The 144179-nt window shown below is 38.2% G+C and overlaps 1 protein-coding gene across 1 annotated transcript; it reads right to left on the bottom strand.

Moving 5' to 3' along the window:
• Nucleotides 1-26043: 26043 nt before the first annotated feature.
• Nucleotides 26044-109223, bottom strand: LOC149218709 (small RNA-binding protein 11, chloroplastic-like). Its single transcript, XM_089382451.1, has 4 exons — nt 108976-109223; nt 26699-26767; nt 26463-26569; nt 26044-26378 (listed from the first exon to the last, which is right to left on the bottom strand). Exons 1-4 carry the CDS (start codon nt 109085-109087, stop codon nt 26244-26246), a joined length of 423 nt encoding a protein of 140 aa, XP_089238577.1. The 5' UTR covers nt 109088-109223; the 3' UTR covers nt 26044-26243.
• Between the last annotated feature and the right edge of the window lie 34956 nt (nt 109224-144179).

Raw genomic sequence — 144179 nt, 5'->3', positions numbered from 1 at the left:
AGCCACAAGGGCTATGATCAAGCGGATGGTCGTATATCTGGCAACAGATGCAAATATCATAGTCTATATCTCCCTTCTGCGATAAACCACGAGCAACAAAATGAACCTTATACTTTTCCATACTTCCATTTGTTGCATGCTTTATCTTGTAAAGCCATTTTGAAGTAACAATTATCTTGTCCAGGGTCTGGGAACTACTTCCCAGACATCATTCTCCATAATAGACTCATATTCTATGGCCATAGCATCCTTCCATAGTTAATGCTTGATGACATCTGAGAATAATGAAGGTTCATTTTGTATGATCGTGCTCATGATGGTTAGGTATCCCTGATACCTTTTAAGTTTCTTACATTGATGGAAGGTTCCTCAGGGTGCAGCGTGTCTTTCATCATCATCAAGTATCCCACTAAGCCATGAAGGCCTCTTCCTAGAAGAGGAAGGCTCATGTGGATGAGGATCAATCGGATCCATGGGTTCTTCTACATCAGGCATTGATTCATCATCCTTTTCTTTCAGTTCCCTGGTGTCGGCTTCTTGAGAGCTCCTCAAAATCAAAAGATTGATCACCTTGCTGAGAGCCATATCTTCATCAAAGGTGACATCATGACTAATTATGACTTCCCTTTGACCGGCTACATAGATTATATAGCCTTTAGTATTTTCACCATAGCCCACGAAAATTCCCTTCTTTCCAGATGCTCCCAATTTATTTCTTTTCTCTTTCGGCACATGAAAGTATACAGGGCTTCCAAAAATTTTAAAATGAGAAACATCAGGTTTCTTACCGGTGAATTTTTCTTCAGGAGTCTTGGAACCCAATGCTTGATGAGGGCATCGATTTTGTACATATACGGCAGTGTTTGCAGCTTCAGCCCATAGAAACTTAGGAAGACTTTGATCATGTAGCATGGCCCGGATAGCTTCCATAATTGTGTGGTTCTTCCTTTCTGCCACACCATTTTGTTCAGGAGTATATGGTGTAGTAGTCTCCCTCTTAATTCCAACCTCAGGTATGCCTGAGTGAACCAACTGTAATATATCGGAGGTCTTGCTTTGGCTTGAGGGGAATGGTCCCCTTTTGATCTTTCCTTCGGCACATCCCAGACACACCTTCTTTCTACTTGGAATTCGGGCATCCCTATTACCATCTGTCTTACATCGGGTAGAGCTTTGTAATGAAGGTGGGCAAACCTCTGATGCCAAAGTTCGGACTAAAGGGTCGTGTCACAAGACATGACACCTAGCGGACTTCCATCGACCTGATATAATGAATCAACACTAAACCCAAGAGTAAAGGCATCTTTAACATTATTTTTCCATATACATACCTTGCCATTGCTGAAGGTTACCTTGTAGCCTCTGTCTTCCATTGCCAAGATGGACACTAGGTTCCTTTTGAGGTCAGGTGCATTTAGGACATCCTGGACTTTCTAGCCTTCTTGAATGGTTTTCCTCTTCCTCGATCTCCAGCTCTCCTCTTACCTTTGCTATTGAATTTGTCATTCCTTTGATTTGCCATCAGAGGGATTTTGATCATCGTCCCGGTGTGAGTCCTTTCTATCTAGCATAGTGACCTACTTTATCGCAGATGTAACTTCATCCTTTTCTTCCACCCTTAGGTCCAACCTTTCCTTTTGATTTAGTCCCGGAATTATTTCCTTTCTTAGTATGAGAAGAAAAGGCAGCAGGAGGACCTTTAGGCATGGGCATTTCTTGCACTTCTTCCCTTGTTTCTTCTTGAATGCATCTAGCCATTAATTCCTCGAAACTAGGAATTACATTATTGTTCAGAAGAGTAGTCCTGAACACATACCATTCAGATGGTAATCCTTCGAGAGTTATGAGTGCCATTTCTCTGTCAGTAATGGTTTCCCCAATAGATAGGAGATCGTTCTTGATCTCGGTGATTCTTAAGAAGTATGCTTGCATACTCTCATCTTTACCCTTCTTGATATCCCTCAGCTTATTTCTAAGAAACAAAACTTGATTTGCATCATTAACTTTAAATAAACTCACCAGTCTATCGTAGATTTCCTTGGAGGTGTCCAGTTCAGAGATGTAGGCCACCAAGTGCTTGTCGGTAGAGTCCCAGATGATCTTCTTTGTTTTGACTTCTCCATTTTTCCATCTATTCCAGGCAGCAGCAGATGCATTTGATGAAGGCTCAACAATATTGCCTCTTACATGGTCCAGCACTCATTGATCTTCAAGTGTTAGATCGATAGACATCTTCCATCCGTGATAGTCAGTTTTCTCACGGAGCTTGTCTTCGGCAGGAAAGAGTGTTGAGGACTCCATAGTTCTTTTAGGATAGCCTTGCCAATCTTCTCTTCAATGATTGTTCTTGCTCTTGCTCGGGCTTTGTCTTCACCTCAGCTCTGATACCATGTTAAGTTATGGTATGTTCTATGCTTATAACAGTTTACTTCTTTTTCTTATTATATTCCACTGATTAGCAATCACATGTACATAAAGTAAAGTGCAGATAGAACATTAAATGATCGACAGAAAAACAAGCCAAGACAAGAGACACAAGATGTGGCGGCTAGCCAGGGACAAACCCCACAATGTGTGGGGAAACCCTTTGATAAAATTTTCTTTTATCCTCAATAATTCAGCAGAGAGAAATAGTACAATAAATCTGATTCATATCAGCAGTAGCAAACCCTAGATCAGTAGCATCAGCATTAGCGGCTTCATTATCAAACTAGGGAAGACCATATCTCACAAACCGACAGTCGGATTGACTTCATTCCACCACCAAAAGTTTCAGCTTCCAGAGGAGGTTTAGATGAACCTACAGCGCAGTTCAGATGAGGAGATCTTCTAGGCCACGCAAATCAATCTTTACTTCTGCAGTTGCAGCTTCAGTTTTAGCAATTTCCGGCTTCAAACTAGGGCAGTCGATATCTTGCAAACTGTTCGTCGGATTGACTTCATTCCACCACCAAAATTTGCGGCTTTCAAAGGAGGTTCAGATGAACCTACAGCGCAGTTCCAAAGAGGAGATCTTCTAGGCCACGCAAGTCAATCTTTACTTCTGCAGTTGCAGTTTCAAATTCAACAGCTTTCGGCTTCACATGTGTGAGAGAGAGAGACCCATTTCAGCGCAGTAGAGAAGAGACTCATATCTGCGCAGTAGAGAGAGAGATGTGATGAGATGAGTGAGTCCAAATGAGGAAAAGTCCTCTTATATTTATACACAACATTGGTGGGTGAATAGATGCGACTGTTGGGCTTCTGAGCCTACATGAGTTGTAGGTCGGCTTGATAATAATTCCATAATCAAAATAAATTCATATCTCCATGAATACTTATCGGAATTGGATGATATTTATATCAATCCTACACCTCTCGACGAGAGGAATCTAATAAAAATATTATTAGCCATGAATAAGATGACCCACATGAAGTTTTGTCCTGGTTTCCAATTTTAACATCAATGGTCGTTGGTTCGTTTGATGTTGCTTTGGTACGTTGCTCCTTTCTTGTATGTTGGAAGGCTTGACAGGATTGTCTATTCACGAAAGGTGCATGTCCGTCTGTTCATCTGTCTATGAGCACATCTTGCATGATCATTCGTTCACGAGCACATCTATTTGCATGCATTTTTCGTTTGTCCATTGGTGAACCCGTCCTTTTGCATGTGCTCCCTTCGTTCATCCCATTCGTCGTCGCGCCATGTTTGTTGGTGTACCTGTACCTGCAGTCACTCATGACGAAATGACATCAAATCCAAAAACCACCTAGTCTGCCATGAAACATAATCATTTCAGATGCAGGTGACTGGGAGAGGCAACAAGGTTACGAGGCAGGATGATGGCTCCGGGCACTGCTGATGAATATTGCGCAAGAGTCACTAGGTGATGAAGATGGGAAATTTGAGTCAACAGTGATTGTCCACAAGGTTTGGCTCGGATGGAAGGGAAAATTGCGCAAATTTTGGGAGGGATAGTTTGGGATGTGGGAAGGAAAGGCAGACAAAATATGTGCATTTCCGGAACGAGTGGGCAGCATGGGCCTGACAGCAAAATTTGCACAATTTCTTGGAGGAACAGGCCAAGTTGCAGGGAGGATTGGCAGAGAGGATTTTTGCAGTTTTTGGGAGGAACTCGCTGGGAGCTTGGCGGTCAAAACTATGCAATTCCTTGAGGGAACTGGCAGCTGGCTGTTGGGTCACTGGCAGCACAAACTGTGCAATTCCCAAGGGGAACGGGCAGTTAGCTGGAACTTGGCAGCAAAAACTACGCAATTCCTGGAGGGAACTGTCAGTCTGCAGTTGGGAGCTGCTGACGAGAGGAATTGTACTGATCATGGTAGGTCGGCCTGCTGACCATCTCTGCGCAATTTATAAGCTGAGCGGGCTGTTGGGCAATAAAGGGCCTTCTCATGAAAACTACGCAACTTTCTGGATGAGCAACCATTTGACTGTCGGGAGGACTGGCTGGAAAAATTGCGCAATTTTCAGAGGCAGACAGGGACGGGCACTGGATGTCTGTCTGGCCTATTTGCGCAATTTCTTCAGTCAGCAAAGCGGGCAAAGTTAGCAGCCTCTGCGCAATTTATTATGGGAGTCAGCCCTGGGGTGGCTGTCGGGTCCAACTCTCTGGGTGGACAGCATGAAGATTGATTGAATTGCTTACGAGCAATGCATCTTGAAATGACTTGCTTTGTTATGAATCTGACCCAGAATATAAAATAATACAAATAAACCCAAGAAATAATAAGATAGAAATGATTCACTTTATTGATCAAACCCTTAAGGTAGGGGAACACCATACATTCACTCCTTAAAGAATGAGAACACTCCACAAGCCATCTCTCTGTTCATATAATAATTCTTGACATCCCTCAATGGGGATCTCTAGCCTCTATATAGACCTCATACATACAATACCATGGGTCATTACCATGGTTCCCTCATACCATCTATCTAATACCATGGGCCCATTACATTATTACTAACTACTAATGGTCCCTTACATGATACGGGTTAACCACCTTATTTGTTACTATGACCCATCCCATTATTACATTATTCCATTCGGTACCTCCCTTTGTACCATATCTTATCCCCTTAGGTATACTACATTCCACCCCCCTTAACATGTTTCGTCCCCGAAACATGGGAAGAACACAAATAATAAGATCTACTCAAAAGAGTAGTCCACTGGTACCATGCACGTGCATCTAGCCATCCAAGAGAAAGGTAAACCCTCGATCTCGTTGGTGCTTCGCTCGCTTGAGATCAAAGTTGACCGTGGCAGCTCTTCTGTGTTGATGTGTAGTAGGTGGATCTTCGATCCTTTCTATCTATCATGCGGGGGTTGTTGTCCTTGTGGCTAATTCGTTGTCATATTGTTGGTTGTTTTCTTGCGGGGTGATGTGGGTGGCGATATGCTGAAGTGTTAACCGACGATGTATCTTTCTTTAATTCACCACCTAATGGAGCCTGATTTGATGTTTGTGTGTGGTTGTCGACCATCAATGGCTCATCATCTGATATGTCAGTCCCTGGAACATTTTATGCTTCAACCTTCATGGACTCTCCCTGTTTATTGATGGAAATATCCTGTAATGTAATTTTCTTCTTTTTATACCAAAGCTTCAGGGATTTCTTCTGCACATTAATATTGATAGTACCCACAGATTCCATCCAAGGATATCCCAAAACAACATCCATGTTATCCATATTTGAAGTATAAAAATCACCATGCAACACATACTTATCCAAAAAAAGCTTCAAATCCTTATAAACTTGAACATCCTCACCATCAACCTGTGTGTTTTCAATGTGTTTGCTGGAACTTGCAATTTTTTTTCCAAATTAACATTGATAAAATTATGCTTGCAACTAATATTTATAGACACAACATTCTTCTCCTTCTGAATCAATCCATGAACCTGCAATAAGGAGACACCAGTAAAAAATAACCCCTTACGTATCTCATTCTCCTTTTTTCTAGCATGAGACCATTTGTCTAAAAGGACTCTTTCAAATTGTGCATCTAAAAGTTTGGTCAACTGCTTGTTGTCAATTGAGAACCACCATTTGGCAGCCTCACTTTGAAACCATGCCACACTAAATCCTTCCAATACTTTGTCCATACTGACTTTTTTGTTTTATGTATTCTTCAATAGTAGAACCATTATCTTTTCTTGTAAGACATAGAACCGCCATGAAGAGGGTTTTGAAAAAAAATTCACTTACTTGGCGAAAATTTCAAATGGCCACAATTCCGTCAATATTGCTCAGAATCCCTATTATGACCTGTTTTCGGAAATGGAACAACCATTCTGCATCTTCTCATGTGGTAGAAATCCCAATCTAGGCAATGGAATTTCCTATTCGCGCTGCAATTGTCCTACTGTCACAAAAATTTGCTGAAAAAATAGTTGATTTTAAATCAGCGATATCTCCCTCATCCGGACTCCAATTCGACTGTTTTTTTTTTTTTTTAATTGGGTATTTTTTCACAAATAATCCAGATCTGCAATTAGATTCTGCAGATTTTGCACCAAAACGTACAGATCTGCGCCGCAAACTCACTGCCCCAAAAAATGTCTGCAACAACACTGATTTTTAAATCAGCGAGATCTCCTTCATCGAGACTCCGATTCGGCCGATTTTTTTTTTCAAACTGAGTATTTTTTCACCAACAACCCAGATCTGCAATTAGATTTTGCATATTTTTCCCCAAATCATACAGATCTGATCTGCAAATTCGCCGCCCCGAAAAATGTCTACAACACCACTGATTTTTAGATCAGCGATATCTCCTTCATCCGAACTCCAATTCGGCCGATTTTTTTTTAACTTGGATATTTTTCACAAAGAATCCAGATCTGCAATTAGATTTTGCAGATTTTGCCCCAAAACGTACATATTTGATCTGCAAACTCGTCGCCCCAGAAAGTTTCTGCAAAAAATAAAAAATAAAAATTCTCCACTTTTGCCCAAGAAAGTGCTCTGATACCACTCGTTATAAATTTAACCCAGAAATATATGATAATATAAATAAACCCAAGAAATAACAAGATCTGAATATATAGAAATGCTTCTTTATTGATATCAAAACCCTTAAGGTAGGGCAACACCATACATTCATTCCTTAAGGAATGAGAAAACTCCACAAGTCATATGTCTATCATACAATATTCCTTGACACCTCTCAATGGGGAGTCTTTAGCCTCTATATAGGTATCATACATACAATACCATGGGTCATTACCATGGTTCTCCCATACCATCTATCTAATACCATGGGCCCATTACATTATTACTAACTACTTGTGGTCCCTTACATGATACAGGTTAACCACCTTATTTATTACTATGGCCCATCCCATTATTACATTATTCTCTTGGGTACCTCCCTTTGTACCCCATCTTATCCCCTCTCACTTGTTATAGATCTAACCTTCAAATATATGAAATGATACCAATATACCTAATAACTCTAGATAACACCAGAAATAACAAGATTTGAATATAGATAAATGCTTCTTATTAATATCGAACCCTTAAGGTTTCTTAGTTTCCTTCTTTCCTGTACCAATAAAATCTTTGTTAGGTTATGTGCTTGTCCGTCTGAGCTTAGTAAGAGGTCCCAAAAAAATAGATTTAGGGTTAAAACGATCACAAATGGATTTTGCAAATATCTTCCAAGTAATTGTCCTTGGATAGCATTTAGAATGCCCCTGCCACCATTGCCATGTTTCTTGGTTGAAGTAAAGGTTTCCCAAACTTAGTTTAATTCCATCATCTACGATGCGCTCTAGAGAGAAATATTCTTTCATAAGTGCTACCCATATTTCTGGATCAGAGCCATCAAATTTGTATAAATTCTAATCTAGGCCCGCCATCACAAAAAAATGTGGCAAAATTTTGAAATTGTCACAATTTAGTCAATATTGCTCAGAATCTCTATTATGACCTGTTTTCGAAAATGGAACAACCATTTTGCATCTTCCAATGTGGTAGAAAACCCGATCTAGGCACTGGAATTTCATATCTGTGCTACAACTGTTCCTTGGTCACAAAAAAAATTCTGAAAAAAAAAAACGTTGATTTTAAATCAGCGATATCTCCCTCATCCGGACTCCGATTCCACTGATTTTTTTTTTTGAACTTAGGTATCTTTTCACAAACAATCCAGATCTACAATTAGATTCTACAGATTTTTCACTAGGACGTCCAGATCTGCACCGCAAACTCGTTGGCCCGAAAAAATGTCTACAACACCACTAATTTTTAGATCAGTGATATCTCCCTCATCCGGACTCCGATTCGGCCGATTTTTTTTTAAATCGGGTATCTTTTCACAAAGAATTCAGATCTGCAGTTAGATTTTGTATATTTTGCCCCAAATCATACAGATCTGATCTACAAACTCGCCTCCCCGAAAAATGTCTCCAACACCACTGATTTTTAGATCAGCGATATTTCTTTCATTCGGACTCTGATTTGGCCGATTTTTTTTTAACTTGAGTATTTTTCACAAAAAATCCAAATTTGCAATCAGATTTTGTAGATTTTGGCCCAAAACATATAGATCTGATCTGCAAACCTGCCACCCTAAAAAGTTCCTACAAAAAAAAAAAAAAATTATCCACTTTTGCCCAAGAAAGTGCTCTGGTACCACTTGTTATGAATCTGACCCATAAATATAAAATAATACAAATAAACCCGAGAAATAATAAGATAGAAATAGATAGAAATTCTTCACTTTATTGATCAAACCCTTAAGGTAGGGCAACACCATACATTCACTCCTTAAGGAAGGAGAACACTCCACAATCCATCTGTCTGTTCATACAATAATCCTTGACATCCCTCAATGGGGAGTCTTTAGCCTCTATATAGGCCTCATACATACAATATCATGGGTCATTACCATGGTTCACTCATACCATCTATCTAATACCATGGGCCCATTGCATTATTACTAACTACTTGTGGTCCCTTACATGATACAGATTAACCACCTTATTTATTACTATGGTCCATCCCATTATTACATTATTCCCTTGGGTACCTCCCTTTGTACCCCATCTTATCCCCCCTAGGTATACTACATGCTTATTCCTATTGCATTGCTCTGGGTGATAGTCTATCGAGTCGATGGCGGGGTGATGGTCTGACTGTCAGAGGGGAGTCTGTTGTCAGAACTTCAGCAAAATGACTAAGTGTGTGAACGAGTGAAAGATGCAAATGTGATCTAACAAACACACACTTACATGACTCGAGGATGAGACAACTCAAACCATCCAGACACACATGTTCAACATGACTGACTGACGTTGCAAGCGATAAGCGCGACACTTTTGATTGATCATTGATTGACCGTGACGAAGCTTGCGCGACAGTGAATGGGACTTCTGTGTGTGGGTGCGACAAATGTTTTCATAGCGAACATAACATGTACACACGAAGTGAAGACATTGAGAATGTCTAGAACATAGTCGCAAGCAAGACATTGACATCAACATGCAAAATCTTGGGTGGAATGAACAAGCAAGGTAGGTGCGAAGGCTCACACGATCTCACAGAGTGAACCCGAGTGTATGCAACCGTCAAGTGAAACTCTCAAGGGAAGGTGGTTTTAGCTGCTACAACAAGTCCTCATTTTGACCAAGTTGGACGTTAGATTTGTTGAAAGGATTGGATTCCTCATTTTGACCAAGTTAGTGTTTGGATTTGTTCGAGGTTGGAGCCTTGAAAAAGTCATATATTTTGTTATATAATTTGGAGCTTGATTTTTGTAAAAGAGGATTTGAGTCCCCACTATTTTCATCAATAAAATTATTTTTTGTTTCATTTCTTGTATTCTAGTTTTACTTGTGATAAAAATATTAATTATAATAATATAACAATTGAAATAAATATTGATTCACTCCCCTCTCAATATTTCCAATAGTGCGGCTATGGAAAATTTGTTGAACATTTAATTATTCTAATCATTTTAAATATGCAAAGTATGTCTAAGCTTAATCTGGTCATTCTAATTTAAATTTTCTCAATTATATGAGCTTGTTGAGATGATAGAGACTATTAATAAATTGAAATTATGATGAAAATTGATGGATGAAAAAAAAAATGCAAAGTGACAATGTAACAGTATTCAACAGAAAATGTGAATAATAAGAATGTATTTAATTACAAATAGTCTTCATTGTGATCAATATCAAACTATTTTCTTCTATTGTTCTTATTCTCACGCATGTTAGATTTCTCATCTTTTCATATGGATCATATGAAAAGGGCGGTTGAAATCATAGACCATTTAAATCTTTAATTTGAGTTATTGTCGTAAACATCATATCTTGTCTCTCTTTCTCTTATTACATGTCATTTTGTCACCATGACACTTGACCATTAAAATGGACCTCTCACCATCCATAAACATGTTCCATTACACTCCCTTAGAACTCAAACAATCAAAAACCCTTGAAGAAGATGTCAATTTTGTGTAAAATGGCTTTATGACTTGTTAAGTGTGACCTGCACACTTTTCCTAGTCAGTTTCTGCGCATTTTCAATTTCTATCCCTCAAAACTGTGTTGTCTCTCACTATAGACTGCACAGATAATTCAAAGTAAAAATAGAAAGCAAATTCCAAAAGCATTGTTGGTCGAATATATCCCAATTGGAAGCTTCTAGGTCATATCTATTCGACCCAGACCCCTTAGATCATAGAGCTAATTCCCTTTCATTAGGAAACCCTAATCCCCCAATTAGAGGATCTCATCCTTTTCTTTTGGATCTGAAACTTCTTCCTCTTGGCCTATAAATTGACTAGAGGATATAGGGATTAGGAGATTCAGAAAATAAACACTTATGTTGTTGGATTTAGATTGGAAGGCTTATCAGTTAAGGAGAGGTTTAGAGGCATTTGGGAGGAATCTCGTGACATCAAGGCAAAGGTTGTAAGGCTCTTCTTTATCCTCGAATTAACACAAATGAATCATTGTTTCCATTGTATTGTCTTATTGAAATAATGAATGATTTATGCTTCTTTTTTATATTCATTAAGATAATCTCAATTTCTAATCTCCTTGATTGTTAGATTAAACTTGGTTGAATTGTTATGATTGCATGTGGCCTTTATCTCTTTTATGTATGTGATTGCAAGACTTTTTTAGCACTGGGAAGCTTCATTGAGACAAAGCAAGGATCTTCATCAAGCATTTCGCAAATAGGTAAGAGGATTATTCTCCTACTCTTGTATTTACAATTCGAACAAAACAAGCTTAGGGAAAGAGTTATTCAATTGTCTATTTGTTTCTAATTTCCTTTAAGATCTAGGGAGATCGCTCTTGACAGCAAGAGAGATTTATTTGTTGTAACAGCTCTCCATAGTAACTTTCTCCAGAGTCAATCATTGTGACTTATGGAGTGTTAAACCCCAAATAAGTTTCAATGGTATTTTTTTCTATTGTCTCAATTGAATGCAAGGTGACTAACAATGTTGAATGATGGAAAATGAGAATAATAAGAATGTAGTCAATTACAAATAGTTTACAATTTCAAAAAGCAAACATTTCAAGTAAGTGAACATTTTATTTAAGATGAAAATTCAAGTATTTTATTTATGGTTGAATTATTGTAACATAGAAATTAATGCATGTCGTCAATAATTTTTTGTGCTTACACTAAAATCAATGCACACTATTAATCTAATTACTTTGAAATTAATGTACATTATATGTCTAGTTACATCAAATCATAAATCAGCATCTACACTAAAAGTAATGCATCTAGTGCAAGCATTTAAATAGAATTAGAAAACAATGTATACACTGAAATCAATGCATATAGTGCAACTAATCAAATAGGAGTAGAAATCAACATCTACACTAAAATCAATGTATCTGGTGCAAACAATCAAATTTGATTAGAAATCAACATCTACACTGAAATCAATGCATCCAATGCAAGAATATTAAAAATCAACTACACTGAAATCAATGCATCCAGTGCAATCAATCGAACAATATTAGGAATCAACATCTACATTGAAATCAATACAACTATTTTAGTAAATAAAATTATATTTGTACCTCCCTCTCCTTGATCTCTCTGTTATGAATATAATAGAATAATATAAAAATAATAATTAATCAAAACAATAATTAGTTAACAAAAGAGACATGTCTTAAAAGACATAATCATTTATGAAATGACCCCTGCCTAGGTATATAAGTGGGCCCTCATTTGTAACAATTTCATATATCATCTTGCTTGTATTCAAACATTCTTATATAAATATATTATTCGTCTTACGATGGACTTTCTTATAATCCAGATATTCTGAAACGAACTTTGTTCGTAACATTTGGTATCAGAGCTATTCGACCCTCTCGATGCTCAACCATTGCATAGAGCTAGTGTAATTCTGCCTTTGGCCATCAATTTTGTTGTCGTTACGATTGAGGCATTTTGTTACACAATTTTTCGATTTTCTCCATTCCGATGTTAAGCCTTTGGCCATTAAGAGAGAGAGTGAGAGAGAGAGAAAAAATATATTTAAAAAACACATATACATTATGAAGGGGAAAAAACCAAAACATTATATATATATATATATTAAAAAAAAAAATTAAAAACATTTTATATATATATATATATATATATATATATATATATATATATATTAAAAAAAGAGTTAATTAAGAAAAAGATTGGTTAGAAAAAAAATGATATATAAAAAATAAATTAATTAATTAAAAAAGAAACAAGAAAAACCAAAAAAAAGTGTGTCAGTGTCCTTATAGTTGCAGACAACCGTCATATACAGGTCTACACACCTCTGACGGCTCTCGAGTTCTCCTGTCGCCTCCGAAGTTATCCGCCAGCTAATCTACCATCATTCTCGAGCAACCGCACTTGTGCTCCACCCATAGCAGTTGTCGAACCTGCTTGACAACTTGTCATGTACAACTGCCATACATAACCACAACAGTGATACAATATCCGTTCTTGACACCATTGGCATACACCAAGTCATCGTTGTGAGCATTCGCCACCATTGCCACGTACCTGCTAGTGTGACACAATAGCATCCCCGGCAAACATTGTCACCAATCAATCTCGTTTGTCTTCATTGTCATCAATCAATCAATTTGGCTGCCGCTGCTACCATACAGTGTAACCAACATACTCTTATCCAAAAATTAGTTGTATATTTTTTTTAATAGCATGCACGTTCGTACATCAGGTTATCAAGGGTATTTTTTAGGTTTAAGGAACAAAAATATATGTATATAGAGATTAAAACAAATTATAATATAATTAAAAAAACTAAGGAAAAAACTAGGGAGATGGATAAAATGGTACTTTATAAGTATAGAAAACAATGGTTTAAGGTGTAAGTTAATTTAAAAATACATATTAAGCCATAAAAGTATATTTTAAAAGAGAAAAAAAAACACCACCAAGATACAAGAATATTAAAAAGATTAAAAGGGTTATCATTAAACTCTAAACTCAACTCAAAAAGAACAAAAAATGGAGACCAATAATGGAAGATTTCCTAAAACTTATAGTAAAAACGTTAGTACACTATTTGAAATCAAAGGATCACTTGCAAAAAAGGATATAATAATCTTTATTGATCTTACTCAATATCATAATTATGTTAGTACTGAATGTGCTAACCAATTAGTGATTCTTGAATCGAATATAATCAAGATAAATGGATTTGATGAATAAAAAACAATATGACATAAGCAATCTACAACTAAGTATTGGTGATTGTACTTTTGTCTCACAATTCACCATTAAACCTTATTTTGTGATGATAGTGATATAATTTTGGGTTCGCCCTCAATGGAATCACTAGGGTCCTTCATCTTAAATACTAAAAAGAATTTTTTGACATTTTCTTACAAAAAAAGGAAAGTGTTACAAGAAAAATAGTGTTATTGAAGCGAGATACAATAACACTACAAGATGTAAAAGATATATCAAAAGTAAACTAGAATTCAATGCAAAATATGCAAAGAGAAGTTGAAAATATTATCACAAGAAAAAACGAAGAAGTTACTTGCCTCAAGGACCACAACGAGAAGTCACTAGCGCAGATTAAGAAACTTAAAAATCATAAGAAATTGTTAGAAAACAAATTAAAATTTATCACAAAAGAAGTATCGAAGTATAAAGATGTAATTGTCCAAGTTGAAGAAAAGGGAACAAACATTGATCCAGACAATACCACAATTTAGAAAGATCCCAATCCAATTGAAGGAAAAACATATTGAGATGTTGCAGCTCAAATGACGGAGATTTCAAGTAGAGCTCTAGTGATTAACCAAGCTACTTTCATAACTAAAGTAAATCAGGTACTTCAAGTAAATCAAAAAATCGACACAAATAAGATAAAGGGAAATCAAATCACAGGAACTCCTTATCGACACCCAAATCATAAAAGCAGACATCTCAATCAGTCTACATATCCATATCACGCATACCAGAGACAAATGACTTATGTTCCAAAAAATGTTGATGTCACCACAATTCAATCTTGTGATAAAAAGTCATATTAGGTTTCCAATAACCGCAAGATTCCACATAAATTTGATTTAGAATAGTTATATTCCTTCTCAGTTCGACAATTTTATTTATCACTCAGAAGATCTTATCATCTTATATCATCAAGGATGACGACTTCAAGTTTTTGAAAGATGTGAATAGATCACTTGACAAAGAAACAAGATGACGCGTCTTATTAGCAATAAGCTTTGAGGACAAAGCTTTCTGAAGGGAAAGGCAATGTTATGAATATAATAGAATAATATAAAATAATAATTAGTTAACTGAAGACGCAAGTCTTAAATGACATAAATGTTCATGAAGGGGACACTACCTAGGTATATAAGCGGGTCCTCATTTGTAGCAATCTCATATCTCATCTCACCTATATTCAAACATTCGTATATAAATAGATTATTCGTCTTACGATGAACATTCTTATATTCCATATATTTTGAATATTCTTCCACGTATACGAACTTTGTTTGTAACACAGTGTCTCTCTCTCTCCACCTCTCCTTCCCTCTCTCTATCTCTTTCTTTTTCCCTCTCTCTCCCCCTGTCATCTATATCTATATATCCCTCCATCACTCCTTTGTCCCTCTATCTCACCCCCCAAACACACACGCTCTCTCTCCATATCTATCTATCTCTCCCTCCCTCTCTTTGTTTCTCTCTTCTTCCCTTTTCCCCCTCCATTTATATCTCTATCTCCCTTGTCTCTATATCTCAGCCCCCAAACATACACACTCTCTATATCTACCTCTCTCTCTCCCCCCCCCCACCTTTCTCTCTCTATGCCTTTCTTTTTGCCTCCCTTCCAACTCCCCCTCCCCCCATTCCATTCCAATTCCAACTCCATCTTTCTTTCCTCCCTCTCTCTTCCTTCCTCTCTCCCTCTCTTACACCTCCCTCCATCTCTCCCCACATTACCCTCTCTCTCTCTCTCTCTCCACCCTCCAACTTTGTCACTATCATCCATATCTCCCTCCCTCTCTCTCCCTCTCCCCCCACTCTCTCTCTCTCTCTAGCTATGTCATTGTCTCCCTTTCTCTCCTTTCTCTCCTTTCTCCCCTTTCCATCTCTATATTTCCCTCTCTCTCTCTTCCCCTTCTCTCCCTATCTCTCTTTGTCCTCTCCTATCTCTCTTCCCTCCTCTCCTCTATCACTCACTCTCTCTCCATTTCTCCCTTGTCACTCCCTCACTCTCCCCGTCCAAGTCCATCTCTCTCTCTCCCCTCCTCTCTCTCTTTGTGTCTCTTTTCCCTCTCTCTGCCCCTCCATTGATATGATCAAGAATTGTCACTGCGTAATCAATAATCTCTCTCTCTCCCTCCCCATATGATCAAGAAGTGTCATTGTGTAATCAATAATATATATAAGGTCTAATATAATAACAATAGAGATGATTATCCCCAAGGGATAACTCAATTGGGAGGTCATAGGGTCAAATCTCCTCAACGCCCTTGGGGTTAGGCCCGACCAGATAAGCCGACGGGTAGATCCCTTCGGGTAGATCTGCGCAGATTATTACGTGTGGATGTAGCAGCCACTCAATGACCGTGAACCATAGATGTATTAAAAAAACACCAGAGATTATTATTATTATAATATATTGGAATAATAATAATCAATATTATTGATTATAATACCAATAATAATATATAACAAAATACCTTGTTAAAAAAAACAATAGTATGTTAACTTTACATTATAGATGGACCAATTTACTCTAATCAAATTAGTTGTTTTGTGCCTTGCATTTTGCATTTTGCATTATGTTTTGCATTATATTTTACATTTATATATGTTTTAATTTGAAGATTTATTAAACATATCAAGCCAACATTTTTTTCCAACATTTAAAAAATGTTGACATACATACTTTCTTACATTACGCTTGCACATCTCCCCTACACTGAGCTATAGAGTGCCTCAGTGCAAAAACAATAACATTTGTTGGTGTCCTAAAAGGTATTAGAAACTCCTAGCTTTAGACTTGAAACGGCCTTAAAACAACACTGGTAAGATGAGAAGACTACACTACCTTTGAAACCATGTTGACAAGATAGAAAAATTGTGGATCCACAACAAACAATTTAGCAAACTGTATTTCATCATAAATTGGTATCTTGGTGAAGAGCATGGTTCAAAACAATAGCAATCTATTGATCTCACAATGTGCTAAAAAATCTCAATTTTAGACTTGAGATTGCCCTAAAACAACACCAAATAGAAAAGGAGAGATTGTGATACCTCTGAAACCATGTTGAGAGGATAAAGAGATTGTGGATCTATAACCGTAATTCAACATAAACTGGATGTTGGTGGAGATGATAAAAAAAACAATAGCAATCTATTGATGCCCCAAAATGTGGAAAATGCCACTTCCTGTTGTTGATGATGACAACTTGAACAAGTGTTTCTGCATAGGCTAGGTGTCAAGCATATAAATGTCCAAATATCTCGAAGTACTTACTCATATTAAGTAAGTGACTTTTATGATCTCATTCCTAAGTTTAACTTACGAAAAACACATTGATTAATTTATTAGTTAATGTTGCCTATTGTACTGAAGTTTTTTAATGAAAAATTAATTAATTCACTTTAGTGAGTTAAATCTAATCTCTAACGTTGATTTCAACTTAGGCTCAAGGTCTAATCATAGTGATTCATCCCTTAGGAGATCTAGGGCTAAAGCTCTAGCTCAAGCAAAAATTATAAAAGAAGCCCAATGGAGAGGTGGAAGACACATCGAGTTATTGGGAGAGCAATTTTTCTCAAGAGAATGAGAGAGTCAAGACTAAAGAGAGAAATTTCTGCAACAAAGAGATTCCAAGATGACAATTCTAAGGTGGCAAGTTCTTGGAGGAAGGAGGACAAGGTTTTTAGAAATGGTCAAGATTTGTAAGGAGGCCAAATTTTTTAGCTAAGTCTTGCATAGGGGTGAAGGGTGAATTTCGCTAGTGCGCAGCGGTGAAGGGCGGAATTCTCCAATGCATAAAGGGCCATACAAATCGAGGAAGAGGAGGTCGATTTTATAGATTGGAGCATCCAAATTTCGACGGGGAGAAAGTTTTTAGGAGGACGAAATTTCTGATGGGCAAAATATTATAGTTTCAAACTTATTGTATTTTCTATGTATTCTTTGAGGTTCATTTTCCTCATTAGTGGAGCCTTCATTTTCCTAAGCATTAGAAAAGTGAAGGAGAATTTGGAGGGTGAAATTTTTTGTGCTTAATGACTAATTTTTTATTTAAATTTAAACTCCAACTATTTAAATTAAACACCAAAAAACATTATCTAGAAACTTTCAAAAAAATAAGTCATTAGTGTTGGAAAATGTAAAGTGGTAGCTTGTAGTTATTATTTTCCTTAACCTTAATATTTGCTTGTGAACTTCATTAGTCTTCAATATGTTCTTTAGTTAGATATATTCATCAAACAAATATCAAGAATGAAATAGTAACAATATAGGACATAGAAATTAGGCTCTCAGCCAGTGCGAACCCCCTCCAAGCGGAAAACCCGGAAAAACTCATCTTCCTAGAATTTGCTTTAAATGAGATACAAAAACCTAACCCTAGACCAAGTCCTTCTCCAAGTACCAAGTCATCCCCTCCAACAAGTCCTTCCTCGAACCTGCACCAACCAGTTGCAACTTTGACCTGCTAGCCTCAACCCTGCAATTTGCACAACTACTTTGACCCTTTGGTTTATTCACTCAGTTTTGCACCTTTGGTCTGTTTTATACCTTCAACCTATTCTGCACCCAGTTTTGCCCCTGATTTTGTACCTTCGCCCTATTCCACACCCGATTCTATATCTTCAACCTGTTCCACACCCAGTTCTTTGCCTTCGACCTGTTTTGCACCAAGTTTTGTACCTTCAGCCTATTCTGCACCCGATTTTGTACCTTCAGCAGAAACTTCAAATGTGATGATTGAATTTTCTTAGTTGAATGAGGTCGAATTGCTCCTTTATATAGTCTTCGTAAGGGGTCAAATTCCCTCCTTTAGGCTGACTTGATGTTTCCAAGATCGACCTGTACTTTAGGAGACTCCACGACTTTCTAGACTCGAAAATAATTATTTTTATAAATACATTTTGACTCCTTTGGGTCATGATAACAAATCCTAAGACCTAACAAACCCTATAAGCATCAAGAACATGCTTCTACCTAGAAGATCATCAATAAAGAGCATGAAACCCATGCTTTAATAATAATAACCTTTTCCTTTTCTTTTCTTATATGTTACATAGGATACATATTGAAATGAGTACAACAACAATTAAGAAGACCGAAACTAGTTACATTTTCAACACTCCCTCTTAACTAGGGAGGTATTCATAATTGTACAACTAGTACAACATCATATCTCAAACTGAAGAGTTCTCACAAGAAAAGTTGGATCAATAAGCCATATTGTAAGCATCATCATCATGACAAGCATTGTCTCTGATCCCTAACTAGAGAAGCTCTTCTTTAATTAAGAGCATTATGCTAGGAGGATTTACGTGTGATATCGCACTACCTTTACAAGGCACATATCCCATCTGGATGTCCACAAGGTATGCCCTTTTAGGACTATTCTTATCTTGGATCTCCAATCCTGAGTCCTTAAAGAATATCAGTCTTCTTCGACTACTCTTCTCTTGGATTCCTGTCCCATCCTCAAAGAGTGTCAATACCTTTCCTTTCTTGGATGTTATATCCTCAAGGAAGCCACAAATGCTTATCCAATCCTCTGTCATTCTCTCTTCATGACCTTCACTTAGACTTACGGTTGTTAGTCAAGTGCATGACACATGAAGAAGAGAATGCCCATGTGATGGCTAACATCACTCCCTCTCAAACCGAGAGGACATCCCTATTCTCTCTTAATCTTGAGAATAGAACCTTTCTCCTTATTCAAGGAGACTCCTTTGCTCCCTCTCAAAACCAAAGGAGATTCCAAACTTCCTTTCTATTTGGGAAGTCAACACCACAAGCCTTACAACCCGTCTTCATGAGTACCAGCTACTCGATCTTCATAGCTACATGGCTCCCTCTTTCCTTTGCATCTCTTGCTTTCTTTTTGAGGTATCATGGAGCCATCTCCACTCTTCATTCTTGTGACAAGATTCAAATCATCTCTCTTGCTCATCACTTTCTTCTTCGATATGAAGGCATTGCATTGAGACTTCCTAAACTTCAAGCTTGATCATGACTTCCTTATGAAAGTGATCTTCTTTGACCTTCAGGTTATCTTCTCGCTCTGCTACCCTCAAGATGATCATATCTTGACTTCATAGTTGTCAGGTACCAGATATTGAGCTTCCCTCAATACTCTTTATCCATACAGTTGACCTTGTCTCAACTGTCATCATGTATTCCTACAACATTCTTCCAGGTAGCAAAAATAATATGTTAACCAGATAACCAACAATTAAAATCAAACGTACATCATCATGATGACCTTCTCGTACCATCAACATCTCATCGACCATTTACACTTGAAACCTCCTTCATGCATCAGAGTGTCCAAGGATCGAACTTGATTACCAAGTTACAACTTTTCATTCCGGAGATTATACTGGATGTTAATCATTATTTATATATTCTAGAGAAAGTCTTACTCTTTTATTTTCCTTGAATTAAGTCAAATCCTATTCTTTTTCATGCATCATATATCCATATACTTAGCATATTCTATGACAAACTTTATTTTCACAAGATTCTATACATATGAATCTTATCCAAAGTTTTCTTTAAACATGCATTCCTTATGCTTTCATCCAATCATCTAGCTTCATGCCCTAAAATGACCCTGCAACCATGCATCAGAGTGTCCAAGGATCGAACTTGATTACCAAGTTACAACTTTTCGTTCAAGATATTATATTGGATGTTAATCATTATTTATATATTCTAGAGAAAGTCTCAACTCTTTTATTCACCTTAAATTAAGTCAAATCCTATTCTTTTTCATGCATCATATATCCATATACTTGAGCATATTCTATGACCAACTTTATTTTCACAAGATTCTATACATACGAATCTTATCCAAAGTTTTCTTTCAACATGCATTCCTTATGCTTTCATCCAATCATCTAGCTTCATGCCCTAAAATGACCCTGCAACCTGACCCCATTGCATTCCTTCATCCCTTTACCAATATTGATTCCACATTACATGGAATGTATACTACCCTTGTCATGATGTCTTTCCCAAGGACCTTTCACAATGATGGTCCTCCCAAGATCATGATGATCCATTTAGACAATATGACAACTTTTAACATGATGTTAGATAATGCTTGGATGAACATTATGCAAAATGGTATTATCTATCTATTTAGATGATTTCTATAAAACAACTTAAATCATGTAAATTCCAAATATGATATTATCATGTGCTTTCTTCCTATGATGCTTATGCAAAACATGTTATCTTAAAAGAAAGATTAGTCTTCATAAAGAACCTGATAGTCAATGAACCTTCACTTCTCACTTCTTTGGCTTCTTCTCATGTTCTCCCACTGCTTCGGCTACATGAGCTTCACTCCTTTCTTTTCTCTTGTTGTTTTGTTGGTTTGGGAAATCCCTCTTAAAGTGTCCAAACTCATTGCACTTGAAGCATTGAACCTTGGACATGTCTTTCTTCTTGGACTTACCAAACTTTCCTTTCTTTTGCTTCTTAACTCGAGCTAGAAAGGCTTGAGATTGTTCATCTGATCCAATATCATCCTTGACCTTGATCCTTGATTCTTCCAATATGCATTGGGCCCACAACTCATCAAAGGGAGTTGAATCCTTCTTGGAGTAGATGCTTGTTGCAAAGCTACTCCATTCTAGTGGCAAAGCATTCAGTACACAAATAGTTACTTTTGAATCAGTGATTGGTTCTCCGAGTCCTTGCAAATGGTCTCTTATCTGACAGACTCTCATGAGAAAGGATGCCACATCCTAATCCTTTGATTTCTTCATTCCCTATAATTTATCCCACAAAGACATATTTTGTCATGGTGTACTTACAAAGTACAAATTCACTAACTTGTCATACATAACCTTGGAAGTCTTCAAGTTTGCAACAAATGGAACAAGAGAATCCTTAATTGGTTCAACTATGATCCTTTAAGCCTTTACTTCCGAGTTCTTGTACTTTTCTAGTTCTTGTGTCTTGTCTTTGCTTGGTTTAGTCATTTCACCAGTAACATACTCCATTACTTATTGTTTTGTGAGTATCAAGTCAATCATTTTCTTCCATGTTAGATAATTTGATGCTCCAACAAGCTTATTGTTCTCTTTGCAAAAAGAACCCATATGACCTGTAGATTCAAACATGATGTAATAATATGATACTTACTTGATAACCAAGATTCTTCTTGATGATGTCTCCAACCTTCTTGATGCCTTCAAGATCTTTGAAGAGACTTCCTTGAAAGATGTTCCCTAGGATTCTTCCATCAACAACTTCCAAGATTGATGCCTTCCAAATAAACTTCTTGCGAGATCAACACCCTTCTTGCGAGAATGATGTAGTCCTTGGTCTTCTTCAATGTAGAAACCCTAGATAAGTATATATACTACCAATGAGTCTTTAACTAGCTTCCTTCAAGAGACGCTCCTTGAGAATTTCTTTTTTCCTTCCCCTTGACAAGCAAATCGATTCTTCTTGATGATGTCTCCAACCTTCTTAATGCCTTCAAGATCTTTGAAGAGACTTCCTTCAAAGATGTTCCCTAGGATTCTTCCATCAACAATTTTCAAAGATTGATGCCTTCCAAATAAACTTCTTCTTGCGAGATCAACGCCCTTCTTACAAGAATGATGTAGTCCTTGGTCTTCTTCAATGTAGAAACCCTAGATTAGTGTATCTTCTACCAATGAGTCTTTAACTGGATTCCTTCGAGAGACACTCCTTGAGAGTTTCTTTTTTCCTTCCCCTTGACAAGCAAATCCTTCTAGTGTCCTTCCAGTTGCCTTTCTTATTCACCTTAGCTCTGATACCATGTTGGAAAATGTATAGTGGAAGCTTGTTCTTATTTTCCTTAACCTTAATATTTGCTTGTGAACTATATTAGACTTATTTATGTTCTTTAGTCTTCTTTTATGTTCTTCATCAAACAAATATCAAGAATGAAAAAGTAACAATAGAGGACACAGAAATTAGGCTCTCAACCAAGGCAAAACCCCTCCAAGTGGAAAACTCAGAAAAGCTCTTCTTAGAATCTGCTTTAAATGAGATACAAAGACCCAACACTAGATCAAGTCCTTCTCTAAGTACTAAGTCATCTCTTCTAGCAAGTCCTTCCTTGAACCTACACCAACCAACTACAACTTCAACCTGCCAACCTCAACCCTGCAATTTGCATAGTTACTTTAACACTTTCGTCTATTACTTCAGTTTTGCACCTTCAGCCCATTATGCACTGTTGGCTTGTTCTGCACCTAGTTTCGCACCCAATTCTACACTTTCAGCCTGTTCCGCACCCGATTCTATACCTTCAACCTGTTTTGCACCCTATTTTGTGCCTTCGGCCTGTTCCGCACCTAGTCATGTACGTTTGACCTATTTCCCACCTGGTTTTGTAACTTCGACAAAAAATTCAGATGTGTTGATTGAATTTTCCTAGTTGAATGAGGTTGAACTACTCCTTTATATAGCCTTCTCAAGGGGTCAAATTCCCTCCTTTAGGTTGACTTGTACTTCAGGAGATTCCAGAACTTTCTAGACTCGAAAATAATTCTTTTTATAAATACATTTTGCCTCAAAGGGTCTTATAAACATGATGTTGACTCATGACAATAAATCTTAAGACCTAACAAACTCTAGAAGCATGAAGAACATCTTTTTACCTAGAATACCATCAATAAAGAGCATGAAACCCATGCTTTAATAATATTATTTTTTTCTTTTTATTTCCTTATTTGTTACATAGGATACATATCAAAATGAGTACAACAATTATGAAGATCGAAGCTAATTACATTTTCAACAACTGGATAAATACATTTTTCAAGTTGAAAAATAAATTGCTACAAATACTAGATCAGATCTGGTATTGGAAAATTAACCATGGACTTGAGATGTGGCCCTAAGACAATAATGGGTGAAGGGACCGCACTCCATAAAACCATGTTGAGAGGAAAAAAAGATTGTGGGTCTACAGTGAACAACTTAATAAACCCTAATTCAACATAAACCTTGCACATGAAAATCACATGAAGATAAGAGAAATTGAATAAGAGAATAGATGATATGGTGACCTTTGGCAAAAGAATGAATAAATATGATCATACAAAGGACTCATAAATTGTGTATTTGTGGGTCTACAGTGAATAACTTAGCAAACCCTAAGTCAACATAAACCTTGCACATAAATATCACATAAAGAGAAGAAACCCCATGAATAGGAGAAGAAAAGATATGGTGCTCTTTGGCATACGAATGAATGAATATAATCATACAAGACTCATAAGTTGTGTATTTATACATAATTTACAAGGCGGGACACTTTCCCCGTAAGGGAATTATGGGCCCACAAAAATGCATAGAAATAGAATAACATTGACTAAGATTGTTATTAAACCATAATCCAGTAATAGAATAATGAGAGTACTTGGCCATAATGTCAAGTAACTAAACGAACATCATTTCAACAATTTCATTGGTTCAAAAATATATGAATTTGATTAGGAAGGTCAAATCCACACTTTTCAAAAGTTTGCTAGTCAGTGGGCACTCTTTCACCAACCAATTGAATTGACTTTATGAACAAATAGTGAGTCTTGTTGCAATTTTAGTAGATGTGAGTTTGACAAAGCAAGCAAACAGGAAACAAGTTTTGACTGATCATATCACTAGTTATGGTTGTGTAACACTTGGAAGACGAGGGATTCTCATACGGAATAGAATGAGTGATACAATGAGAACACTTGGGATATGAGAGATTCTTATATGGGATAGTGCAAGAATGATAGAAGGAGACGCATAACAAGCGCACTCTAGGAGTCCATGATATATATAATAGGAACAAAACATAAGATGAACTTCAGATAACTTACTGCTATAATCTAACTGAACTCTTGACACTAAAATTATAAGCAATAATTGCTCACTAACCACCAATGTTTGTACGGCCACATGAGTTCAATCTTGGTTCTAGTTGAGAAATGACATCACGAATTACTCAAAATGAGTTGACTAGGATAAGAATACACAAAGGCAATAAAATCTTATAGATCATGATTAATCAACTCGCATAAAGTCTGACAAATATAAACCAAGAGGATTTTCTGTTTGAGCAATGAACGCTTGCCCCACATGGTCCAACTTACATTTCTTTTTTTCAATGTTCCACCAAGACTCGAGACAGGGAGATGCACAAGGAAGACGTGTGGGAGTACCCTCAAATTTTAGGGAAATTTAAAGGGGACGAGGGGATAGGTATATAATTATTTTTCTTTTTTAATATATATATTTCAAATTCATATTCAATAATGAAAGAATAAATACAATGATAAATACATAATTGAATTAAATAATGAAATACATTGATCCATATTCATCATTCATTATTCACCATCCTAGAATCTACATTGATTTAAAAATTAAATTCATCATTCATCATTCTAGATTCTACATTGATTTAAAATTAAAATTCAACATTCATCATTCTAGAATCTAATTAGTACTAAGAAAAATAGACTATAATAAATACCGAAATCTGAAGGCTGGAATAGTAAATTGATATAACTAAAACTCAAAAACAGTGGAGTGATGAGTCTAAAACACACTCTAAAGTACACAGAGGGCTTGGTGCTCTTGATTAAATACTAATCCCATACCCTTGTACATGACAAAATGCAATGGAAATGTTGCAATCCATCGAACACTGAATCCCTGAAAAATTGTTAAGTCTGCTGGATTTTGAGTGAGATCTATAATTATACTTTCTTCATATGAAATCCAATGAGGTCGAAACCACTCTCAAACATCATCAGTAATTTCATGGTAATGTTAAAAATTTAAGTAAAATGATGAAAATGAAAGATAAATGAGAATGTCACTTTTACTTTAAAAATTTAACATTACCATGAATTGCATAGCATTAGTAGGTCAATATGGTCAAATACTAGGTTTCCCCTGTTATAAATCATTGTTTACAAGCAAATTTAAGAGGGGATGCATAGCCCATTTTGAGGGGGGGTGTCTAGGCATCCCCCTTTTTGGGAGTCGCATCCCCCACACCGGGGAAATGTCCCCCATGCGTCTCCCCAAATCTCCCCAAAAGGGGGACGTGGGGAAACGTTTCCCCAAACATCCCCCAGTCCCAGGTGCGTGGGGTGCGTGCACCCGTCCCTGGGGGATGCGTCCCCGTGGAACACTGCTTTTTTTTACTAGTGTCATTTGGCTTCTGCTTCAAAAGTCATTAGACCGCAAACACTCTTTTCTAGAATTATAGCATAAACGTTTCCCTTTTCCTGATGTCTTCTGAATGGTAAATGCAATGAAGATGTCGAGTGTACACTTTCATATATATATATATATATATATATTACTGTTTTCGTCCGGATTTTCTAATCGTATTTTAGATTTTTTTTTCTTTGACAACAAAGCAATACAATGAAGTTTCTAATGCTATTCTAGGCAATATGCCAATGATGACTCTTTCTTGGAAATGCAAACCAGAAATTCTAAAAGCATATAATCCGTAAATTAGAGCTTTTCAAAATCATCTCTTCCAATTGTTTTATTGCTTAAAACAGGAGAGACTGTGGAACTCGGAAGATCCCCACTAAGCTGAGATTTAGGTTTTACGTCATCCACAAATATTATTCTCCCACTCAGAACCTGAAAAGAAAAGAAATTGTTTCAGTATACAAAACAGTCAAAAACATCTATAGAGAAGTATGCCAGCAGATACAGGGCACACACCTTCCCATTCATTTCAGCTTTAGCCCTTTCGGCATCTGCTTCAGAAGCATATTGAACAAAGCCAAAGCCTTTTGACCTTTGAGAAACTCTATCCATAACTATTTTAACTGCAATGAACAAGATTTGCAAGAGAATGAAGTGGACATTTATAAGAGTTTTCTGCTGCATGTATATACATTAACACACATCCTCCCCCTCACATGGCCTCGTCATGGAAGTAAATAGCATGCACATACCTTCAACTACTTCACCAAAGCGTGAAAATGCTTCTGTCAAAGCCTTCTCTGTTGTATAAAAAGAAAGTCCTACAATCCACCACATTTGCTGTCAGAATCTAATTAGTTTTATTGCACGATCTAATCTTCAAATACATACAGTTTCCAAACATATTTGACTCAAAACAGGAGAGCTATAAAAGACTTGTTTCTTCATATTGTAAGTACTAAATTCTTTCATATGTTTATGTAATCGAGTGAGAAATAAATAAACAAGTGGTAAAGAATGTAACCTAATTTCTGTCTATTGTTTCATTGTCTTATGTTTATTTCTACTGCTCTTTTGATGTTTATCAGTTGATATTTTTTTGAGCAAAAATTTAATTCTAGCATGTGCCTTGGAAAATCTACATGGTATCAGGACTATGGAAGATTGAAGAGCAGTTAGAAGGCAAGCGAAGGTCTGGACAGGTCCTCGTTATCTCTGAGATTTAGGCTGAATTGCCTCTGCATAAAAAAATGAGGACCGTAGTCCTCAAATTGATACACTGGTGTTTGAGGTGGTAGGTTGAGTTAAGGCTGAAGTTTTCTTCAAAAATGGCGAAGGGTTTCAGGGAAAGTCAAGTCTGAATTCATCTCTGTATTGAAGCTACTGGATTTAAGGCATCCGAAATTTGTGAAATTTTTCTAGCCTGAGATTTTGTGCTCCCTCATCCCTTCGATTTGACACACCATTCTCTGCAGCATTTATACTTTGTTATGTGAGCATCCTTGTGGTATTTATACACTGATGCGAATATTTATACTATTTTGCTTAAACATGTCCAAATCCATCAGGTTGAATATTTGGATTCGACATTTCAAGTCAGCTAGTGTAGCTCATCATCAAGATAAAAGGATAAGAAATCCGATCAATACTCCCAATATAAATATGTTTATGTTATTTTGCTTAAACATTTCCGGATCCATCAGGTTGAATATTTGGATTCGACATTTTGAGTCGGCTAGTGTGGCTCATCATCAAGATAAAAAGATAAGAAATCCGATCAATACTCCCGATATAAATAGGAGAAAGACATATCGATAATAAGTCAAAGAAAAACGTTAAAATAATAATAATAATAATAATAATAAATAAATAAAAATTTCAATATAATATGTAATAATATAAAAAAATATAACATAATAAAAATAGGAAGTCCTAAATAGGAAAGGTAAAATTATTAGTGAAAGCAATGAAGATTATAAAAATGTGAGGAAAATAGAAATAAAAATTATTCATAAAGGTATAAAATAAATATTAATATTTAAGCAATGAAGATTATAAAAATGTGAGGAAAATAGAAATAAAATTATTCATAAAGGTATAAAATAAATATAAATAAATATTAATATTAATGTAGGTATTATTACAATGGTATTAATAATATTAGAATAAATAAAATAGAATATGTAGCCTCAAAGAAGTTCAAATTAAAGAAATAAGAATGAAAAAAAAATATAATATAAAAAGTAAAATTGAAAAAAAGGCTAACCAAATTAAAATAAATAACAAGTAATGAAATAAAGAAATAGAATGTAAGTATTAATAAAGATAAATATATGTATATATATGAATAATATAGGAGCAAAATATTATTAATATTGGTATAAATTGGTATAAATATTATTATTAATAATATGATGGTACTATGCTAAATCATATTAACCAAAATCTAATAAGTGCGTGTGTGTATATATATAAAAGGGATATGGAAAGAATATGTTTAATAATCTTATAAAATAAATATTAATAAAGTATACATAGACTCAAAAATATTGTAGTATAGGAAGGATATTATAGTATTTTTAAGTCTATGTATACTTTATTAATATTTATTCTATAGGATTATTAAACATATTATTAATATTCTTTCTAGATCCCTTATCAAATTAATGTTAAAATTTTAGTGTTGTGATGACTAGAATAGTTTTCCATAACTGATAACTACTTCTATTGAAGCCAATTTCTTCTTATTTATACTTTAGTCAATAAGTAGCTATACAAGAAAAAATCTTCAACCAGTAATTTCTTCAACAAGAGCAGTAAATAGAAAGCACGGTAGACAATGAGCAATAGATTTTGTCCTTCAACAGTAAATCAAATGTTCCAACGATATCAAGACAACCAGCAACAACATACTCAAGCAAAGTCTGCACAAAACTTGAGATAGATTACACTTATGTTCAACAAGATGATCTGATCAAGAGGTCGAAATCTAGGCCTGAGATCACGGTAATAGAGGGCCGAAGTTCCCTAAAATTTTGTCAACGAGTTGTGGAGAAAAGTATGCCCAAAAGCCCTTGGTCAACTTCAGAATTGTGTTAAAAAGGGAGCGAGTACCTCTGTTGTATTCGGCCTTCAAAATGAAACAAGATGTTAACCCAAACAATGAGTAATATATCGAAGGCAGAGTTTGCTTTAATCTTCAGACAAAGAGTAAGTCAACGCAGCTCTAGTAAACTCTCTTTCACCCTTCACACTTGAGGATATGCCTGTAATAAATGACTGAGATTGTTATTGATTGCAAACCAAATTCATTGCTGGCTCGATGGTCGAAATGAGGATCAACAAGCCTCAATTTATAGGTGTAGTGTGAGGCCTAATTAGCCCTTGTAGGCCGACATGATGTCTCCCTAGAAGCCAACTTGAAGGAGTGATATAGCCAACTTGTAGTTAATCAAAAAGTAATTTCTTCTCCATGCTTTGATTTCAACACTCCCTCTTAGCTAGGGAGGTAGTTTTTCATTCTCTCTCAAGATTCATCTTCCTGACCAATCCATAGGTTTCTCGGCACATAACCCAAGGAAAAGAATACAATCCAAGCTTCTCTCCCTTTCAAACTCAACATAAGGAAAGATACATAGCATCCATCTCAAAGCATTTCCCAGACAACAATGTCTCTCGGCACAGCCTACAGGAGGAATCATCAACACATCTCTCGAACAACAATGTCTCTCGACATACAACTTACAATAGGAATCATCAACACATCTCCCGGACAACAATGTCTCTCAGCACACAGCCTACAGGAGGAATCATCAACACATCTCCCGACAACAATGTCTCTCTGTACACAACCAACCTACAAGAAGAATCATCAACACATCTCCTAGACAACAATGTCTCTCAGCACATAGCCTACAAGAGGAATCATCAATACATCTCCCAGACAACAATGTCTCTCGGCACACAGCCTACGGAAGGAATCCATCTCTACATCTCCCCGACAACAACGTCTCTCGACACACAGCCCACAAGAGGAATCCATCTACTAGACCACAATGTCTCTCAGCACACGGCCTACAGGAGATGGTATATCCATGATGATATGTAATCAGTGCTTTCTCTCTCTCAGAGAGGGGTTCTTAACAACTCCAAGTTGTTCTCCACAATAGCCAAACTTCATCCAGGACAATGGCTTCGTCAATACATCAACAACCTACTCATCAGTAGGAACATATTTGAGCCTCACAGATCTTCTTTGGACGATATTTCGGATGTAGTGATACTTGATTTCAATGTGCTTTGATCTGTCATGGAACACTGGGTTCTCAGATAGCCTCACACAACTTTGATTATCACAATAGATAATAGTTGGCTCTAACATTTGATCAAACAAGTCAGAGAACAATTTTCGAAACCATATAACCTCGCAACAGGCAGCATTAGCAGCAATGTATTCAGCTTCGACTATACTCAATGCAATAGAGGTTTGTTTTCTACTAGACCATGAAACCATAAAGAAGCCCAAGCTAAAACAATATCTAGAGGTGCTCTTTTTATCAGTAGAGCTACCAGCCCAATCAGCATCAGTAAACCCATACAATTGCCATTCACCATTAGAAGCATACATCAGACCATACTCAATGGTACTTCACAAGTACCTTAATATGTAAGAAACCGGATTTGCTCCCCTAGCCCCACGTGTCCCAAATCTGACAAATCAGACATGATTCGGTGGGAAGTGTCCTCTAGATCGTGTCCGATCGTATCCCATCGGGAGACGATCGTGTCCGATCGTATCCCATCGGGAGACGATCGTGTCTCGATTCCATGACATGTGTCATGGATTTTTTCCCTCCACGCGGCTTTAAAAGTGCGATTTCGCCATTCTTTCTTCACCAAAGTCATTGTGGGTTTGTTGTGGGTGTGTGAGAGCTAAGAGCAAAGAGTGTGGGAGCATTTTGGAGGCGATTCAAGCAACAGGTAATTGCATTTTCTCTCTATTTTTTTTGCATTTTTATTACCCGAATTTGCATATGCATTTGTTTTACAAATTTGTGCATTTTTTCTTTACTTTTTACAACATTCATATCTCAATCAAGGGCAGCAAGGAAGGGGAAGAATGTCCCCATTGGAGATGCCCCTCCTCTTCCAATTTCATCAGGGTCTGCAAGTGTTCCCTCTATTGCAAGTGGGGCTGCAACAGCAGCTTCAAATGTTGAGGGAAGACAACAGCCTCAAGATAACAAATATCCCTTGTGGAAATATGTCACAAGAGAGCAAGGGCCAGGCAACAAGATGAAGGGAGGAGGCAATGTTGCTTAGAAATGCAACTATTGCAAAAATCATTTCATGAGCACATATTTCCATGTGAAATCTCATTTGTTGGCTTTACCAAGTTGTGAAATTACAGCATATACACAGGTGTCTTTAACTAAGAAGGAAATGGAAAAAGAGGCCAACCTTGGTATGGAAAAGCTGGTTGCAACATCTAAAAAAAACAAGAATGATGACCCCCTTCCATTCTTGAGGAAAAGCATAAACAAATTTCCATTTGAGAGTTCTGGTGGGGGGACAAGCAGCAAAAAAAAAGGCAATGGCACTTGGTCCAATGGACAAGATTTTTCAAAAAAGAGAACTCGGAAGATCTTGATCTCACCATTGCACTATTTTTCTATCAGAACTTCATATCCTTTAATGTTGCACACTCACCTTTATTTATTGAGATGTGTCGAGCTCTAACTCAAGGGGCTCCATCAGGGTATGTGCCTCCTGGGTCAAAGAAGCTTAGAACCACATTCGTTAACGAAGACAAAGAAAGAGGTGGACAAAATGCTTGAGCCTATTAAATCAACTGGCCAACATCTAGCGTTAGCATTGTTTTGATGGATAGACAGATCCAGCACGGCACCCACTCATCAACCTCATGGTGTCTTCCTTGAATGGTCCAGTTTTCTTGAAATCGGTGGATGCACTTGGACAATACAAGGATGCACAATATATGGGTAAGTTGTTTATTAAAGCTATTGAAGATGTAGGTGTTGATTCTTGTGTGCAAATCATTACAGATAATGCACCTGTTTGTAAGGTTGTTGGCATGATTGTGGAAGCTAAATATCCACAAGTACTTTGGACACCTTGCATTGTTCATTCTTTGAATTTAGCACTTGAATCTATTGCTTCCGATGTGCTTTAGATTGGAAGCATTATTGAGGATGCATGGCATATCTGCAACTTTGTACAAAATCATACAAATGTCCTCACTATCTACAAGGAGTACACCAATCTATCATTGTTGAAGATTGTGGATACACGGTTTGCCTCTTCATTCATCATGTTGAAGAGGTTGAGGGAGGTCAAGACCGCTCTTGGGGCCATGGTTATTTCAGAGTTTTGGTCATTTTGAAGAAAGGCAGATCAAGCAGCCTCAAAAAGAGTGAAGGACACAGTGTTAGATGATGCTTGGTGGGAGAGGGTAGATTTACTTATTCAAATCATGGACCTTATCATTCCTTTGCTTCGATTTGCAGATATAGACCAACCCATCCTAGGAGAGGTTTATGAGGGATGGGATTCCATGATTGAGTCTGTGAGGAGCATTATTTTATAAAGTGAGTGCCCTGAGTATGAGACATCATCAGAAGCCTTCTTCACCACCATACAGAATATTCTTGTTAGCATATGGGGCAATAATTGCACACCTTTACATTGTTTGGCTCACTCATTGAATCTAAAATACTACAACCATGAGTGGCTAAATGGTGGACCTTCCCACAGATTCCCTCCTCATATGGATGGGGAAATTTCACAGGGGAGGAAAGTTGCATTGAGGCGGATTTTTCAGGATAGAGCATCCCTTGATGAGGTGGAGGATGCCTTTGCAGAGTTTTCCACTGGCACTGGTCGATTTGTAGGATATGATGTGATTAGAGACAAGGGGGCTAATAAGCCCTATTCTTGGTGGGAAACTCATGGGGCAACAAGCCCTCCTCTACAACAATTAGCCATGAGGCTCCTTTCTTACATGACTTCATCCTCTTGTTGTGAGAGGAATTGGAGCACATATGGGAATTTGTATAGTGTCAAGAAGAGCAAGCTTGAGCAGTCCAGGGCAGAGACAATGGTGTATGTGCACACCAACCTTCGTCTTATTTACAAGAACAGGGATGAGTGGTTGAAGGGAAAGACAAAGATGTGGGATGTCTTTGCTGATGATATGGGTACGGACAGCAGTGTTGAGTTGGCATTGGCCAACGTGGATCTTAATGACCCAGTGTTAGAGCCTGTCACTTTTGATGATGGTGATACTGTAGAGGGATCATCCTCCACACCAGCAGATACAGAGGAGGAGGATGCAGCAGAGGAGAGCAGTGGTGACCATGATGATGAGTACAGTGATGCTGATTTTGATTATGAGGATTGATGACTCATGAGCTACCTATTGCCTTCAAGCTTGTAGTTGTTTTGTATTTGCTATTTCTATTTTCCATTGGCATTGCTACTACCTATGTAACATTGTACACATTTTGATTTTGATGACTTGATGAGAAAACTACAATATCTTGTCTTTCTCCTATTGGATCATTGATGAATATGTATTATGATTTATCATTTATGTCACAAATGTATTTGTATGCATAATGTTACTTTGTAAAACTTACATCTAGATGAGTCATGAAGATCTATGTTTGAATCAATGAATTTGTATCATGAATGAGAATTTGCGTAAGAAATATCTAATTTTTAATATATATATATATATATATATATAGATATAGATATAATGTGTCCTAATGTGTCCTATTTCAAGAGGGTCAACATGTCCATGTCTGACACTTGAAATCCTCGTGTCCTTCGTGTCCCATGTCAGGTGACTTAGCTTAATATGTGTTTTGTTGCTACAATACATTGTACACGACAAGGCTCCAGTAGGAATTGGCTCAATGTATTAACAACATAACAAATATTTGCCCTGGTGTTCACAAGATAGTTTAATGAGCCAATCAATCTGCAATACATAGTAGGATCAAACAACTCTGAGTCATTGTCCCGAATCTTCTTCAAGTTTGTTACCATAGGAGTGTCCATCGCCTTGCAATCCATCATGCCAAATCTCAGAAGAATCGAAACAATGTATTTTCCTTAGCCCACAAAGTTGAAAGATCCCCTCAGGTTTTTGCCAAATTTCCAATCCCAAATAGTAATGCATGAGGCCAAGGTATTTCATTTCAAATTCAGAAACTAGCTCCCTCTTGCACTGAACAATCAATACTTCGGAACCTTTTAAAAATAAATCGTCTACATATAATAATAATATCAGGGGTTCACCATCGACAACTTTGAAATATAGATTCAAATCAGCATCACTCTTCTTGAAGCCCAAACTCAACAAATATCCATCAATACGAGAGTACCATGCACGAAGGGCCTACTTCAAACCATATAAGGCCTTCTTTAATTTGCAAACACGTGTCTCTCTATTGTTGACCTCAAAACCTTGAGGTTTTTCAATATAAACCTCTTCTTCGATGACCACATTCAGAAAGGATGTTCTAACATCCATTTGATGCAACTTCCAACATGCAACAGATGCTAGAACAATAATAGATCTAATAGATGCATTCTTGGCAACAGGAGAAAATGTATCTTCATAATCCTTTCCCTCTTTCTAGGAGAATCCACAAGCCACGAATCTATCCTTGTATTTTTCAACACTTCCATCAGCGACATGTTTTATCTAGTAGATCCATTTTGAAGAGACAACGGATTTACCCTCAGGTCTTGGTACGATCTCTCAAACATCGTTTTTCAATATGGATTGATATGAAAACAACTTCGGAAGAAATCACATTGGTGTATTTAGGCCAACGCGTTTCGAACCAACCAGTGTGGTTCATCATCAGGACAAGATGAAAAATCAAATCTTAGCAGTAAGATAAATAAGGAGTCGGGACCTCCTAACAACTATGGGAAAAAAACGGCTAGAAAATGGATAATTTTGACTGGATGGGAAAAAGGGACGAAATACAGGTTTATATAATATTATTTATTAATTTAGCATTATTATTATTAATATTAGTATATATACTTATTTATTTATTTATTGTATTTTATTTTTATAACTGAATCAATAATAAATATAATATTATTATTATTATTATTAGTTAGTTAGATAGGTCTTAACTCCCTATTTATCTTACCGCTAAGATCTGATTTTTCATCTTGCCCTGATGATGAACCACACTGGTTGGTTCGAAACGCGTCGGCCTAAATATACCAATGTGATTTCTTCTGAAGTTGTTTTCAAATTAGAATATGGATCACAGAAGCTTGAATTTGATTATGGATTGATATTCTTTAGCCATTTCCTCTTTTCATACTTGCTCTTCAACAACTTACTTGTAGGAGGATGGCTCGAATTCAATTGTCTTGCACATCAAGGTTGTATAATCGAAGTACATTTTAGGCTTCTTGCTTTCCCTGAAAGTACGAGTAGCAGTGTGACCTTCAGCTTCCTTCAATGTTTTACCTAACCAGGCAGGTCTCTTTCTTGTCTCAGCAACAAGAGCTATTGTAGATTCCACAGGTTCATGATCAATGTCTTCTACATGAGGGTCTTCATCAATGGTCATAGGTTCTTTGGATCTTGACTCCACATTCTTTGGGGCTACTTGTACTTCATCATCAGAGTCCATGTGTGAACCCTTGGACTTCCAGAATGCAGCATCCTCATCAAAAATAACGTCCCTACAAATCTCAATATATTGTTGCCCTGGAATATAGACCCTAAAGACCTTTGAATTCTCACTGTATCCAACAAAGGTACCCTTCTTCCCAGATGGTTCCAACTTTGCCCTTTTCTCTTTGGGTACATGAACAAAAACTGGACAACCAAAAATTCTTAAATGTTCAACATTCGGTCTCTCACCTGTAAAGACTTCTTCGAGAGTCTTATAATCCAAGACTCGATGAGGGCATTTGTTTTTAACGTAGACAGCAGTCCTTGCAGCTTCACCCCAAAGAAACATCTTGATCATGGAACATAGCTTTGACAGCTTCCATTATAGTTCTATTCTTTCTTTCTGCAGTTCCATTTTGTTCGGAACTTCGAGGTAGTAAGGAACTATCAACTCCCTCTTAATTCCAGCATCCCTGCAAAATTCAATCAACTCATTTGATACATACTCCCCACCATTGTCAAACATTAGGGTCTTGATTCTTCTTCCCATAGCATTTTCAACGTGTGATTTGAATTCACGAAACTTTTCAAACACTTGATCCTTGGTCTTGAGAAGATAAATCCAAGTTTTGCGAGAGTAATCATCAATAAAAGATACATAATATAAACATCCACCCAAAGTTTTGTCAAGCATGGACCCACAGACATAAGAATGTATAAGACCCAATATTCCATTAGATCTACTACCATTGTTGGTGCATCACTTTTTAACATTTTTCCCAAGGGCACATCCTTTACATTCTCCATCATGATCAGTGTTAAGTTCAGGTACACCCTTAACAAAATCTTTCAATCTTCCCAAATCCTTGTAGTGCATATGAGTGTACCTTCTATGCCAAATCTCACTAAGTTTTGTAGTGTTATGGAAGAAAGCTTGGAATGAACAACCAAGGAGACGATATAATCCTCCAATTCGTACCCCAATAACTTTAGCAAATTAAAAAGATGATTTTTTTCTTCCATGCTAGGACTTGTCCATCAACAAAAGCAACTATATACCCTTTGTCTTCAAGAGAGGATATGGACAATAAATTCTTCTTTAAACTAGGAACATATAAAATATTGTTAATGGATAAATTACCTCTAGATACCAATTGAAAAGATGACGTACTCATGTCGTTGAATTCATATTTGCCATTGTCTCCAAGTTCGACCTTTTGAGAGAACTTCTTTTCAAGTAATTTAGATAGATAATCACAATTTCTAGTCATATGCCTAGAGGCACCACTGTCCACAAGCCAAATTTCATCATGATTTTCAATAGAACCTATAAGAGCACAAATAAATGAGAGTTCAGATTTAGAATGACTTCTTCTTTGCCTCCTTTTTGAAGATGGCTCATCTATATCAACAACAGATGCAGGATGTCTTCTACTTCTTTTATGATCATCATCCCTTTCATAGTCATCTCTTCAATTCCTTCGAGGATATTGAGTTTGATAATGACCATAAGCATGACAACAAAAGCATTGAATATTGGATAGATCCTTTTTATCTCTTCCATCTCTTCCATCTCTTCTATATCTTCTATCCGGAGCGGGAGGAGGAGCTCTTCTATGATAGGTAGAATCCTTTCTTGAAGCAGATTTACGACCTTGTCTTTTACCAGCACTACTTTGGAATCTGCCAAAATTTGGTTTTCTTCTTCTTATTGCCCTTAGCATGAGCTGCAAATGCTTCTATAGTTGGATCTTCAATGTCCCCTCTAGAACAGAGTCTTGACTCTTTTTGAGTGCATGTTTCCCATAACTTGTCAAAGGCTGGAGCATTTTCTCTTATGCTAAAACTTGATGCAAATGAGTCCCAAGATCTAGGAAGACCACCCAAAGCAACAGCTTCCAATTCCTTATCAGATACGTCATCATCAATGGCTTTGAGTTGGCCTCTAATTTGTGATATCTTGACAAAATATGATGCCACCGTGTCATTCTTTGTCAACTTGATGTTACGTAGTTGGCCTCTTAGATTGATAGATTGATTCAAATTATTGATGGTGTGCAATCCAATGATGGCATTGTACATTGCTTTAACAATCTTGTATTCAGCAATAAAGGGAATCAAATGATCCCTAACAGAATCTAATAGAATGCTTCATGCCAAAATATCATCTTCATGACACTTTTCCTTCCTTGCTTGATCAGATGGTTTAGTGACTTTACCTGTGACAATCCCTGAGACTTTGTTACTTTCAAGAATGATCTCAACTCTTGCTTCCATGCCCCGTAGTTAGTTGCTCCTTCAAGCTTGCTTTCAGTCTTCATGAATGAGGAATTCATGGTGAAAATATAAGACAGAACCCAAAAACTTTTCAAATGCTTTTCAAGATGTTCTTCAAGTGCTCTTCGAGATGATATCTTTGCTCTTTTCCTTCACCAAATCTCTGATACCATGTTAAAATTCTAGTGTTTTGATGACTAAAATAGTTTTTCAAAACTGATAACTACTTCTATTGATGCCAATTTCTTCTTCTTTATATTTTAGTCAATAAGTAGTTATACAAGAAAAAAACTTCAACCAGTAATTTCTTCAACAAGAGCAGTAAATAGAGAGCACAGTAGACAATGAGCAATAGACAATAAACAAGAGACAAAAGACACCAAGATTAGGCTCACAGCCAAGGCAAAACCCATGAGGGGAAAACCAAAAAATTCTTTCCTTATGAGAGAGAGAGAGAGATTTTGTCCTTCAACAGTACATCAAATGTTCCAACAATATCAAGATAACCAACAACAATATACTCAACCAAAGTCTGCACAAAACGAGAGAGATTCCACTTCTGTTCAACAAGATCTAATCAAGAGGGTCGAAATCTAGACCTGAGATCACTGTAATAGAGGGCCGAAGTTCCCTGAAATTTTGTCAACAACCTGTAGAGAAAAGTATGCCCAAAAGCCCTCGGTCAACTTCAGAATTGTGTCAAAAAGGAGAGTGAGTACCTTTGTTGTATTCGACCTTCAAAATGAGACAAGATGCTAGCCCAAACAATGAGTATTATATCCAAGACAGTGTTCACTTTAATCTTTAGACAAAGAGTAAGTCAACACAGCTGTAGTAGACTCTCTTTCACCCTTCGCACTTGAGGATATGCCTGTAATAGATGACCGAAATTGCTATTGATTGCAGACCAAATTCGTTGCTTGCTTGATGGTCGAAATGAGGATCAACGAGCCTCAATTTATAGGTGTAGTGTGAGGCCTAATTAGCCCTTGTAGGCCGACATGATGTCTCCCTAGAAGCCGACTTGAAGGAGTGATATAGTCGACTTGTAGTTGATCAAAAAATAATTTCTTCTCCATGCTTTGATGAAAAATGTCGACCATAGCTACCTTGAATTTCGAAAATTAATGTATATATATATATATATACACACACACACTTATTAGATTTTGGTTTATAGGAGTATTAAACATTTTATTAATATTCTTTCCAGATCCCTCATCAAATTATATATATATATATACACACACACACACACACTTATTAGATTTTGGTTAATATGATTTAGCATAATATTAGCATATTAATAACAATAATATTTATGACAATATTAATGATATTTTGCTCCTATATTATTCATATATACATATATTTATCTGTATTATGCTTACATTCCATTTCTTTATTTTATTGTTATTTATTTTAGGTCTTCCTTATAATTTGTTTAGCCCCTTTTCTTTTCTTTTTTTTCATTCTTATTCCTTTATTTTGAACCTCTTTGATTTATTCTAATGTTATTAATACAATTATAATAATATCTATATTAATATTAATATTTATTTTATACCTTCATGAATAACTTTTATCTCTATTTTCCTCACATTTTTATAATCTTCATTACTTTTACTAATAATTTTACCTTCGTTATTTAGGACTTCATATTTTTATTATGGTATATTTTTTATTAGTATTTATTTTTTATATTATTACATATTATCTTAAAAGAAATTATTTGAATTTATTATTAATTTTATTTTTTCTTTCCATTTTTCTTGGGTTTTCTTTACTTTTTAACATTCTTCTTTGACTTATTATCCATATGTCCCTCTCCTATTTATATCGTGAGTCTTGATCAGATTTCCCATCTTTCTATCCTGAAGATGAGCCACACTAGGTGGCTCGAAACGTCAATTCCAAATATTCAATGTGATGGATCCAAAAATGTTTAAGCAAAATGATTCACATCACAGAAGTCTTAACTCTGATTTATACTATTCTCTATGGCATTTATTGTGAGCTCTATATGTGCGAATCTTGTGGCTCCAAAGGCACCTATCTCCTATGAAAAAAAAAATTGTGAGCTCTGAGGCATAATTAATGCAAAGTCTATATCTGGACATAGGTGATGATTTTCTCATTGATCGGGTGCTCATGGAGAGATTGATCAAGAAATTTCCATCTGCTTCGATGGAAGAACTCTGACTCACAGGATTACGTTTGGACACTCATGTTACATGATCGCGTCTTGTAAGTTGAGTATACACCAGGTAATGGTTTGTTCATCGTTCTGGTTTGAAGTTTATCTGGTTATGTTTTGGTCACATTTGGCGACATTATTCCAAGTTAGATACCAGTATCAAGTCATTTGATTTATTGTTCTACGACGGGTTTGGTTATAATACTTAGAGCCGACACATCACAACACCAAATGGGAGCACAACCTTGGGTCCAAGCTATACTAATCCAATGTGATGCAGAATTCGGTATAATATTTGTTGCGTTGATTGGTCAATGTATTATGATTGACGTGGTGCAGATATCCAGAGTATTGCGGAGGTCCCCAAGCTTCACGTCTTCCAATTGGTTGTTAATCCACGTAACATAAGACATGGTTACATCATGAAGTGGGGCATCATTGGAGATTGACTGACTGGTTTGAGATTTCATATTACAGTTGGTGAAATTCGTTCTCAAATATGGATGAACTTATACAATTACACATGAACGGAGGTCTTCGCATAGATTTCAGGACTAACATTAAATTAAAATTTGAGTGTTGACGCGTTGGCAGAGACAGAGTTTATTTCTAAAGCTTATAATTGGGTTTAATGCATTGATTGTAGAAGGTTGTAGCTTATATTAGCTATGACTATAATTAAACAAAGAGTCTTGATTTATGAATATTGATGTTAGTGGTTGTGAAAAAGATTGGAGTTAAAATTACATTGTCGAAAGTCTCTATTATGGTTAGAGAATATAGAAAGAAGCCTCAGTCCAAGAAAAGTTGCATGGTTTGTCCTTGGCACTGCTTGAAGGTACAGAAAGACATTGGGGGAATGTTAACTATGTAACATAAGTGAAATGAAAATAGTTATCTTGTAGAATTGTGCTCCTTGACAAATGAGCTAGTTTGAACAAAGCCTATTCTAAGATCAAGGTTTGAGTTTGTTGTTGAAGTTGATTAACTTGGTTTAGTTTCAATTTATATCAGATCATTGGCCTATGTTGAAGGGTTTGATGTACATTTTGAGCATGCTTGATATGTTGCTGAGCACTGGTGCAAAGGAGAGATGTATTGTTGAGCTAGAGTGGGTTGTCGAGTTATTTTGTTGAACAAATTGGAGGATTGACATGGATACTGAGCTTTGTCCTATACATAAAAGAAGGACATCTTCACTTTGAATAATGCAGACCTAGAAGCCGACACTTATATGTCTCAAGGTCCAAGACCATTATAAATTTGTGAAAGCCATACTCCTCTATTATTGCAATGATTATTGAAGTTTTACTAATGATCTCCCTTTGAGTTTTGTCCAAGCTTTTGAGCAGTCAACAATGATGGGTGGCTCAATGTCTCAAGTTGCAAGTATGCATAATAGTGTCAGGACAACTGCTTTGAAATTTCCTGTACTATAAGCTTTGTTATAAATGTTACTTGTTTACTTTCTAAAGTTCTAGCATGAATATTTACAAAAGCAATGTGATCTAAAGCAACGTCTAGGCTCTGAAAGTCTAACCAATGTTTTGGGATTGCAAAACCCTTAATAAGGAGTTAAACAAGAATGACCTAGGGTTTATGGTCAAATCTCTCCTAGTGTTGATATTGAAATCAAAATTAATGAAGTTGGAGAAGAATGCAAGGACGAATGTTTCACATTTAGGGTTTGAAGTCAAAACCCTAGCTATTCAAATTGCAAACCATGGCCAAACAGTTGTTAACCCTATCTAGACAAAAAGGGTTGAGAAAGCCTAGGGTTTATGGATTGATCACTTTCGCTTATAAGAAAGCAGAAACCCCAACTCCTAGAAGATCTGACATCTTGATGATAAGGATGATTTGTAGGTTGGATAAAGATTAAGAGGGAGTTGTCATGATCTCAAAAAGATAAGTATCTTGTATTTCTCTTATTGTTTTAATCATTATTGACATTGAATTGTTTATGGTTTGTAAACCCTAGGTAGGGTTTGGAAAAGAAAATCTAAGGCTTATGGACCTAAATCCTAGAATTGATTATGTCCATTTGAAAGAAGAAACCCTAACTCCTTAATGATGTGGATGATGTGGACTCCTTGTTGATGATGTGGACAAGCAACTTCTTGATGATGATATGGACTCTTTGATGATGTGGACTCCTTGATGATATGGATTCCTTAATGATGTGGACTCCTTGATGATGATGTGGATGAGGTCAACTTCTTGATGATGATATGGACTCCTTGATGATATAGATTTCTTAATGATAATATGGACTCCTTGATGAAGTGGATTCCTTGATGATGTGGATGATGATGACGTGGATGAGATTAATTCCTTGATGAATTGAACGAGGTTGACTGGACCTAGGAAGACTATGATCAAGAGGGAGTTGACACGTTCTCAAGAGACAAGTACTTTCTTGATTGTTTCTATTATTGTTTCATTATGAGTCTCTTGTCCTTGTATGTCTTGCTTGGTTGTATTTGTTCTTCTGTGGCATCTTAGTGAGGATTGCAAGAACAAGATGAAGTATGACAAGACTATGCCAATCGTTGAAAAGATGGATGAACAAAGTGACAAGAAGACTAGTGATTGGATGGGCTTTGGACTCAAAGGGAGCAAACAAGATCAACCTGATTGAAGCATGTTTTGATCCATGATGTAAAGAAGTCAATCGAAAAGATGGCCTGAAGTCTTGAAGATTAATGCTAATCCAAATATGTTGAAGAAGAGCCCGTGACTTTTCCGCTATGTGTTGATGATGTGTTTCTGACAAGCACTGGGGTCCTCTTCGTCCAGTGTAAGAGGTAGCTAACTGAAGAATTGTAAGATTGAAAGTAAGGGATGAGCCTGGTGAAGTCACTACTGAGGTTGTCGTATAATGGACCATCAGTTCATGGTCGCTTGAGGAAAATTTGAAGAAGTCGCGAGACTCTGCTCTTGATTTGATGAATCCTTTTGATTGGCTCATTGAACCACTGATGAATGAAATTGCCAACTCTATGTATTCTGGAAGACATAGGTGGTCCTATTGCATATAGCATGACTGAAGCTGGAAATGTAGTTGATTTGTGACATTGGTTGCTAATCTATTTGATCTTCTACTGGATTTGACTATGGCACACTTTTTTGTTGATAAGCAAGTTGTTGATGTTTGCTTCTATGGGAAGCCACTTGTTGTCTGTTGGATTCGACTATGGCACACTTTTCTGTTGATAGGGAGGTTGTCGATGTTTGCATCTATGAGAAGCCACTTGTTGTTTGTTGGATTTTGTTGTGGCACACTTTTCTCCTGATAATCAGGTTGATGTTTGCTTCTATGAGAAGCCACTTGTTATCTGTTGGATTCGACTATGGAACACTTTTCTCCTAATAGGGAGGTTGTCGATGTTTGCATCTATGAGAAGCCACTTGTTGTTTGTTGGATTCTATTGTGGCACACTTTTTTGCTGATAATCAAGTTGATGTTTGCTTCTATGAGAAGCCACTTGTTGTCTACTAGATACGACCATGGTTGTTGATATGTGCTTCTATGAGGAGCCCCAGCTGAAGCTAAATAAATAGTTGGATGATGTTGTTTGTTGGGATGTTTGATAAAGTATTGAAATCCACCATGGCTAGTTTTATATTATTGAGTTGGTTGCTAATGTTTATGTGAGAAGTATGGAATGGCTGAGAATCCCTTTGGTGAGGGAGCATTGATTGATAACATCATGAATCGTCCTTAGGCTATGCGTCGGGAGACCTATGGATTGGTCAGGAAGATTGACACACCTTTAGGTTGTGGTTCGGGAGACCAGTGACTCTAGTCAGAGAGCTTGGTTTTAAGGCACTGAGTTTGTGATCTCTCCTTAGATTATGTGCCGAGAGACCTATGGATTGGTCCGGGAGATTGATCTCGAGTTCTCTCCCTTACGCTGTGAGCCATGAGAGCTTGTTTGTGGTCGGGGATTGAGATAGGGAGTTCTCCCTTAGGCTGTGGGCCGAGAGACCTTGTTTGTGGTCGGGGAGATGTACCATGTGCATATGATCTCTCCCTTAGGTTGTGGGTCAAGAGACCTTATTTGTGGTCAGGGATTAAGATAGGGATTCCTCCCTTGGTTGTGGGTCGTGAGACCTTGTTTCTGGCCAAGGAGATATACCCTGTGTATAGGATTGGTTTGGCCTCACTGGATGTTATGTATATTTCCTTATGATGAGATTAAATATCTCTCCCTTCGGTTGTGGTTGTGAGACCTATGGATTGATCGAGGAGATTGATCTTGATAGAGAGAGAGAGACTTGTACATGTGATCTCTCCCTTAGGTTGTGGCTGTGAGACCTATGGTTTGGTCTGGAGATTGATCTTAAGAGAGAGAATGAAAAGTATCTCCCTAGCTAAGAGGGAGTGTCAGAAATATGGTAGCCATGGTCGGTATTTTCATCATGTGAAATTGGAAAATTCAATTTATATTTTCCCTCCTAAAATTTACCTCAAGTCGGCCTCCTTTTTGATAAGTCGGTTAGGCCCCTAAGAGGCACCCATTCAACCCCCTTTAATCACTATAAAAAGGAGACCACCTCTCCTCATTTTGACACATTGATCTATCTCAATAGACACTTTGTTCCAACAAAGAAAGGAAGCAAGGAAGGGGGTGAGAATCTCAGGAGACTTGGAAAATTGTAGATACTCTTGTTTATGGTCAGCTATTATGGTTTTGGTTTTTCTAGATGTATTGATGAATTGAACTCTCTCTCTTAAGGAAAGACTTTTTTGGGTTTTCCCCTTGTGGGTTTTGTCGTGGCCGCAGTCCTAATTTTTGTGTCTCTTGTCTCTTGTCTCTTGTCTCATTGTCTCATGTTTATTTCTACTGCTATTTAACGTTTATTGGTTGATATTTTTCTTTTGTATCTGCTTAATGATGTTGATTGAATGCAATGTGGAACTAATGTTAACTGATCATTGGAAGTATATATTTGTCGAAGAAAAATTTAATTCTAGCATGTGCCCTAGAAAATCAACAAAAGTGGGGTCGCATATCACGTTGCTCTAACCTATTCAACCAAGAAAATGGTTACGCCCCGTGCTCCACTTTATGGAATGGGGTTTTGTTGATGTTTGTAGCTCGTGCAAGTACTTTTACACAGGCCAAAGTGTCTAGGCGTGCAAAAGTCACCCATAATCTCCTTAGAACACTTGCTCACGTGTGAGCAAGTTGCTATTGTACCTCGGCTTAAGTCTAACTTAGGAAAAGCACATAGTTATTATGTTGGCTTATAGATCTAAAATAAACTTACAAAAAGTAAATTATTTACTTTAGTTATTATGTTTTAATCTCAACCCTTGATCTCAAGTGAGGCGAGATCTAATCTTGGCCGTCAATCACTTTGTAGATTAAGGTTAGGGATTTAGCTCAATGTGAAGTTATAAAAGAAACGCTAAGGAGAAGGAGAAGACACACCATACAACAGCACAAGATTGAGAGAGGAATCTCAATGATTGTGTTGGGTCCGAGGAAGGGGGCACCAAGGAGATCCAGAGCAGCCAAGAAGGGTTTGATCAGCTAGATCAGATCCAACTATTGCATGTATTTCCTTAGTTGGGTCATTTTCCCAAGAAGGGAGCCCAAGTACTAAAAATTAATGAAGAACTGTGATTGGGTAGAATCTGTTGTCATCTATTTTGTGATTGAGATTGGTATATTTTGCTTTCGGTGAATTTATAGTGTTAAGAACCTAGTTGTGCAATTACTCAGTAGATCTATAATCTACTAGGAATTAGGTGTCAAGTTCTAGTTTTGCAAGAAAACTAGCAAGGCTCACATATTTGGATGGTCTAACCAATTCAACCAACAAGTCAGTGACAACCTGCCCTTGCTTCCCTCCCACTCCTAGATCAAGATTATACATATAATTCTAAAATGTTTCCTTGATGAAGACCTCTATGAGGTAAGGAGAAAACAATAATAGAGTGTAAGAGTATAAATATTTAAGGAAATTTAACTTCCATTATCTTCTAGTAGATGCTAGAAATAATACCAAATTACTACTAATCAAGCTAAGGTATGAAGACCTCTATGAGGTAAGGAGAAAACAATAACAGAGTGTAAGAGTATAAATATTTAAGGAAATTTAACTTCCATTATCTTCTAGTAGCTGCTAGAAATAATACCAAATTACTACTAATCAAGCTAAGGTATGAACCTAACCAAAATACTTGCTAAGGTTTTGCGAGCTAAGTGGGCTTGATTGTGGGGAAAACTCCATAGTTAAGCGTACTTCAGCCAGAGGAGTCTTGGGGTGGATGACCTCTTTGAAAATCCTAGTTACCAGGTGCAAGCCCTAGAGGTGATGATTAATGCTATGCAATTATTTTGCTAGTATCAATCCCACTTCTTCACCCCTTTGAGCATCACCCAATGCAATGAGTGCTATGTGGACTATTCAAAATCATGAGAAATTTGGTTAGTTGAGACTAATACTGATGGATATGATCATAGTTTAATGACTTACTGTACACAATTCACCCTGAAAATGATATCTAATTTGTTGCACTATGAAAGCCCCTCAATCAAATGAAAAGAGTGAAGGGAGTTCTAACTAAATAGTTTATATGGCATAATACTTGCTAACGTTTTGCAAATGGGGTAGCAAGCTAAGCGGGTTTGATTGTGAGGAAAACTCCACAATTAAATGCGTTTGAGCCAGAGGAGTCTTGGGATGGGTGACCTCTTGAGAAGTCTTAGTTATTAGGTGCAAGCCCTAGAGGTGATGATTAACGCTATGTGATTTATTTTGCTAGTATAGATCCCACATCTTCACTCATGTGAACATCATCTGACGCAATGAGTGCTATGTGGACTATTCAAAATCACAAGAAATTTGGTCTAATGAGACTAGTACTCATGGATCTATTCATAGCTTAATGACTTACTCTATGTAGTTAATCCCAAAAATGATATCTAATATGTTGCACTACGAAAGTCCCCTCAATTAAATGAAAAGAGTGAAGGGAGTTCTAACTGAATAGTTCATATCACATAATACTTGCAGGTTTGCAAATGGGGTAGCAAGCTAAGTGGGCTTGATTGTGGGGAAAACTCCACAGTCAAGCATGCTTGAGCCTGAGGAGTCTGATGGGTGACCTCTCGAGAAGTTCTAGTTATAGGATGCAAGCCCTAGAGGTGACGATCTATGTTGTTTGATTTATTTTGCTAGCATCAATCCCACTTCTTCACCCCTATGAGCATCATTGGATGCAATGAGTGTTATGTGGACTATTCAAAATCATGAGAAATTTGATCAATTGGGAATAATACTCATGGGTGTGGTCATAGTTTAATGACTTACTCTATGCAGTTAATCCCAAAAATAATATCTAATACAAATTATGTCATAACTGAATAAGAAATATCCAAAAAGGATAAAATAATGTTAGAATATAAGGCTTACGTCTGTAATAAAGTCAAATTAATAACTCTAGGATTTTCTGGTTATTATTTGCTTTTAGGTTTTGGATAAATATCACCTCTAGAACTCTATATAAGAGAGTTGAATTTCATCATAATTGGGTGAAGTATTTTCTTAATATAACACACTGTTATTTTGTGTATCTTCGTCTCAAGCCTATCTAAGGTTTTGACATTTAGTGATCTAACTTGCTCAAGTATTTTCGTAATATGGTAACAAAGCAAGTTTGCTATCAACCTAGCTAGAGAATGAGTTGTGAGAGGCAAACAGTCAATTCAATGGAAGAGAAGCATGTGTTATGATTGGAAGCCACCATTTTCATCTCAATCATCATTTCCATGCAAGAAGCTACCATACCTATACACTAAATTGCTACCAGAAGCACTGAGTCAACATTGATAAGAGAACATTGAAAGAGAAAACAAGTTGAGTTAAATCGCTAATACAAGAGTCATCGGTTTATAGCAGACACCACTTCCTGCATTCTGATGTCAAGGGAATTGTAAATTAAAAGCATTTTTTACATAAGGTATAACTGCCACGATCCCTTGAGCTATTTCCACTAGGAATAGAAGCCATACAACCATTGTACATCCACCATATGATTGCCACCAACCTATGGTACAAATCACCACGCATCAATTTCTATTTGTTTGCAAAAGTGTTTACACAGAATTTCTAGAATGAAAACTCCTCTACAAAATTCAATGGCCAAAATTTTTATACCTTGAGAAGTGAACCTAGATGCATTTAATGAACAAAAACTTGTGGGGAACAATAAAAGGGACTAAGCAATTACCTACAGGTCTAAATAAATTATTGGAATGGCCAAATAAAGATGATAAAACCAAAGCTATTAATGGCCTTTCTCTCTTAAACTACGAGTTGCATCACATAGATCTTGAAAAATCATCCAATGAAAACTAGGTTAATATAAATAAACTATTTGGAGCAAAAGCAGTTAATACAAATTTTCTTTGGAACTACAATAATTCGAAGTCACTATGTCTAGCCACGTAATCAAATTTGAGATTTGTCATAAGACAACTAGTTGAAGTCAGAGTTAAACACTCACAAAAACTAATAGACCAATTTCAATAAATGTGAGATTACATATTACTTACAAGATGTACATATTAATACAATTCATTGACCCTTGGTTTTCATTTCCCAAGAGGTCTCTTGGACTTCTATGACGATTGGCCTTCACTTGAGGCTTTTCACCTTCCATTCAAGTGAATGAGCCAAGTTTGCATGACCCAAGAGGATTATGCTTCAAACATTCCCCACCTTAATTCCAAGGGGTGTAATATGAGTCCCAGAAGAGAGTTAAAATATAAATATGTTAACAGCCAATGGCTGGATGTGCTCTCTAAAATGTGGTTTAAGGAAGTCCCCAAACTAAATGAGGTAGCAGAACTCAAAGTCTTCCACTGGCGGTGGTTTAAGGTTGACCAACAACTCTGGAACTAGGCTCAAAGCAGTTCCTAGAACACTTTTGAATCTCACTAGAAGCTGAAATCTTCTGCAAAGTGGAAGTGCTCCCTGATGATGGGTAGTAGAAGCCAAAGTCTGATGATAGGTAGTAGAAGCCAAAGTCATCTACAAGTGGTGGTTTAAGGCAAACCACCAACCAAATCATGCTCATGGAGCATGAATCTGTCTCTGGCTACAACTTTGAATCTGCCACTAGCTAACTCTAGCTCTAGGCTCTAGCACATGGCTCTAGTTCAGAGGGTGGCTCAAGCTAGCTTGATATATCTCTAAAGCTAGTAGTTGACCATCAATCCCCCCCCCTTGTCAGAGACAAGTTGAGAAGATGAAGATATCTCTACTACAATGTGTGTCAATACTCGACACTGAACTCAGAGGTATGACCGATATATCTTCTTGGCTATTGAAGGCCATTGCCAAGAAGCGATCCATATCCAAGGTGAATCTTTGCTCTTATAGGAGTCTTGTGTCTGGAACGTCTCTCTGCATGATGAGTATGTTTTCCACAACGCTCACAAGGGTTCACATGACCAACCTGATCACATTGTTGGCATCTGACAATCTGAAGTGGTTGTGGAAAGGGAGCAGGATTTGGACCAGGTGAAGATGAATTGTCTCGAAGGAACCTAGCACTCTGAAAATGGATTGGTTTGGAATAGTTTGGATTGGTTTGGAATAGTCTAGAATGTGAAAGGACACATCCTTTCATATCCAAGACCGAAATTGTTCTTGTTGTTGATAAATTCCTCCCAAGGTCTAATGATGGGCTTGTGAAGTGCAAGTTGAACCTTTCCACCTTCATGTAAACCTGCTCTTGAATGGCCTCATTGATCTAATCAAGTGTTGGTTGTTGATGAGAGTCTTTCTCTAACTCAAAAAGAGAATTGTTTTGAACAAGAACCATTTCAGAATGACGACTCTTTTGTTGTAGTTCATCCTGTTGGAGCTAAGATTGAAGCTCAAGAAACTCAATTTTCTCATGTGCATCTTGTAAACAATCTGGAATATCAGTGAGAATGGCTTTGTTGATTTTGACTGCATCATGAACATTAGATATCAATGTATTCAGTAACTCTAATACCTTATTAATTTTGGCCATTTTCTCAAAGCATAGAAAACACTTGCAATCAACTTTGAATGTGTCAACTTCAACCAAAAATGCACCCATAGACATACAAAACACAGAAGCAGTTCAAGTAAATGTACAAAATGATTATTTGCAAGTGTACAATGCACCTATGTCTCCTATTACTCTAAGAACAATAGCTTGTTGAGGTTTCAAATGTAATCCCTCGGTTATGAAATTTGATCCTCCTACTACTTGGAAAGATAAATTAATTCACGCCTAAGGCCTTATCAAGGGATCAGCATATATAAGTGAAAATAATACATAAGAGCACCAACTTCCAACTAATAATTGGAATAAACAACAACTTATCTCGCCAATTGTAGCAATAGGATTTGTTGTGGCTTTTATAGTGTCTGCAAATGCATCTTTCTTCTTGGTAAGATTGGCATTTACTATGTTTTGTCTGGATCTTCTTCTCGTTATCTATGAAACCCAAATTATCATTATGTACCAGATAACAATATTATGTTTGAATCACGATTTTCTATCACAGGTATATAAGGAAGATGTTACAGCCCAGATTATCATATTGAGAATGATTGTAGCATTTGCAGCATATATTCATGTAAAAGAACCGGCTGCAAGAGCTTGCTCAAATGAGCTATTTTAATCTTCCTTTATATTTTTGCATATGGGGGGGAGGGGCGCCCAATCATGCCCTTCGTTTCAAGGCAGTGGTCACATTCAATGGTGAAACTTTGGAAAGTCGTAAATTTTACACCACTTTGCGCCAAAGTTCCAAACCAAGCATGCAGCTGTAGTTTTGACATTCTCTACCAGGATGTCTCAGATTCTATTGGACGTCTCGCTGTCAATGGATATTCCTGCATAAGGTGTTGAGCCGATTATCCTCCAGAAAATTATGTTGGAGCTCAGACGGTCGAAAGCTACTCCATAGTCATTTCAAATAGCGAAAATGTTTTATCTCCTTTGCTAGGTGTCTTTACAGCAACCATAGCTATAATACTTACAATTGTTGCCAACGCCCCTCCATGCAATGTATCATATCCATTCGTGATAGAAGGCAACTTAAATTCTCTTTCGATTCCTTTTGCCATTGTTCACTAAAACATTGTCCTCCACGCGTATTTTACTATTCTCTTTACATAAGTGTGGCATATTCAGCAACAGTTGTAAAGCTTCGTCGTCTTCTTTGGTATTCCAGAGTATTCTTACACTTTCACGTGGCCCTGCACTCAACCCACTCATCTAGTCCTTTTCTTCGTCGTGTGCAAGATAAATCGAAGAACAACAAGCGGAATTTGCAGCAGCACAAATTATGATATGTTGTCCTTAGATCAGATTAGCAATTTGGATGTTTGATTTGCTTTCTAGGGAAGCTATAGATACATACATTCATCGGCAGTTGCTCGTTGTCCAATGTAGAGAGTACCATACTAGGGTAAATTAATCAAACAAGTGAAAACGACTACAATTATCTGGCAACCCAAGGAATAAGGGTTGAATATGGTGCCGGGCAGCAAGGAAATGGGTATGAAGGATCATACAAATAAGCAAATGGATTTGCAATGCAACTTTACACGGATTGTGCCAGAGAGGGACCAAACAAATTGTGTCAGAGACAAGTCTGGCATTAAGAGTCACTTACAGGGCCTAACATACTTACAGAAAACAGGCTTCGGCAGGGTGGGCAGGCGCTAAAGTTTCAGAACAAAATAGAGATGGGATTTCATATTAGCGTGAGAGAATCAAGCTAACGTATATCCACAAATAGCATCGAACAAAGAAACTGACGTGAACCCGACAAAGGGAAATGGAAAATCTTAGAGAGATAATGGGCCTTTGCTCTTACAGATACTCAGAAAGGCACAATATCGATAAGGAGGAGCGCCTAGGTATACAAAGGCCACAAAACCGTGGTTGGGGAAGGCCACACACTGTGGCTCAAACTTAAGCAGGGCAAGAATACACTTGCTCTAATACCATGTTAAACACACACAAAAATAATGGATCAATTTGGATAACTCATGTGATGCATATTATCAGCAGAATATACGTATTAATACAATTCATTGACCCTCAGTTTTCATCTCCCAAGAGGTCTCTTGGACTTCTATGACGGTTGGCCTTCACTTGAGGCTTTCCCCCTTCCATTCAAGTGAATAAGTTAATCTACCTTCCCACTGCAACGTCATTTTTACTCTCAGTCAAATGTTTTCACACACTTAGAAGACGTGATTTCAACTCTTTTAGTAGAAGAAAAGATAGCAACCACAAGAGATTTTGAAGGAGATTTTCAACCAAAGACAACACTATACTCAAAGAAAAGGATGGGAAAGAGAATGAAAAGTAAGAGTGGGACTGGGTGTTTACTATTGTGGAAAAACATGTCATACAACAATCAATTGCAAAATTTGTGTCAAGGACCTTCTAAAGGGAAAGCTTAAAGATTCAGTGAATGTAGCCATTACTTAAGAATCTAAGATCAACAAGATACTAAAAATGGTGATGATATTGTTGAAGGGCTAGCATTGTTCGTATTCTAAGAGGCCCACACTTTGAAAATGGGGAGAGATCTAGTGGAGTGATAATTGTTCAAAGTTCAAGAAGCTTGTGGAGTCGAGAAACTATATCTCATTGGGGTTATCAGACATGCTTGTGGGGGTGATAGTTATTCTATAGTTCAAAGGAGATCTAAGATTTGGAAATTCATCATCATACCTTTACAACAATTATAAGGCATTTCATGTGCAAATGGTGTCCACTAATGCTAGGAACTTGGATTACAGCTAGAAGACTATACCTCTCAAAGAATTATGGAGAAACTTGAAGGAGTCTTACTGAATGTGTTTGTAGTAAGAGTGTGTTTTCTTTTAGTAAATTTTGTTTTTTATATTGTAAGCCTTAAGAGAAGGTGTTAGAATGTAAGGCCTACATGCCTAATAAAGTCACCTTAGTGACTTTAAGGCTTTCTAGTCATCATTAGCGTTTAGGGTTCTGCACAAATATCACCTCACAAACCCTATATAAGAGAGATGAATCTCACTGTAATAGGGTGAAGTATTTTCTTAATATGATATTGTGTTATGTGTATCTCCATCTCAACCCTATCTAGGGTTTCGACATTTAGTTATTAAACTCACTCAACTATTTTCATAATAAATAAATCATTATGTAACAATGTGAGATGTGAGAATTATGTGTGCGTGTGTTCAATATTTCTTTGGGAAGATAAACTTCACTAGAAGGGCCATACTAAACTTTGAAGTGATCACCAAACCCATTTCAAATTTGTTGAAGAAAGATTCAGAAGTAGAATTACGAAAGTAGGGAGTGGAGGCATTCAAGAGAATCAAGGTAGCTATTAGTTCAACCACAATTTTAATGATCCCAAACAATAACTGATATTTTTAGATATTTTTATTTGCAATCGATAACATTATTGCAAGAGTGTCGCTCCAAAAGCATAGGAAGAATATAAAACAACCAATAACATTCATGAGAAAGGCACTCACAGATTCAAAACTATAGTACTCTATCATGGAAAAACAAGCTTATGCTTTAGCCCAATCTCTGAAACATTTCAAGAACTATGTGGGATATTCTAAGATTATAGCTTATGTTCCACATTCAACAATAAAAGAAATATTGATGCAACATAATTGTTTGGGCATCAGAGGTAAATGGGTATCTAAGATTCAAGAACATGACATGGAGATTAGGCCAACCAAAGTAATGAGTGCCAAGAGTTTGCAAAGATGCTCATTGAAGAAAACAAGAGGATTTGGGTGTGGAAGGAGAAGATAGTGAAGTTGTGTGTACAATTTTTGGGTGAGTTGCAACATCATCACTGGTATTCAAACATTGTTTATTATTTGAAAAACTTTACATGCTTAAATGGTTTAGTGGATTGCATGACTAGGGGAGGATTGTGTTGAGAAATCTAGGGCATTCAAAGTTACCAATTCCTTTGCCTGATAATTGCTTGTGATCCACTTTTACTTCTTCATCTTATAGTCTTTTCTTCGTTAGCTTATTAAGGTGTTCTTGTATCAAGACAATTACCAATATATATAAAAGATAAGTGACACAGTATGTATGCTTCTCCAGTCAAGACCAAAACCTCTCACCTCTTGAGAGGAAAACCCGATCAAAATTCTTCTTCTAGATCTTCAATTGATAAGTACCAAGACCATGACACAAACCCTTAACTCTAGTGTCCTCCCAAGAACCTTGTCACTAACTTTGATGCTCTGCCATTTCATTTCCTCGCCTTTCTTCTTGACCTTGAACTTCTTCACCCTTGCTCCTTCTAGAGAAACTCGGTCTCTATCTTTTCTATTGCACCTTCTCAACTTCCCTAGAGAATCTCGGTCTCTAGGTCTTTTATAAATGAACTCGGTCTATACTTCGATCACCCAGAAGATACCTTCCTTCGCTATCTCAGAAGAAACTCCCACTTCGCAAGTCCCAGAAGAATCCTTCTTCCTATGCCCAAAAGAATCCTATCTACTGCCTCTTTTGCTGATCCAGAAGATCCTTCTTCACTGCCCCAAAAGAGTGACTTTCGTAACCCTAGAGGAAACCCTTTCATTGCATTTAATTCACACTTTCTTCTGTACCCTTCTTCACACTTCTCTTAGACCGAAATCAAATCGAATTGCTTGTCTTGAATGGAGGTCGAGTTCTCCTATATATACACCTCCTCACTGGGCCTTTAGGCCGACTTGAAGAGGTTAGGTGACAAGTTCTTGGAGGACACTTCACATAGATAATATTGACCTTTTACAAAGTGTAACATGACTTCATTTACATGAACATTTTATGACTAGATGATAAATAAATCCTAAATACTCAATGGGAGTCTTGACTCAAAAACAAAATCCCTTGCTCATGAAACCCATGAAGCAAGTCAATATATAATTTTATTTTTCTTATTTGCATCTCATTACATAATTACATGTCATTATGAAGACCGACCTAGTTACACTTTTCAACACTCCCTCTTAACTAGGGAGGTATTCATAATGGTACTTGGACTTTCTCAATCTGAAAAATCTCTCATAAGAAGAATTCGGATTTGTAACTCACTTGTATAGCATCATATCAACCAACATTGTTATATAGCAAGGCCTTGACTAACAACTCTATCTCTCCACAAGATTAGAGCACAATGTTGGCAAGACCAATGATTTCTAGACATACTCATCATTGTCTCTCTAGGAACATACCTCACCCGGGTTCACTCAGGATATGCTCCATAGGTACTATTCTTTTCATGGACTCCCCAGTGCCACAAAGAATATCGGCCATCCACAACTACTCTTACTATTGGATGCCTTATCTCATCCTCAAAAAGCATCGGATGCCAAATGATTACACAATCCTCCATTTTGTCTTCCCATGTGAAGAACAGAGCGACATGTCTATCTCTCCTTTTCAAACTAGGAGGACATATTCCATTAAAGGAATGTACTCATTCCTACCACAAAGGAATGTACCTAAGCTCCCTACTTAGGTATTTTCCAAATTTCTTCCAAGTAAGAAACTTCTTTCCAAGCTTCCTCTTTACCGGGGACCTATCGCAGCTCCTCATGTGGAGATCCTAAAACAACCAGCTAATTGAAGAGCTCCTTCCTTCGATGTCATGAATTTATTTTTCGTCAAGGAGCCTCTTCATCTTTGGGAACTTCTACATAGGGCACAGATCACCCATCGCTCTTGACCATGAGTTAGTCATGTCCTCAACTCATCAGAAAGTGATCCATCAGATTTTCCATCTGGCTTTGCTTTATGTCATTCTGCTTTCATGCCATATTTTCGAAAGGACATTACATCTTTCTATATGGTCTGTTTGGAAGTCATTCACAGATCTTCCCTTCAACAGTTCTATATAAGCCCAACTAGATGTTAGTTCAAAAATAATCAATCACTTCAAATCAGAATTAGCTTTGTGATGATCTTTCACCGTGACATTTTCCTGTAAGTATCAGCATCCTGCATGCAGATTGACACATCTCCCACTGATATCTGTTGTCAAGGGTCTCTATCTTTTTCTAACTTCCATTAGAGTCTCCATATCTTTCCGGGAGATATTCTAGTCAAATTTTCTTGGACTACAGATGTTGAATGCCTTCTTCCTTCGTTGCATATTATCCCGATCTCTTCCTTTCTTTTATCACACATTTCATTCCCAGGAACTTCCAATCAGAGTTCCTTGATTGTAGTCAGCTTCCTCATGATTCATATGAGAATATATTATGTTGATTTCATCTAGTGTGACTTATGCTTTTGTTACAATCTTTCGGAGGAGGAGATCCTTTCTTTTCTTGATCATATTTCCCAGGATGGAAATAGTGATCCATATTATCTACAACCATATGACATGACTTTCATAATAATCTATGCAAGCATACATACCTCATCTTTCTTTCGGTCATCCAAACTTCCTGTAGCAGCTTCATTCGAAAGGACTTTATCCTTCAGACCTGCTTTCTTGTTATGTCATCATACCATCATTTCCTTGAATCCCACGAGTTGGAATTCCTGATGAAAACCTTGCTTTTCTTTCTAAATTGGTGAATCCTTTGATAAGAATTTCATCAGAGAAACTTGAGGATGTTTCATATCCTCACCTGGCAGATGTTTTCTTTATTGACTATGATGGTCCCAGTTGATGATGACTTCTGCTTCCTTTTATAAGTATCAATGAGGTTTACTAAGAGCTTCTTATTCTTTGTAATCAGTAGGATTTGTACCAAACATACTTTCTGCTTCCCATGTCATGAGCTCTTACTTCTAATGCTTCTATCATGCTATTTTCTAATCTGATGCATCCTATCTTATTTAAACTGCACCCTATCTATAATTTACAAGTGGAAAGTACCTTCTAGAGAAGAAGATCATCTCAGTCATAGTAGAGATCTTTTACTTCTTCATTCTTAGGCTTCTTTGACTCAGGTTCTTTCACTTCTTCAGTAATGTGTGCTTCTTCCCTATTCCTCTTGTCCTTACTACAATTAGGACAATCTCTTCTATAGTGCCCAAGTTCATGACACCCATAGCATCTTATCTTATCCATGTTCTTCCTTTTCTTTGGAGGACCAAACTTTCCAAATTTTCCCTTTCTTCTTGTCATTGCAACATATGCTTGATTCTGCTCACTTGGTCTGACATCAATCTTTGCCTTCAGTCTGGTTTCTTCGATCTTACAGAGTGACCATAGATCTTGAAATGGAGTAGTCTCTTTCTTCCCATATAGACTTGAAGTGAAGTTACCCCACTCTTTCGGTAGTGCATTTAGTACCACTGTGGTCATCTCTCTATCAGACATAACTTCTCCTAGTTCTTGTAGTTGATCTCGAATTTATGATATCCTCATGAAGTATGAGGCTATTCCATCTTCCTTGGATATCTTCAGTTTGTAGAGTTATTGCCTTAAGGAGATTACTTCTCCTGCGGTACTTACGGAAAACAACTCTACCAGTTTGTCATATATAGCTTTTGCAGTCTCCAATTTTGATACATATGGGATTAGAGAGTCTTTTATAGATTCTATAAGAATCCTTTGGGCTCTCACTTCTCCCTTCATGTATCTAGCATGAGCTTGAGTATCTTCTTTTGGAGGCTGGGTTAATGATCCCTTAATGTGATCCATGACCTCATTCTCAATAAGATTTAGGTCAATCCTTTTCTTCCATGCAAGGAAATTTACAGCCCCAACCAATTTATTGCTTTCCTTGCAAAAAGACATTTTGATATTATCAGATATAGTCATAGACTTACTTGTAAGATTGTTGCTTGCTTCCTCCTTAATCTCGATGTTGATAGAGGGCCTTCTTCTTGAGTGATTGATGAGAGAGAGCTTGATTCATGATCCTTCTTGAGTTGAAGAGCTTTCACTCCTTTGATGATGTGATGATATCTGAAGTGCTTCTAGGGTTTCGGTCTTTCTTCCTGCCTTCTTTGATCTAGGGTTTCTTTGATGTAGATCTTGATCTCGTTGATAGCCTTTGACTTGCTTTGATGCTTTCTTTGAAGATCGATTCTTGTGTGTCAACTTGCTTTGACTACCCCTTCTTGTCTTCAGCACCTAAGCTCTGATACCATGTTGAGAAATCTAGGGCATTCAAAGTTAACAATTTCTCTACTTGATAATTGCTTGTGATCCACTTTTACTTCTTAATCTTATAGTCTTTTCTTCGTTAGCTTATTAATATGTTATTTCATCAAGACAATCACCAATATATATAAAAGACAAGTGACACAATATGTAGGATTCTCTAGCAGGGCCAAAACCTCTCACCTTTTGAGATGAAAACCCGATCAAAATTATTTTTCTAGATCTTCGATTGATAAGTACTAAGACCGTGACACAGACCCTTGACTCTAGTGTCCTCCCAAGAACCTTGTCACTAACCTTGATGCTATGCCTCTTCCTTTTCTCGCCTTTCTTCTTGACCTTGAACTACTTCACCCCTACTCCTTCTAGAGAAACTCGGTCTCTATATTTTCTACTGCACCTTCACAACTTCCCTAGAGAATCTCAGTCTCTAGGTCTTCTATAGATGAACTCAGTCTCTACTTCGATCACCCAGAAGATACCTTCCTTCGCTATCCCAGAAGAAACTCCACTTCGCAGGTCCCAGAAGAATCCTTCTTTGTATGCCCAAAAGAATCCTATCTACTGCCTCCTTCGCTGATCCAGAAGATCCTTCTTCGCTGCCCCAGAAGAGTGACTTTCATAACCCTAGAGGAAACCCTTTCACTGCCTTTACTTCGCACTTTCTTCTGCACCCTTCTTCGCACTTCTCTTAGACCGAAATCAGATTGAATTGCTTGCCTTGAATGGAGGCCGAGTTCTCCTATATATACACCTCCTCACTGGGTCTTTAGGCCGACTTGACAGCTGGAGTTTAGGCCGACTTGTTCTAGCAGTTTCTCCATCGTTTGTAGGCCAACTTGAAGAGGTTAGGTGACAAGTTCTTGGAGGACACTTCACATAAATAATATTGATCTTTAACAAAGTGTAACATGACTTCATTTAGATGATAATGACTCTTACATTTTATGACTAGATGATAAATAAATCCTAAAGACTCTCAATGGGAGTCTTGACTCGAAAACAAAATCCCTTGCTCATGAAACCCATGAAGCAAGTCAATATAATAATTTTATTTTTCTTATTTATATCTCATTACATAATTATATGTCATTATGAAGACCGAACCTAGCTACACTTTTCAACAAAGTAGGTTGGACGGAACCAAATGAATTGGTCATGAGGTGTGTAGATGATGTTTAGGACCAAAGATTGATGAAAAAGATGCATGTTGGTTTTTGTGGGGGACATTATTTAGCTAGGATTACAACGTGCAATATTTTGAAGGTTGGTTATTATTGGCCTATTGTGTTCTGATAGGTGCATAAGTTTGTTGGGGCATGTCAACCTCATCATTTTTTTTGGGAAAGCAATGTTTGGCTTCCTTATCTTTTCAGCTTGTGGTGCTGGAGGGACCATTTCAACAGTGGAGCCTTGATTTTATTGGTGAGTTTAAGGAAGATTCTAGTAATGATTTTAGATGGATTCTTGCTGCCATAGATTATTTTGCATAATGGATGGAGGCCATCCCCACAAAAAGCACCATGATAGAGTAGTTATGGACTGTCTTGAGGAGAATATTATCGCTAAGTTCAATGTGCCTATAAATTACCACTGACAATGCCAAAACCTTCATTTTTGCATAGTTGTCAAACTTTTGTTTCCAATATGGCATTGTCTTATCCCATGCTTCCAATACTACCCACAAGGTAGTGATTTGGTGGAATCAAGTAATAAAAAAAAATTACAATGATCATTAAGAAGATCATGCGAGAAAACAAACAAAGTTGGGGTAGCAAGTTGAAGTATGCATTATAAGCTAATAAGATTAGACGTAAACAAGCTAAAAGAAAGTGCCCATTTCAACTGGTATATGGGACAGAGATCACATTGATCATTCATTTCAAGATCTTGAAATATCAATTGTTGCAACATTTCACTTCAAATGAGGAGGCAGTATAGGAAAAAGTGAACTAGTTTATAGAGCTTGATGAAAGAGTATGGCTTTTGATCAACTTGTACAGAACTACAAGAGAATAAAGGGAACAATTAATAGGAAGAATTGTCAATGGGAGCCGAAGAAAGGAGATTTGGTTCTCATGTGGAGCAAGAGAGGTTAACAACTAAGAAAACATGGGAAGTTTAATAGTGTATGCTTGGGGCCTTGCAAGATTGAGAATGTTGTTGGTTTAAATTGCTTCTACCTAAGTCACCTTCATAGAAATAAGATGTCATTACTCGTAAATGGGCAAGTTCTCAAATTGTACTTTTTCAAATGCTTAGTGTCATATAAGTAGAGTACAAGATGAATAAGCTCTAGAGAGAAACTAGAGTAGGACTACAGCTGCATTTCATGCTAGATTGATTTTTGCTGATATTTGGTTCCCAAATTCCATTTGAGCCTTGCATTTCATGAGATTTTGGCTCTCATCTTGATTTAGAGCCTTACATTTCATATAGGTTAAGATGGTTCATTCATTACTTCATGTAGAATACAATTTAAAAAAGAAAAAATAGTTATTGCATTTAGGGTTGTCATGGATATTGCATTAGCATCTTATGGTGTCAAGGTGAGATTCTCACCTTTCACTGGATCTTATCACTCTCATGTTGAGTTTCATCAAGTACCATGTATTTCTGAAATTCTCATGTACTTCCAAGAAGAGTACATGTCCCCATGTTGTGTTGAAGAATGTAACTAGTGTCAGTCTTCATAATTGTATTTACGTCATGATGTAATACATTTGTAAAAAGAAAGAAAAAGAAATTTTATTGTTAAGGAAATTGACACATTAAAGCATGGGTTTCATGCTTGGGTCAATTGTTTATAGGTCAAAGCCTCCATTGTAGGCTTCTAGGGTTTATGTCAAGTGTCCTTGTCCATGTCATAATGTAAAGTACCCTTCTTGGGATTTATTTGTCAAGAAAGAAAAATATTTTAATGTAAAATAAGTCATTTAGGCCTCCTCCACCAAGTTGGCCTCAACAAGGGAATTTGACCTCACCAACTCACTATATATTGGAGCAACTCGACTCATTTGGAAGCACATCTCTCACAAGTTCGAATTGTAGTAGCTGGAAGCAGTAAAAGTGTGAAATTCAAGAAGGAAGAAGGAAAGGGCTAGCAAAGGAGAAGGAGGTCGTTATTTTGCTAAGGAAGTCGAAATTCTCTATCTTGTCTCACACGTGTGAAGAAACTAAAGTTGTTGAAGGGCCGAAATTGTAGTCTCAAGATGGACCGAAATTATGATGCAGTAGGGTCAAAAATATGTCCTTGATGCAGTATCGATGTAGTATTGAAGCAGGGTTGATGCAGTATCGTTGCAGTTGATATTTGAAGGTTATTAGAACGTGTTGAGGGTTGACTTGGTGGAGGAGAAGGTTTGTTGGTCTAGGGTCCTAGTCTATCTCATTTGAATTACTGAAGGAAGAGTTCTTGACTAGGTTTTCCCCTATATAGGGGTTTTAGCCCTGGCTGAGTGCCTACATCTGGTATCCTTGACATTTGTGTTTTGGTTTTGGTAATTGCTTGATGAATTAAGATAAAAGAAGAACACAAGAAACATAATAAGAACTCAAAGGAGTCAGAAGTAATTATCAACAAGAGAAAATATTTCCGCCTTTCCAATTTTCTAACATGGTATCAGAGCTAAGGTGAAGAAGGAAGAAAAAGGTAGCCTGAAGATCTATTGAAGAAAAGGAGATCAAAGGAAGGTCGTTAAAGGGGATCATATAAAGGGATAAGCCTACTATCTACAAGAACTATGTCTAACTCAATGAAGGGAGAAAACAAACTAGAAGGAGACTCCAACTACAGGGGATGGAAAAAGAGGATAGATTTCATCCTCGAGAAGAATAAAGTTTTGGATCTAGTTTGAGGAAAGTCAAGAACCCTACAAATGAAGCAAGGAAACTGAAATTGTGGCCATGAACTTAATGGTGGATAGAGTAAAGGACAACCTCATCCAATACATATCCAGCATAGATGTCGGTCAAGAAATGTACGAGGCTCTCTCCAAACTATTCACCATCAAGAACATTGATCAAATCACAAGCCTCAAGAATGAATTAAGAACTATTAAGATGCCAAAAGACGATATTGGGCATCCTACTTTATAAGGATATCTAGAATCAAAGATGAACTCCATGTTGAGAAAAAGAGGGCATCGATATTAGGTGATTTCTCTATTAATGATAACTACTTGTGAGTGTTTTTTACTTCAATAGATTAAGATCTTCTTTTAGTTAGATTATTATAGTGTTCTTCTTCATCAAACAGCGACCAAAGTATGAACAATAAATAGACAAGAGACACACAATATAGGCTATCAGCCAAGGCCAAAACCTCTCCCACTTGAGAGGAAAACCTGAACAAATTCTTCTTCTTATAGAGACTCCAACTGATGAATACCAAGACCAAGACCAAGACCCTTGACCTATATGCCACTCCAAGACCAAGATACCAAACTTCCTTGATGAGATCCTTAGTCAACTAAAGTCAACCTTTTGCGCCTTCCTCCTCCTCCGCTTCTCTTCAACTTCAACTTTCTTTTGCTTCAGACCTACAACTTTCTCGACCTCCTTGGAAACCCTAGTTGCAACACATAAGAGAGATATATGGTGAATTAACCCCTCAATCTTCTTTGCTTGGACTGAATGACCTTCTCCTCCAACTCGGCTAGATGAATTGACTTATATCCTTCTTGAATCGACTTTTATTACAGCAAAACAAACTTAGGCCTTTTCTGCAGCAATAACAATCCTCTCCTTCGCACGTGTGAGTGGAGATCAACCCTAAAACAGTCCCAAAACACTCCCAAAGACTTCGCTCTTCTTCCTTCTCTCTTCGTTGATGATTAGGCTTCTTCCAAGTGACCTTCGCACCTCTTATTTCAGACTTGACCTTGACCGAAATTCTACCTCTGAAATGAGGCCAAGCTACCCTATTTATATTTGTTGGAGCCTCCATAATAAGTCGACTTGAGAGAGGATGTGCCGACATGTCTATTTGAGAGATATTATTATTCTTCTTGAAGCCGACTTGAAGGAGGTGTCTTTCCTTGGTCTTGGAGGGCCTTCTAATATATTAAATGACTCATACAAAAATGTAACATGCCAAGAATGGTCCTTCATAAATGACATTGACTCAATTTGACTTTTATGACTAGATGACAAAACCTAAAGGTTCACAATGGGAACCTTAACTAAAATAAAATTCCTTGATCATGAAACCCATGATTCAAATACTACAAAAATAATTTTATTTTCTTCTTTTCATCAATTACATAAAATCACAATTTACATATGTCATTATGAAGACCGAACCTAGTTACACTTTTCAACACTCCAAACAATAGATGAAATTGTCCCAGAAAAAGAGCTCATAATTATTGCTCTTCTATGACTACCAAAATCTTGGAGTGCCTTTGCATCAGGGATTAACAGTTGGAAGGATACTCCAACATTCGAACAAATGTGGAATGCATGCAGTCAAGAAGAAGCTAGAGTATTGTTAGTAAACAACAAGAAGGAAGATGAAGAAGAAATCATCTCTAATGCCTATTCTACTCATCAAAAAAAGAATAGAACCTTCAAGAAGTTCAAAACACCAAAAAAGAAAGTTGACCTATCCAAGATCGAATGTTACAATTGTCACAAGATGGGTCACTACAAAAATCATTGTCCAGAGAGTCCAAGGAATACGAAGAGAAAAGGAGAATATGTGAATGTTGTTGATGAAGGTCCACCAAAGAAGAACAAGACTAAAGAATCCGAGATCAAAGATCTATTTGGCAAGGACTCTTAGGGAATACTATCCCTCACATATCCTTCTATTTTAATGTTTTTAATTGTTTTTCTTTAGACTTTGAATTTGTAGGTCTAGCATGCCTTGTTAGAACATTTTTGAATTGTTTTAATGAAGTTGTAGGTATCCCTCAAGATTGGATTAAGAGGGAGCCCTCACCATTTTATCAAAAACAAGTATCTTACTCCTTGTCTTATCTTTTATGTTTGGTTTCCCTCTCTTATCAATATATGTTTATATTATATGCTAATAACCTTTCTCTTTATATTTTCCTTGTTTAGGAAAGCTTGTTGAATGTTCAAAGGTTATGGAGGAGACTTCAAAGGATAAGAATTGAAGCATAAAAGAAAATATGTTGCACAGGAAGCCTTTCAAGCATTGATGTCCCGCAAGGTTTGTTAAGAAGCGACTCAAGGTACGTCTTAGACTATAAGCTTTGTTATAAAGTTATCTTCATATAAAAGGTACAAACATTCTTCACTTATACTTGCTTTACATTACTGATATCGTTATGTATAGGGTTTTGAATCACAAAAATTCTTATTGGGGTTATTAATCATTAGATTGAATCTTCCCTCATTATATTATTATTCTTGCGGAAACCTTAAAAGGTTCACTGTAAAACCCTAACCTAAGGGTATGTCAACATTAATTATGAAACCCTAGTCTACTTAGGGATTGTTGATGAAGTCTAGAAATCTTATTCTTTTGATGTTTAGGGTTTTGGTATTGTTAGGATGGAAACCCTAGTCCTTGAGGGTTTGTTGTTAATGTCTATGTTATGTATTGAAACCCTAGATCTTTAGGGTTTGGTAAATAAGGGTTTATAAGCAAGACCTTTGTATTAGCTAAAAATGAGGTCCTAGGATCGAAACCCTAGGTGTATATTTGTATGTATGACCAAAACCTTAGTCTGAATGAAATTGTTGTATATCTAACTTTGATGTGTTGATGTTTGTGTCCTGGATTTACCTAGTACGTCTGAATATGAGATGCTAGTGCATGAAGTGTTAGATATGTATATGTGAGTATGTTAACCTAATTGTTGTTTTTAAGGTTGTAAAACCCTAGTAGAGATTGATATTCTAGGATATAATGATATTGTTTTCCGACATGATTTACTTTTGATAAAATCTAGGGTTTGCAACAAACCCTAGTACAATCTAACATGTAAATTTTGAAAATTGTTGAAACCTTAGATGCATGGTAGAATGGTTGTTTGATTGAATTGCTAATATCTAAGGCTTTGTGTCTCAAAGATGGGGTTTGCAGTAAATCATAGAAGAGTTTGTCATATATCTCTGAAAGTAATATTGAGGCCCTAAATAGAATGAGATTGATTTCTTGATTGAGATACTTTGAGTCTTGATGATGTAGACTAGGGTTTGTGACAAAACTCTAGCAAGAAGTTGATCTGCAAACTTCTAATAAAGTTTGCAGATCACAACCATTCCAGGGGCAACTTCAACAACAACAATGGGTCAGTGTGAGAAATGTTGGAAATTGCCATAGTGTTGTGTTTCTTAATTTGGTTCTGCAGGGTTTTGTCCATTCGTGTATCTCAATGCACTTAAGCATAATATCAAATATGAAACATCAACTATGAATAGCTTAGCTTGGTTAGTTAGTGCACAATTACTGCTCCTTTACACATTTTGCCTTGTTGTTTAGGCCTGTATCTTGTCGACTTTGAATGAACCCACTCAAATTAACATTTGATGATGGGATGTGAACTGATGTAGCTTCTGCAATTACTGCCTGACAGACATCAAATTCCTGGAGTACTAAACCAACATTATGTTGGTTCCATTGGAATAAAAATGTGACTACCAATGGTACACTTTGGGAGCTATTTATTTTCTTATAGTTCGTAATAAACACAGTCTAAGGATGTATACTAATTTTGTGTTCACCGAAAGAGCAGTCTGGAGAGGATTCGAGGAAAAGGGGCATGGTAAAGTAGGTTTCAATGGGCTAACATGAATCCATTTTATTCTTAAAATTTTTGTAATTGTTTTCTGAGTTGTTATAATTTGATCCATTTTGTTTATAACTTTATTACACTTGATCTTCTTGTTTTTTGCTTTATGTTTTTGGGGTTTCTTATGGCATCCCTACATATTTCACATCATTTGACATTGGTTGTACCTTTTAGTTCCAGTGTCATATATTTTGGTCATTCACTGGACATTCATAAAATTTTCCAATCTAATTTTAAATTTTTATCTTACTGCCCAAGTAAATAGAATTTTTGCAAGCTCTATCTACGAAATTCAGGGATTGTTAACTACTACAGAAATGCGGGTGTAGACTAAAAAAGTTGAAAGCAGGATCACCACATTGACTGTACATCTTAAGTACCATATGAACACTCACTGATGGAGCCCAAGCATATTTAACATGGAACTCCCTTTGCATGAATGATGAAATATGTTATCTTTCATTTTGAAGAGGCATTCTCAATGTACAACAATACAGTCAATACTTCTTCCTAGCATACTTTGATTTCTTATGTAAATGTTGGACTCACTGCTTTGGCATTAGACATCTTACAATGTTACATGTAAATTCTTGTTTTATGTTTGAAATAAGTAGCATAAACATTCATGCATGTCGTATCCTAGTATGTATCCTCAGTTTTAGTAGTAGCCTTGAGCTCTCTCACATAGCTGTCATGGTTACACAGAAAAGAATGTTATGCTGTCATAAAATATAGCTTAGTCTCTCATTAATAATTATTATTAACATCTATTAACATAACTTTTACTTTGAATTTTGTTAAACAGATTCAAATTGTCTTCCAAAATTTGCAAAATAAAAAATGTCTTCATCAAATCCACAATATCCACTTTGGAAATATGTGGATAGGCAAAAACCTCCAAAGGGTGTTGGGGGAACAACAACAATAAAATGCACTTTATGTCAGCTTGAATGGAAAGGGAGCTATACCAGAGTTAAAGCTCATTTTATGCAGATACCAAGGAAGGGTGTTAATACTTACACTGGAGACCCAAATGATCCCACTAGACTCCCTAGTGCACAAAGAGAGCAACAAAAGGCTAATGGTAAGGCAAGCAAAGAAATCTCTAGGCCATGTCACAATGTGGATGAAAATGATGATTCAAATGAAGAAGAATTACCATCTGATGATGAAGTTCAAGTTGGTGATGAGCATGTGTCAGTGTCATCTAGAGCATCAAAAAGCACTACCAATCAAACACGCAAGAAGCCTAAACTTGGTGGCCTTTATGACATGTTTGATGTGAAAGGTAGGGAGGGTGTTGATCTTGCAATAGCAAGAATTTTTCTTGCATGTGGCATTCCCTTCAATGCAGCTCGTTCCCCCTATTTTGAGCAAATGGTTCGTGCTATTAATAATGGACCTCAAGGGTATAAATCTCCTGGTTATTAGAAGCTCTGAACTATATTGGTGGACAAGGAGAGAGCTCGTCTTGAGAAGGCAATGGCACCCTTGAAGGCATCTTGGAGTGTAGATGGATGCTCAATTATCATGGATGGATGGACTGATTGTAGGAATCGTCCATTAATAAGCATCATTGTCTCTTCCATGTCTGGCTCTTATTTTCTCAGGGCCATTCATTGTTCTGGTCAAGTAAAGAACACTATGTTCTTAAAAGACCAATTATGTGATGCCATTGCAGAGGTGGGGCCATCCAATGTTGTTCAAGTTATTACTGATGCAGCTCCAGTGTGCAAAGCAGTAGGGGCAATGGTTCAGAAGGAATACAAGTGATCTGGAATTTATCCAGAACAAAGAATTAAAGGTATTACAGACTCATGTGCATGGATGTGGCCTACGTTACTTTATGCAACGGATCGATAAGATCGTGAAATACATAAACATTGAAGCAATTAGAGAAAACACAACAGGGAAACATGTAATACAACAAGTTTAATAAGGAGTTCACCCAATGCTCCTGGGCTACGTCTCCTAGTCCAGCCTTCAGTGGTGGCCTCTCTATTATGTTTTCAAAGCAGAGTTTTTACAACAGTGAGCTCAATTTGAGTCTCACTCAACAGATATGAATCAGTAGGACTGGAGTACACAGACTCTCCTTACTGAAACTTGACCTCTACTAGTCACAGTAGTATGAACCCAATCTGAGACTCATACATGATAGGCCTATGCCAAGGAGTTCGCTTGAACCTCTCAAGCCTTCTCTGGAGTACACAGACTCTCTGACTCTCTCTGGCTCTGTCTCGATGCTACCTTTTCTCTGTAGGTCAGCTCAATTTACTTTCTCTGTTCTCTGTTCTCTGCTCTTAGCTTTCGACTCGCTTTTCTTACTGTCGTACTAGCTGCTTGCTTTGTCTCGATCAGTTTGTGGCTTTACGGCCAATCTTCTTTCTGACTGCTCGTTTCTGCTTCCCGACGTTCTGGTTCTTCTAACTCTGTCCGTTTGAATTCCCCTGTTCTGCGTCATCATCACTATGTAATGCCTCACAGGGAGGTGGCCACCTGTTTCATAACGAACTGAGTGTCAGTTCTCTTGGAAATGTTTGAACGGTCGTTATTTTCGTTTAACTCCCAGATTGCTCGCGAACATGATTCCCCTGCCAACTCATCGTTCATGGCGGACTTCAAACTTTATATAACTCGGCCGGTTTGCCCCATTGAATCTGGTCATCTGTCTGATCGCATGTCCGCCGTCGATCTGGAGCTTCCAGCTCCTACGGTCTCCATCCATATTAGGCAGGTCAGTTGCATAACGTTTACCCATCCGATGTGAGCGGTTCTCTCTCTTCCGCCGGACGCGTGGCACCCAGTGTGTGGCATCAGGCGGGACTCGGTTGAAACCGCTTACCGCTCGAAGCCCTTCCGATATCCTGTCGGTTTTCGTGTGGGACCCGCCTCTGACGGAATCAGCGAATTTCGTATGGTTATTAACTTTTCCATACCAGTCGCATGGGGCTTTTCCTTCACTGAGGGGTTTGCCCAGCGATCAGAAACCTCCCCCGTTTCTCCAAAAGACCTTCCATTTTGTTGTTTCGTGGCAGCGCGCATTACCATGGGCCAACGGTCTGCGCGCTTGACCGAGGGTCCTCGTTGCTCCACACTGCTCACAAATTACAATTGTTCCGAGGGTATTCCTGATAAGCTCGACCTTTGTAAGTCTTTGAAACTTTGGCATGAATTTTACAGAGTTATGAAAACTTAGAGAGTGTTTTAGGATCCAATTCGGATCACGGCCTTCCCACTGAAAAAGCTTTTGGACCACCAAAAGTTGGTTTTTAAGCATCAATCAAGGGTATAAATTCCTCGCTTGCCCAATTTCTATCCATTTTTCACTGCTTGGTTTTGAACCTTTGAGTCCAATCCTGAGGTACTCAACATCCCCTCTGCGCATAGTTCTCACCTTCCGGTCCAGAACTGTATCTTCCTGCAATTCATTAAGATATTCAGGCAACAGATCATCAATAGAAGGCAATTGACTCTGCTCTTCGGGATCTTCAATTAATGAAGGTTCAAATAGTCTCAAGCTGTTTGCATTAACAACTGAGTAGATGTGCATGTAAGTTGGTAAATCAAGGCGAAAAGCATTCTCACCAATTTTCTCAAGTATCTTGAAAGGTCCATACCTTATTGGCTTCAGCTTCTTACCTTCACCTTGCATTCTGTCTTTGCTAATATACAGCTAGACTTGATCACCAACTTGGAAACTATGCTCCATCCGATGCTTATCATGCCTTGCCTTGTACTTGGCTTGGCTCTTTTCCAACTGTTCATGTACTGCCTAGTGAATCTCTTGGATTTGTTCAATGAACTTGGTTGCCTTGTCCACATCACTGTGTCCATCAACTGCTATGCCTTTACCAAAGACAAAATCCAAGGGAGACCTTGGTGTGAAACCAAAACAGGTCTCAAAAGGAAATCTCTGTGTAGAAGAATGTTTAGCTCGGTTGTAAGCATGCTGCACATAACATAAGTGTTCATCCCAAAGCTTGGGATGCTTGCTGCAATAGCCTCTGAGCAACTGGATCATTGTCATGTTGACCACTTCTGTTTGGCCATCTGTTTGCGAATGAAAAGCTGTGCTCTTTTTCAGTCTAGTGTCCATCAGCTCCCACAAACTTGACCAAAATTTCCCAACAAATCGGGTATCTCGATCAGATATAATGGAAGTGGGTAATCCAAAATGAACCCATACATGCTGAAAGAACAACTTTGCAGTTTTTTCAGCTGTAATCTGTTTGTTACAAGGTATTAAAATACACATTTTGTTGAACCTGTCCACAACAACATATAAATAGTCATGACCTTTCCTAGATTTAGGCAGTCCCCCAACGAAGTCCATGGAAACACTTTCCCAAGGATGAGAAGGCACTGGTAGTGGAGTGTACAAGCCTAGTTTTCTATTGCTGGACTTGCTTTTAGCACACATGGTACACCCTCTTACATATCTAGAAACTGTCTCATTCATTTTTGGCCAATAACAAAATCTTCGCAGTTGTGCAACTGTTTTACTTACACCAAAGCGACCTGATATTAAAGAAGTGTGTGCTTCTCGAATTATCTTTACTCTTTTAGTTTGTGGAATGCATAACTTTCCAAAATGATACAAGAGTTGGTCCTTAACATGATAATCCAATTCTTCTACTTGTTTGCCATGACTTAAAGTTGCATACACATCTTTAAAATCTATATCTTGAGCATACTGTTCAATGTAGCTTTCAAGCAATACTGAATTATGCTTATGTATAGTAGATGCATTGATGATTGGTCTGGACAACATATCTGCAACTTTATTATGTATGCCCTTTTTATATCTGATGACTAGATGAAACTGTTGTAGAAAACCCATCCATCTATAGTGTCTTGATTGCTGCAACTTAGTTTGGGAGTGTAAATATTGAAGTGGTTGATAATCAGTATGTATAACTGTTTCTTTGCCCATTAAATAATGTTTCCACTTATTCACACTCTGTACTAATGCATACAATTCTTTATCATATGTGGGATAGTTAACTATTGCAGAATTAAATGTCTCAGAATGATAACATATGGGTTTATTGTGCTGCATCAACACTACTCCCATGGCATAGTCACTGGCATCTGTTTCAATCTCAAATTCGGGCAGTGCTAGTACTGGTGTTGTACTAATTTTTTATTTTAAGGTGTCTAAGGCTTTCTGCTGTTTGCCTCCCCACTGAAACACCTTGATCAATCCTGTTAAAGCATGTAAGGGAGCTGCGATTAAGGAAAAGTTAGCAATAAACTTTCTCCAATATTTTGTTTCTCCTAAGAAGCTTCTGACTTCCGTAGCAGTTTTGGGTTTGGGCCAATTTACAATGACTACAACCTTAGAGGGATCTATCTTCAGTTCATCACTCCCTACAATATGACCCAAATAATTCAAAGATGTTTTGCCAAATTCACATTTTGAAAGCTTAACATAAAGATTTTCTCTTTTCAAAACATCTAGAGTCTGCTTGACATGTTTTAAATGTTCTTCCCATGTTTTACTGAATATAAAAATGTCATCCAAATATACAATGACAAAATCATCAAGAAAGGGTCTGAGTACATCATTCATTACTCTCATGAAAGTAGCAGGAGCATTAGTTAGGCCAAAAGGCATAACCAACCACTCATACAATCCCTGCTTTGTTTTGAAAGCAATCTTCCATGCATCTTGCTCTGCAACTCTGACCTGATGATAGCCACTATGCAAGTCCAACTTGGAAAAATAAACTTCTTCTAATTGATCCAACAGATCATTTATGCGAGGAAGGGGGTAACGATTTTTTATCGTTATCTTATTCAGTGCTCGGTAATCAATGCACATTTTCCATGAGCCATCTTTTTTTCTCACTAAGACAATTGGAGACCCACATGGTGATGTGCTAGGTTTTATGAACCCTTTCTCGAGCAGCGCCTGTACCTACTTCTTGATTTCTGCATTCTCTAAAACGGACAACCTGTACATTTTGATGTTAGGCAATGGAGCATCTTGCTGCAAATTAATATCATGTACTATTTCCTTTTGGGGTGGCAGACTTTTAGGTTCTTGAAATAGTATATCATATTTTGAAACAACTTTTTCTAAATCAGCTTGCTGTTTAGCATCACAGCTCTCAAATACATTGGTTTTATCAAGTTCCTTTTCCTTTACAACCATCAGTAAAAATTGTTTGCATGAATTTACAATTCTTTTCATCTGCCCTGAGTTTATGAAAGTATAATTATTCTTGAGTTTATGAGCTCTTACAATATATTCGATTCCATCTTTAACGAGTTGATACTTGTTCTCAGCTCTATAGAAAATAGCTTTCCTATCATACAAGTAAGGACTTCCTAAAACAATTCCACATATATCCAAAGGAACTATATCTAACTCAACCTCATCTGCAAATGCTGACCCAAAAGAAAACTTAAGTTTACATTGTCTAGTCACTTGTAGCTTTGCTTTATCACATAACCAACCTAATGGATATGGTTTCTTGTGAGGTGTGGTTAGTATTCCCAACTTCTTTACAATTGCTTCAAAAAATAAATTTACTTGTGAGCCACTATCAAACATAGTATCAATCTTTTGATGCTTGGAAATAACTCGAATATGAAAAAACTCATGTCTTTTCCTCTCATTTTCTTCATTATCAGTAGATTGTGCAGAATTACTAATAGATGCTTCAGAATTTTTACCTTTTATACCTGTGGCTGCGATTGTTGTTTCATCTCCTGAGTCTGACCCCAAATCTTTTTGAATAGCTGCAGCAGTCTTCTTCTTTTTTCCCTCGAACTTCTTGGGTCTCAGCTCCAGATGCAGGATCCAGCAGTGTTCATCATCATGCCCATCCTTCTTACAGTGAGTGCATGAAGATTTGGTCTTTTGTACAGTATTTGTCTTCCTCTCTTTCCATTTCTGTTTTCTCTTTTCCTTGCTTTTGCTTGCAATGGGTTTTGAAGATCCCCCAACTTTTGGGTTCACATTCTTGCCTCTAGCCTCTAGATGTGTGGCCTGAATAGATACCTCATCTATGCTAGTGGGATTACATATGAGAATAGTGTGCCTTAAGTAGCTGTGTAGACCACCTATATACTTCAGCAGAGTTTCAGGTGAGTCTAAATAAATTACTAGAATCAAAGCTCTTTTCTTAAATTCTTGAGTGTAGCCTTGTACACTTTGCCCTTTTAATTGGCGAAGAGTTTGCCAGCGCATCATGGCTTGCTACATATAGGCTAGTGGATAGAATTTCTTTTTAATTGCAGAAACAAATTCACTCCAGACAAAAAGGATTTTACCATGCTTCTTCATGTCAGCTTGTGTCCTGCCTTCCCACCATACCAAAGCAGTGCCTCCAAGGCGTAGGCTGGCCAGCTGAATCTTACTCTTATCTGAATCGATGCTCTGCACTCTACAATAAACATCAATCTGTCTGATCCAATTATCCAGCTTCTCTGCATTCAACTCTCCATCATATATCGGCAAATCAAATTTAACATCTAATTTAATCAAAGATGTTTTCTTTTTATTTTCAGGGCTACTAGGAGGTGTGGGAAGTTTCTCTTCTTTCCCTTTGCCTTTAGAGTGGTCATGGAGGAAAAATTATTCTGCTCCTTTATCTCGTTTGGAGTTTGATGGATCTTCTTCTCTACCTTTCTTAAATTCTCTATACATTTCCTCTACCATGACTTTCATAGTCATGAAACTATCCATGGACTGGGAGTTTGATTCCAAGGGAATTTCTTCTGACATTTTCCTCTTAGGATAGACTCTTCCAATTTCAGGGTCAGCTTCAACCAATTCTTCTTCTCCTAATTTAAGCTTTGATCTAGTTAGCATTCAACAACCAAATCCAGCACAAGCTTGTCTAACCTTAGTAACCTAGATGCTCTCATACCACTTGATCTGGAATTTATCCAGGACAAAGAATTAAAGGTATTACAGACTCATGTGCATGGATGTGCCTATGTTACTTTATGCAATGGATCGATAAGATTGTGAAATACATAGACATTGAAGCAGTTAGAGAAAACACAACAGGAAAACATGTAATACAACAAGTTTAATAAGGAGTTCACCCAATGCTCCTGGGCTACGTCTCCTAGTCCAGCCTTCAATGGTGGCCTCTCTATTATGTTTTCAAAGCAGAGTTTTTACAACAGTGAGCTCAATTTGAGTCTCACTCAACAGATATGAATCAATAGGACTGGATTACACAGACTATCCTTACTGAAACTTGACCTCTACTAGTCACAGTGGTATGAACCCAATCTGAAACTCATACATGATAGGCCTATGCCAAGGAGTTCGCTTGAACCTCTCAAGCCTTCTCTGGAATACACAGACTCTCTGACTCTCTCTAGCTCTGTCTCGATGTTGCCTTTTCTCTGTAGGTCAGCTCGACTTACTTTCTCTGTTCTCTGCTCTTAGCTTTCAACTCGCTTTTCTTACTGCCTTACTAGCTGCTTGCTTTGTCTCGGTCAATTTGTGGCTTTAAGGCCAATCTGCTTTCTAACTGCTCGTTTCTGCTTCCTGGCATTCTGGTTCTTCTGCCTCTGCCCGTTTGAATTCTGTTGTTCTGCATCATCATCACTATGTAACGCCTCACAGGGAGGTGGCCACCTGTTTCATAACAAATTGAGTGTCACTTCTCTTGGAAATGTTTGAACGGTCGTTATTTCCATTTAACTCCCAAATTGCCTGCGAACATAATTCCCCTGCCAACTCATCGTTCATGCCGGACTTCAAACTTTATATAACTCGACCTGTTTACCCCGTTGAATCCAGTCATCCATCGGATCGCATGTCCGCCATCGATCTGGAGCCTCCAGATCCTACGGTCTCCGTCCATATCGGGCGGGTAAGTTGCATGACGTTTACCCGTCCGATGTGAGCGGTTTTCTCTCTCTTCCGTCAGACGCATGGCACCCAGTGTGTGGCATCAGGCGGGACTCGATTGAAACCGCTTACCGCTCGAAGCCCTTCCAATATCCTGCCAGTTTTCGTGTGGGACCCGCCTTTGACGGAATCGGCGAATTTCGTACGGTTATTGACTTTTCAGTTCCAGTCACTTGGGGCTTTTCCTTCACTAAGGGGTTTGCCCAGCAATATGTGATTAGCGACTTGTTGCTAATTGCATATCAAAAACCTCCCCCGTTTCTCCAAAAGACCTCCCGTTTTGTTGTTTCGTGGTAGCACGCGTTACCATGGGCCAACAGCCTACGCGCTTGACCGAAGGTCGTCGTTGCTCTGCGTTGCTCACAAATTACAACTGTTCCGAGGGTATTCCTAATAAACTCGACCTTTGTAAGTCTTTGAAACTTTGGCATGAATTTTACAGAGTTATGAAAACTTAGAGAGTGTTTTAGGATCCAATTCGGATCAACAAGTGACAAGTTTCAACTTTCAAGTTTGATTTATCTTCTATTTAAATTACATGAATTACATTTTTAATTTCGAGTACAAGTTTGATTTGTATTTAGTCCTTGATTACATTTTGATTTATTAATATTTTAATTTTGTCCTTGATGTATCAAGCATATTTTTTGGACACCATGTGCAATGCATTCTTTGAATAATGCATTGAAGGACATTGGAAAAATTGAATGGATTCAAGCATTAAATGAAAATGGCCGCAAAATTCAAATGTTTATATGCAACCATTATTAGTCACAAGCCATTTACCAGAAGCATGCAAAAGTGGAGCTTCTTAAACCAGCAGATACCAAATTTGCAACTTACTACATTTTACTTAGGCTGCTTGTGGAGATGAAGGAGGCTTTATCTGCCACAGTGGTCAATGACATGTGGGAACAGTAGAGGTTATCTAACTCAGATGTAGCTTTGGAGGAGAAGAGGTTGATTTTGAATGATATTTTTTTGGTTGATGCCAAATTTGTTGTGGAAATTATAGAACCAATTTGTGATATGATCCACTATGCAGACACAAATGGTCCATGTTTAGGTGAGATTTATGAGAACATGGACTCCATGTGTGAGAGGATCCAAACCATCACAGATAGGAAGGATTCTACTTTATGGCCACAACTGAAAGAGTTTAACCATGGGCGTTGGAATAAACTGAACACCCCTTTTCCTATGGCAGCTTATGCAGTTAATCCAAAATGGTATGATCTGACAACAGGAAGGAGGCCTCCATCCCAAGATAGAGAGGTGTTCAAAGGATTCTTGAATGTTGTCAAGAAAATTTATGGTAGTACAGAAGAAGCCTCTGCGTCGACATACGATCTCAGTTTGCCCAATTTTCACGTGGCTGAGGTGTCTTTGGTTCACATGCATCTTTGGCAAACAGACGCAAGAAGAAGGATCCAATTGATTAGTGGTGGCTTCATGGCGTTGATGCTCCTGAGTTGCAGCAATTTGCCATATGGTTACTTGGACATATAGCTAGTTTGGAATTCCTCATCTTATTCCAAATTTGAAAAATTCTCAATTAAATATAGGAAATTAATTTTAAATTTTAAATTTTCATTCAGTTTTAGTGTTTATTTTTAAATTTTTAATTAATTTAATGGGCTTCCCCTAATATTTCAGGTAGCTAGCTCTTCATCTTGTGAGAGGAATTAGAGTACTTATGCCTTTATTCATTCTGTAAAGAGAAACAGGTTGGGCTCAAAGAAGGCAGAGAACTTAGTGTACATTCATAGCATACTTCATCTCATATCTCGAAAAGACCCTGGGTACAAGGAAGGTCCTTTCAAAAGATGGGACCAACACACAAATGATGCTATGTGTGTGGACGAGGAGATACAACCAGATGGCCTTATTGAGCTACCTCCAATTGTTATAGATGAGCAAGAGCAACAAGATGAGAGTGATTCCTACCTGGAGAGCATGCTAGCTGAAGATCTAAGGGATGTTGGTGACATGGATGTTGATGACATGGTATGAGGAAGCCATTGTTCATTAGGCTTAAGCTATTTTTATTTTAGTATTTTAAAATTTCCTAGTTCATGTTTGGAGATGCCTTAAGGCAAATTTTGAATGTAGTATGACAATGGACATGTATCATGATTCATGATTCTTATTAATATGTAAACACTAAACAGTTTTTTGGTGATAAATTTTGAAATTTCAATGTGAATGTTGAATGTTCAATGATGTGCATATTTAAATGATTGAAGTTTTCTTGTTTAAAGTTGAAAAATATACAAATTCAAATTTCATATATATTATTAATTATAATTTATAAAATCTAATATTATTATATTACCCGATGAACCCATGCACCCTGTTTCAAAAAATGTCGTCCCCGTCCCCATCCTCGTCCCCATCCCCGAACCCACGTTTCCTGGCAACATAGTCGAAAACCAATCCGAGAAGAAAATCAAGATATTGAGGACTGATAATGGGACTAAGTACGAATCCAATGAATTCCAAGAGTATTGCAGAGAAGTTGGCATTAAGCGGGAGACTACAACGTCGTACACTTCTGAGCAAAATGGTGTGGTTGAAAGGAAGAATCGCTCTATTGTAGAAGCAGTTCGTGCCATGCTTCATGATCAAGGCCTTTCGAAGTTCCTATGGGCTGAAGCTGCAAATACCGCCGCGTATGTTCAAAACCGATGCCCTCATCAAGCACTGGACTCCAACACTCCCGAAGAAATGTTCATTGGTAAGAAACCCGATGTCTCTCATTTTAGAATTTTTGGAAGTCTCGTATATTTTCATGTGCCGAAAGAGAAAAGAAGCAAATTGTGTGCATCTAGGAAGAAAAGGAATCTTTGTGGGCTATAGTGAAAATTCTAAGGGATATAGAATTTATGTGGTTGGTCAAAAGGAAGTTGAGATAAGTCATGATGTCACCTTCGATAAAGATATGGCCCTCGGGAAGATCAACAACCTTCTTATCCTAAGGAAGGACAAAGAAGTTGACACCGAAAATGAGGGTGCAAAAGAAGACGAAATGATGCCTGATGTTGATGAACCTATGGATCCTCCTGATCCTCCTCCTCATGAGCCCTCCCCCTCCAAAAGGAGACCCTCATGGCTTAGGGAGACTCTCAAAGATGCCAAGAGACACATTGCACCAAAGGGGGACTTACCGTGAAAGCGAGAAGCCGAACAGGTATCAAGGATATTTGACCGCCGTGAGCACTATCATTCAAAATGAGCCTTCATCATTCGAAGAAGTCATGAAGCATAAAGTATGGAAGGATGCTATGAATGAAGAATACAAATCAATTATGAAGAATGATGTCTGGGATGTCGTCCCTAAACCCCAGGACAAATCAGTTGTCACCTCTAAGTGGCTCTACAAAATCAAGCATGGAGCTGATGGAAGTGCAGACCCTCTCATTCACAAATGTAAGAGGGAGTTGGCTTCTGAATTTGAGATGGACCTACGACCGATGCAGTATTTCCTAGGGTTGGAGGTCTAGCAAAAGTCAGGGGAAATTTTCCTCTCTCAAGGAAAATATGTTGTGAAGTTATTGGAAAGCTTTGGGATGGTGGACTGCAAGCATGTGACTACTCCGATGGAACTTAAGTTTAAGAAGTTATGTGGTATTGCTGCTGGACCTAAATTGGGAAATGCTTCTGAGTATCGTCAACTCATAGGAGCACTGATGTTCTTGGTGAACTCCCATCTAGACATATGTTTTGCAGTTAACACATTGAACCAATATATGGTTGAGCCTCATCATATACATTGGATTGGTGCCAAGAATCTTCTGAGATATCTTCGGGGCACAATCACTCATGGACTGAGATACACTGTTGAAGATGTGAGGCTGCATGGTTATTTTGATGTTGATTGGGCTGGCAGTGTGGTGGATCGCAAGAGCACTTCTAGATGTTTTTCTTTGGGTTCTGCTTCGATATCCTCGATGAGCAAGACGCAGAAATTGGTTGCCTTGAGCATCACCGAGGCCGAATACATCGCTGCTAGTATGGCCTCCTGTGAAGTTGTCTAGTTGAGGAAGCTCTTCAGTGAGCTGTTTGGACATGTGTTGGATACCACCGTGATCCTCTGCAACAACTAGAGTGGGATTTGATTATCAGAGAATCCCATTTTTCATGATTGCTCCAAGCATATAAATATCAGGTACCACCTTATCCAGGATATGGTACAACGAGGAGCAATAAGGCTCCATAACATTGGGACTAATGAGCAGGTTGTCGATATTCTACAAAGCCCCTAGGGAAGGTTAAGTTCTTGGCCTTCCGAGAACGACTTGGAGTCGTGGAGAGACCCTCTTATGAAGGTCCTGTATGAGATGGACATTGAGCTCTGGTAGCTCAGAGGGGCTTGGGGTTCTTCTTGGAGCGATGAGCAACCATAGGGTGAGTGGTTCAACCTTCCCCTAGTGGTTTGTTGTGTACAGGGTGAGTAGTTCAGCCTTCCCCTGCGATACCCCTTGGATGAGGGTTCATCCGTCTCCTGCCGAGACATCCTACCCATGCAGTCTGGGACTCATGGGAAGTACCTCTCATCTGGCCAATGAGTAGCGAAATCAAGATAGGGACCATAGTACTACCAATGGATGCATCATGTATGTCAGGCCAGGAGGTAACTCCTCAAATGAGAATTTGTTTATTCATTTGGGTTGTTCATAGTTATATACATGAGGGAGTGACTCTTGAGTTTCATCTCCTGATGACTCTTCATTTTCCCTTATTTATTATTTACATTATTTACAATTGTTCGCCCAATCCCTATGATTAGGTGTCAACATTCCCCCCCTTAATCTGAAGAGATGTTGGTGAGTCCAAGCATCGTTCTAAAGATTTCAAGCTTTTCTCTTCCAAGCGCTTTGGTGAAGATGTCTGCAATCTGCTCATTAGTGGAACAATGGCGAAGATGGATTGTTTTGGCCTCAACATGATGTCGAATTAGATGATATTTTGTATTGATGTGCTTCGTTCTTTCATAGAACTTTGGGTTCTTGGCCACATTTATTGCATAAGTGTTGTCAATCATGAGTGGAGTCAAATGTATTTGTTTTACCTGCAAATATTCCAGAATTCCTGAGCCACACAATTTCTTTTGTTGCCTCAGTTGCTGCCACATATTCTGCCTCTGTTGTGGAATCTGTTGGAACTGATTGTTTGCGTGATCTCTAGAAGACAGCTCCTGATCCAAGACTCATAGCATAACCAGAAGTAGATACCCCAGTGTCTTTGTCTCCATCGAAGTCTGAATTAGAGTATCCAATCAAGCTGAAGTCGCCCACCTGTGTATACTTGAGTCCAAAGCCTTGAGTTCCCTTCAAGTACTTTAGAACTCTTTTTGCAGCAGACCAATGTCCCTCACAAGGCTTTTGCATAAACCTGGAGAGGATTCCAACAACAAACGAAATGTTTGGTCTGATAGTAGTTAGGTAGTTTAGACTTCCTACAATTCGTCTATACTTTGTTGCATCCTCAAATTCTTTTCCTTCAATGGATGTGAGCTTTAAGTTTTGTTCCATTGGAGTAGTTAGAAGATTGCATTCATTCATGCCAAACCTGTTCAACAGATCTCCAATGTACTTCTTTTGAGAAAGGAATATAGACTTCGGACGTTGAGTTACTTCAATACCAAGGTAGTAATGAACATAGCCCAAATCAGTGGTTTGAAAAACTTTCCTCAATTCCTTCTTTATGGATGCAATGTAGCTCTCAATGTTCCTTGTCATGAAAATATCATCTACATATACCACAAGATATACAACTGTTTTGCCGACTTTCTTGACAAACAAAGTTGCATCATCAAGATCATAATGTTTGCAATTGAGTTTCAGAAGATTCTCAATTAATTTTTCATACCAGGCTTGTGGCGCTTGCTTGAGGCCATACAAGGATTTCACAAGTTTGCATACTTTATGTTCATGTCATTTCATAGCAAATCCTTTAGGTTGGGACAAAAAAACATTCTCTTTTAGATTTCCATTCAAGAAAGCAGTTTTTACATCCATTTGATGGAAGTTCCAACCGTTTTGAGCTGCTAGGGTAAAGAGTGTCCTGATGGTAGCCCATTTTGTTATGGGGGCAAAAGTCTCCTCATAATCAACCCCTTCCTTCTGTGCAAAACCTTTTGCCACAACCCTGGCTTTGTGCTTGTCAAGTGAGTCATCAGCGTTATACTTGTTCTTGTAGACCCACTTGCAGCCAATTGGTTTGGTTCCCAATGCAGGATCAACCAGCGTCCAAGTGTCATTCTTTATCAAGACATCATATTCCTTTTGCATGAAAAGCAGCTTTTTGAAAGAAGTTGGTTCAAAATATGTAGACAAATTCAATTCACAATCATAAAAAACATCCATATCAATAGGTGAACGAGAGCCATCTACATCACCTCCATTTTTTTGGGTTGAATTTCTTGTTCTTGTTTTTCCAACCTCATCAGGATGAACACTTCCAAGTGTCTTTGTCAGCCACTTTGGGGGACCTTTCTGAGATGGTCTAAATTGTCCAGTTGATTGAGTTGGGACTGAATCAAGATTGAGTCTCCCAATTTTGTCAATCACATCACTCAAAGTATCATCAGTGGTTGGAGTTTCACGCGGGGGAGAGAATGCTTCAAGGAAGATTCCACAAGTTGATCCAATATAAGAATCCCCCCTTCAAGATGTGGAATCCGATTATCAAATTCTTGAAATGATTTTGCATTTGCAAATCTATCCAAGCGATCAAGTTGTCGCTCAACAACATCGTTAGCTTTGAAAGACTCAAGAGAGATTACATCTCTAGATACAACAAACTTTTTATTAACTTCATCATAGAGACGGTATGCTTTGGAGGTGTTTGAACACCCCAAGAAGATACACTTACGACTCCTTGCACCAAGTTTGTTTCTATGTACCTCTGGTATCAAGGCATAACGGTGGAACCAAAGACCCTGAGATGCTTTACCAAAGGAATGTGCCCATACCACATTTCATGAGGAGTCTTGTTTCTAATAGCATTAGATGGACATATATTCTTTACATATACAGCACATAGAACTACATCAACCCAAAACATCAATTTGACATTCTTGAAAAACATCATGGGCCGCACCATATTTAAGATTGTCATATTCATTCTTTCAGCTACTATGTTCTGTTGGTGATTATAAGGCACAGTTGTTTGATGTTTGATCCCATATTGGCAAAGATAGTTTTCAAATTCATTTGAAGTGTATTCTTTTCCATTATTAGTGCGAATAGAGTCAATATGAGATTGTGCATCATTTTCAATCCATGTATGAAAGTTCTTGAATGTTTGAAAAGCATCAGATTTGTTCTTCAATAAATAAACCCAACACATTCTGGTGTAGTCATCAATAAATGTCATCATATATTTATTTCCATTTGCAGAAGGAACAGGCATTGGACCACATAAATCTGAATGAATGAGTTCAAGTTTTCTATGTGCTCTGGAATGTGAATCATGAAAAGACTGTTTGCTATGCTTTCCTAGAATGCAAGCATCACATTGCTTAATTTTCCTAGGAATTGTAGGCAAACCAGTAACACCATTTTTCTTCAACAAGCGGAGGTTGTCATAGTTCAAGTGTCCAAATCTAGCATGCCATAATAAACTTGATGGAAATGTACCTTCATCATAATGAGAATTGTATGAGAAATTTTGTGCACGAGCAGAGGTACCTTGCAGCTTGAGAAGCCTTTCTTCTTCTATCCCCGTCATGACAAGTGAGTGATCTAATGCTTTTTTCACCTCAACCTTGCCATCAAACATATGAATGGAGTGTCCTTGCTGGCAGATGTGGACCAAGGACAATAAGTTTCTCCTCTACTATGGGAGATATAAAACATCATGCAGAAGAAAGTCTGGAAGACTAGGCAATTTAAGTCTAATTGTGCCAAGCCCTGATGGCTTGAGTTTTGATTTGTCTGCAAAGTATACTGCCCCATCATCAACATTGTCAGTAAATTCTTCATAAAAATCTCTTCGAAAGGTCATGTGGCAAGTTGCTCTTAAATCAAGCAACCAATCATTTTTCCAAGAAGCAAGTGAAGTATTAAATAAGTCTTCATTTACACCAATATTACAATGTGCCACAACATAGTGAGCGGATTCAGGTGCTTTACCTTTCTCTTTGTCATTAGTTTTGCCTTTGGGTTGGTTTCTTTCCTGCTCAATTATGTCCCAAGGCAACTTGCATGTGGATGCATCATGTGATCCATCTCTATTGCAACGTATGCAATGCAAATCTGACTTTTCTCCTTGAGAGTGTCTGCCCCCCCTGCCTTTGAAAATTCTTCTTCCTCTTCCTCTTTGACCGCCTCTTCCTCTAGAAGAATCTTGAGCAAGATTCTTCTCTCTATGTGCAAGACACACAGCCTCTTCGGAAGACTGAAGAGTTGTCTTCTTCCCAAAAGCTTTCTCTCTCTCTAGCAAATTTATTCACAAGGGAATCAAAGGTAATTTCTTTGAGGTTTCCATTTGCTTGCAATGACTCAAGATAATTTGAGTAAGTGGGATAAAGAGCCTTGACAAAAGCTATCAGAGGAATGTCCAATTCAACATTAGTGACTTTGATATCATGCATAATAGATTTTACTTCTGATGCAAGAGCAAGAGGATCATCATTTTGTAATTTAAGGTTGAACAATTTAATCATGAGTTGAACAGCTTCAAGTGCAGAGTGTGAGTCAAATAGTTCCTTCAGTTTTGTAAGGCTTCGAAAGCATTTGAAAATGGCGAAATATGGCGACTCACCTCTTCATTTACTGATGATGCAATCAAGGCATAAGCCTTCTTGTTCTTATTTTCCCAAATGGCGAATTCCTTGTCTGAGGTAGGTTGTTGTGGTTCTTTATCTCCTTCTCCAACACACACTCCTTTCCACAGCTCATTAAAAATGAGAGTGTGTTTGATTTTCCGCGACCATTCTGGATAGTTCTCCTTCCCGTTGAGAACCACTCCCACAATAGATATCAATGAATGCATTTTAAAATCTATGTACTGTAAAAAATTGCACTTCTAGTAGCAGACTTTGTTTAACTTGGGAAAAAATAATGAGGAATGTATGGGGAAGGGGTTATGTAGGGGAGGTATTAATTGGACAGTCCGATGGAAAAAGGGCCAACTGTGGACCAATGGTATTGGAGGTCGACTGTCTGGCAGTTAACTCCCTTTCATAACTGTGTAATGCCACAAGGAGAAGTGGCAACAAAACTGTGCATGTACAAAAAACTGGCTAGCGTAAATATATGTTGGACAAAGTATGTTATTGTTCACAGCATTATTCGAGCAGCGTTAAAAGTGTATTATGAACCAGTTTCCACAGTAATATATCTAAAACACAGTATTAAAAAGGCGGTGGGAGCGAGTATGGAATAAACTCGAGTATGGGAGGTGTTGAACAACGGGGGAGCGACGGTGTGGGAGAGGCACACAAGTTATGGGAGGAGATCGGTATGGCGTTGCAAGGAGGTCAATATCAAAGCTTATTATAAATAGAGCGTATTATAACAGCAGCGTATTATGACACCAAACGCAGTGGGGAGAGTGGTACAACGCAGAGCCACAGAGGATGGTGCAACGGGGAGCCACGGATTCACATATGCCAAGGGCCGAGTGGGAGCAATGTATATTAAATGCATATATTAAACAGACATCTCACATGTATTAAACACAAAAACAAGAAACAAACATCTCGCTATATGGCAACGTTCGAAATCGGGAAGGGAGGAGGCGGTGGGAGAAAACTTGTATTGACCGAGCAGTGGTATGCAAATTATGAACCAGGATTTCATTGTTGGAGGAGTGGCTGTCGCATAATATGGGAAATCGCACCATGAGCCAACCGTATGGCCATGAACTGGGAGTTGGTTGGTGATGTGGGATCACAGTCGAGGGACCAAACTGTGCATTTGCTACGCAGTGGGGAGTCGAAAGACAGCGCCTCCCGCTTCAATGCACCAGCATTCAATCCTTCACAACTTTCACACAGAGATTTGGTACACAGGGGTTATGGATGGCAGGAAATGTAGGACACATTTATGGGAAAAAAATGGCAGAAGGGAGTTACAAGGACAGACTGGAATGCCAAAAATGGAGCTAGCTCTGATACCATGTCAGGCCAGGAGGTAACTCCTCAAATGAGAATCTGTTTATTCATTTGGGCTATTCATAGTTATATACATGAGGGAGTGACTCTTGAATTTCATCTCTCGATGACTCTTCATTTTCCCTTATTTATTATTTACACTATTTACAATTGTTCACCCAATCCCTATGACTAGGTGTCAATAGTGTACTACCATACTCCCTATGCTAGGATGACCGATATTAATCTGGGATCAATTGGAACTAACTTCGGGTCAGTAAGAGTGGTATGAGACACTCTCTTTTGATTAGAACTGACTTCGGGTCAGTAAGAGTGGTATGACACACCCTCCTTTGATTGGGACTAACTTCGGGTCAGTAGAAAATGGTATGATACATTCTTGATCACTTCTTCTTCTTCATCGTTTAGCAGTGCATTGATGGCAAAGATAATACAGATTAGCAGATGGAGTTCTCCCTAATTGAGAGGGAGTGTTAAAATTGGGAACTAGGGCCAAACTCCACATGGGTCATCTTATTTATGACAACTGATATTTTTCTTGGATTCCTCTCTCTCAAAGGTGTAGGATTGATCTAAATATCATTCGATTCTAACATGTACAAATGAAGTTATGAATTTATTTTGATTATGGTCAAATTTTCAAGGTCGATCAGTGATCTTCTGTAGGCTCAGAAGCCCAACAGTCACATCTATTCATCCTCAACGTTGCATATAAATAGAGGTGACTTAGCCTCATTGGACACACTCATCTTCACACTTCTCTCTCTTTCATTGATTGGGTACTGATTTCTGGGCCTCTCTCTCTCCACACGTCCGAAATTTCAGGAGAGCGAAATTTCAAGAGGCCGAAATTTCATGAGAGCGAAATTTCAGGAGGCCGAAATTTCAAGGGACTGAATTTTTGGACAGTTTAACCAAGTGTTGACCCAACATGCGTTGACCTCCTTTGACTATGTTTTTGTGAGGGCTATCTCTGTTTGGATAGGCCGCATTTCTGGGCACAGAAATCGAGGCTAAATGTTCACTATTGACCAGCGTTGACTACAGCTAGGGCTGACCGCAGGTGGATTGTTTGACCAAATTTTGACTGGGTTGTTTTTGGGTTGTTTTGAGGGCTAATTCATCTTGTTGTTTGGAGGCCGAACTTGACTAAAGTTGACCAATTTGTTGAGGGTCAAATCTACCTTATTGACCAGCATAGACTTTTCTGGTTAAGGCTCTTTTGCTGCTATTATAAATTATCAAATTTGTAAATTGTACTATCTCCCTCTACTGAACTATTGAAGACTAAAAGAAGAATTGATCAAGGGTTTCCCCACATTTGGGTTTGTCCCTGGCTGGTGCCACATCTTGTGTCCTCTTGTCTTGGCTTGTCTTCTACTGTTTATGTTTATGTTCTATCTGCATTTTACTATCATGTTGATGTGATTGCTAATTTGAATATTGATATTGGGCTAATAAAGAAATTGAAGTAAAATTGCTCTAAAGCATAGAACATACCATTGTTGCCTAAAATTAACAATATTGCACAGGAGAGAAATAAACACACAAAAATACCCCGTTATTTTTCAAAAAATGTCCCCGAAAAAACCCAATGTGGGAAAACCAATGCAGCAATTGAAGGTTTTACTATTATGCAGTAGTTTCCGAGTACAAATTTCTAAATGCCCAAACTAGCAATCTGATACAGAGAATAAACTAGCAAAGAGGTACTGAGAAAAATCTCACACTGTCACTGGCGATTCGAATCTGATCCAGGCTCTGGATGGCTAGCCCCACGCAACCTCTGCGTCAGCCTACACAGAGCTGCGTCACCTCCTCCTCTGATCTTATGCTGACTAGAACTTCGACCCTCTGGCCCTCCGGTCTCACACCCCGGCTCCTGACTCTAGATCTCGATTTGTCTCCCAGCAAAATTTTGGACTCCCTGTGAAGCTTTGCGCTGCCTCTCTGAACTTCTTTGTGCCTTCTCTGCCTTACACTCTCTGAATCTAGAAAACTCTCCTCCGATCTACTATCCATGCCCCTCACTGCAAGAAGATCACTCGATCTCTCTCTAGCAACTCAACACTGCTACTCTTGAGAAATTCGATCTTTTGATCTCACTATCTCGGTGTTTCTAGTGTATTCTCCAAGTTCCCATCAAGCTCCTTCTTATAATCTCTCTTTGGAGCACCAATGGCCAAGATTAAAACATAATCAAAGGCTGAGATTAACTTGGAGTTGATCTTCGTCTTCTTCTAGAATATTCGTACCAGATTTAATTAATCACATTTCCTAAGTTTAGACTTAGGAATACATTAAAAATGATTAATTGTTTTAATTAAACCATCTCTAGGTGGCATTTTCTCAAACGATTTCTGGGTATTGGAGAATGCATGTGTCTTAGCCTCTCTGCAAAATCTCGAAGCTAGAGCACATCCGATGCTACAGAAATCAACAGAGCACATGAGCATCATCATGGCTACAATTATTGATAAGTGTGATGAAAATGATGTTATTTTCCAGCCCATCATATCTTTATTATTGGTTGTCCATAAACAAAAGCAAGTCACTTCTGCAGTTGTTTATAACTTGGTAGTAGGTACAGTGATCCGGATTTAAACAGGAACGCAACAAATTACAGAGATAACCATATACACAAAGATGCAGCGGAAATAATACTTCATTTCATTAATGGAAAATACTGAAATATGGTTACAACCAGAAATGGAAATAAACCAGCTAGGGTGATGGTAGCTTATCTCTGAGAAGAGATGTGGTGGCTACATGCCTCTGAATTGTGTTACAATGAGGCTCGAAGGCCTATTTATTGTTGAGAAACAATGGAAAACCCTTCACATCCCGAAACCTAACCCTAGAAGATGAAACGCCAAATTGTGGGCCCCGTTTGGGTAAATTGGTACATCAATTTCCTGAGGTCGTAACTTTGGCATATGATCTCCGTTTTATGCGTACAATAGCTCGTTAGAAAGATCTATTCGAGCACTACCACTTTGGGGAGGCAACATGGGTCCATGGACCCATGTTGCCCCAGATTTCCCAAAAAACATCGTTTAGGGCCTCAAAACAGCTCCGAAAGTTTAGGACCCGAAAAACTGCTAAAAATAGTAAACTGTGCTACAATTTAGGAAACTGAAAAGATTGAAAGAGACAGTTGTGGGGGTCCAAATGGGATAGGTGGGTGGCCACCATCATCCACCTGGATCATTCCTCCCCCCTTAGGAAGCAATGGTCCCCATTGCGTTGAGTTCCTCCATCTGCTGAACTTGTCCTGCAATCTCTGATGTGTCCAGTAATGGTGGGAAGCATGGTCGACAATCGTCCATATTGAACACTTGGTGCAGGCAAAGGAATGGAGGAATGATGTGCTCCAAAGCATTGTTCCCCACAGCCTTGGTACTGCTGTAAGGACCATGTCGGAGTGGTCTGAGCTTCTGATGGTTTCTCGTAAGGCGTTCTCTCTGCATATGCAACCAGACTTTGTTGCCCACTTGAAACTTGTGTGGTATCTCTGTGGGTGAGGAGAAGTTGTTCCTGTGTTCTGTCATGACCGTATTCCTTTGCTGCTGCTGCTGCGTGGACGAACCCTTTGCGGGGGTCATGGATGTAGCAACAATCTTCCCCTTACTTTGGGAGTGAACCAAACAGATGAATTTCCTGGTCTGGGAGATGAGCTTGTTGCCTTTCTTAGCAGTGATCAAAGATGTGGCAGTAGGTGGGGCTACCTCCCGTATCTTGTATAATGAATTATTTAAAGAAATAATGACAGCACGAGGCCTGGACTCATACACAGCATGTCGCCTCCACAAGTATGGCTGACCTAATAATACATCACAAACATCCAGAGGTGTAACATCACACAATACCTCGTCTGTGAAGGGTTTGATGCTGTAGGGAAGGCGGCATTGCTGGCGAACTTTCAGGTCTCGTCCTTCGTGAAGCCACCCGATACTGTACGGCTGTGGGTGTGGTGTAGTTGGTAGGCCCAACCGCTTCACGACCTCTGCTGAAACGAGGTTCTTTTGGCTGCCACTGTCGACAATGAATTGTAGCGGTGAACCCTTCACCCACATTTGTGAGTGGAAAAGACGCTCCCCTTCCTCTGGATTTTCGGGCTCATCTTTCTGGATCTTGGCGGTGGCAACAGTGGCACTGGGATCCGCATCAATGATCTGCTTCCCTTTTTTATTCCCCTTATCGGGTTCTGGCTCAGGGTCGGAACATGCATCTGATTCAGAAGCCTTCAACTCAGCCACCAGCGACTGTTTGGTCCGACACTCACTTGTGTTATGAGTGGGACTCTTGTGGAACTCACACCACTTCCCTGTGTCCTTCTTCGGCTTCATGGTGTTGTTCTTTTCTTGCGGCTTCGACGGGTTGTCTTGGGTCACCCCGCCTTGGCTTTGTCCTTTGGGCTTCGGATTTGCAGATCCAAAGTCTCACTTCTTCTGTTTGAACTTTTGCTCGATTTTGACAGCGTATCGACATGCTGTGCCGAGTGAGGAGATGTTCAAGAACCCCATCTCTTCCTGGATGTATCTATGTAGGCAGCCGCGGTATTTGAGTACCAGATGCAGCTCAAAATCTTTGATACCCAATTGTGTGCGAAGGGTATGAAAAATGTTTGTGAACTCCGGCACATCTTGGTCTCGTCCCTGCCGCAGTGCGGTCCATTTGATGTATTTGTCCTCATAGCTTCTGATAGGGTAGTACTGCTCCTTGATGGCATCCCGAAAGTCATTCCAAGTGGGTGCGACTGAAAATAGTGAGCCTGTACTTTCATCCTTCTGCTCGCAGTAGGTTTCCCACCAGTCCTTGACGTGGGGGGCTGCTTTGAGAAGAGCGAAAACAATCTTTTCCCGATTTGAAAATTCATGAACAGAAAAATACCCATCTAGCATATTTAACCATTTATCTACAGCATCTGCGTCTATTTGACCCTCGAAGATGGGGATTTCAAAATTAACTTGTACCTTAAACAGTGTGGCGTTTCCAGAGTCGTTGTTGGAAGCCGATGCGTCGCCTCTGGGTAGCCGCTGAAGAATCTGCACAAAGCTATCCATCATCGCATTCCTTTGCCGCTCGAGCGCTTCTTCGAGCAAGATTTTGATAGGATATCCTGCCCCCTCGTCTTTCTTCTCATCCGCCATGGGAGGCCGTCGGGATTTGCGAGGCTGGTCTTGCAAAGGTTCGACCAGTTCAAGCCCTAACTCCTTATATCCCGACCTCGTTGGGGACATGCAAAGAAAAACAGAGAAAAAGCAGACTGCTCTGACACCACTGATCCGGATTTAAACCGGAACGCAACAAATTACAGAGATAACCATATACACAAAGATGCAGCGGAAATAATACTTCATTTCATTAATGGAAAATACTGAAATATGCTTACAACCAGAAATGGAAATAAACCAGCTAGGGCGATGGTAGCTTATCTCTGAGAAGAGATGTGGTGGCTACATTCCTCTGAACTGTGTTACAATGAGGCTCGAAGGCCTATTTATTGTTGAGAAACAATGGAAAACCCTTCACATCCCGAAACCTAACCCTAGAAGATGAAACGCCAAATTGTGGGCCCCGTTTGGGTAAATTGGTACATCAATTTCCCGAGGTCGTAACTTTGGCATACGATCTCCGTTTTATGCATACAATAGCTCGTTAGAAAGATCTATCCGAGCACTACCACTTTGGGGCCTCAAAATGGCTCCGAAAGTTTAGGACCCAAAAAACTGCTAAAAATAGTAAACTGTGCTACAATTTAGGAAACTGAAAAGACTGAAAGAGACAATTGTGGGGGTCCAAATGGGATAGGTGGGTGGCCACCATCATCCACCTGGATCATACATGATGTTGTCAAACAATGTGAGGGGAAGCTAAACCCTTGCTTCATGAGAAGTTAGTAGGGTTCAAACCAGAGGAAATGGATGAGCCTTGTGTAGAAATTCAACCTCATGTGGTAGCCACAACCCATGAGGAGGACAGTTGTATCACTTTACCAATATATTCTACAAAACTTTCCACTGACAGTCACTAAGAACATACTCAAGAAGAGTAAACATCTTAAAGAAGGCCTTCTAGAAATGAAGGAGAGAACCAAGATGCTCAAGGATACTATATTACAGCAGGACAATGAGCTTATGTTCCTTAGAATTAGGTGTGCTAGGACAACTACCAATATTACCCGTGCTGGGAAACAATTCGAATTTCTAATAAGGGAGCCCAAAAAGCCTACTCTGGAGCTACACAGCAGCCCTCTTCATGAGTATATAGACAAGGCTTGCAATACCATGAAACCACATTTGCATAGTGGGGAGGTGAGTTGGTATGAGGAAGGAGCCAACTCTTTCTTATTGCTTTTATAGGTTGACCGGGATTATGAGATAGAGCTTCAATATATGGGCATTCTAGTTGAAATCAGAATGGCAACATTAGCAAGGTGGGAATATTTCTTGTGTTGGCATTTATACATTAGGTCTTTTTCAGAGGCTGCTGATAACTAAAAATGATGGAAGACACATTCCGTAGGAGGTTATGGACTCTAAAAAAATATCATTCTTGTTGATACTTCCTATTTCAAAAGTCCATTTTAGTTGGAATGGAGAGAAATTATGAGTTAGTATCCCACTGAGTTAGTGATGTTTGGAAAGATACTTCTAGCTAGAGGTATAGCGCAACAAAAACCCTTGGATATTTGGGATGACAGAATCTCAAATGGGCAATGTGATCTAGGCCTTGACAGGATGTCTAAAATTCATTTGATGGGGCAATGATTTCTCAGAGCTAGTTGGGGTGAGACATCACAAGCAACAGGATTAGATAGATCTTTTGGCAGAGTGGTGGAGCACATTATCGGGTTTATGGAGAGCAAGGATGACAATGTTACAAGTATTTTATCCAAGAGACCAACAACATGTAGATATTGGGTATTCCACTTGGGGATAGAGGATTCAGAGAACAGGTTTGCATCTGAGTTGAGGAATGGACACCTACCAGATCATGGGTATACAATAGAGGACGACATCATTTGCTTAGTCCCTGAGTCCACACTCAAGGTTAAGACTGTGAGAGTGGTCCATGCTTCACTACTGGCAGTGCATCCTGAGGATGGCCACATTTAAGGTCAGCTCAAATAAACGTTCTATGGGGAGAGCCTCAAGGGTGTTATTCCATGTTATGAGATGTAGTGTGTGGCTCGTTAGCAGGACAAGTCGAAGCATGATTGTTCGACAAGATTATTGCAAGACTTGCCTACTCAAGATCCGAAATTTGATAGTGTATCTATGGACCTTATAATAGGTCTACCAAAGGTGCAGGCCTATGATTACATTAATAGAGTAATTGACTAGGTAACTGAATTAGTGCGTCCTTTCACGTTTCCATTAGAGTACAAGTCAGCCTAGTGGGCAAGTTTGTTTGGCAAGGAAGTGTGCAGACAGCATGAGATGTCTAGGTATACTCTCAACAACCAGGATGGCAGGATCTCTAATGTGCATTGGCAAGATCTTTTCATGGGTGATGGCATTGGTATGACCCTGTTGAACATGGTACAGTAAGGATGCTCTTTATTTGGTGGATTGGGATCTAGGGGAGCAAAGGACTAGCGCAACAATGACACTGATCCGGATTTAAACAGGAACGCAACAAACAAAGATAACCATAAACACAGAGATGCAGCGGAAATAATACTTCATTTCATTAATGTAAAATACTGAAATATGATTACAAACAGAAATGGAAATAAACCAACTAGGGCGATGGTAGCTTATCCCTAAGAACAGATGTGGCGGCTACATGCCTCTGAACTCCGTTACAATGAGGCTCGAAGGCCTATTTATTATTGCGAAACAATGGAAAACCCTTAACATCCCAAAACCTAACCCTAGAAGATGAAACACCAAATTGTAGGCCCCGTTTTGGGTAAGTTGGTACATCAACTTCCCAGGGTCATAACTTTGGCACCCGATCTTCGTTTGACGCGTACAATAGCTCATTAGAAAGATCTATCTGAGCACTACAACTTTGGGAAGACCAACATCGATCCATGGACCCATGTTGCTCCCAGATTTCCCAAAAAACGTCGTTTAGGGCCTCAAAACAACTCCGGAAGTTCAGGACCCGAAAAACTGTTAAAATAGTAAATTGTGCTACAATAACGGAAACTGAAAAACTAAAAGAGACAATTGTGGGGGTCCAAGTGGTATAGGTGGGTGGCCACCAACATCCACCTGGATCATTCCTCCCCCCTTAGGAAGCAATGGTCCCCATTGTGTTGAGTTCCTCCATCTGCTGAACTTGGTCCCTAGTGAGTTGTTCTGCATTCTCTGATGTGTCCAACAATGGTGGGAAGCATGGTGGAGGGTGGTACACATTGAACACTTGGTGCAGGCGAAGGAATGGAGGAATGATGTGCTCCAAAGCATTGTTTCCCATAGCCTTGGTAATGCTGTAAGGACCATGTCGGAGTGGTCTGAGCTTCTGATGGGCTCTTGTAAGGCGTTCTTTCTACATATGTAACCAAACTTTGTCGCCCACCTGAAACTTGTGTGGTGGCCCTATGGGTGAGGAGAAGTTGTTCCTGTGTTCTTTCATGACCATATCCTTCTGTTGCTGTTGCGGCTGTGTGGAGGAACCCTTCGCGGAGGTCATGGATGTGAATATGATCTTCCCCTTACTTTGGGAGCAAACCAGACAGAAAATGAATTTCCTAGTCTGGGAGATGAGCTTGCTACCTTTCTTGGCAGTGATCAAAGAGGTGGTCGTAGGTGGGGCTACCTCCGGTATCCTGTATAATGAATTACACAAAGAAATAATGATAGCACGAGGCCTTTGACTCATACACAGCATGCCGCCTCCACATGTATGGTTGGCCTAATAATACACCACAAACATCCAGAGGTATAACATCACACAATACCTCGTCTGTGAAGGGTTTGATACTGTAAGGAAGGCGGCACTGTTGGCGAACTCGAAGATCTCATTCTTGGTGAAGCCACTCGATACTATATGGCTGCAGGCGTGGTGCAGTCAGTAGGCCCAACCGCTTCACGACTTCTGTTGAAATGAGGTTCTTTTGGCTCCCACTGTCAACAATGAATTGCAGCGGTGACCCCTTCACCCACATCTGTGAGTGGAAAAAACGCTCCCCCTCCTCTGGATCTTCAGGCGCATTTCTGGATCTTGGCAGTGGCAACAGTGGCACTGGGCTCCGCGTCAATGATCTGCTTCCCTTTGGTATTCCCCTTGTCGGGTTCTGATTCAGGGTCGGAACATGCCTCTGTTTCGGAAGCCTTCAACTCAGCCACCAACGACTGCTTGGTCCGACACTCACTTGTGCTATGAGTGGGGCTCTTATGGAACTCACACCACTTTCCTGTGTCCTTCTTCGACTTCATGGTGTTGTTCTTTTCTTGCGGCTTCGACGGGTTGTCTTGGGTCACCCCGCCTTGGCTTTGTCCTTTGGTCTTCGGATTCACAGATCCAAAGTCTCGCTTCTTTTGTTTAAACTTCTGCTCGATCTTGACAGCATATCGGTACGCTGTGCTGAGTGAGGAGATGTCCAGGAACTCCATCTCTTCCTGGATGTATCTGTGTAGGCAACCGCAGTATTTGAGTACCAAATGTAGCTCAAAATCCTTGATACCCAACTGTGTGCGAAGGGTATGAAAAATGTTTGTGAACTCTGGCACATCTTGGTCCCTTCCCTGCCGCAGCATGGTCCATTTTATGTATTTGTCCTCATAGATCTTGACAGGGTAATATGGCTCCTTAATGGCATCCCAGAATGAATTCCAAGTGGGTGCAGCTGAAAATAGTGCACCCGTGTTATCATCCTTCTGCTCGCAGTAAGTTTCCCACCAATCCTTGACATGGGGGGCTGCTTTGAGAAGTGCGAAAGTGATCTTTTGCTGGATGGAAAAGTCATGAATAGAAAAATACCCATCTAGCAGATTTAACCATTTATCTACGGCATCTGCGTCTATTTGACTGTTGAAGATGGGGATTTCAAAATTAACTTGTACCTTAAAGGGTGTGGCGTTTCCAGAGTAGCTGTTGGAAACCGATGCATTGCCTCTGGGTAGCCGCTGAAAAATCTGGGCAAAGTTGTCCATCATCGCATTCCTTTGCCACTCGAGGTCTTCTTCGAGCAAGATTTTGATAGGATCTCCTACCCCCTCGTCTTTCTTTTCATCCGCCATGGGAGGCCGTCGGGATTTGCGAGGCTGGTCTTGCAAAGGTTCGACCAGTTCAATACCCCTAACTCCTTATATCCCGACCTCGTTGGAGACATGCAAAGAAAAACAAAGAAAAAAGGCAGACCGCTCTGATACCACTGATCCGGATTTAAACATGAATGCAACAAATTACAGAGATAACCATAAACACAAAGATGCAACGGAAATAATACTTCATTTCATTAATGTAAAATACTGAAATATGCTTACAAACATAAATGGAAATAAACCAGCTAGAGCGATGGTAGCTTATCCCTGAGAAGAGATGTGGCGGCTACATGCCTCTGAACTCCGTTACAATGAGGCTCGAAGGCCCATTTATTGTTGAGAAACAATGGAAAACCCTTAACATCCCAAAACCTAACCCTAGAAGATGAAACGCCAAATTGTGGGCCCCGTTTTGGGTAAGTTGGTACATCAACTTCCCGGGGTCGTAACTTTGGCACCCGATCTTCGTTTGACGCGTACAATAGCTCGTTAGAAAGATCTATTCGAGCACTACAACTTTGGGAAAATGGACGGATGTTGCTCCCAAATTTCCCAAAAAACGTCGTTTAGGGCCTCAAAACGGCTCCGGAAGTTCAGGACCTGAAAATTTGCTAAAAATAGTAAATTGTGCTACAATTACGGAAACTAAAACACTGAAAGAGACAGTTATGGGGGTCCAAGTGGAATAGGTGGGTGGCTACCAACATCCACCTGGATCAGACACCCCCACTAGCACATGAGAAGATACGCCCGTCAAATTTACTAGGGATGGTTCACTATACAGTGGATCCATTTGTGGTCGGATGATACAGTGGTATATTTGGGACCGTACCTATCAAGGGATTTATTGATGGTTAGATAGTACAATGGTATGCGGTGACACACTGGTACATATGGGACTTGGGTATTGATATGTACGTTATGGCATTGCTTGAGGACAATGGAATCTCGAAGAGAGAGGACTGTCACGTCCCTCCCTTGAGTGAACATTATAGGGGTAGTGATTGATTTAATTAGATTTATATGTGGCTATGAGAACAAGGTTAACTTTATAAAGTCACATTATTATGTAATTGCTTGCCCATGGAATTGGTACCCATGGTATTGGCACCCATGGAATACTTACCCATGGTATCGGTATCCATGGAATACTTGCCCATGGTATTGGGATGGCCAAAGATTATAAAAGGGAGCTCAAGCTCATTCTTTAGGTAGGTTGATGGATGATTTCTCCCATTTGATTTGATCCCTTGTGGCTATGGAAGTGGTAAAACCATATCCCTAAGGAAAATTGGGTTCGATGTTGAAATTATACACCCTAACCAATCTAAGGAAAAATTACTACGGATTTCTCATTGAAGCATATTGATTTTCAAGATAGGTTTGCCAGATATTTAGAGTTTAATTTTGTTTTGCAGGGGTAAATTATTGAAGAGCAGCAAAAATGGCTTCCAAGGAACCACAATTAATTTAGCAGGGCTGAGAGAATTAGAAAGAGAAACCATATTTTTATTGAGGCTGAATTCATTTGAGGGAGGCTGATAATTTGTGAAGTTAATTTTTGCAGGAAGTTATCACCATTACTTTTGGAAGCTGAGTTGTGTTACTACAAGGTTCATAAAAGTACAAGAGACCAACCTTGAATTAAAAAGGGGTCGAGCTTGTTTGTTTGGCACTATGGGTCAAATTCTCTAGAGAAGTAGTGCTTTATTTTGGAGGCTATTAGCATACTAGCCAGTAGGCCGAATTACAATTTGTTTAGAGGAGGATTTACATTCCTATCCTGGGCCATGGGCATTTGAGAGGAGAAAATCGCCAAATTCACCTTAATTATAGCAGGCAGAGACCTTTTTCTTATGGCAATCAGGTTCATTGATAACCTGTGTGGCAATTTGGTGGCCATTTAGAGGCCAAGCGTGAACTAGGAGAAGCAGGATATAAAATTTAAATTAAGACCACAGCCTGTGGAGGTCATGATTTCCAGTGGCAAAAGCAGCATATATATTGATGCAAAGTCCCATTTATTGTCATGTCGAGGATTCCCTGATAAAGAAGGCTGAGGACACAGTAGTTTTGACCATTGGTAAAGGACTAGGTACTAATTCAGTGTAGTTGGGGTTGATCGCATTGCACCACCAACATAAATTTTGGTCACCTACAGCTTAATTCCAGATGTACCAACGTTGTCTCCAGATGTGGAAGCAAACTCTGAGGCAGCAAGCATTAATACCAGCAGCGATTCTCTTCCTCTTTGGCAATCCAAGGATATATATTACATCGGCATTCTACAGTGTAATCATCATCACTTGCTACAGTCAGAGTGCTAAATTTGGGTACCAGAGGACAAGTGGTTCCCTAAGGCTTTGATCTTTGGCCTAGGGAAAAGTGTCCAAATTTATTTGTATTTTTCTCTTAAAGTGACTTTATAAGTGGTAAAGCCAATTTAATTTAAAAGTGACTTTATAAATGGTAAAGTTACATTCTAATTTAAAAGTGACTTTATAAGTGGTAAAGTTACATTCTAATTTAAAGGTGACTTTATTAAAGTCAATGAAGAATTATAAAGTGAAAAAGTGACTATGGAAATAAAAGGCTAAGTGGGTCTTTATTTAAGTGGGTGCGTTACAAAATAGAAAGTGAGAATTAAATGCACATTTATTCTCATCCCTAGATCTAAATGAATCTCAACCATTAGATCTTAAGGTAACACAAAAGGTTATTTAGATAGTAAAAGGAGAAGAGAAGAAAAAAAGATCAATTCATTCTTTCATGAGCATTTGAGAGAAAGAGAAGAGAGAGCAAGGAGAAAATTTATGCATAGTGAGGAAGTGAAGGAGACCAGCAAGAAGATATTTCAGTAAATCTGGACAGTAGCATTTATTGGCATGCATCCCAAGGTAAAACCGTACAACAAGAGAAAGGCATAGAAATTGAAGAAGAGGGACAGCAACAAGCGCATGAATTTCGAGGTAGGTTTGGGCACGAATTTCAAGCTAGGTTTGGGCATGCTTTTCGAGGCAATTGTACTGCTGAAATCTGTATGGTATGTACATTCCGTACAACAAGTTTTGGGCATGTTTTTCGATGCAGTTCGTACAGCATTTAATGTTGTTTTATTGCTGGAAAAAAAATCTGTTTTGATTGTTCGCTGATTGGCACGATTTTTGAAGCAGAGTTCAAGCATAGAAATCAAAATAAGTGTAAAAATTTCTATTTTCCCACCCCGGTTTTCGGTTTCACCTTATTTTTCCCATGTAGTTAAATGCCCATTCCCATAACCATACATTTAACAGACTAAAAAAAATAAATATGGCTGAAAACACAAATTCTGGAAATTTTTCAGAATGCTGGAAATTGCAGAAATAAAAATCAGCAATTAAAAACAGCCATTAAAACACATTAAAACACTGATATTTTTGGTCAACTTGACCCTGGAAAAACCCCCTACAACTCTTGGGGAAAACCAGTTTGAGAGCTCTTCTTTATTTCTGAAAATTGTCTTTTTTACAGTGAGAATTATTCAGCAAAAAATCAGCAAGCAAATTTACAACTTATCTCCTTTCCCGTGCCTCACAGCAATCTGGAAATTACAGCAAACAGGACAGCAATAAATGATGTACGACCTCCGTTTTGTGTGCAGAAAAATCAGCAAACTGCTCCTCGATTTTTGTGCAAAAATCTGCCTTTCACTATGTGCTGAATCAGTTGTACAAATCTGCTCAACTGCTGCCTTGGAATGTGTGCCAAGCTGCTGTCTCCTTCTCCTCCCTGCTCAGAAATCTCTCTTGCTCTCTTGCTCTCCTTCTCCCAATCTGCTCATGAAAGAATGAATGACCTTTTCCTCCTTTTCCTCCTTTAATATAACTCCAAGTGACTTTTGGGTGATCCAAGTGACTTTTGGGTGATCTCTAAATCCAATGGCTGAAAAAGATTTAGATCAATGGTTGAGATTAAATGCTCATTTAAATCTCACTTTCTATTTTTTAATTCACCCCACTTTAATAAAGACCCACTTAGTCATTTATTTCCAAAGTCACTTTTCTTTTCTAATTTTTCATTGACTTTATAAAAGTCACTTTAAAATTAGACTTAATAACTTTATCACTTAAAGTCACTTTTAAATTAGATTTAACTTTATAAAATTATAAAGTCACTTTAGGAGAAAAATTAAATTCTTTTGGACACTTTTCCCTAGGCCAAAGATCAAAGCCTAAGGGAACCACCTGTCCTCCGGTACCAAATTTCAACAATAAGTTGTAATTTGTGGTTGCTGGAATTTTTACTGTGTATTTCAGTTTCTCTATAAAAGCATTTTCAGAAATAAAGAAGAGCTCTCAAACAGGTTTTCCCCAAGAGTTGTAGGGGGTTTTTCCAAGTTCACATTGACCAAAAATGACTGTGTTATTTTCTCTGCATGACTATCATAATTTTGTTGTGTTTTATTTTTGCAATTTCAACAGTTTTGAAATCTCTGAATTTGTGTTTTCAGAAAATATTGTCATTTCCAGATTTTAGAATTTTTATCATGCTTGGATTTCAAACTAAATGCACGGAGTGATAAGGAAAACTGATAACCGAAGTGGGGGTTGATATTTCTTCATGGTATCGGAGCTTGGTTAGCTGAAAAGTGCAGTTTGGGACAGCGAAGTGAAAATCACAGCAAGCTAGTTTTTACACAGAAAACAAAAACCTTTACCACAAATTTGAAAATTTCAGTTTGGTAGGATAGTGAAACATGTCTTTAGGTTTGAGAGTGGAAGACAGGTTGGATGCGCAGAACAACAACAGTGCATAGAAGAAGAGAATCCAGAGCATCTTTAAGGACGCAGAAGTCTGGGGCATTATGGTAAATACCACACAGAACCCAATAGCAGTACTTGATAACCCTGTACAATTGGCAGAGTTTAACAAAAAAAATGCTAAGGCAAAAAAATTGATTCTGGAAGGAATCAAAGATCATGTCATTCCTCATGTGAGAGGAAAGACTTATGCACATGAGATGTGGCCAGCCTTAACCAGTCTTTACCAAAGCTCAAATGAAAACAGAAAAATGGTCCTAAAGGAGAAATTGAAGGCCATTAAAATGGCTAAGACTGACAGTGTTACAACATACCTCACAAAGATCACTTCAGTGAGAGATGAGTTGGCAGTCGTGGGTGAGATCATTGCACCCGCTGAGTTGGTGAGAATTGCTTTGAATGGTCTTCTCAAGACATGGGAGAATTTTGTAGATGGCATTGTTGCACGGGAAAACCTTCCCTATTGGGAGAGGTTGTCGAATGATTGCATTCAGAATGAGACCAGAAAGAACCATCTTGGGGCAGCCAAACAAGTGGAGGAGGATGACAATGTGGCATTGTTAGCAACAAGCAAGAAGGGCGAAACAAAGAAGCAAGCTTCCAACAGTGGCGGCAAAGGCAAAGGCAAAGGCAAGCAGCAGAACAAGGAGAAGGACTATTCCAAAGTCAAATGTTGGAATTGTCAAAAGTTGGGACACTATGTTGTTGTGTGTCCGAAGAAGAAGAACAAGAAAGGGAAAGACAAACCCATGGCAGCTTCTATAGAGATAGAGAGCTTCTCAGAGAGCTTTGATCATGGGTTTGGGTTCATGGCTTGTGAGGCCACCAGTGCAAGATCACCTGCCATACAGGTTCAAAGGGAGTGTGCACTCCCCGCTACTAGCAGAGCATCCACATGACAAGAGTCAGAGAGTACTTCTAAGAGCTTTCAGAGGATGATACTGAAATGGAGGTAGTACTTGGTGATGACAGCATTGTTAGAGCAGTCGGTGTGGGGACATTGACATTTGATAAGGGACCCAAACCTCCCTTGAAAGTGTCAGATGTTCTATATGTGCTTGGAATGAAGAAGAACCTGATATGGAATGAAGAAGAGCCTGATATCCGTCTCAACACTTGAGGACAGAGGGTATGATGTGTTGTTCGGGAGAGGGCAGGTGCTTATATATCCTAGGGGAACTCCAGCTTCTTCAACTAGAGTGATTGGTGTGCACCATGCCAAGGTGTACAAGTTCTCATTCCAACCCCTGATGGCATTGAGTAGCAACACCTGAGACAGGACCAACAGCAGATCTAGCAATTCAGATTTGTGTAAGATTTGGCACCGCAGGATGGGGCACATGTATCATGGGGCCTTGAGTACATTGCAGGAGATCACCACTGGTGTGTCAGATTTCAGTTCTGATCACCTTGATGTATGCAGAGGATGTGTTATGGGGAAGCTTGCTAGATTCCCTTTTCCCAGCAGTGACAACAGAGCGACCAGGATCCTTGACTTGATTCATACCAATGTGAGTGCTCGGATGTCTCATGTATCCTTGAGTGGCTATGAGTACTATGTTTTATTCATTGATGACCACTCCAGGAAGCCCTGGATTTATTTCTTGAAGACCAAGAGTGAGGTCTTCAAGCGGTTTCAAGAGTTCAAAGCTCTTGTGGAAACCCAGACAGGTAGGAAGATCAAGGTCCTTAGGTCGGACAATGGAGGGGAGTGTACCCTTAATGAGTTTGTTGATTTTTGTGCTGAGGCAGGCATTAAGAGGGAGTTCACAGTTCCTTACAACCCCCAGCAGAATGGGGTTGCGAAGAGGAAGAACAAATCCATTGTAGGGGCTGCCAAAGCCATGCTTCATGATCAGGGATTACCTTTATTTTTGTGGGCATAGGCCTGCAACACTGCTATGTACTTGCAGAATAGGAGTCCACATCGTGCCTTGGGAATGTGACTCCGGAGGAGGTTTTTTTGGGAAGAAGCCTGATGTTGGGCACTTTCGTATCTTTGGGTGCCTTACATATTCCTATGTCCCCAAGGAGAACAGGACCAAGCTAGAGCCCACTGCAGACAAGGGCATCTTTGTGGGTTATAGCGAGACCTCGAAAGCTTATCGGATTTATATTCCTGCACAGAGGAAAGTGGTTGTCAAGCGGGATGTGAAGTTCGAGGAGGAGAGAGCTTTCAGCAAGTCACGGGAGTTAGAGTATCCAGAGTCACCAAACCCTCAAGAGCAGCGGAGTCAGTCACAGGGATCCAGTGGTTAGGGACCAGGAGGTACATCGATTATAGTGTCAAGTCCATCAGTGAGCAATGGCTCTTCAGAGTCAGGTGGGTGGTTCTTCGGGCAGTATGCAGGGCAGTCCGCAGAGCAGTTCACAGGGTAGTCCACTAATGGACAGTTTGCACGGTACTTCAGCATCTATAGGCATAGATTCAGGCATGAGGTCAGTTGGCAGGCCTTCAGGAGTTCAGGCCTCTGATGATGATGAGGATTCTTTCACTCCAGTGGGAGAAGTATACTCCGGGAAGAGGAAGCCCAAGTGGCTTCAAGACACCTTGCGTGAGGCCACATCAGTTGTTGGGCCAAAAAGACAGGTTAGAGAGAGTAAACCACCTGAGCGGTTTTGTAGTTACATGGCATTAGTAACAAGCATTGTTGCCTCTGAGCCTTCTAGTTATGAGGAGGCAGCCAGCCAACACGTCTAGAGAGAGGCGATGATAGAGGAGTATTCTTCTATTATGAAGAACAATGTTTGGGAGGTAGTGTCGAGGCCTGAAGGTAAATCAATTTTTACTTCCAAATGGCTTTACAAGATAAAGCATGTTGCAGATGGCAGCATCGAGAAGTTCAAGGCTCGATTTGTGGCGAAAGGGTTCTCACAGGTAGAGGGAGTTGACTATGAGGAGACCTTCGCTCCCATAGCTCGATATACATCTATTCGCTCCATTATATCGATTGCAGCAAAGATGGGTTGGAAGATACACCAGATGAATGTGAAGACTGCATTTCTCAATGGCTTCATTTAGGAGGAGGTTTATATTGAGCATCCGCAGGGCTTTAAGGTTCATGGGAAGGAGTCCCATGTATGCAAATTGAAAAAGGCACCTTATGGCCTGAAGTAAGCTCCTAGAGCTTGGTACTCAAGGATTGATACATACTTGCAGCAGTTGGGTTTCACAAAGAGTGAGGCTGAACTGAATCTATACTTCATTGTGGTGGGTGAGGAGCCTCTCATTCTGGTGTTGTATGTTGATGACTTGATCATCACTGGTGCAAAGAGATTCATTGAGGGTTGCAAGAGAGATCTTGCTTCAAAGTTTGAGATGAAGGATATCAACTTGATGCATTATTTTCTAGGATTGGAGGTGTGGCAGGAGGAGGGGCATTTCTTCCTGGGACAAGGGAAGTACATTATGGATATTCTTAGCAGATTTCACATGGAGGACTGCAAACCCATGTCTACATCTATGATCACTTACTGGAAGAAGCTTCACACTTCTGATTCTGAGTTGGTGGATCCTACTCTATACAGACAACTGATTTGTGAATTGATGCATTTGGTCAACACTCGACCAGATATATGTTTTGCAATTAACACAGTGAGTCAGTGCATGTGTGAGCCCAGGAGAGTGCACTGGGTGGGTGCAAAACACATTCTTCGTTACTTGCAAGGCACTGTGGATTTTGGTTTGGATTATAGATAGGGTGATGGAGTGAGATTGGTAGGGTACACGGATTCAGATTGGGCAGGTTGTGCTTCAGATAGGAAGAGTACTTCCGGGTGTTGTTTTGGGTTGGGTTCGACAGTTGTGTCATGGATCAACCGGAAACAACAGTCAGTTGCATTGAGCTCAGCTGAGGCAGAGTATATGGTTGCTAGTTTGGCTAGTTGTGAGGCCATATGGCTTCGCAAGATGTTGTTTGGTCTATTTGGTCAAGCATTGAGACCTTCAATAATTTACTGTGATAATCAGAGTTGCATAAAACTCACGGAGAATCCAATTTTTCATGACAGGTCAAAGCATATTGAGATCAAGTATCACTTCATTAGACTATGTCCAAAAGGGAGCTGTCAAGCTCGAGTACATTTCCACAAATGAGCAGGTAGCGAACATTTTCACCAAAGCCTTACCACGGGGCAAGCATGTCTACTTCAGAGACAAGATGGGAGTGGTGAGGAACACTTTCCTCGGTAAGAGGGAGTGTTAAAATTTGGGTACCAGAGGACAAGTGGTTCCCTAAGGCTTTGATATTTGGCCTAGGGAAAAGTATCCAAATTTATGTGTACTTTCCCCTAAAGTGACTTTATAAGTGGTAAAGTCAATTTAATTTAAAAGTGACTTTATAAGTGGTAAAGTTACATTCTAATTTAAAAGTGACTTTATAAGTGGTAAAGTTACATTCTAATTTAAAGGTGACTTTCTTAAAGTGAGTGAAGAATTAGAAAATGAAAAAGTGAGTATGGAAATAAAAGGCTAAGTGGGCTTTATTTAAATGGGTGAGTTAAAAAAATAGAAAGTGAGAATTAAATGCACATTTATTCTCATCCCTAGATCTAAATGAATCTCAGCTATTAAATCTTAGGGTAGCCCAAAAGGTCATTTAGAGAGTAAAAGGAGAAGAGAAGAGAAAAAGATCAATTCATTTTTTCATGAGCATTTGAGAGAAAGAGAAGAGAGAGCAAGGAGAAAATCTCTGAGCAATGAGGAAGTGAAGGAGAGCAATAAGAAGATATTTCAGCAAATATGGGCAGTAACATTTATTGGCACGCATCCCAAGGCAAAATCGTATAACAGGAGAAAGGAACGAAAATCGAGGAATAGAGATAGCATCAAGGGCACAAATTTCGAGGCAAGCTTGGGCACGATTTTCGAGGCAGACATACTATTGAAATCAGTATGATCTGTACAGTTTATATAGCAAGTTTTGAGCATGTTTTTCAAGGCAAACCATATAGCATTTAATGTTGTTTTATTGCTGGAAAAAATTTTATTTTGGTTGTTCGCTGATTGGCACGATTTTCGAGGCGGAGTTCAAGCGCGGAAATCAAGATAAGTTGTAATTTGTGTGATCCAAGTGGATATTGGTGGCCACCCGCCAATTCCACTTGGACCCCCACGATTGTTTCTTTTAGTTTTTCAGTTTCCTTAGTTGTAGCACAGTTTACTATTTTTAGCAGTTTTTCAAGTCCTAAACTTCCGGAGCCGTTTTGAGACCCTAAACGACGTTTTTTTGGCAATTTACCACCAGCGGTTTTTATTTAAAATCATTTTTTTCGTCGTAGTCCTCGGGAAGATCTTTCCAACGGGTTATCATGCGCGTCAAACAGAGATAATATGACCAATCACGACCTCGGAAAATTGGTTGTCCAACTCACCCCAACGAGACCCATAAACTCTTGGTGTTACATCTCCTCGGGTTAGGGTTTTGGTTGTTTAGGGTTTGCTATTATTGTTCAATAATAAAAAGGCCCTTGAGCCTCATTGTAACGCAGTTTAGAAGCATGTAGCCGCCACATCTCTTTTCAGAGATAAGCTACCATCGCTCGAGCTAATCTTATTTCCATTCTATTTGTAAGCATATTTCAGTGTTTGATATTAATGAAATGAAGTGTTCTTTCTACTGCATCTCTGTATTTATGGTTATATCTATAATTTGTTGCGTTCTTGTTTAAATCTGGATCATTGTGGTTGCTGGAAATTTTACTATGTATTTCAGTTTCTCTGTAAAAGCATTTTTAGAAATAAAGAAGAACTCTCAAACTGGTTTTCCCCAAGAGTTGTAGGGGGTTTTTCCAGGGTCACATTGACCAAAAATCACTGTGTTATTTTCTGTGTGTGGCTGTCATAATTTTGCTGTGTTTTATTTCTGCAATTTCAACGGTTGTGAAATCTCTAAATTTGTATTTTCAGAAAATATTGTCATTTCCAGATTTTAGAATTTTTATCATGCTTGAATTTAAAACTAAATGCATGGAGTGATAAGGAAAACTGATAACTAGAGTGGGGGTTGAAATTTCTTCACATAGTAGCCTCGCACGGGCCGAGTGCACAATTCTTTAGGTAGATGGCAAGCTAATACCCATGGTAGGACGAATTGTTAAGAAAGGTGCACTTTATTTATTGCCAAACAGATTTTCTTGGACAGCAATTTCTCTTTGCGCAGTATCCATTTTTGAACAACCATACTTCAGCCATCAGGGTGCCATCTTACCAGGTTCCAAAAATTAATCATTGCTCGTAAAATTTTAGACATCCATTTAATAATATTACTGTCTTGATTTCTGTTCATGGTTGATTACTGTCTTGATTTCTGTTCATGGTTGATTACTGTCTTGATTTCTGTTCATGGTTGAAAACTAATTTGTGAGGATTCTATCACATTATTTATTTGGTATGCATATAATGTGATTGATTATAAATTGTTAGATAAATTGTGTCAATGAGATTAAGGGGCAGTATTGAGGATGTCTGGCATATTTTGGAATTTGCTCTTGGCTGCATGCATGCTAAGTGTTTGACATAATGCCTTAATGAGCAGTTTGGTTATTTGAAGGGTAAATTGGTTTAATCTGGAAAACTTTATTGGTCAATAGGGTGAAGTTAAAGAGGCTTTTTAGCATATGTGGGAATTGCTTATTAGCTGATTGGTATAATCCTAGTAAAACACATTACAGAGGCTAGCTGATGCCATCTCTGAGATCTACCTGACAAACTCCCAAATTTGAAAATTAGTTCTTGAGAGCTTTTAACTAATGCTGCTTCTTCCCTGCAATTGATTTACTGCTGCAAATCCCTGAGAATTTCAGTCAAAGAAATAGCTCTAATACCATGTAAATTTTCTAAGCCTAGATGACTAATGTCCCTGTGATCTCAATTAAACAAGTGAATTTTTGAATTTAATAAATGCAGAAATTAAATTCAAACATAGCTCCACTCACAATAGCTGGAAATTAAATAGCAATAGCATAGAAACAGTTTCACACATACACGGGTAATGTCTCCTTCAAATTCAACTTTTCATTCCTTTGAAAAATTTACAAGGAAACCTCCACAGTTTGCTACAACCAAGCAGCTGCATGGTGAACAAAAATCACCCTGAACTAAGCAGTATGGCCTGCCTCTATCCGTAAGACAGCACTCCATGTCTGTACCACTGTACAAACTTCCATACAACTATACAATATATTTCTACAACTGTACAAACTTCCATACAGGTGTGCGAAACTGTTCCGTACAGCTGTACAAAACTATGCAAATTTGTACAATTGTACGAAATTGTGCAGACGTACTCTGTACAGCCTCTGCTTGCTGCCAAGATTCGCCTCTTTCCTGAATCCCTACTCTCCCTCTCTCTCTCTCACACACAACCTCCTAAACTGTTCAACTGTGTGTGTAAACCCTCTATCTTGACCTGTCTTTATACTTTTAGCTGAAACCAAAACCCTAATCTATTTTTGGAATTACTCCTAGTCTAAGTCATGTAAGAAACACACTTTTTAAGACTTGGCAACTAAATATAAGACTTTTCACTTTTTTACTAGAGTGAATTACAAAATAGAATTATTTTATGAAATATCTCGAACTACTTCTCGTTCAGACTAAACTTGTGAAGAAGTTGCTCTTTGAGCTATAATTCTCAACAAAACCACCAATACACATAGCATACTAACGTATCAGGTATAAAGCATTCATCAAAGTTTCTATGAAAGATCTAAACACCACCAAGTTGAACACATTCAGCCACCAGAATGACTATTAAAGAACAGATCTCTGCTTCATTTCGTATCATACACCCAAGAAGCCTTTATAAAGGAGTTGAACAATCGAATCAACGTGGAAGCCCTCATTTGTATGGTGAAAGAAAAACTGGCAAGAGCGGCAAAGAGATTCAGACTCAAAACCTATGCTGTTGCATAGGCTAAGTTTCTACTGGATGAAAATTAGTTAGACCCTACTATTCCCGGTCCAGGCACTATCCCTATAGATGCTTGGCATGGCACTCTGACCGGAGTCACGGACAGTTGGCCTAATGATTGCGGTTTTGATCTCTAGTGATTTAGCTTGTGCTTCCTTTATGAAGAACAATTACTTTTTGGTCCTGTGTGGTGTACATTTTGAGCTGCTTATAGGACTGGTAGGTATTGGCATTGTTCTTATGGCGACTGTCCTTACGGCCCTTTTTAACAAATTAAATGTAACTTTTATTGTAAATTGTAGAATGAGAAGAATTCTACTCAAAAATAAATAAATGAGACCCTACTAAGGATATGTTCATCAGTCTCTGTCTTACTACTGCAATGACCCAGGTTCGAATCCTGATGGATGCCCAATAAAGGGCCATGTTAAAACACAAAACGGATAGCGTTTATGCAGTTGTTGTACCCGTTGTACATAATACAAAGTTTCATAGTCCCTCCGTCTAAACAAGGGGCGTTTCACTGGCGCCCAGGGAAAAAAAAAATTACGAAGGAAATTCCCTACCAGATATTTCCAAACGTCAGAAAGACCGACCCTTCTCTCGCTCCCTCGAGATCTCTGTTTTTCATATTCAGGAGCTTGAAGTAGCCCAGATATGTGTTTGAACTCTGGAAGTATTTTCAGTTAATGGATCTCCTTGAGCTAAAACCATCCTAAACAACTTGTCCTTAAGCAGTTTATTCAACCAAATACATAAAGACATATCATACCCATTTTAATCAATATTGCTTGAAACAATTCGCTTGGAGAAGAAACAGTTAAACTTAACAGAAAATCCCCTGAACAAAGTTGGCACTAAAGAAAAAACAAAGCTCAATGTGAATTGTAACGGGCTATTGGATATCGATAAACTTCATCTGCTATTCTGTGCATGGGTCTACAGCCTTCCAATTTTGTTTGAAGCTCGATATCATGAGGGGAACTGATGGTGGGGTATTCATAAAGCATACATACCTCCAACAAAAAGTTTGGTGGTGACTCCCCTCGAGAAGAAGGCTGTAAAGCGTGGAAATGGAGAAGAGAGGTGAGTCCCCAGGAAACGCCTGAACCCTGGAACCATGGACATCTTCCTCAAATGCCTTCTCAAATGTGTTAAACCCTACTGCACCATATATTCATACCATCGAGGCTTCTATTTCAAACATACCAGGTGGTGGCAATCACATTTATATACCATTTATAACCAAGTAGAGCCGATATGCTTGATGTCATCTCACCAAAGTATTCCAAGTTTAAGGTTGTTGAAGGTCTTTCATAGTCAATGGTTTCAAAATAGTTTATTTTTGTTTAAGGTCTTTCATGGTCCATGGTTTCAAAAACAGTTTATTTTTGTTTAAGGTCTTGTCTTTCATAGTCAATGGTTTCAAAACAGTTTATTTTTGTTTAAGGTCTTTGATAGTCAATGGTTTCAAAATAGTTTTTTTTTTTTAAGTAGTGTGAACCAAGTTTATATAGGGTATGTATTGTTAGGTTGCTATAAAATATTGGTCAGGTTAGTCTTTTTATTTTATTAGAGGTGAATTTGTAAATAGTAGTTAGGGTGATTTTACTATTATGGTTTAAAGAGTTCTAGGTTTGGTTTAATTGTCATGTAAAATTTGTCTAATTTGTAAAGGTTCAAATGTTTAAAGTCATGAGGCTTTATTATTAAAGGAGTAATTATAGGGAGTCAATAGGTCACCATTGAAGAGTAGTGAGGGGTCATGTCATCAAACTTTGGTTATCATAAGTTAGTCATCTAAATATGGAGATCGAGTCTACATCAAAATAATCATGACAAAGGATTGGGCACAGATTTGGAGGTTCTGTCAAGTCAGTCTAGATGTCATTTCAAGAGTGGTTATGACCTCAGTAGGAGTACAACAATCATAAGGACAGTTAGTTCCTTTCCTCAAGCAATGTGTTTTCTAGGAGATGTTGCACATTCATCATTTCCACTTTCAAATCGTAATCATCGCTATCATTTCCACTCTAGGTCGTTTTGGAAGGTTATTTGAACTTTTGTCTTCATTCAACATCGCTCAGTTCTTCTTCATTTCCATCAAAAGTTGTGGTGTGCTCGTGTTGGTTTGTTGCGCAAAGGAGGCAAGGGTGTTGTGTTTCCACACAGCGCTGCATTACTCACAAACTAGTGGTCAATTCTCCTTCACATGTGCAAATCCAAGCTTATCCTTATTCCTTAATCTTGGATGAATCTCCAAATTGCATGTATGAGCTAGCAAAAGTCATATAAAGCCTGCAAGTTAGATAATTTTATCTTCGCTGCATTTTTTAAATCATTGCGCTTCTACTTATTTTATTGCTCTTTCTCCTTGTTGCATTTCCACACAATGTTATTTTTCTTCTCAATCCGAAGTCCAAACTCTTTTTACAAGTGCAAAATTGAATCACTCTTTGTTCCTTGACTGTGAAAAAAAAAAATTGCATGCATGAGCCACTAAAGTTGTTCAAAACCAGCAAAGAGAGCAAATTCATAATCGTTGCATTTTTCGTAATTCGTTGTGTTTTCTCCTAATTGTTGTGATACCACACAGTCTTCATCTTTTGCATTTCTTCGTTGCCAAGAGCGCATTCTTCTTCGCAAAGCTTCCATGTGTAGATTGTCCTATGTGTTGAAATTGCATTAAAGCCCCTCACCCAATTGGTGTGCTTGTTTCAAACCCATGCCTTGAATGTAGCGTTTTTCACAAAGTGTTGCGACTGTCCCTTACAATTCACTGTTAGTTGTTGAAAATTTGCAAGTCTTTAGGGTTTTTTTGAGAAAGTCTGCATTGATTAATCTTTTGTGTAAAGCTTGTTGTTTCTTAGTCATCATCAGAGGTTTAAACTATCATCACTCCTCCATTATTGCACAAAACAAGTTGCTTTAAAACCCTAGACTATTCACTGCTACAAAAACAAAAACATGTCAACTCTAGAGGAAAAGAAGCACAAGGGAGGTGCTATTGTTCGGTTTGAGCCACAAGATATCACAGTTATTAATGCAGACCCAGCCATCAGAGTGGCTTTTGAGCAGGTGGGGTGTTTAAGGTTTTGTGAAAATATTCAGGGGTACAATCTACAGGTGACTAAGGAGTTTGCCAAGGGTTTTGATGGATTGCAGGCAAAGGTTGGAGCACTTACTTTTCCAGTCACAACCCAATCAATAGTTGATGCCACTGAGATCCCTTTACATGGTGAGGAATGGTTTAAGGGTATGGAGTTAGATTTGGTTCATTTCAAAGACTTTCTGAAACCACAATACCAGGAGGGGTATGGGTTTGTTGTTCCAAGGAGCTATCTATAGGACCACCATAGTAAATTATTGGAGGTGATTCAAAGGTATTTCACATGTGAAGGGAGGTTCAGTAAAGTTTATCAGTATCATATAAGACTCCTAATGCATTTTACAAGCAAAAAACCTTTGAATCTTCCTTACTATTTATTTAGGAGTCTTAGCAAAATGGATGATAGAGTTCAAGCCAAGGGGAGTCAGATTGAACCTAGTTTGTTTCATTTTTCATTGATTAAATTGTTGGTGATAAAGGAACTTGACAAGAAGGAGCAGTCATGGCAGGAATTTTTTATCTCTTTAGGGTGGATGACACAACCTTTTGACAGCCAAAGGACTAAGAGAGATACCCCATCAGTTGCAATCAAAGAGGCCTCACCTGCAGCAACTAGCTCGGTCAAAAAGCCTTTGACTAAGAACAAATTAGTTGACAAAATAAGTGCCAAAAAACTTCACTTCTCACCTGAGGTAGAAACAGTGGCTAGGGGACTGAGAATAAGAGCTTCAGCCAAAAGATTGCCTATAGACTCTTCACCTATTCAAGCTGCTAAGATATCAGAAAGTGCACATGGAGAAGTGGAAGCTGATGAAAGGGATAAAAAAATTAAGGACCTGCAAGATTAATTGGACAAATCTCATCTAACAGTAGCATATTTGCAGCAATAAAATAGAGAACTCAAGCAGAAAGTATCACAAGAAGCTACCCACCCCAGTGAAGGAGAACCATCAAGGAGAGCATTGGCACATGTTGTTAAAGACAAAAGAAAGAAGATCATAGATGTTGAAAATGTGCAGGTGACAGTTGAGCAATCAAGGAGACCTAGGACTAGGTCTGCTACCAAAATGGAAATGCAAATGGAGGAGACTATTCAACCAGAACAGAAGGTGGTTTTTGATGAGCAAAAGGAGTTTGAAAAATTGTTGGAACAACTTGAAGGAGTTCAGCAGCAGGTAGATTGGCTTGCAGAAAAAATATCAAAGGGATAAGTTGAATTTGTTTAAGCAATTACAAGTTGTTGAACCTGTCCTTGATAAGGCTAAATACAAGTTAAAGTGGACCTTGCCTCTGCATAGGCAAGTGAGAATTTTGTATACACAGAATTTGGTTTTGAAGAGGAGACTCAAATTAGTGAAGCAACAGCTTACTGAGGCCAAGAAATCTGGAAGAAAGAGGAAGAAGGGAAAGTTGGATATACTAGCAGAGGCCAGCACAAAGGTAAATCTTCATCAGGAGGATGCTACTAAGGTTTAAATTTTGTATTTTTACTCAAAAAGTCAGAAATAGGTCAGTTTTGGTGGAGTTTACAAAAACGCAACAAGGACTTGTTGCACTTTTTATATAGTCCTTTACGCTGATGAGATAGTGTAGTTTTGAGGTTTTTGGTTGTCTTATGGGGTGTTATAAGGATGTCACAACACTTACATGTTTCCTCCAGCTCTTTATATCAAAAGAAGCCATCATATACTCATAATTTTGAAGGTGTTGCAAAAGTTGACAATTTGTTGCGAAAGTTGACAGTTTGTTGTGAAAGTCTGCTACAGGTGATCAGGAGGTCTGCAACCATTTCAAAGGATGTTTCAGGAGTTCATCACCCTCATATTTTGAGACTACCTAGTTGCTTCTTTTTGTTAGAGGAAAACTACAATTATACAGAACTCCAAGTGCTGCGAAAGTTGCTACGAAACTGGGAGTTTTGCAGCAAATGTTGCGTTTTCACACAGTCTTGTTTTTGCCTTGAAAATTCGAATTGTTTGGGTTCCCAAGGTTATTTAATCATGTTTTTAGGTGGAATAATGCCTTAGGGTGGTATGGTTAGTGGTTTGTTATAAGTATTTCTAATTTTAATGATGTATTAAGTAGAAAATTGTGTTTGGTAATTAGTTCCTACTTTTATGCAAAGTAGGTGAACAGTTCAATGTATCTAGTTGTTTGACTAGTTTCCTTTTGGAAAATTCGACATGGTTGACTAAGAATGGAATATTTTTTATATATTTAATATGTAAAAAGCTAAGAGAAGGTTTCTATTGGTCAGATTGGAGAGAGAGACACCTTGAGTGCATTGTATTTTCTGAATATTTTTGCTAGTGAATGAAAGACAAAAGGTGATTTGCAGGGATTCATGTGTCAGATCTTGATGGTGTTGTGCTTCTTTTATATTGTAAGTTTGTCTTATGTTTCTACATCTCTTGAATGTATGTCTTCATGCTTGGAAGAACCAGATGTTTAATTCATAATTCATCTTAATGGTGCTCTGATTTAGTTTTCCCAAGTAATTTGTGTTTTCCTCTTAAAGCAATATTTAGAATTCATCTACAGTTTTGATGCTCTAAGTGTTGTTTCTTACACTCACCCTCCTACAATGATTTAACTTGATTTCATCACCAATACTACCTACCTTTCCCCTTGTGGAAAAAACCCTTTCTCTCTTCATCAGATCATTGGACAAATAATAACTTTGACATGACTCCATGCCCAATGGATCTATCTCCTTTCTTACTGGCAACCCTTTGAAAAAGCAGACCTTATTGAGCTCTATACCTAGCCTAATATCAAATTAGTTGAATACCTTAAGTGAGAGAGCCCTCTCCAAGGCTAGAAGGGCTAGATTCTAGCCTAAAATTGGTTTTTGGTTACCTCTGGAATTTCTCTCCTCAACCTAGGGAAATTTACGAAGTGCTAACATGTATGTTGTCATAATTTTTTATAATGAGTTATGTTCTTATTATAAATAAAGGATCTTATATAACATTTAATTTATATATAATTCACAAAGTATATGATGATTATGGTTATTATTAAATCTTACATAAATATAAATGGTATAGTCTAATTAATAGAAGCGATGGTTTTTTAAGGCTAGAATTTAACAATACAATTTTAGTAAGATTATGATTTTTTATTATTTAAAAATCACTTTTGAATGCATAAATGAATTCAAGACTCGCAGAGTAAACAACTTAAACTTATGACTTTTAAAAATCTCTATCGAATTTTGAACAAAATTGACTAGGAAAAAAAAAAAGTATTCGAAAAAGAGTGATTTAGTCTATTAGTTAGACTATTAATCTATATTTCATAAATTACCAATGAATTGCTTATTAAATAATTTATTCATCAAATTAATTATTAAATTTATTAGTTTTATCAGCTAATTTATAAATTGTATAAATTATAAAATAATTTATGGATAAAATTAATTATTAATTTTGATGATGATTAATGCCCATTAAGACCAATATGGTCTACTGACCTTAAGAACATAAGAGATTAATTGAGATTCTTTAACATTCTATTTCTATGATCGAAAAAAGTGAGAGAATTCCTAAATTGTAGAAATATGGTGATAGAATTGCAAATGCTCAAGAAATTTAATCTAAATCAAGATACACAATTCTACTCTATTGATCTGCAGAAATTAATTCACAATTTGAACAACATTTGCAAACATGCATCAATCACATACAAAAGTACACATATTTATCTAGGGGAAACCAACTGGTAAAAACCCCTTGGGCCTGCTTGCATTAATCAGATGAATAAAGAAACTATTGCAATTGCTAGCTCCAACTATGAGCTCAACCTGCAAAAGGATAATTGTTCTCTTTGCTCAATGAAAAGATCTGACCCAAAATTAGTCAATTTCTACCCCCACCTGAGCTCCTATTTCCTTGCACAAATCTTGAGGGAATAGCCCCTATTTTTTAGGAATTTCCTCCAAAATGATTGCGCAATTCCCAAGGATTGATCACTAATTGCATGCAACACTTGTACACTCAAAAATATTTTACAATTGATGTTACACTGCCTTGGAATCTCCATCACAGCTGACAATTTGAATCCTGCATGCATGAGCTATTTTTGGTTGATTGATCAGTTTACTGGATGATCTTTGAGTTAGACTATTGTCCCACTGCACAAATGACCTCCAACTAGTTTGATCAGTTGTTATAACTAGTTTAACTGAATACAAGTGGAAATAACTGAACTGGAGTGCTACAAATTAGCAATCACACATGCATAACTGAACTCCAAGCCCTCTAACTCAAATTTATTGAGTTAACTCAGTGAAAAGAGCCATGTCACCTAAGTTAACTACCTCCAAGTTGTCTGTTGATGTGAAAATTTCATATTTTCCTTAATTTGACTGAGGCTAAGTCAAATTGAGCCTTTCTTGCTACACTTCTCAACACTCCATCTTAGCAAGAAATGGATTATTAACCAATCCTATCTTGCACCTATGGAATTCGAACTTCCCTCTTGACAAATCCTTTGTCAAGATGTCAACATCTTATTCCTCTATCAAAATGTATTGTAGCAACATTATTCATGTTTGAACATAGTCCTATAAATGATGATATTGGATATCTATATGGTTGGATCGACTGTGAAATATCGGATTCTCAGAGAGCTTAATGCAACTTTGATTATCACAACAAATCACAATTGGATCCATCTCTTGACCAAATAGTCCCACACGTATATTTCTCATCCATATCACCTCACATGTTGCTTGACTTGCAGCCATGTATTCTGATTCTACCAAGTTGAGCGCCACAAACCTCTGCTTCTTGTTGTACCAGGAAACAATTGCAGACCCAACACTGAAAATTCCATCTAATGTACTCTTTTGGTCAGATGGGCTCCCTACCCAATATGTATCTATGAAGTTACACAACTTCACTCCCTCTGTCTGTTTGTACCATAATCCATACTAGGTAGTGCCTCTGAGGTACCATAAAACATGCTTAGTTGCCTTCCAATACAATTTGGTCAGCCTAACCATAGCTTGACTCAGCTAGTTGACTACATAACACATATATGGTCATGTGTTCACAAGATACATCAGTGAACCCACTAACTGTCGGTAAATGGTAGCATCAACCTCTTCACCTGAAGTGGCATTCTCCTTCCTCCAGTTGGTCACTAGAGGTGTCTCCATGGGCTTACAACTCTCCATGTGAAATCTTTGCAGTATCTCAGTGGAATACTTGCCTTGAGACACAAACAATTCCCCATCACCTTGCCATACTTCTAGCCTAAGGAAGTAGTGCATGAGACCCATGTCTTTCATCTCAAATTCCCTTGCAAGGTCCTCCTTGCAAGAGTTGATCAGCTGCTCATCACCTGTCAATATTAAATCATCAACATATAAAACAATGATAAGCAATTTATCTTCTACCAAAATATGATAGAGGTTCACATCCGCTTCACTTTTGGTGAAGTCCAATCCAGAGAGATAATTGTCAGTCTGAGTGTACCAAGCTCGGGGTGCCTGTTTGAGACTGTACAATGCTTACTTGAGTCTGCACACATGAGACTCTCAATCAAATGTCTCAAAACATTTTGGTTGCTCGGTGTGCACTTCATCCTTAATAAAACCATTGAGAAATGTTGTTTTTACATCCATTTAGTGGATCTTCCATCCCATCTGCGCAACTAATGCAAGAATTGATCTAATGGATGAATACCTTGCTACAAGAGCAAAGGTTTCCTCGTAGTCATTTCCCTCAACTTGAGAGAATCATTTGGCCACAAATGTGGCCTCATACTTATTTATGCTTTTTTCTATTGCATGCTTGACCTTGAGGACCCATCTCGAACCCACAACTAATTTATCTGTTGGTCTTGGGACCACTTCCCAAACACTATTATTCATGATGGATTCATTTTCTTCCACCATTGCATCAACCCAAACTAGTTTCTCAAATAGGATGGCTCAGTCTCTACAAGCTCATTCATTAGAGACATGTAGCCAGTGTACCTGTCAGGTGACCTGCTTTGCCTACGCAAAATTGAAAGAGCTATCACATTCTCCCTCGCATCCTGCACCAATCTATCAACTTCCCTAGTTCTTTTTCTCCCTTCTCTGGATGGTTCTGCTTGACTTGATGTCTCCACTCAACCTCCTCTTTTATCCTCCATTTGTGGTTGCTCCAAAACTTCCTGAGGCTCCTCCTTTGGAGCTAAAATCTTCTCTTCTCATTGGATTTGAAACTCCCTCTCAAGAGACCACTGCATTGCTTTCTCCTCATCAAACTTTACATCCCTTCACATAATTGTCATTATGAGGGAAGGTAAGTACACCTGGTAATTATGAGAAGTTTCAGTGTAACCCACAAAAACTCTCAACTTTGATGTCGGCTCAAGTTTCTTCCTCAAATATTTAGAGACATTGTAATAAATAGAGGCTCCAAAAATTCTAAAATGAGACACATCCGACTTTCTCCCCGAGAAAGCCTCTTCTGGTGTAATCATACCACAAATCGGATGAGGACTCTGATTTTGCAAGTAGACTATTGTGTTACATGCCTTTACCCACAAATGCAGTGGTAGACCTTGGTCATGTAGCATAGCTATAATGCTACAACAATGTTTTGGTTCTTTCTCTCAGCTACCCCATTATGTTGTGAATTATGGGGTGTTTTCAACTCTCTTCTAATGCCTTCTTTCGCACACAAATCCTTGAAGTCACTCGAAACATACTCACCTCCATTGTCGCTCCTGAGAGCCTTCACCTTCTTGTCGGTATCTTTCTCAACTAGTGTCTTGAATTCTACAAACTTTGATAATGTCTCATCCTTCTTCCACATGAATAAGATCCAACACTTTCTTGAGAAATCATCAATAAAAATAACAAAGTATTTATGTCTGGCAGTGGATGTTGTCGAGAAATGTCCATAAACATCATAATGGACTCTTTCCAAGACTGCACATGCTTTGTTGTCTTATTCATGGAATGCGGATTTTACATACTTCCCCAAGGTACAACCTTTGCATACATCTTGCTACTCAAGTGCTCCTTTATGGAGGCTAGTGCTTATTTTCTACATAATTTTGAGGGTGCCATGATGCAAATGGCCTAATCTCATGTGCCAAAGTTCACTGACATTGCGACTCTGAACTTTCTCTACCTTACTGCTTAATGTAGCACAATCTTCCACATCCAACTTGTAGTTCTTCACACGAACCCAATCTGCTTCACCTGTCCAGTAGCTATGTGCCTCAGAAAGGCTTTCCCTTTACTGAAGATCACATCATAACCACAATCTTCCAAAACTGCTACAAAGATGAGGTTCTTCTTTAGGCTTGGAACAAACATGACATCTTTGAGGCGAAGAGGGGATCCCAACTCCCTCTTAAAGGTTATTGTACTAATCCCGATAACAATGTACCTTTTACTGTCCCCAATCTCAGTATGCATCTAGAGATCTTTCTCCTCCAGGTCACTGAAAGACTCTCTAAACCTTGTCATGTGGAACGAGGCACCTAATTCCAAGTACCACACACTCCCCATCACAGTGTTGGCCATGCATGCGATCAGGTGAGGTCTATCTTGAACTATGAAGCCAATGATTCACCTGCTTCTCCTCCTAATTTCTTCTTACTAGACTTTTTCTGTGGACACTTTGTCGCATAGCGCCCGAATTCATGACAATTGAAGTATTTTATTTTGGACAGGTATTTCTTCTTTCCCCCTTGGTTGGAATTTAATTTGGTTTGAGACTTCTTCCCTTTGCCTTTGTTGGCCTTCCCAACCAATGCAAAATTATCTTCATCCACTCCCCTGGATGAACCTGCATCTTTTGTATTTTGCTTGATTTCTTCTTGTACCAAATCAGACCATAAGCGTTCCAAATTTAGTAATTTCTCCCTCCCATTCACAGAGTCCTCGTAGCTATGTCAGCTTTTGGGAAGGCCTAGAAGAGTTAGGCTCACCAGGTCATCTTCTGCAATATTCACACTAACCCCTCCAAGCTCATCCCGAACTTGTGTAAATTTGGTGAGATATTACGAAATAGTGTCATTCTTCTGCATCTTGATATTTTGAAGTTTGTCTTTGAGGGCCAATTTTCTATGATCACTGCTATTCGTGAATACCTTAGTCAGTGCCTTCCAGATTGCAAAAGGAGGTTCTTTCCCATGGATATTTGAGACAATGTGATCTCACTCTCCCTCCAAGATTATTCTCCTCACCTTGGCTACATCTTTCTTCCATTGGGCTAGGTTTTGTGCATCAACTGATCTTGGTTTTGCAATGTTTGTCTTGACATATTCCAACAAATTCATTGTCATTAAGCATCACCTCCATGTGATCCTTCCATGTAATGAAATTCAAGTTTCCTTTCAAGGAATACTCTAATCTCAGTTCATTGAAGGCCATTCTCCCAACTCTGAAGAAATCCTGCTACATTGAAGCTGCAAATTCAAACCTCCTGAGAAATAACTTCGAAATTTGCATTCTAATGTGAATCCAACTCTGATACCATGTAGAAATATGGTGATATAATTGCAATTACTCAAGAAATTTAATCTCAATCAAGAGACATGATTCTACTCTACTGATCTACAGAAAATAATTCACAGTTTAGAACAACATTTGCAAACATGCATCAATCACATACACAAGTACACAAATTTATCTAGGGGAAACCAACTAGTAAAAACCCCTTAAGAATGCTTGCATTAATCAAATGAATAGATAATCTATTACAATTGCTAACTCCAACTCTAAGTTGAATCTGCAAAAGAATAATGTTCTCTCTTCTCAATGAAAATATCTGACCCAAACATAGTCAATTTCTACCCCCACCTAAGCTCTTATTTCCTTGCGCAAATCCTGAGGAAATTCACCTTTTTTAGGAATTTCCTCCAAAATGATTGCGCAATTCCCAAGGATTGTTCACTAATTGCGTGCAACACATGTACACTCAAAACTAGTATACAATTGATGTTACACTACCTTGGAATCTCCACCATAGCTGAACAATTCAAATTCCTTGCATGCATGAGCTATTTTTGGTTGATTGATCAGTTAAATGGATGATCTCTGAATTACACTGTTTTCCCACTGCACAATTGATCTCCAACTAGTTCTGTAAACTGTTAGAACTAGTTTAACTGAGTACAACTAGAAATAATTGAACTGAATTGCTACAAATTAGTAATCACACATGCATAACTGAACTCCAAGCCCTCTAACTTGAATTTACTGAGCTAACTGAGTGAAAAGAGCCATGTCACCTCAATTTACTACCTCCAAGTTGTCTACTGGTGTGGAAATTTCGAATTTTCTCAATTTGACCAAGGCTAAGTCAATTTGAGCCTTTCTTGCTACACTTATTAGCACAAATCACCATAGTTATGTTGACTTAACAAGTCAAGAAGGTTGGTAGTGTGACAAATATTTTGAAATTTAGAACAAATGTGAGCAAAAGTTGGACAATCCAAGAGAAAGTGATTCTCATCTTCAATCCTCTTAGTATCGCATAGGTCACAAACTCTTTGATCCCATGGCATTTTGGAAATTGACCAACACCCAGTTTCACTTTGAAGCTCATGAGAATTAGTTCTTATCTTAGCAATGCTCATTTTCTTCTTGACACTGGTCAAGAAAAATAGATAATTATGGTTTTCAAGATTGGGGTTGATCACCTCCTTATAGTATCTTAGTTTCCCTTTCCCTCCAACTCTTTATCACCCCACAATTATCCTTAAATTTGGAGGTAACCACCTAGATCCATCTTAACTCTAGGTTTGCCAAGTGCCAAGAGGTATCAAATCTGTTTTCACTCTAAAAGAGGTTTTCTCCTCATATTTGATCCCTCTCGGTTATTGGCTAGATCTGGAGTTAAGATGGATCTATGGTGGTTTAATTTAATCCTTTTATTTTTATGTAATTTAACTGAGTCAAAAAGTTTATAGGATATGACATTACAACATCTCTTCCATAGTAGGCTGGAGAGTGCCTATCAGCGTAATAATATTTTTAATATTATCTGTATTCCTTAAGATGGTATCCTCCTTTATCCCCCAATGTTCTAGCCAAGACTAGGCATCCTTATGTCATCCTTGCTTGAGCCAAAGGTGGGGGTTTTGGCTAGAGTTAGAAGCAATTTTAGGAAACCTCTTGGCTTCCATGTTGAATAAATTCTTCTTATACATGAGATACCTAGTCATAGCCATGCTTTCAATGGAGGAAAGGCTAATTTCAATCAAGAGGATAGGGTAAGGAGTATTTCCTTTAATCTTGAGGTTGTAGGTTATATATATATATATATATATATATATATATATATATATATATATATATATATATATATATATATATATATATATATATATTTAATATGCTCAATCTTTCTCCAAGACTCTCTAGATATATTGCGACCCCAAACCTCATATCCATATAAAATAACAAAGGTGACGAGAGTATCAAAGATGATGTTTTTTGCCCCAATTCCAAAGATCTATCGACTTACAATTATTTTCAAGCCCATAATAAGCTTTCCATCCTCCATTTATCCTTTTCTCAATGTTATATTTCTAATTGGGTTGATGATGGATGTTGATTCCCAAATATTTGCATGAAGGAACTTTCTCCAAGTAGTTATTATGATAAATGAAATTATCATACGTGATATTTTTGGATTTAATTATTATGACTTTAGTCTTGTCGGGATTGACGGTCATACCTATGAGACTAGCTAATAGAAGTCCAACACCCTGAGTCTATTGATGTAAGGATGGAGTAATCGTGGTGGCATGAGTTAACCCTTTCTTTGGCTTCATTTTTCTAGGATGTTGGCACAATCGACTACTTTTAAGTCAAGGCATGGTTGTGTTTAAGCCATAAGATAATAATAGATCTATTATTAGGTTGGTTTTTCCCCAGTTGTGGTTTTCTAGGGTAAATCATGGTGTGCATGGTTTATGTGTGTTGTTTCCATGTATGTGATTGTTATCATTATTTCTCTTTTATTATTTTTATCTCTAACAAGTAGTATCAGAGCCAAGGAATCATGGCCTATAGAAAGAGGTGATGGTTGCATATGTGAAGACTACTAGAGAAGAAATCAAGGTTCGGTAGAAAGAGGTGATGGTTGCACATGTGAAGATTGCTCGAGAAGAAATCAAGGTCCGATAGAAAAAGGTGATGGTTGCACATGTGAAGATTGCTCGAGAATAAATAATGTTCCATTAGGGTGAGATGAAGCCACAAAAGTGAGATTTGTTGAGGAGAGCACCTAGTGTGAGTAGGTGTGCATAAGTGAGAGAATGGTGGTATATGTGTTGGATAGCAATAGCCAAAGAAAAATACATTAGAGGTGAAATTATCAATTACATATATATGGGCATATGACTGCAAGACCTAGTTAGGCATGTGCAACCTTGTCGGTAAAGTATTGGAGCAAATGTAGGTGATAGGGGAGGAGAGCATTCAGATTTCACCAATGAAGTTTAAAGGGGGAAATGTTAAAGTAAAATTGACTTGGCAAAAGAGCCAAAGTTGTTAGGCCCACAATGGTGGTTTCAAGCGCATGGTATTAGAGCCCATGGATTACGTCTAATGAAACCTTTAAAAGGCTAGGGGATTATCCATTGTAATGTGTCTAAGTTGAGCGAAGGGATCATTTGGTCAAGCCAGGATATTTGCATGCTTGGCTACTTTTAAATCAACGCATGTTAGGCCCCTATACTACTAGTGTAACCCCTTATTGTTATTAGTATAGCCCCCTTATTATATTGTTGTACCCATGTAGTCCCCATATTGTTACTATTGTGCCCCATAGAAGCCCACTATTGTTATTATTGTTCCCTTACATTATTATTGTTATGTCAACTCTGATTATATTATGACTCCTTAGATTACTATATATAGAAAGGAGGTCTTGTCATTTGTATCATCTAATAATTGTTCATTTGTGTAATGTAAAGGAGGTTTCCCTCTCAAAGAGGCTTATTTCTAAGGTGTTCATCTCTCTTTTTTATCTTTTTGTGAGTTGGTTTCATAACATTTGGTATCAGAGCCTTGGATTCTAGGGTTTCGCTGCTCCAAATAGGTCATCGTGGAATTTTCACTATAATTTTTTTTTTCTACAATGTTTTAGAAGCAAAAAAAAACCAATTTGAGACGAAATCGCACTGAACCTCGGGTCTGAATTTCAGAGCTTTTCGCGCTATATTTGCGAAGATATGATCTACGGAAGTTGGTCTTTTTGCAAACTCCTGAATTACATTCCAAACAGGTGACCTGGGGAAATCATTATAACTTTCTCTCTGAGCATCGGATTGAAATTTTGTAAGAAGGTACAGAGAGAGGACGGACTGTAGTTTCTTGTATATATTTTTCAGAGCCAAAGGTCGAAACAGTGACACATGGCATGTCACACAAGTTCGTTCTATTGAACCAGTCTATAATCAGGTCACCATGGGAGATTTGGCATAACTCTCCCTTGGAGAATCCAATTTGGATTAGACTGGTGGCATTCGAAAGAGGATATAGAGGGCTACTACAGGTTGCAATTTCAAAACTAGAAGAACCGAAATTACAGAGTTATAGTTGTTTCAAGATCGAGCTCCTAAAATCAAGAAAAGGCGATATGAGGAAGTTTGATGGCAAGGATCCGGTAAATTGGATACTTTAGATGGAGCAATATTTTGATCTACATGGTGTACCACTGTTACAAAAGGTATGTATTGCATCTTCATATTTATAACCGGATCAATTCTTATGGTATAAAGGGCTTTGTTCTCGTAAACAACTTGTTACGTGGTCAATTTTCACGGAGGAAATGATAGCACATTATGAGGATATAAAAAGCATCACCTTCTTTAGAGCAACACCACAACAATTGGAAAGAGTAAAAGAGCTTTGTTACATAATGGAGAGTAAAATTATGGCAACACGGAAGTCTACCCCTCACAACTATAATAATGGAAGTGTTGTTTCTCCTACCCTTCCACAACCTACAAGGGTTACACCACAACAATTGGAAGAGAAAAGAGAAAAAGGGCTTTGTTACAATTGTGATAGCAAATGCACTAAAGGTCATAAGTGTGCTAAGAAGAAATTATTTTACATAGATTATGAAGAGGGGGAAGAAAAGGATCAAGAAATATCAAAAGAAGAGTATATACACCAGGAACCAACCCCAAAAAAAGAAGAAATGAATCCGACCATATCTTGTAAAGCATTGACAAGAATTACCACTCCTCAAACTCTCAAGATAAAAGGACATATCAAAAAGAAAGAGGTTCAAGAAGTGAAAGATCACATCGAGAAAGAAGAAATGAATCCAACCATATATTGTAATGCATTGGCCGGATTTACCACTCCTCAAACTATCAAGATAGAAGGACATATCAAGAAGAAAAATGTTCAAGAAGTGAAAGATCACATCGAGCATCAAGAAATGAATCCAACCATATCTTGTAAAGCATTGGAAGAAATTACCACTCCTCAAACTCTCAACATAGAAGGACATATCAAGAAGAAAAAGGTTCAAGCAGTGAAAGATCACATTGAGCATCAACAACAAGTTCTCCAACTTTTAAAGGATAACGCCACTTTGGTGCAAAATCGAATGAAACAACAAGTAGATCAACATTGAAGTGAAAAATGTTTTGATGTAGGTGATTGGGTATTTTTATTGCTACATCTCAAACAAGCCATTTATGAGAAGGAAATGTTGGAAATACTATATGCACTTAAGAAATGGCGACCTTACCGAATGGGAAGACACTTTAAGGTAAAAATGGATCATGATAGTCTTAAATAATTTTTAGAACAAATATTATCTATAGAAGAACAGAAAAAACGGGTCACAAATATATTGGGTTATGAGTTTGACATCATCTATAGAAAAGGGAAGCAAAATTTTGTTGCAGATGCACTCTCAAGAAAGGATGAGGATGTGGAAGCATTGTTTTGTGTTATTTCTATTATCCAACTAGATTGGATAAACAAAGTAAGGGATGAATGGAAGAAGGACAAATAAGTGTGGCCACTCATTCAAAAGTTGCAGAAGATCCCAATTCAAACAATATTGCCAGAACTTGAAGAGGAAGGAAAAATCATATTGGAACCTAGAGCAGTCACAAAAGCAAGAACCCGACAGCTACGAAATTGATTAATTTCAGAGTATCTCATCAAGTGGAAGAACTTACCCGCTAAAGATTCCACATGGGAGGACAAGAATATTCTACAGAAGCATCAAGAACTACTCAAGCATTGAGGACAACACTTTTTGAGGAGAGGGGCATGTTAGGCCCCTATACTACTAGTGTAACCCCTTATTGTTATTAGTACACCCCCCTTATTATATTGTTGTGCCCATGTAGTCCCCATATTGTTACTATTGTGCCCCATAGAAGCCCACTATTGTTATTATTGTGCCCTTACATTATTATTATTACGTCGGCTCTGATTATATTATGACTCCTTAGACTCCTATGTATAGAAAGGAGGTCTTGTCATTTGTATCATCTAAGAATTGTTCATTTGTGTAATGTAATGGAGGTTTCCCCCTTGAAGAGGCTTATTTTTAAGGCGTTCATCTCTCTTTTCTATCTTTTTGTGAGCTGGTTTCATAACAAGTCATGGTTGCTTTTAAGCCATAAGATAATAATAGATATATTATTAGGTTGTTTTTCCCCAATTAGGATTTTCTAGGGTAAATCATGGTGTGCATGGTTTATGTATGTTGTTTTTGTGTATTTGATTGTTATCATTACTTCTCCCATATTGTTTTTATATCTAAAATTCATAATATTTACCTCATAAGGAAAGGAAATTGACCCCAAAGGCATCAAAGGGAAAACCTCTAATGTGATAAGTTGTAATAGAATGACAAAAATATTCGAAGTGACACTAGGGTGTAACCACACAATTGTGTTCACTAAATGTTCAAACGCCAATATCATTTATGTCAAGGGATCTACATGAAGTTATCAACAGCCATTCCAAGGTATTTGGAGTAATACCTAAGGGTCTTTAACCTATTTAATATCATGATTATGTTATTCATTTACAACCTGAAAGTCTACTAGAGATAGATGAAGAAGGGAAAATCGTATTAGAAGCAGAACAATCCTTGAAACAAGGATTAAGAAACCTCATAATTCAACAATTATGGAGCACCTAGTCAAATAAAAGAACCTTCTAGTGGAAAAGGTGACATGGGAAGATGACTTGTTCAAGAAGAATGACTAACAGTCAATCAAGTGTTGAGGAAAACACTTGTTTGAAGCGGAGGAGCATGCTAATCCATATATAAGCCCCATGTAAACCTTAAAACCCCTTATTAATACTTATATATTGAGTGATTACGTTTCTATCATTATATTGTTATGTAGCCTAGAACCTTTGATGATCTCCTTTTATTATAATACACACACACACATACACAGTAAGGAGACCTAGTCATAGGATCATAAGATATTGTCCTCTACATTATATTCATTGTAAAAGGAGGTTTCCCCATAAAGACAATTGTGGTTATTGGTTTCTCATTATTTTTAAGGTGCAAAGTTATATTGAGGCCTCAACACCTCCCGTTAATTTTTCTCGAAAATAAAAGGGCCCCCTTATAAAATTTTGGAAATATCACCTTGCATTTCTTTTAGTTTCCTATTTAGTGATTTTTGGGTTTCATAGTTTGTACCTTTTGATAATCCCATCATCTTCATCTTGTTGAGACCTCTCCGAAAATATGATGTTTTTACTCATTTTGACTCTTGGATCAAAAGTTATGGCCTTTTGAAGTTTTGCATTTTTTCACTGGTACGATGAGGTGGCATGAGACGTGGCAAACTGATGTGGCAGCGCTGACATGGCAGTACTTACTTGGCAAAAACTATAGGTGTCGACTCCATGTCACTGCCACATGTCACTACATCTTGATCACATCAAAATCCAAGCATGCTTTTCCACGCACCACATGACACTTCCATGTCATTGCCACATCACTACCACGTGGCACCTTTACAAGGACGCCACATCAATAGGTTGAACCCACCATAAGGTTTGTGCAAGTTCTTGTTTTATCCACTTCAAAATATGGGATGACGACAGAAGGCGAGAACAAAATTTTTTCATGTCTCGGGATGACAATCTTAATGCAATATTTCCTATCTTGAAACGAAACTTTTCTTGTCACAAAACTGGTATTTTTTTCGTCTTGGGATGAACCCGATAAATGGCAATTTTTCCATCTTGGGACAGAAATTTTCACTTCCCACCACTAGGTTCTTGCCACGATTCATTTATGAATCCTGATGTGATCTAAGACAACACGGTGGCATGGAAGTTTATTGTGGGGAGATTTATTATGTTTCCATACTAAGGTTTAATACATTCATCATGCGAGAAGGTCTTATTATTTTATTTATTTAATCCACGTTCGATTTACTATACTTGCTTAGTTTTCATTTTTTATTAACATTAGCATGAAGGTTCCTTTGGTTTAATGCACTAAAGCTTAATTTTGTTTTAATATATTTTATTCTTTGATTTTCAATTTATTACAAGCCAAAATATTACATATGCACCTTGTTCGGTAATTTAATTGACGGTTAAATTACTTGCATTTATATGTCAATCCGGGTACGTGAGCTTGCGAAGTACACTACACTGTATGTGCTAAGAGATTAGCTTTCAATATTTATGCATAACTGAAATGATTTGGAAACTTGAAAAAGAAATTAGATTCTATTTATGAGATCTTGGTAAGCACATGCACATGTTTTTTTATCAAAGACTTCATCTAATAAAAACATCAAATCAAGAATTGAATTGTGAGGAGATTCAAAGCAAACCGATTCTAAACTATGAAAGCTCTTGAAATTCTATGTTATTAATCATAAAAGCAAATGCTAGTCTATTTTAATTAAAATCAAATCTAGTTTATTATGCTTGAAATCAAAATTAATCTATTACATTCAAAGGCAATCATAATCTATCAAATTCAAAAAGCAATTTTAGTCTATGAATTAAAGGCAACACTAATCTATGAGACTTGAAAAACAAACCTTGATTATCATTATTGTGGAAATAGATCTAGAAAGCAGGGATAACGAATCTTATGGTGAACAAACTTGAACTAGAAAAATCATAATCTGTTAAACATAAATCTGAGACTAAGCTAGAAAACAAAAGTCAGAGTAAATTTTTTTGTTTGTTTTTGGTCTTTTAACAAGTGCTTATCGTGTAGGAAATACAAAGGCAAACAAGTAAATAGAATGAAATGAATTCAATCTAAAGCAACAAAGCATTAAAATGAAATAGAGTTTTTATTTAAGCGTAGAGAAGAAAGAAATTAGATGAAAGAAATGGAAAACATCTACACTATTCTCACAGATCTCCAGGGGGTCTCCTGAGGACTACAAGGTCTTGAAAATTCAAATCAAGAGCAGAGAATTGCCAATTAATAATTACATGAACACCATGGAAAAAGTTTGTATTATTTGTAGCGTGTAAACATAGTTTTCACAATGATAACTTTAAAAAAAAATATAAATTCAGACTTGAGCTTAATACATTAAAAATCTCCTCCTTTATCAAAAAGATTACAGTGTTTTATAGGTTTCTGAAGCAACTAGAAACTCAGAATTTCATTGCATGAATTATAGCCATGAGATCTCAACAAATCAATTTGAGAATAAAATCAAATATGTTTTGAAGGATTTTAGGATAAAAGATGAGCCTAGATCTGTTCATAATGATCTTCTAAAGAACAACTTGTTTTGGCCTCTTTGTTGACTGTGCATTAAATGATGAATTGAAAAATCGTTTTTCCACGTAATCTGCAAAATAAGGCTCCAAAGAACCTTGAAAATTTCTCAAATGGTAACGAATTTGAGAAAACTAGATATTGAGAACCTAATTGGGCTTGTGCTGAACAAAACCCATGTTTTTGTTTTCTGAAATTTGCTTTCATTTGCTCAGAAAATGAGGTTGAAGTTGACTTGTCAAAACTATTGCATGTTTCCTTTGATTTGATGATGGAGGTCCACACGTGCGAGCTAGGTGGAATTTAACCAATAAAAATCCATATTGGAACATTTAGAAACAAATTCCATGTGTCATATTTCCTTCTAGAGTGGTGCTACTACCTAAACCATGGAGATAACTACAAAAACTTGACTGAGCTGCAGAAACTTGCACTGTTAAACCTATCATTAGTAAAACCAAGCAAAGTTCTTCTCAACTCATTAAAAATAATGGAAATAACAATAATAAACCACGTAGACATGTATGCCAGAATTTAGTGTGTTTACGAAGACATATGATTAAGAATGATGACAATGGGTGAGTGGGATGATGCAAAAATGGATGGTTTGTTTAGCAAAATCATGACAAATTGGAGGCCCAACATTCCCCCACACCTAATTTTTTGCATGTCCTCATGCCAACAAAGCTTTGCAAAATTTCACAATTCAACTAGTTCTCAGTAATCCTTTATTTTGTCATTTCAGCTGAATCCTTGACCAAAGATCCAAGGGATTGGTGTAAATCATCTATCTTTGTAAGATTTGCTTTTCTCTCTTGTTCAGTTAACTAATGAATTCATTCTCCAAAATTACACATCTGGTAGCACAACCCTTTGTTTTCACACTTGTTTCTTGATAATTGCAAAATGAAAAAGAAGATCTATCCATCCTCTTATTGAAGTTCTTGCCATAGTATGCTACTCATGAATGATACGATGCATGTTCATTTGTTCTTCTTTAATAAAAAACATATATGCATTACTTATTAATCATGTGCACATTATCATATAAAACTTGTTTGAAATACAAGGGTGTCCATAAAGTAGCATATCCAAGTACTTGTCATTGTTGTTAAAGCCTTTGCAAATTCAATCTTAGAAACAATTTATGAAGTTTTTGTCACTTACTCAATTGTGCACAAATTGTTTAATCATGTTAATGGTGCTGGACCCACCAACATGTCAAGGGGATCTCCCCGGTAAGAAGTCCCAATTAGACCTCAGACCGTTTGGTGTAGGAGTCCCAGCAATGGGTCGTAAGATAATGCCTTGACTGCGATGTCACATAGAGGCAAGTAAGATAAATCTGTCAGTAGCAAGGGTGTGATTGATGCAGTGATCCAAGGAATGAGTATGAGAGGTTCCAATACTTCAAAGGGAGAGGAAGGTGAAGGTGAGTTCCAAGTTGAAAGGGATCAGTCCCAACTCATCTAGGAACACACAACACAAAGGACATGCACAAATTCTGACAGAGTAGTCGACATAGATGCAGCAGTCACAACATACAAGGTAAGATAACACGAAAATCACTCACGGATCAATCTGAGATGAGTGTGATGGTTGATATAACAAGGTTTAGAGAAAGGTCTGTCTGATGTCCGGTAGAGCAGTTGGCACGGACGGTGACAACATTAACAACAAGATTCATATAATTGTATGTGAATCAGTTCATACACAAGTACATAAGTTAAACAACATATATCATTAAGGCAACCAGAACAATCCAACTACAATAACAACATATGCATGAAAATGTGTTGGCTCTCATTATTAAAGAAGTGTAAGTCACATTCATACAATACACCATGTAAAATTGCTAGCTCCATCAGTGGAACGTTATAGCCACATCTGCCTGCTCCTTCAAAGAGATGTACTAGCTCCGTGCAGTGGAGAAGCCAAGGCACGTTACAATATTGTCCAAGCCTTTTTCAAGATAATATTAGTAGAAGCTTGGCTGGCCAAAAACCTATACAATGAGTTATGAGGGAGTATTTATAGCAAAGGGTGGGGTGACCCTTGACATTCCCCTTTGTGTCAGTTCAACTACCCTCATGACTCTTCACCTACTCTATGACTGTTACATCCAACTATTGACACTCGACTTACACTTGACATGACTCAACATTACAATGCACATGTACTCATGTGAGACAACATGGCTTGAGCAAGCCTTGCAAGACATCACTAACACTCGGTCCATTATGGTGAGACCAACTCTTTGACATGCTTATGATGGTGAAGCTGGTGAGTTGATGCCAAGCTTGGTCGTCCATGATGGTGTGCATGCACCTCATGGTGACATCTTGCTGAAGCGAACTCTTGCCTCCGTTGCAACCGGTGCATTGGTTCAGCCCCTTCATCCAACTCGTCTGCTAACATGCGCATGGTCTTCTTGGGTATGGTTGAAATGGAAACACACTGATGCATAGTGTCCATGCTGATCTTCAAGTGTGTGTTGGTGGTCATGCGCATCAACTTGTCGAAGTGCATGTTCAGCCCCAATTGGACTTGCTTCTTGTCTTCACCTTGGTGAGTGTGTTGAATGGGTTGGATTGCATGTGTGTGCTCAACGACATGCATGTTGTTGGATCCTTTGCATGCGATCAACAACACTGCTCACCATGTTTGCTCTGTGTCAGCTGCTGGGATGGATCCTTAACTTGTACTGGCATAGTTTCATCCGTGAGTGCATGTTGCACCCACTGTTGTTCCTGTTCCTGCTGCAACTCATTGGACTATTTGTGCAGCTTCATGTTCTTCCTAAGTTGTTGCTTCAACACATGCAACTCCTTCTTTGTTCCATCTTCTGCCTTCGTGCGATCTTCATGTTGCGCCGTCACTTCATAGCCTGAGTCTCCAAAGTTGCTTTCATTATCAGTGGATCTGCTTGATCTTGCAACTTTGCTCCGCCTCTATGTTGTCAACAACCTTCCTCTTGCATTCGTTGCATTCGCTGCATTCGGTATGCTGCCTTCAGCTGCTGTTCATGATGTTGCTCGCTGTGATGCTACTACTTGATGTCCTTGTCCACGAACAACTTGATGTCTTCGTGAGTAGGTGAGCCCATGGACACTTAGTCGAATGCATCCCCAAGCGTGCTCTGAACAGTGTCTTCGTCTCTGCTCCCTTGGAAACCATTGTACCTATACTGCTAAGAGGCAAATGAACACCTATGATACCTGGAGACATGGCAACACTCATAGCAAGCAATCTGTCAGTCGAAAACCAAAATTAACATGAGAACTGACTTGCAACATACTTGGGTGAATGATCATGAAGGTTGTGCAATTTCGGCCGGGAGGTCAGGAGACCGACTGCCAAGACTGCACAAGGCACAATCTGGGTTGTTAGGAGACTGACTGACTGCTGGAATTGCAAAATGCACAATCCAATTGGGCAATTGGCTGCTGGGATTGCAGAATGCACGATTCCAATTAGGAAAGACTGCTGTCCCAGGGACAATTTGCGCAAATTTTTCGGCCAAGCAGCCATTGACCTCCAGAAATGTCCAATTCAGTCCAAGAGGTCAGTGCTGGGCCAAAATGTACAAATCTAGAGAGGAAGGTGAGCCTTCCTTCTCAAGATTGTGCAATGCAGCCCTGGTGAAGCCAAAGACCAGGCAAGGTTGGCTTGACTCGCCAATGGGCAACTGAAAGCAAGTAAGTTGACGAAATGCATGGTGACACTAAGTGCTAACATAAGTGATAAACAGTGCATCCAAAACATGAATGAAATATTTGTCAAACATATCAACATGCATGTGGATGAGGCAGTTCGCCGGTCAGGCGAACGTCCATGGAGAATAGTTTCATGCATGCGACAGTAATGAGATAGCAACGAAAACTGAAACATAGCTAAAACAAGCTAGCATACATGTAAACGACAACAAGCGTTCAAAGAAATCAAGCAAACAATACTCATACAAGCAAAAACTAAAAAAGCGACAAAAAATGCAACACAAGGCATGGGAAGCAGGCTTCCCCCAAAACAATTGAGTTGAATGTGTCAACTACTCCTAGATGTGATGTGGGATGTTAGAGCTGCAAGGTTAATGTGAGGAATGAGCTCTGCAGCATCCGATTGATGAGTTTTGATAGCATCAAGTTTGTGACGCGCATGCCACAAATCTAGTGGAAGCAACACTTGGTGGGAGGTTTCGGAATTACTCCTTGCATGTAACCTCCAATTACTAAAAATAGATCCCTGAAACAAGGGATGCCTTTGCATGTTGCATTGGGAGAAGCAGCCTATGCATGCAAGTATGTTTTTCTCGGTTCCGGAGGGAACCGGTCAACTCAGCTACACATGCAAGTGATTGCTCGACTGTTGGAGAAAAATGCGCATTTTTGACTCTAAGCTGGGCTGACTGCCCAACGGGATTGCGCAATTTCTGGGCAGAGCAGCTGATTACTGCCCAGATTTGTGTAAATATTGGGCTGAATGGCCTATCGATGGAAAAAATTACGCAAATCCTGCTAGGAGGGTTGGCTGGCAGGATTGCACAATCTTGGAGCCCAGCAGGCTGTCAGAGGGAATTGCGCAATTCCTGGAGGGAAGGCTGGTTGCCCTCCAGAAATGCGCAAATTTCACTGGGAAGCCACAAACTTAGTTTAAGGCCAAATTGAAGACGATGTTGTGCAAAAATACCGAAATCTGGCCTAATCTGTGCCCAATGGTGAAAATGAAAATTCGCCTTGAAAACCCACTAAAAAGTCCTAAAAATTGCACTTTTTTGGAATATTGCCCACGCATTATATTCTGAGAAACCCCAATAGCTCATTTTTTTTTTTGCTCCAATCTCTTGCAATATTGTTCGAAAATTACCTCTGGAACAAGCTGCTATAGCAAAAAAAAAAAACAGTTTGTTACAACAATAGTTGCAGAAACTGCAACTTTCCGTAGTTGTCTCTATTGTTCTTTGGAAAATTGTTTTCTTTGAGTCTAATCTGCCAATTCGGACTGTGTGATGTATGCTGAAGTAGAAACCATGAAACAAAATGCATGATGACTTGAAATTAATGTACTTTGCTTGAAAAAGGAAATGGAATGAAGAAGACTTGTAGTAGTGCTTCATCATGCTACTATTGAAAAAAAGAGTAACTTGCTTCTACAAGAAACCAATAAAATATATTGCTGTAAGTTGTTGTTAATTCCATAAAACCATATAGTCTCCATCAAATCCAAAATTCATGGTACAATTCTTACCATGTGAATGAATGTGTCGAAGTCAAGCATGGGAAGAAATCATTGGATTACCAATCAATGATGAAATTGTTAACCAATGTGAGACAACTCACCGATAATGTGAATGAGTGTCAAGGTACCTGGGTGCATCTTGACAGGGACGAATGAATGTGTTGAAGTCAAGTCATCTGCAAAATATGACAATCAAGAGACATTGTTGTATTCCCATTGTTGTCAATGAGGAGGCTTTCCATTGATGTATGCAAGTTCCAAGGCACTCCAAATAATCTTTGATCTTGATCCCAGATAAGGTGTTGAGGTCGATGGGATAAGATCTATTGGAAGGTGGGCCTTAAGGAATCCCACATCAGCCAACTCGAGCATAGAACCAAAAATTATTTGAAGAACCATAATAAAAGATTGAAGCCATCATAAAATTGTAGAATTTATTGTGAACTTTGCTCGCTAGTTGCCTGGTTTTCAAGCAAATCTCATGTCCAATTGCGCTAGCAAGCTGGTTTTCACAATAGGACTTATTTTTATCTTTTATTTTTTATTTTTTTATGTCCTACTCTACTTGAAAAATAAATCTCCTTCAAGTATATGAATACCTCCAATGGAACCATGTGTGTAACAAGATGATAGATAAACTCATATGTAGGTTTGAAATATAGTCTTTGATATGTACCAGTATATGAGAGACCAACTGCCTTGATTAATATGATGTCAGAAGATAATGAAGAATGGAGTACTGGGATCCAATGACTATCTTGAACCAAGGTTCAATGTAATATTGTCTTCCTTGGCTTCTTGTTATCATGCCATGGAAGTCTTCAGAGATGTGATCCCCATTCATTGAATCTAGTGATAAGCATGCAGGAAATTTTTCAATTATAGGTTCCAACATCTTCTCTTCTTCAACGGGCATCCATGATTCTTGGACCTTATTTGAATCTTCTTCTTCTGATTGTTATTCTTCAATGGCAGCTAGAGAATCATTTTGCAATACCTCAACATTGTAAGTGGGTTTAGGTGTTTTATTATTGGGGATCTGAAATGCTTGTGTAGGTAGTTGAGTGGGAATGGATATTTTGGGTGCTTGTGTGGTTGGAAATGAGAAAGGTTTAATTGAGGTCAACTGATGGTGAAACTGATCTCGTGGTGGAGGTGAATGGTATGGATAACATTGATATTGGTATTGAGGATAGTGAGGAAAATATTGAGGATACGGTGGATTTCCTTTGTAAGGCCCTTGCCAACCTCTTTTCCAGTATTAGTTTTTAGGTTGGGATTGAGATGACCAAGGTTTCCAAGGTTGGTTTTGAGGTTGGGATTGAAATGTCCAAGGTTGCCAAGGCAAGGGTGTTTGTCGATTACTTTGAGATTGTTGTGCATAACCCTAAAATTGAGAATTAATATCTTGCATCATACCAGGTTGATGAGGTTGCCATGGTCTTCTTGGAGATACATAATAGGATTGCTCTAGTGTTTGATTTTCTCCTTGGTAAACTACCTTTAACCCTGGTAATGATGGACGATCTTTAGTAGCATGTGATTCTGCACCGATTTCACGAAATTTAATGTTATCAAGTGGACATTCATACAAAGCATGTTTTTTTTCTGTATTTAGGGAAGAATATGAATGACCTAACATTCTCAATTTTTTGCTTGTTTTGCATTCTTAGCATATCAATTTGTTCATTTAAATTATCAAAAATTCCTAACCAATTGTTGAGTTCAGTTTGACTTACAATACTAATGTCGACTTACTTACTCTTTCCATAATTGGATCCTGAGGGGATCTTCCATACTTTTCTTTTCCTCTTGATATGTTCTTGTGCAGTTTAAAAATATCTTGAAATGACAGTTGACAGACATCTCCTTTTCCCACCAGGTTAAGAAGATCAATCCATTCATCCTTATAACATTTAGTAGGAGAGTGTTTAACGTGTCTAATCCTAAATTATGCAATTTAGATCTTTTGACATTATATGTAAATCTCTCCACTAAATCTTCTAGGCTTTCATCCTCTTTTTGGTTCATCTTAAATACTTCATTTATAAGGTCATGGTGTATGCAATAATCTTTATATTTTTCCAAAAATACTATTTTCATATCATCCCATGTCCTTATAGAATTTGTTCCTAAATTCATGAACCATATAAGAGCTCTATCCTTCAATGTTGTTGGAAACAAATTCAATTTTTGAATGTGTAATGAGTACCCATAAGATCTACAAAGTATTTCAAATTCGAAAAGAAAGGTTTTCGAGTCTTCTGATCTCATACCTTTGAAGTTAGGAAGTACATATGGAGGGATGTTCTTCATATGAACATTGATATCAATTTCTTGAATGGGAAATCCAAAAGGATCTTCCTCATTGTCATCATCTCTAGCCATTTCTTCTACCTCCTTTGTCACCTCTTCTTCTACCTGCAAAACTAGGAATTCATGATGTGGATGTGTGGCTCTTACTGCACCACGTGATATAGTGGGGGTGGTAGGTGATTGAAGTCTTTTTTTCTTTAATGAATCTACTTCTAGGATGTACTAAAATGAAATTAGTCTTATGCAACTAAATGGATGCAACTAAGAATGAGATGAAATTGAAAGCTAACACCTATGTATACTTCCCCGACAACGATGCCAAAATGTTGGGTAATTTAATTGACTATTAAATTACTTGCATTTATATGTCAATCCAGGTACGTGAGCTTGCGAAGTACACTACACTGTATGTGCTAGGAGATTAGCTTTCAATATTTATGCATAACTGAAATGAATTGGAAACTTCAAAAATAAATTAGATTCTATTTATGAGATCTTGGTAAGCACATGAACATGTTTTTTCTCAAATACACTATCTAATAAAAACATCAAATCGAAAATTGAATTGTAAGGAGATTCAAAGCAAATCGATTCTAAACTATGAAAGCTCTTGAAATTCTATGTTATTAACCATAAAAGCCAATGCTAGTCTATTTTAATTAAAATCAAATCTAGTTTAGTATGCTTGAAATCAAAACTAATATATTAAATTCAAAGACAATCCTAATCTATCAAATTCAAAAGCAATTTTAGTCTATGAATTAAAGGCACTGCTAATCTATGAGACTTGAAAAATAAGCCTCGATTATCATTATTGTGGAAATAGATCTAGAAAGTAGGAATAACGAATCCTATGATGAATGATCTTGAACCAGAGCAAATCACAATCTATTAAACATAAATATGAGATTAAGCTAGAAAAGGAAAGTCAAAGTAAATATTTTTGTTTGTTTTTGGTCTTTTAACAAGCACTTGCCTTGTAGGAAATACAGAGGCAAAAAAGTAAACATAATGAATTTAATTCAATCTAAAGCAACAAAGATTTAAAATGAAATAGAGTTTTTATTTAAGCGTAGAGAAGAAAGAAATTAAATGAAAGAAATGGAAAACATCTACACTATTCTCACAAATCTCCAGGGGGCCCTCTTGAGGACTGCGAGGTGTTGAAAATTCAAATCAAGAGAAGAGAATTGCCAATTAACAATTACATGAACGCCATGGAAAAAGTTTGTATTATTTGTAGCGTGTAAACAAAATTTTCACAATGATAATTTTCAAAATAATTACAAATTCAAACCTGAGCTTAATACATTGGAAATCTCCTGCTTTATCAAATAGATTACATTCTTTTTAGATTTCTGAAGCAACTAGAAACTCAGAATTTCATTGCATGAATTCTACCATGAGATCTCAACAAATCAATTTGAGAATAAAATGAAATATGTTTTGAAGGATTTTAGGATAAAAGATGAGCCTAGATCTGTTCATAATGATCTTCTTGCCACAAATTTGCTAAAGAACAACTTGTTATGGCATCTTTATTGATTGTGCATTAAATGATGAATTGAAAAATTGTTTATCCACGTAATATGCAAAATAAGGCTATAAAGAACCTCAAAAATCTCTCAAATGGTAATGAAATTGAGAAAACTTCACATTGAGAACCTAACTCGGCCCGTGCTGAACAAAACGCATTTTTCATTTTCTGAAATTCGCTTTCATTTTCTCAGAAAATGTGGTTGAAGTTGAAGTTGGGTTGTGTTATAATATTTCCAAGACTAGCTCCCCTAGTTAACTTGGGGGTTAGAGGGGGGCGTGAAGCCCCCCCTTCATTGCGCCGATTGTGCAGTGGGGGGGTGATAGCCCCCCTGTCTAGGGGGTTTGAGGGGGTTGGGTAGCTCCCTCTCTGGGGTCCGGGGCAGGGCCCCAGAGAAATTTATTTGGGACCCTATATTAGGTGGGCAGACCTACCTATGGTTTTGTGCATGGTTTTCGCACATGGTTTTGTTAGAAAATTATATATTACGGAGCAATGGAACACATAAAATATTGCAGAAATATAAACACAGAGAACGCATAAAACAAGAGAGACACAGATATACGTGGTTCACCCAGTTTGGGCTACGTCCACCCCGAACAACCAGTCCTTCCTTTCTATTATCCAGCAAAATGAAGAGACACAACCTACAACAAATCCGATGTAATATCCTTTGTTTTCTCTCACAGTCTCACCTCACAGTTTCTCGCTCACAGAATACACATCTATATCTCAACCTCCAGTACAATGCCCTCATACAAAGAGAGGGGTTTCCTTCTAGGGCAAAAAACCTTAAACTAAACATAAGTTCTACTGTCAGATCATCTGCCTAATGAACGGCCCAGATTGACTAGAAATTACTATACTTTTACAAGGCAATTTATCATTTGTTTTTAGCTTCGGGGGCGCTGCCCCCGAGCCCCCACCGGGGGACCATTGGCCCCCGGACCCCCCAGCCGGGGGGGATCCCTGCACCTCCCCGCCTGGAGGGGTGTACAAACTTCCTGGGGTATACATCCGGCTGAAACAAAGACCTCTGAACAATCATGCTCCACACACAACAATCTCCCACTTGGAGAATGATTGTAGAAACTCCATCGCTGCTTCATTTGCTGGACAATGACTCCTCTTTGGACCTGGCTGTTTCTCATCTTCATCATCATCCTTGAAGACCAATTGAAACTGAGCATATTATCAGTTTCTCCCTGGTTACAACTTTTGTTAGCATATCTGCAGCATTCTGGCTAGTGCGTATCTTTTCCAGCTTCAACTCTCCATCTTCCAACACTGATCGTATGAAATGGTACTTGAGCTATATGTGTTTAGTCCTAGAATGAAATGCTGAGTTCTTTGCAAGATGAATGGCACTTTGGCTATCACTGTATAACGTGCCCATATCATGCTCCTTACCCAATTCACCCATAATCCTTTGTAACCAAATCATTTCTTTACTAGCCTCTGTAGCAACAACATACTCTGCTTCTGTTGTTGAAAGTGCAACAACACTTTGGATTTTGAAATCCAACTGACAGCTGTTCCACCAACAGTAAATACATATCCTGTAGTGCTCCTCCTGTTATCCCTGTCACCTGCCATATCTGCATCAACATATCCCTGTAGAGAAATGTTTGCACCACCAAAGCATAATGCTTGATTTGTGGTACCTTTCAAATATCTGAGAATCCATTTCACTGCCATCGAATGTTCCTTTCCTGGATTGTTCATGTACCTGCTTACAACTCCCACTGCATGTGCAATATCAAGCCTTGTACATACCATTGCATACATTAAGCTTCCAACTGCTAATGCATATGGAACTTTAGACATATAATCCATGTCTTCTTGGGTCTTTGGGCACATTTCCTTACTAAGTTTGAAATGGCTAGAAAAAGGTGTACTAATTGGTTTTGCATTGTGCATATTAAATCTTTTCAACACCTTTTGTATGTACTCATTCTGGGACAATGTTAATTTGCGATTTTTCCTGTCTCTAGTGATTCTCATACCAAGGATTTGTTTTGCAGCTCCCAAATCCTTCATTGCAAATGAATTTTCCAATTTTCTTTTGAGTACATTTATTTCCTGCATGTTAGATCCCGCAACAAGCATGTCATCCACATATAATAACAATATAATATAGCTACCATCATTTTGCTTTTTCAGATAAGCACAATGATTAGAGTGACATCTAGTATAACCTTGTTCAGACATAAACTTGTCAAATTTTAGATACCACTGCCTTGGAGCCTGTTTTAAGCCATACAAGCTCTTCTTCAACCTGCACACTAGTTTCTCCTTCCCTTTCACCTCATATCCTTGTGGTTGCTGCATATATATCTCTTCCTCCAAATCCCCATGGAGAAAGGTTGTCTTTACATCTAACTGCTCAAGATGCAAATCTTCAGCTGCTACAAGACTTAAAATAGTTCTGATTGAAGTCATTTTAACAACAGGAGAAAATATTTCATCAAAATCAATACCTTTCTTCTGTGCAAACCCCTTCACCACAAGTCTAGCTTTGTACCTCTGTTTTCCTCCATCTTCTTCCTTCAGCCTGTAAACCCATTTATTCTTCAATGTAGATTTGCCTGCAGGCAACCTGACTAAATCCCAAGTCTGGTTATGCATTAAGGAGTCCATCTCTTCTTCCATGGCTACCTCCCACTTCTTCCTGCTTTCAACCTTCATTGCTTCTTCATAACATTCGGGTTCACCAGAATCAGTCAACAATAAATAATATAATGAAGGAGAGTATCGTTCAGGGGGTCTACTTATCCTGGTAGATCTTCTAACACCACTTTCAGGTGTTTGGGGTGCCTGTTGCTGTTGTTGATTATTATTATTTTCAGGCACCTTTACCTTTTCAGTGATTTCATCAAGAACTACGTATTCCTTGTTTTCTTTTTCCTGTTTCTTTTCCTGCAACTGATTCTTATACAAGACCTTTTCATTGAATATTACATCTCTGCTCCTAATGATTTTGTGATTTTCGTAATCATATAAGTGATAACCAAAATCATTAACACCATATCCAATAAAGGTACATTTCTTTGACTTTGCCTCAAGCTTTGTTCTATTTTATTTATCAATATGGACAAAGGCCTCACAACCAAAAGGCTTTAAAAAAGAGTAGTTTACCTTTGTACCTATCCATGCTTCCTCCGGAACACCACCATCCAAGGAACTTGAAGGCCCTCTGTTTATTAGATAAACAGCAGTATCTACAGCATCTGCTCAAAACTGTAAAGGCAATCTTGCATGCAATCTCATGCACCTTGCACGATCCATGATTGTTCTGTTCATCCTTTCTGATACACCATTTTCTTGTGGTGTTCTTGGAACTGTCTTCTCTCTACGAATTCCATGTTCTGAACAGTACCTATCAAACTCTTTGCTGCAATATTCGCCTCCATTGTCTGATCTAAGACACTTCAATTTCTTTCCTGTCTCAATCTCAACCAAAGCTTTCCATTTCTTGAAAGTATCAAATACATCAGATTTATTCTCAATACAATAAATCCAAGTTTTTCCTAGTTGCATCATCAATAAAAGTAACATAATAACGAGAGCCACCGAGAGATGATACCTAAGCAGGTCCCCATACATCTGTATGCACAAGCTCTAATTTTTCGCTCTTCTTTTCTTTCCCAGCTCTGAGAAATCTGACTATCTTCTGTTTTCCATAAATGAAATTCTCACAGAAATCCAAATCAACATTCTTCAAACCCGGCAACAAATTCCTTGAGTGAAGAATCTTCATCCCCTTTTCACTCATGTGTTCGAGCCTATGATGCCATAATGCTGCATCTGCTCCTTTGGAAGTTAAAGCATTAACAAAGTTAGAAATACCATTGCATAAATACAATGTACCAACCTTTTTGCCTTTTGCTATTACCAGGGCTCCTTTGGTGACCTTCCAAGCTTTATCTGTGAAAGTTGTCACACAACCTTCACCGCCTAGCTGCCCTGTTGAAATCAGATTTTTCTTTAGATCTGGAACATGCCTTACCTCCTTTAGTAGCCATTGGTTTCCATTCTGTTGTTTTACAAGAACCTTACCCATTCCAACAATTTTACAGGGTTTATCATCACCCAAAAGAACTTGTCCAAAATCTCCTTGAACATAGTCATGAAAGTATTTCTTAACAGGTGTGGCATGGAATGAGGCCCCTGAATCTACCACCCAGGAATCAGTAATATTTTTGAAAGAAAGAATCAAAGCATATTGTAACACCTCACCTGTCACATTTGCTTCGTGATTGTTTTCTTGCTGTGCATCTCCTTATTTTCCCTTCCGAGATCTACAATGTTTCTTTAGGTGTCCTTTCTTTCCACATTTCCAGCACACTATCCTCGATCTCGACTTGGATATACCTTTCCTTGATTTACTGCGATATCCTGAGCTCTTTCCTCTTTCCATTTTTCTTCCCCTAGACTTTGCACTCAAAGCATTACCCGATGTCTCATCAGAGCTTTTCCGTCGCATTTCCTTGCTAAGGATAACACCAACAACATCATCAAACTTTAAAGTAATAGATCCATACACAGAGTTACTAATGGCCATTACTAAACCATTCCAACTTTCTGGTAATGAGCACAAGAATAACAGAGCTCTAACTTCATCATCAAAGTTTACCCCTACAGAACATAACTGACTTGTAACAGTATTAAAATCATTTAAATGGTCTGCAACATATCCACCTTCCGATATCTTCATATTAAATAATTGTTTCATGAGAAATACCTTGTTTGAGGCCGAGGGTTTTTCATATAGTTTCGACAACGCTTGAATCAAACCCTTTGTCGTTGTTTCCTTCGAAATGTTGAAGACGACTGATGCAGCGATGCACAACCGTATTGTTCTGAGGGCCTTTCTATCGAGAAGGTTCCATTCTTCATCTGTCATACCCGTCGGCATCTTTGTTTTTCCACCCAATGGAAGGTACAAATCTTTCTGATACAGATAATCTTCCATCTATATCTTCCACAACGAGAAGTTTTGGCCGTTAAATTTCTCGACCCTAAACTTACCATCTTCTACCATTGCTACCACTCGAACCAGGAACCCTTCTTTCCTGCGAGTTTATCAGCCAAATAGACCTTCGACTCTGATACCATTTGTTAGAAAATTATATATTACGGAGCAATGGTACACATAAAATATTGCAGAAATATAAACACAGAGAACGCATAAAACAAGAGAGACACAGATATACGTGGTTCACCCAATTTGGGCTACGTCCACCCCGAACAACCAGTCCTTCCTTTCTATTATCCAGCAAAATGAAGAGACACAACCTACAACAAATCCGCTGTAATATCCTCTGTTTTCTCTCACAGTCTCACCTCACAGTTTCTCGCTCACAGAATACACATCTATATCTCAGCCTCCAATACAATGCCCTCATACAAAGAGAGGGGTTGCCTTCTAGGGCAAAAAACCCTAAACTAAACATAAGTTCTACCGTCAGATCATCTGCCTAATGAACGGCCCAGATTGACTAGAAATTACTATACTTTTACAAGGCAATTTTACATTTGTTTTTAGCTTCGGGGGTGCTACCCCCGAGCCCCCGCCGGGGGACGGCTGGCCCCCGGACCCCCAAGCCAGGGGGGGACAATTCCCCCTCGCACCCCCCCGCGTGGAGGGGTGTACAAACTTCCTGGGGTATACATCCGGCTGAAACAAAGACCTCTGAACAATCATGCTCCACACACAACAGGTTTTGGGCGCGATGGTTTTCAGTCCATGGTATTGGATGCTTCAGCATGTATATATATGTATTGTAACATTGAAAGGAACATAATGAAAAATAAAGCTGGTAGTCCCGGTTTTGGGATTCAGGGGAAAATCTCTGTGTATATGTGTTTTATGTGTTATGCTCTCGCATTGTTCATTTCTATGTTTTAGAATTCATATGCAGGTAATTTCTGTACAGGGTTAAACCTACATTTGGTATCAAAGTTGTTTTGGCTTCAAGGGGACGCCTTTGTTGTTGAGGGGTTTCGCTCGAGCCTGTGGTAGACCCTGTTCAGTGGGAGATCTGCGAGATTGATTTTAGTGGTGAAAGAAGATGGCGAGCAGTGGAAAGATAGAGATCGAGAAATTTAATGGTCAGAGTTTTGAGTTGTGGAAACTCAAGATGGAGGATTTGTTGGTGGATAAATATCAGTGGATCGCGGTAGATCCGGGTACTAAACCAACAGGAGTGTCCGATGAAGAATGGAAGAAGTTGGATTAGAAGGCAAAGAGCACAATACGAATGTGTGTCTCAGATTCAATATTGT

Source organism: Pinus tabuliformis, chromosome Q (assembly GCF_031772625.1).
Source record: "Pinus tabuliformis cultivar Carrire ecotype Pingquan chromosome Q, CPIR1, whole genome shotgun sequence".
Classification (NCBI taxonomy): Eukaryota; Viridiplantae; Streptophyta; class Pinopsida; order Pinales; family Pinaceae; genus Pinus; species Pinus tabuliformis.
The sequence above is the reverse complement of the archived record's forward strand: the minus strand, read 5'-3'. Positions and strand labels throughout refer to the sequence as shown.

Coding starts and splice junctions, on each gene's coding strand:
- LOC149218709 (XM_089382451.1), bottom strand. CDS start 109,087: ATGTCCATGGTTCCAGGGTTCAGGCGTTTCCTGGGGACTCACCTCTCT. Junction 26,570..26,698: donor CTTTGGTGAAGTAGTTGAAG/GTATGTGCATGC, acceptor TGTTCATTGCAG/TTAAAATAGTTATGGATAGA. Junction 26,379..26,462: donor AAGCTGAAATGAATGGGAAG/GTGTGTGCCCTG, acceptor TTTTCTTTTCAG/GTTCTGAGTGGGAGAATAAT.